Source organism: Nipponia nippon, unplaced genomic scaffold (assembly GCF_047370975.1).
Source record: "Nipponia nippon isolate SJK-2023a ecotype South Korea unplaced genomic scaffold, ASM4737097v1 scaffold_1, whole genome shotgun sequence".
NCBI lineage: Eukaryota > Metazoa > Chordata > Aves > Pelecaniformes > Threskiornithidae > Nipponia > Nipponia nippon.
This window is the reverse complement of record NW_028262290.1, coordinates 120,492,951-120,603,568: the sequence shown is the minus strand read 5'-3', so window position 1 is coordinate 120,603,568 and position 110,618 is coordinate 120,492,951. Positions and strand designations below refer to the sequence as shown.

The 110,618-nt window shown below is 39.5% G+C and overlaps 2 protein-coding genes across 7 annotated transcripts; one reads left to right on the top strand and one right to left on the bottom strand.

Annotated features, from left to right (window-relative positions):
• Positions 1-219: 219 nt before the first annotated feature.
• Positions 220-36,451, bottom strand: CAPN7 (calpain 7). Of its 6 annotated transcripts, XR_015707473.1 has the most exons (22): positions 36,217-36,430; positions 31,831-31,939; positions 29,982-30,139; positions 27,697-27,764; positions 26,377-26,577; positions 24,762-24,848; positions 23,689-23,815; positions 22,846-22,931; positions 21,840-21,933; positions 20,096-20,242; positions 18,294-18,400; positions 16,612-16,732; positions 16,225-16,369; positions 14,282-14,381; positions 12,437-12,572; positions 11,907-11,982; positions 9,388-9,533; positions 8,635-8,697; positions 5,832-5,962; positions 4,510-4,602; positions 4,219-4,428; positions 220-3,548 (listed from the first exon to the last, which is right to left on the bottom strand). XR_015707473.1 is itself a non-coding variant. In XM_087770083.1 (21 exons), the coding sequence occupies exons 1-21, from the start codon at positions 36,316-36,318 to the stop codon at positions 4,284-4,286; spliced, it is 2,442 nt and encodes an 813-aa protein (XP_087626209.1). In that variant the 5' UTR covers positions 36,319-36,430; the 3' UTR covers positions 220-4,283. The 6 variants fall into 6 exon arrangements, 4 of the variants coding, with proteins under 4 accessions (XP_087626209.1, XP_087626236.1, XP_087626243.1 ...); XM_087770083.1 differs by having other exon boundaries at positions 220-4,428; XR_015707474.1 differs by lacking the exon at positions 220-3,548 and having other exon boundaries at positions 4,386-4,428; positions 5,717-5,962.
• Positions 36,452-37,030: 579 nt separating this feature from the next.
• Positions 37,031-107,993, top strand: LOC104018488 (collagen alpha-4(VI) chain-like). Its single transcript, XM_087735118.1, has 35 exons — positions 37,031-37,052; positions 46,681-47,064; positions 47,169-47,194; positions 47,993-48,060; positions 64,732-64,814; positions 70,643-70,992; positions 74,019-74,097; positions 74,691-74,836; positions 74,932-75,024; positions 76,471-76,524; positions 78,848-78,919; positions 79,401-79,427; positions 81,945-81,989; positions 82,225-82,278; positions 82,519-82,581; positions 83,636-83,701; positions 84,822-84,875; positions 85,858-85,893; positions 87,854-87,916; positions 88,526-88,588; positions 89,272-89,334; positions 91,480-91,542; positions 91,981-92,031; positions 94,608-94,643; positions 94,768-94,830; positions 95,141-95,203; positions 97,473-97,508; positions 98,804-98,840; positions 99,419-99,430; positions 99,543-100,030; positions 102,067-102,157; positions 103,276-103,947; positions 104,823-104,916; positions 105,144-105,415; positions 107,329-107,993. The coding sequence occupies exons 5-35, from the start codon at positions 64,745-64,747 to the stop codon at positions 107,499-107,501; spliced, it is 3,549 nt and encodes a 1,182-aa protein (XP_087591244.1). The 5' UTR covers positions 37,031-37,052; positions 46,681-47,064; positions 47,169-47,194; positions 47,993-48,060; positions 64,732-64,744; the 3' UTR covers positions 107,502-107,993.
• The last annotated feature ends 2,625 nt before the right edge of the window (positions 107,994-110,618 follow it).

Sequence of the window (110,618 nt, the reverse complement as noted above, 5' to 3'; positions counted from 1 at the left end):
GCCTTGCGTACGTCCCGATTGGGTTTGGCTCCCAGCAGGGTAAAACCACTGATCAGCAAGTACGAAAGGGTGCGGAACCCACTGCACCCTTACTTCTACACCATGCTTCTGCAAGGTTTGTTTAAAGATCTTGCTGCAGCCTTCTTCCTCTGGCGACCCCTGGACTTGGCAGGTAAATCACACTTCGAAGGTGCAAGCAAACAGGCGCAACTGCATGTCTAATAAATTAATGGAAAACTCATTTTATTTTAAACTTCATAAAAGCCATAATTATAAATATGACAAACTTAAATGAACATACATCACTATGGATTACAGGCAAATGAACAAGCTTTCTCCAGTTGGAGCTGTTCCTGCATTCTGAAGTGTAACGTGATGGTAGCTGCCTTCACGGGTATAAAAATAAGCCTCTGACGTATCAAAGTATACGTGATCACTTCAGCTGCCCTGAAGTGAGAATGTTATAAAGCAAATGTTAACCTAGGAATTCTACTTCTCTTTGGTATTATCAAACAATTTCAATGTCCTTTTTGACTAAGCGATGAAAATCTCTGCTATATGTACACAGACTTAATTCTAAATAGCTGGCTGTTCAAACACTGCATAGATTGTGTGCTCAAGTGCATCGTTACTGTACAAAATAGTTACATGAAACTAGCCTCGGGAAACCGGGACTGAATCTCAGACTCATGGGGCAGAGGGGATAGAAGCTCATAGAAGCTCACGGATATCACTCATCCTTGTGCTACTGCTTGCTGAGTCTTTGAGAACTGCTGGATGGGATTAACCAAGGACTCACCTGTGTCTTCCTAACAAAGCAAACTGGGGGGGGTGTATGTCTGGGGGGGGTGTCTCACCCTGAGCTATAAACAGCAGCATTATGGGGTCTTGTATGGAGCTTTAAGGTAGGATTAAAAAAAAACCCCAAAACACAGAAAAGGCTTTGCAGTGCCTAAGTAAGGAGAATGTTAAAACTTCTGAAGAGGCTATCTCCAGTTATCCCTCTGCACCACTGACGGAGAATTAAAAATCATTTCTTTGTAGTAATCTTTCCTTAGTGAATCAAAGAAAGTATAAATCCTCTTAAAGCCCCTTACAGCAACTGGCTTTCGTTTTGTCAGTATCCCCCTCATGCTGTAGCTCAGAACCGTATGGTGCGTGACAAACAACTTAGGCGTGCAGGACGCTTGGTGGTATATTTTATGAGGCTTTGTATTGTTTAAAAGCTTGAATTGCGTGTTTACAGGCAGAGAAGGCTTAAGAGTCAAGAGGTGTATGACTCTCTAGCTGGAAGTAAAGTAACATGACCGATGTACCTTCGTTACGGTCTGAGCTGTTGTGCAGCTACTTCAATTTTTGCACACACAGGCCTTCTAAAAGTCTTGCTGCATAACATCTCCATGCTTGTATCAGCATCCAATATTCTCTGTCATACGGATCAAAAATGCTAAATGGCGTAGGGGGGAAAAAAGCTTGACCTACATATTGGTCTGAGGCTGTGTTATAATCTAAGTGTTATTTCACTCTCCAATAATTTTTCCAGATTTATTTGTGGAAAAAAATAGAAGTATGTATTTGACAGAAAATATCAAAGCAAAGCTTAAGTGCTTACATGAACAATCTTTTTCTAAGAAAAAAGGGCAAGAAAATTTTGTTGTAAAATTACTTTGCCATAAGTTAGAATCTGCAGACTTATTTTTAAGAATATTTAGTATTTTCTTTTACTCCACCTGAGTGTTCTGTCCTGTATGTGAAGGGAAATGTACAGCGATGGTATTCTAGTAGCCTGTGTAGGTGCAATGTTTGAATAGGACTTGCCTTATAAAGGACACTGATACTAGGCTTAAATCCTGTGCAGTTATGGGGATGAGCCCAATCCACTGACTGTGCTGTATAGGTAAGAAGTGTTAGCGTATCCTGGTGGAGCCAGGAGCCTTTGTCCTTAATGTCTTTGGCATTAAATGAATACATTCCTCGCTTTAAGTTCAGGATGGTATGGAAGTTGAGCCTTAGGCTTGTTTCATCCAGCATAAGCTTTTGGCACTAGTTAGTGGGGGGGGGACGACAAAAAACCCTTCCTGCAGAGTAGGAACCCACTACAGAAGGAAGAACCAACAGCTTTTACTGTAGGCAAGTCTACCAGCTTGATCTCAAACAGCTGAGGACGTGCAAGAACTTTGTACTAAAAGCTGGCAGTTCTGGCATCTGCCTTTTCTACTGTCAGAAACGTACTCAGTGGAGACTTCCTAACTACCTCTAACTTCACAGGTGATAAAATAGACGCGAGACTCCACTGCTACTCTGGTTTAGCCTGAGCTGAAAACATAACACAAATTTGTAGGGAAAATGGGGGCCAAATGAAATTTTAATTTTATAGGGATGAAGCAGTCCTTGGTACATATTCCCAAAAGCCAAGGATAACCACAAAGGACCTAGTTGTTTTTGCTCAGCTTGTGCCCGTGCTGTTCCCTGTGTCGATTTGTTGCAATAATCATCAGAAACTTCTCTGCAAAAGAAGGTAAGTCACACTGTGACAAACTTGTCACAAATTTCCTAGCCCAGATGGTCTTTGAGAGAACGGCAGTCAGAAAGGCGTGTGTTTTCAATGTCCTTTTAAAGCTAGATATTTGTTAAGCAGCTGTCTGACGAAGGAAATGAAACAAAAGGGATCTTGTACATTTTGGAGAGGGCTATTAGCAGACTTCTAAGGGAACAATTTTAGCCCGCAGATAATATTGCTGGTATGCCTGTAGCATGTGTGCTCAGTTTCCCGATGACCAAATGGCACCTGTGCTCTAAAATAAGATTTAAATGCTACCTTTTTGCTTGGAAAACCGCCAAACCAACCTAATGGCAAAGAACTTCCTATGGCTGTTTTAAAAGCACGCTCTCCCCCAGCTGTCAAATATAGTGGCGTTTTAAAAGTCTGCCGTTTGTAAAAAAACAAAAAACAAATGCATTTTAGGATCAGTGAGGCAGTTAGTATTTAAATTCAAAAGAAAAACTTGGTTATCTTTAATCCTCTTCAGATACAATGTATATAGATCTTCTGGAGGAAAAGCACAGATAGTAGGCTTCTAAAAAAATCTTATTCTGGACGAATTCCACTTCCACTATTTTCTTAAGAACTTTGAGGCTACCCCTATTGATGGCACTGGCCAAGCGCTCAATTCATTCACTGGTTTCAACTTAAAAAGAAAAAGGTACCTTTTAAAAGATGCCTTGTGTCATGGGATCAGAAAGTACACTTCTTGCGGCTGTGGTTTATTAGGGAGAGAGGTTTAAATGATCCTTCCCCTACAAGCTGAATACTTAATTAACATCTTGAGGATACAGCATGTCTTTGCTGGGATGCTGATGGTGGGTAGTTCCCCCCTCCTCGCACCGGCAGGTGAGAGTACCCCAGTAGATACAGAGCATCCTACGGTGCAGCTGTAGATGAAAGCCTTTCACACGTGCTGAACGAAGGGCGTGCTGCGCTGTCTGTACGCTACTGCTGGCTAACCTCCTGATTTCACTGCTGATCTGGGTCGAGCTAGGTCTTGCAGCTAGTAGGAAGAAAGCCATAGAGTACCTCGTGCTGTAATATTATGTATAAAGTAATATAGACATGAAATAACAGCTCTCAAAGTACATGTGAGTGAAGCCACTGCTTTTCTTTTAGAAACTGCTAAAGTGGGAATCTTCCTTTTCCTTTACTCCTTCCTATATACATATTCTAGATAAACTGAGCATGTTTGTCTGGAATGCTCAGCAGCAGTAAATTTACATTTAGATGTGAGAACTAGGTCAATGCTGAAAACATTCCAGATAGCAGCACAGATATGTAATAAAAGCTATTTGGTCCTGAGACTGAATAAGCAGAATACACAAGAATATTTTTTCTTACATGTTTACTTTTTAAGAATAAAACCTTAAACCCATATACCCTGTATTTTGGGAGAAGAGAATTTCACTGTTAGTTTTTCTCTTAGCTCACTAGACTTTGATTTGAAGCGTGGAAAAATTGCAATGAATTGAGTTCTGCCAGTTCATTCGAATACAAGCGTTTTAGCCCGTTCACAAGCCTGTTGACCAGTGCTCGCTCCAATACCATAGCAGCAAAAACTACAGCTCACTGTCTACCACACTTAAACGGCCGATCAGTGATTCCGTGCCTTTGGCTATAACTTAGAGTGTAATTTTCTTTTATGCCTACGTGTAGTACGAGTTATTCACCTGTTCTCAGACTGTAGGACAGATGAAAACCACCTCCTTAAACGGTAATGCACAGATCTGTCTCCTCACTGCAGCTGTGATACCTTAAGAGGAGTAGCACTGTTAAAATCTAAGAAAAAAGGACCCTCTTGTTGGGGCAGGAATGTAGTGGGGATAATGTTGTAAACTCCAGCAAATATGTTCTCCACTTCCAAGTAGCAAAATCCACACCTATGATAAAAGAAACCACCTGTTAGAACTAAGATCTGAAGTATGTTTCAAACCTCTAAGACTTCATTCAGTGAGCATTACCTGTAGTCACCACTGCTTTTTTTCTGAAAGCCATGGGAACCAGGATCTCCTACTGTTGAGACTGTGATGAGTTCAAAACCAACACTGTATTGCCTGCAAGCGACATGACAGACTGTTACTTTAGTTATTTGGGTCATTGGGATTACCACGAAGAGGGCTATTTATTAAAAAACGACACAGTGTAACTGGAAGAAATCTAAAAGTTTTGTCACATTTGTGACAGAAACGTTACGTCAAACTTAGCATGACACGAATGTAGAATTTGGAGGAAGAGGGAACACATTGCAGCTTCAGAACCAGACTGTCTGGAAAATGCCTGCTAGAAGTCCGCCTCTGCATTTAAGCAGACTTCAAGCAGTTAAACTTGTGGTGACGTCCTCTGGCGCCGCATGGCACAGATCCTGGGGTGCGATCTGATCGCTGTCAGAGGACTCAATGTCAGCGATCTCAGCAGAATTTCTCATGTTGCACTACAACTTGGGACAGTTTGTCTACTACCTGTTAACGCATGTGACAGGCACCACTGCCCCTGTCATTCAAACTACCCAAATATGATCTGCGAGTGCAGGAAAAAAAAACCGCATACAAAAACCCGCGCAATTAGTGGAACAGCAGAGCCACACCTTTGCACTTGTCTTTGTTTCACGAGAGAAGGAGTTTCCTCAAAGAGAGGAGGATGGATAAAGAAGTGCTGCCATTTGCGGGGCCCACTGTACAGCTCTGCAAAAGATTAACACTTGACTGCATGGCAGGAGATGGTGCTATTTAGAAGCGCTGTATACTGGTATTTTGAGGTAGATCGTGAATTTTGCCGAAGGAATTTGACCTGCGTAGGTCTAGTCTACAGGGCACTGACATCCAGTACGTCTCCTGGCCTGCTAGTGGTAGAGTAAATGCACTTTCAGAGCTGAAGCTACTGCATAGGCCGTTATTTGAGAGCCCGTAAGGGTTTAGTATCCTGCGTATTAGCTCTACTACAAAAGAAAAGGAATTACAATCGTAATTAGTTTTAAGAGGAAGAAAACGTCCTTTGTACCTTCTTCCCTTCTATGCAAGGCCTAGCTCTGCTCAGGCACCAAAACTAAAGAAGGCTCCTGCTTTCCTTGTAGGTCAAGGATTTCCTCAGCAGCAAACGTGCAGGTTTAAATCACTATCGATAGTGAAGTTAGAAATGTAAATAGTGCTAAATCTGAGCGACCTCCCATACCTGTCTTCTGGATTTTCAGGGAGCTTCCAACTCTCCCCATGGAGCACACTGACAAAGCTTTATCTTTAGCACGTAATACTCCTGCTGTGTTGATGCACGCTTATTCTCTACAAACCTTGGTCCCCGTAGTTCAATTAGTAATGGCCCATTCTTGTCCAGCTGGAATTGATAAATGGGGTTATTCTTGTAGGTGTCTCTGAAATTTCCACATCCTCCAGCACTGTGACCTTTCCACTGTCCATTAACCTGAAGGAAGTCAAAAGGACAGAAAATACTTTATATCCTGAGGATTTGTATTGCTTATTTATACACACAAACAAGACTAGAGGCTCCTCTCACTCTAGCAGTCACTGACTTCAGTAATCTCTCCTAATTTTGAAAGTGCAAGTGACTGTTAAGTATTCAGAAAGTTTCACTGCAGTCCTCCACCCACCTCCATCAAAGCCTCAGATCCCTTCTAAGTGTACTGTATTTTTTAGCTTATATTTAATAAGCAAGTACCGAGTAACTGTTTCTGACTGTAACAAATTGCATCTGACGAAGGATCTATGTTCCCGTCTATGCCATGACTACTGGACTATGCAGATTATTTTTTTTTTTTTTTTTTGCTCAGACTCCTCTGTTGTGCTAACTGAGAAACAGCAGCGGTACGTGAAGTACGCGCTACCTGCGTTGTAACCTTTCCTTTTGAACTCGCTGCCTCCAGCACTGTCCGCTCACCTCCCATGCACTCTGAAAACCAGTGTTACAGGGACAAGATATCCCTAAGGACAGATTCCCCAAGGACAAAGACATACAAGAGGAAAAATGCTGCTCAGACTTTGAGAAACAGGCCATCTGTTTGCAAGTTCCTCCTGCTAGTCATTAAACTGAAAGGTTAGACTTATAAGACATGCCAGGCCTTCACACAAATTTATAGCTGAGATCTACTTCTCCTGTTACTTCTCTCCCCTTTCTGTCAAATCAGCAAGGAGCAACATTTTTTTCTTGTGATTTAATTTCTTCACTCAGTGTCCAAAACCCTCAAACGTGGCAAGTTTGGAAGTAAAGAGGATTTCTCCCCCCACCGTGCTACTACCCAGGAACCTAAAACTGCTGTGTGCCGTTAGCATTCCCGGCCTTTTCCACCTCCGCTGCACTTAGTTCCAGGAATCCCCCTAGGGCTTGCTGAGCTCCAGGGGCGACTGCTCAACTTTAGTGTAAGACATCCAACGGAACTCGCTTTTACTGGTAAACTGTGAATTAGTTATCATCTGCTTGGTTTTAAGTGTGACGACTGCTAAGCAAGGACCAAATACGCATTAAGCACGGGCAACTAACTTCTTGTATTTAATCGTACAGACAGAGCTGGCCTTGGATAGACAGAACATGCCTTTTATTTGAATACTAGACAGACATCTTCAAATAATTAACAGGATGTTTCCACATACTTAATTTTCTTTTGAAACATAATACAACATAAAACAGACGTCCTGCCTCAAACAGGCTGGTCATCTTCAATGAGATTTTTGACCTCTTAAAGCATTCCCCCAAACTCAGCCTAGTTTTTAAGAGCCAAAAAGGACAACGGCTTCTGGAAGAACGAAGCAAATCATCTCGCTGTTTCTAGGAATCTCTCTAGCCACTTACCGTTCTCCAGAACAGGCTAGCTTCAAGGGGCTGTTGTGGAAATAACAGCTGGTAGGAAACACTGTCTGCACTCGAGAGCCTAGCTGCAACAAACATGTCCCCCTGACCACAGAAAGTAATGTAATCCTTGGCTTCAGGCACGAGTGTCCTAGAAAATGGACTGTTCCACTGTGGCTCAGACTAGCCGCCTTTCTCTCTTCCCGAAGAGGTTACTGTTTGGACAGAAGACTTCTGCCTATAGTAGGATTCCCCAGGGTATGCATGGTAGGTACAGAGATTAAAGTTAACAACTGCTGGCTTATTCTTTCTTGAGGATAAAATTGCTAATATGTGAAAATACATGCAAGTCACATATTACCCTGTGAGCTCTTGGCTATATTTATACTTCAGCTGAAGGTATAACTGCAGCTCACGTTGACAGCTGAAGTATGAACAGCAGCTGGCCTCAAAACTGCCTGGGCTTCTGACTTAATTGCAGTCAAGTTTTTTCTCTTGCCCCTGCTGCTGTGCTCTCAGGGAGTATTCCTGTATGAAATGTGCCGTGGGTATATTGCCTTGATCCTGTTTGGCAGCGTGAGTGCTTATCCCAGTGGTTACAGACCTTTGAGATGTCTTTGCAAAATTTAGGAACAGTAATGTATTGTGATATTGCCACCCTAAGTCTATTTGTCACAGTCTTGCTACCGGTGCCTTTGGTTTGCCATTGCTGATTTTGTCCCATCATGCCAAGAGTTCTTCCAGGAAAATCCCACAATTCTCTCACGGGAAGACGAGCAACGCTCTGCAGGGTTTTCATTCTGCAGCAGTACTAGCACAATCTGATCTCTGCAGAGTAATTACACATTCGGGTACAGGTTGTTATTCTAAAGGCAAGTCTATTCTACAGAGGCTTTACAGTATATCTGCAATGGTACAGCCATAACAACAGGCTCTGCAACGAAGGTGGAGCTTATATACCAAGTAACACTGAAGGTTAAGCCACCGTCCGTACAGAGTGGTGTGAACAGGGTGAGCCAGCCCAAGGACTTCTGTGTCGCTATGAATTATGCTAACAGTGCAGCTACCTGTTTGGCGAATTATGTGTAACTTGAGTACAGGATTGGTCTTGTGCTAACGATGCTTAGATTAAGCTTTAGTTAAGAAGTTTCATTTGTTAGAAGATGGCGCCTAAGCTGCCATTTTTGGGCAGTAATATAAAAATATATTTAAAAACCTTGTACGTTTCAAATACAGAAAAGCCAAGCCAGAATTATTATCCAGGGACCCATAAAACGAAAAAAATTCTTTACCCGTTTGGAAATGGTGTAAGGTGTAGGAATCTTGGAAAAGGTGAACTTGCACAAGGAATACACCTGCGTTGTAGAAGAATAAGCTGGTCACACATGCGTCTTGTACCGTTCATATGCAATCTTATGACATGTTAAAAAAAAGCAGAATTGCCTACACATCATTTTAAAATACTTGTTCGCTACATGCCTACATTACTCATCAGACAACCCCATCTGAAACTGAAAATCCAGAATAGTGCCGGGACTAACAAGACTTAGTTCTACTTATTTTTTATTAAAAAAAAAAAAAAAGCAAAATGGAAACAACCTGCATTTTGCTTTTTTCAGTGACAAAAAGAGACATCTAGCATTGATCATCACATGACTCAACAGTTACAGAAAAACCCAAATACTGAGTCCAAGGACTTAGAGAAGTCAAAAAACTTTAAATCTTAACTGGGATCTAAAATAGGCTTATTTTGGATACATAGAGAGCCAATGCTCTGCCTGTACACGTAGATTTTTTTTTATTCTAGGAAATAAAAGTATTTTTCAGCCGATTTCATTACAACAATCACACACACCATATTGTCTTTACTACAGCGGAGAACACGATCAAGCACTTCATCCAGTGGTTCTGCTCCATCATTCATAGCCTCCCTCCCCAAAAATAACAGTATCAGTCCAGGAGTACACTTTTTTCATCAAACTTAGAAATAAAGGACACTTCATAGTTTAATTGTTTACATTCATTATGAAATCAACACTACGTACCCTGATGGTGTAATGGATAGTGTTCTGTTTCTCATACTGGGACACCACTAAGGTAAACGTATGGGGCCCTGGAGAGGTCAGCTTTATCTTGGTCAGGTAATGAGGACTGTTGATCCGAATACCATCAATATATGGAGGAGGATCAGCTGAAAAAGAACAGGATGAACGCTTTTCGCCCAATCAAAATATCCCCCAGCTTGGTTAAACTTCTTAGCCATTTTATATCAGTGAATTTTGCCAGGAAAGTCAGACTGTTGGTCCTAAGGTTAGACTGTAAGCAGACTTGAGTGCTCTCAAAAGAATAGAGCCTCAAGATTTGCTCGTAAAAAGGGCAGATGCACCTGTCCTTTAAGAGCAACTGTCATTTTCAGGAGAGGTACATCACACGTGACAGGACACAAATTCTGCACTTGAAAGTACAGCTTAAATCCCATGAACTGCAAGAACTGTGAACATCTCCCACCAATGTCACTACTCAAAGGAGACCTACTGCGGTTATGTTGAAGTTTAAAGAGAAAGATAAGGAACGTTTGAGCACTCTTTAAAAATCTCCGAGGAGGCTGTTCCTCCTCCATTGACTGCGCAGTTCCAGAATGTAAGCTGCCAAAAAAAAAATAAATCTTTGGCCACTGGGTAAACAAGACTTTAAAACACGTTAATTTCTTTAACTAACTGACACACACCTTCTCTCTCCCTCTCCAAATCCTTGTGATCGTTACACAGATGTAGCTGCATCCCAGTACCAATGCACACAGAGTACTTATTATAAACGTCCCAAATATTTGCTTTTACAATTAGACAATGTAATTTGTTATTTGGCCTCTAATTGGTTCTTTCCAGACTTCTTTCAATTTCAGTGAAGCAGGAACAAGTCTGGCCACTTACTTCAATAGGCCCAGGATCAGGTCCTTTTATTTTCTTCCACAAAGCAACATGGGAGAGGGGAAAGGATTAATATAAAACAATGAGAAGCTTAGGAATGGGAAATCTCGGCCTCACTGCCAAAGGATTAACCTGCTTTGTTCTGATCTCATTTTAACAGATGGTAAAAATAATACTGCAGCTTGACCAATCTATTTCCATGGAAAAAGGTTTTAAACGAGTTTGAGCTCGTGAGATTAAAAGTTTATAAAAGAGTTTGGGTAGCGAGACAAAACATGAATCATCCCGTTCTTGCTAGTAGTCTTGCTGGAAGACTGTCTCTTTCAAGCACAACCGAACAATTCCCTCCGCTATACAAATGTGTTTGGTTTGCCCACTTAAGAATGTTTTCAGTAAGACAGCATGTAAAATAAGCACTGCTACAAGTACTAGCAACACCAGAAGCATGTCTTGGGCTGTAAAGGAGAAGCAGATGCTTTAACAAGATCAGCTCTTGCAAAAACAGATGATGATTTGGTCAGGTCTCCAACAGATACTTTCCGCAGAAAGACAGCTTGGATTCTAGGGGAACTGGTCGGCAGAGTTCACTGAACAAGACCAGGGATGAACAATGCAACCTTACCAGCCATTCCAATAGGGAAAAACCCACAAATTCCACTCTTTGGTGAAAAGAGCTTGAAAAGCTACTCTCTAATTAACTGTTGCTATTACCTGTTGCATGAGCAGCTACCTGAATGCAACCCTGGTTCTAAAAAGGCTCCCTACCTGTAAAAGCAACAGGCCAAATCCTACCTGCCTTAGGATGCACCTTCACTGAATTATTCCAAGGAATATTTTTACAGATATCTCTAACTTGATGTAAAAAATAAATAAAAATATATTATTAGCTCTACCTTAAAGTTGCAGTCTACCCTATCTATTCAACATGGGCATTACCTTCACTTTCTGTGTCTCAACCTGTGTTTCATATCTGCTATCTGTCTTGAAATAAAACATACATGCCTTTTTCACAGCTACAACAAAACCTCCAAAAGCCAAGCCCCCTCTTCTCAAGGTGAGTAAAATCTGACCTATAATGACCGAGAGTAATACTTTGATAAAATTTGAGTATCTAAATATTTTTCTTACACATTCCATACCTGATACTTAGGAATAAGTTGAAGTGTTCAGCTGTATCTCATGAGCTTGCTTAAGTACTTTGCTAAGCCAAGTTCATCGAACAATTAACCTTAATTATTTTCATTTAGTGGAAGCTGTAAACCTTTAAATAATTTCACAAATCTGGGAAATAATTATGCTATCAGATAAACAGAGGCACAACATCTGTTCCCTCTAATCATTAACTACTGCCACTGCAAAAATCAACAGAACAATGAAGAAAATGCTGTGCCAAATTAAGTGTCAGCAGGACTACGCAGACCTCTTAGCGTGCTTCCAACATGCACAGCTTGGTTTATTCCTTTCGTGTAGGCTGTTGAAGGTGGTCAAACAGGGCTAAACAACTATTTTAGAAGACTGACCTCTTAAGAGTGAGGCGTCTAGTTTTAAAGCAAAAAGTGCCTTTCCTCTCCACAAAATCCTTTGCAATTCTTCATTTATTTCTAACATCACCTTCATGACCATTAACGTGCACTAACCTGGATAGTAAACTTTTTTGCCATCGGTCTTGTATACAACCATCGTAATGAATTCCCGATTGTGTGCAAAGTCATCCTATAAAAAACACAAATCAAGTGGAGTTGTACACTTCTGTGGAATGTAACCAATGCTTAAGCAGAATCGATTACACATTCTATCATCCCCTTCGATCACCGCATCACTGATATTTGCTTTTACTAAGATCCCTGATCCAATTCCTGAAAAACCCTGCAATAAACAAACTGCCACTAATTTCACTTAGAACAGCTCAGAGTTATTTTATTACCTTTACAGTGGAGAATATAATCACCTCACTAAATTTTTACTCTGGGTCCATTCCAACAATCTTGTACACAATTATGTGTACCTGCTGAATTTAAAAATTTTTATGTATACACATAGATGTACATACTTGAACATGAAAATACAAGCACTAATATACTAATAACATAGAAGGCTATATAAAAAGATTTACAGAAGACATTACAGAACTCATAATATAGAAAACGTAAGAAAAAGAACCCAGCACCTTGTCTGTGATGTGCCTGCTAAGCAGAACCCAGACGGCAGCACCACCTTGTGGGCACTGGACCTCTAGCTTGTACTGAGGATTATTAGCCAGGCTGTAGGCATCCTTCACCGGACCTTGCTTTGCATCCCAAGTACTGAAAGTAATACAGACACGTTATTAGGTGAGTCAGATACTAATTTGTGCTTTGAAACCCAACTCCAAATCCTGCATATATACAGAGCTATCCATTATCAGTACCAAAGTCACTGAAGGCTAATTTTCTGCAGGAATCTATGACAGTGGTTACAGAATACGTTAGTGTCAAAAGCATTATCTTACAATTTTGTTTTATAAATGACTTTACTACAATACAAGTGTGATAATAAAAAATGCTAAATACAAACAGCTTGGCTGTTTGGTATGGTGACTGCAGCCACACAAAGCACAGAAAAAGCTGAGCCATTCAGGGAGCCCAGGCTAGCCAATTATTGTAGGGATTGCACACAACACATTTATTATTAAGGGAAAAACTCCTATGCTTTTGTAACTGTAAGACTCCATATGTAAGCTGTGTCTAGTTCCAAACGCTTGCCAAATTTTTTCCTCCAGTTTTTTATTCAGATAATTTTTCTTTTAAAATTTGATCTGGTTTATGTTTGGAAGAGTGCCTGCATGAAGTGGTAAAAAAAAAAAAAAAATATCTTTGAGGTACCCTATTACAAAGTCTGCCTGTTGCCTCATGAACTGTCTAGGCAAGGAAAATAAGGTATGAAAGAATAAGAAGTGCTGATGACTGAATGCAAAGCGTGGCACGCTGGGAACAGAAGTGGATAAAGCTATTCATAAGTCCCATTGACCCTCCTACACTTTTAAAACTGAACAGCATGCGTGGAAGGCTGCGCTATCAACTAAGCTTCAAATTACCACCATAATTACTCCACTTTTTATGGCAATTGCCACTGTGCTGGGCATTTCCCTACACAGAGCTATGACAATCACTAATAATATAAGGAAAGACAGACTAGTAGATGAGCTTTGAGATTAGCATACACGTTACTTCATCTCGCTACATCACCACGGTGTATTTTAGAATTAATTTGAACACAAAGATGGAAGGAGCCTTTAGAGATAACTCAGCAGTTGCACTATGGATGAAGGAGCTTGTGCAGAGCTAAGATACACAGACACAGTGTAGAAGGAGTGGCAAAGTGCAGCACAGTGGAGTGGAAAAACAGGGAAACCCTTGCTTTCTGAAACCGAGACACACACTTATCCTCAAACTGGGTGACAAAAAGACTGAATGTGATGGATACTAAGTAGGAGACAGGTATCATGTTCAGAAAAAAAAACCCAGCAGGCAAGGAAGATTACTTATGATAACTACAACTGGTGAAAAACAGAATTAGTTGAACTCCTCCGACATCAGTGAACACACCCTGTAAAGACAACACGCGCTGCATGAACAACTTGCAACTGGCCAGGAAAATGAATTCCAAATAAAAACTAGGTCGCTCAAGCACTGTCTGGTCACTGCGTAAAGATGGACTGCAGAAAAATCTGACTTCTATGCCAACAGAGAGATGTGGGACTGAGGTCAGAATCTGGTTACGCAACCTTAGGTCCACAGCAACATCACAAAGGTCACTGGAGTTTCAACGATGTTACAGAAGTAGTCAAAACCAAAGCCTGGGCTGAGAATTGAAAAGTGTAAAGTCAGGCTCAAGAGAGCATGGTTGGAGTTCAATTTCTTCAGCTTGGAGTTCAACTTCTTCAGCTGTAACTAGGAAGAATGGAAGGAAGGAAACATCACATCAGAACATCTAGTGAGATACCGACACAAAAAGTTTTATCTCTTGGACCAACCTGTGAATACATGTAGATTCTTTAAAAAGACTTGGGTTCCAACTCAAATAAATAACATCATAGTACTGGCACAGGTCCTCCCAGGCAATCCAGAAAATGCCTAAAAAGGAAATGCTGTTATTGTTTCCTTACCAGACACCTTGATTTTACTTGTTTTTCAAAAGTCTCTTTCCAGGCAAATGATATAGCTTATACAAACCAGCATTCCTGTAAAACTTAGTAGTAACGCCTGCATTGCCCAAATTTCTAAATTTAAACTTAACCCCCAAAACAAACAAGTTAAGCCAAGAAAAACACATTAGTCTCTGCTTTTCATCAAGGACTTTCTGAAGCTGTCAGAATGCTTTTCATTATCAAGCACTAAGCAGAAGGCATTAGAGAATCTGTTGTACTGAAAGAGACATCATTAGGCGATTCTGACCTGCCTTCCCCTTTCCTAGGTTTCTGAAAAAAAAAAATTGCATAGTCAAACAGGTTCCCCCAATTCAACAACCCCCTTCAGTAGTCACCCAGCACAATCAAGCATTCAATCAACATGTGAGTACGTTCGAATGTATTTCTAAGATACTTCATCCAACACGTATGTGACTTGCTTTGGCCCCCTGAATCTGCTTCGTCTTTACAACTATCTCATGCATTTATTCTAAGTCTCCATAGCTCCCTTAATTGCAACTCCAGCCAACAGCAATGCCTGCAAGCTGACAGATTCCTGATGAAATGAACTCTCAAAAAGGTAACAGCCTTACAATTCACGTCTCTGACACAGGCAGCTGCAGATCTTGCAGCACAAAAAATGCAGTCATAATAGCTACACACTTAGACAACAAGACCAGAGTGTAAATCCAGTCAAAAGAAACAACTCCCTTAAAATTACTAATGTAATTGTATATAAATTTTAATTTTATGTAAATTTTAACTACTAGATGTTACAGATATAAATTCCTTACTAAATGAATCGGTAAATAAATAATGAGCTAATCTCTCATAACTGGCACAAAGCCAGGGCTGCTATTCTTACATTTAAATCAGAAGTTTTCCTTATGCATTTGCACGAGGCTTATCAACAAATGCTATAATTTAATGGGTTTGGATGCACACTGTTGTCAAAATAGAGTGGCACTGAACAAAAGGGCTCCCTCACAGAGATACACTGACAGCAACTAGGATACTATAAAAAGAGCAGGCATCTCTTTCTGAATGTAAAACGCAGCTTCTGCAGAATTTCTGAACCGTCAGCAGCCTGCCCTTCCACCAGCAAACCCACACTGACTTCCCAGATGCTACGCTCCGCTGCTCCCCAGGGAAGATGGGGCAGGACAACACTGGGCACCATTCCAAGTGGTTTCTCTGGACAGTGACATAGTAGTACCACTGTCTCAAAGACCGATCTCAATCTACTCTTACAGCCAGAAACAGAGTGTATATAAATATTTGTTTATAGATATAGTAATGTAATGCAAGGGGAAAAACCCACTAACCTCCAGCACATAACCTCACATAACCTCAAAGACTAATTTAAATGCTGATTACAGTAAGCATGTTGATACAGATTTGCAAATGTTGGAGGAAAAAAAAAAAAAAACCACAAAAAGTCTGTTCACGTATTAAAAAGCAGTATTACACAGCTTATAGTCAGAATGTTATCTTTGCGCTGGACTCCCCCATGCCCAGATACTGAGATAGCAACGCCTAAGCAAGGAAGTGATTTCTTGTCAATGAATTTGAGATATATTAAACAGTCGAGATTACTTAAACCCCAGACAAACCTGAAATGACAGATTTAAATCCACAAACACTCCCTAAACTTTTGGGCTATTTAGTTTCTAGTATTTGTTTTACTCTCCCTCTCCTTGTGCTTATGCATTTCTTTCCACCTTCCTGCAGGGATACACCACAAAGATTTAGATTATCTGAAAAGACAGTGACTTTTTAAACTTTATTACCATTGTCTATTTTCTGAGCTGTTCTTGGATCAAAGTTCAAGTATCTTTGTAAATCTGGGGTCCAATTTCTTGTGTCATTTTCACTGTATCGTCCCTTCCAACGTAAGTGGCTCCAGGGATTTTTCAACTGAAGAAATCGAAGTCCCTAAAGAAATACAAAATAAAATTGCTGGATTCATCCTGTCAAGATAATTTTTATTTTTATATTAACATGGAATATGGACCAATATCTCAAGAAAATACAGCATCATTAAGCTTTCTGGAATTTCCCAATGGAGCTCAAGACAAAATAAATTCTATTAGCCATTAGAGCAAAAAATCAGTAGCTACCCATCACAGATAGGTTTCAAACAGGCATCCGAAAACATCTTCAGTTTTACTTGATACCTTGTATTCTCTTATATCCAAGACTGCGTAAGCATGGGTTGGAACTAAACCCCATTTTTCTCCTTCCTCTTCAGACATCACCCCTGTTGCTGTTGTGATAAGGACATCTCCCTTGTGAAATCTGTTCAAAAAAAGAGGTGAAAAAGAGCTTAATTAAAATCTTGCAAGTTGCAAACTGACATTTGCCAGACACTGTAATAGTATGTTTTTACACTGTCCATTAGCGTGACCCTGCTTTATAAAAACTCGAATACAGGGGTTTTTTTTGTCAGCAGAAATCACTCCTGTAAAAGCAGAACTATTTTCTTTCAGTATTTAAGTATAGGCTTTAAGTGAAAAATTATTTTCATGTAATTTCATACTTTTTATAAATAAAAATCAGCATTTGTCAACCTGAAGTTCAATCTGTGTCACTTTTTAAAGATACTCTTCACAGATCTTCAACTGAACACAAATGTGGTTTCATCAACACTTAGCCAACCACTGCATATAGCAAATTAACAACCCTGTCACACCCCCAGGATTCTGAAGGAGCTTCCCAAAACCTGAAGAATGAGAAGTTCATGCTTCTATACTTTTGCAGGTGTTTACACTAAAGGTTTTGTGTCCCCCAGCATAGGCCTTTCAGGGCCTGAGTTGTCAACTCACAACAACCGACTTCTGCAATTGCTCTGAATTGCAATTGTTAATTTCGCAACAATTATTGTTGTGAGAAGACACTAACATGTTTCCCAGCCCATGCTAAAATCCAAGTACATACTCAGTGTCCCTAGACAGTTTACAGGGTCACTGGACTATGGATCGACAGATTTTCAGTTTAGCACAGGTGAACAACAGCGATGCTGTCATGGCTAGATCCCATCCTAATTGCAGTCACACGTCCAAATTGCAACGCTGGAATATTTTAAAAGTTGTTGACAATCAACTGAGAGCTCCTAACCAACTGAAAAAGCACAGCAGAAGGAGAGTCATGCTCTTTTATCATGAATGCATATGTTTCAGTCCACAGAATATCCCCCTTCTACTGCACTGAAATGTGTAACAAACTGGTTGCACAAAACCGTTTTGAAAGAAATCAAAGCACTTGCTAGCTGACATTTATAAATTACAGCTATATCTTTCACCATAAGTAGAATTGTTATGGTAGGTCTGAAGATAAGTATTGCAGTTTTGATAGACATTTGCTGCTCCTCCAGGAGATTTACTAATGGGGCATAATAACCAAGATCTTGCGATATGATTACAAATACTATATTCTTTCTGCTTGCTAAGGACAGCAGATCAATGCCAAAGTTCTGGGGAACTGTGTGGGAACACAGAACACATTTCCTTCTACTTTTTAAACACTTTTAACTTGTATATTGCTTCCAAGCTGCTCTTCTCTGACTCTGTGTTCTATTTTCTTCATCAAGAAATGGGCTACTGTTTTTTTTTCTTCATATGTAAAGACAAAAAATCACCTCAAACAAAATTCCACAGTATTTTACTCTTGTGTTCTATCAAAGCCATCAATACCTCAAATTTTCTTCTTCCAGAAAGCATATAGAGGTTTTACAAAGCACAATTTGTAGCAGTACCAAAATGTAATTGAAGGGTCTGTGGTGACTGTACTGCTTTTACAGTGGTAATGCAGCTACTACACAGAAAGCATTTTAATTACTTAGGAAAGAACAAACTTCTACCTCTGATAAAGCATTCTGAAAGTACTATCTTTATTGAAAGCTTGATTGTCAGAGTGCATAGCAATTCTTTCAGGTATCCAACCAGTCAGTGCATGGAGATCAATATTCTGAAATGCAAGCATTCAAAAGAAATCAGAATAGATATCCATCTATAAGCATACGATGTCTGTACACAAATTATAAAAGCACCTTGAAAGAAATCAAGTACACACAAGTTACAATACAGCTCTACACATAAAGGGCTCAAGATTAAGACTATATTAAAAAAACAAACAAACAAAACCTAATTTGATTAGTTTAGGACAACATTTCCAAATAGCCTCAAAAAAAAAAAAAAGAAGCTGGAAAGTGAACTGACGAAACAAACTGGAATTTCAGAGCAACGGAAGCATAACAGAATGATCAATCATGCTCAGTCCTATGATGTGTTCTACTAATTTTGTTGATTCACAGACTTTTAAAGCACAGTCTCAGAAGCACTATTTGGAATCTTGCTATTATATATGCATTTTAAATAATTTAAAGTTTTACTTCTAAGGCTCAGGGTTTGGGGTTTTTTTATTCTTTTTGGTAAAGCTGACACTGACATATATTTCCATAAAAAGATGCTTTAATCTCCCCATTTCATCTCCTTGAAATACTGCTTAGTCACTTTTCTTTTGCTTTGTACTTCTCAAAGCAAAAGCAGAGACTGTAAATGCTTGAAGTGTCAATAACCAGCACCGGTGGGTGGGAACTTGAGGAATTACAAGTACAACACAGCCAGTAAGGAACCCTGATTATACAAGGAAGCTAGAATACAGTCGAAAGCAGAGGGGGCGGGAAGGGTGGAGACAAAACGTCACAAGTCAAGTTGTTTTTCCAGATAGCAAGTTAGAAGACGACAGTGGGAATAAAACACAGCTATTCTCACCAGCTTCCATCCTCCAAAACAAAGCAGCCCAACATCGACATAAACACACATGAAACCGTATGCTACATTTACCCCTTATACAAAGTCACATTTGTCTCCAAATAATTTTTCAAGAGGTGATTATTACCTAGTATACCCTCCAAGAATGCGATTATCAAGACACCAACTAGAATGCGAACAGCACCATGAAATCAAAAATATAGTGTTAAAATTTTAAAGAATTTCAAATTAAAATCAGAAATGCTTCCTAAGTAGCAAATTAAAAATTATGTGGGCTACTCATTTCAGTAAACCGTCCCTCTTTGAAGAATAATTTGCATGTCAGCCTAGCTGCAGTATGATGACTGTTTCTTTAGTAACCACATTATAGGAACCCAATACATATTTATGTAAATGAGTGGAACAATCTGATAAACAAACCTGCACAGATCAAAGTACTTGCTCCCTCTATATACATCTACTAAACGACTAGCCTGTTCCTTTCCTAGCTGTCTCCCCTACCTAATGAGGGAGAACTGCCCTATATATTGAACAACAAATCAGCAGTATTGATACAGGCAAAAAAATTTATGATTTCACCCAACATTTTCATCTAGACTCTATACAAACACATACCCTTCCCAACCATAAGTGTCAATCCTGCAGTCAGAGAACCCAGATTAACTCTGCTCATCAAGATGTCTTGCTCATTCTATTTTGATGGAATAAATCTCATTAAGTACAGCTAAGTGTATTTGTGAAAAAAAGTTATAGAAAAAAATTTAAGAAAACATCAAATCCAGTACTTGCTTCCCCAAGCAATTCACTTTGATTTCACTAGAAGGAAAATTATTTGACCCAAGATTATATACGTGGAACTTTTGCCTCTTAGAAATAATCTAGTACTTACAGAATTTGATCCAGGAAAATCATATCCTCCCATGACCTTCATGTAAGCCTTTTCTATTAGTGATACCCATAATTCATTCTTATTGTTAGAATAAGAGCAGAGAAGTTCTCCACTATGATCAACAGGTAACTGGTCATCTATGATTACCTGCGTGAAATAAACAAATGACAAATCATCATAAAGCTAATAAAGTATTTTGGAAGTATTTAAAAAATAAAACTAAACTCTCATTAACATACAGCTTCTCAGACACAGCCAGACCTGACCATCGTTCTCACATACGGACACCTCTATCAATCCTGCAGTGGTTTGCCCAAGTGAACAAGAAATTCTATTGCCAGCTCTTACTTGCGCTGGTCTACTGGGTGACCCGTGATCACTTGCTTTGCTTTCCCCTATGTAAAATGGGGATGATGACGGTACGCTCTTGTAAAGCGTCTAATATCTATTGTAAAAGGTAGCCGCAGAAAAATTCAGTGTAATTACCAGCATAAAAAGTAAAGAAAAGCCTAACAACATTCCTCACCTAATTAGGAAACAGAGTATGGACTCTGCTTGGTAGCCAGCAGAAAAATAAACACTTATTTATCTATAAGGAAACAAACTATGTGTCACATCACTTTCACAGTCTCTAGTTCCAGATTTAAATTTCTTCTCTCTGGAAAGGAAAAACAACCCAAAACAGCAGTTGTGAAAGTATTAACATTTCTTCTTTAAATTAGGTAGAATATATTCGGCATTATTACAGATTGTTACTGCAGTATTTGTAGTGGTCTGAAACAGTTTCCCAGAACAGATGTTTCAGTTCCACATTGGCATTAGTCCACTACCAATACAGGCTACCAACACAGCACATTTTCTGGTCCAATCCAATCTGTGCAGGAATGAATAATTCTTTTCATAGAAGAGCAAATGGCCATTCATCCTAACGAAAGGCAGCCATTAGGAGATATTTTGGAAAGAGTATTAAAAGCAAGGCAAGGACATAAATTATACTTTCAGATTCCGGAATTTTGCAACTCAAGGACTTCCTGACCCAGAGGTTATAACTTAACAATTAATAGCCTTTGAGGACTTTCCCCTTACTCCCTCGTCCCATGAATATGACCACTCAACTTTTGAATTCCCACAAACATTCATCAGTCACTATGATCTGCAATAATCAGTGCTACAGTTAAGTACTATATGAAGAAATACATTATTTTATGCCCTTGTTTATTGCACTGAAAAGAAAATGAAGTTGGTTGTCAGTTTATGAAGTTCTATCACGTATCTTCAGGTATCTCCTCTCCTTACTAAGGATCTGTGGTCATTTGAGTTATTCCTCTATGGTCATTCCATGTCTATACTCTTCCTGGATGTCCCCCTCTGTACTTTTAGTTTTGTAAGTTCCTTTCTAACATGGAGCGGAAAAGTGGATTACTTGCACACCCTATTCATAAATATGGGATGCATAATTTTGTTCCTGTATAGTTTTCGTAATTCTTTTAAGCAATATAAGGATTTTTTCGTGAATTTAATGTGAGCAACGCTATTTTCATTTGTCCGTAGAAGAAATACCTACATTGTTACATACTTCACAACCAAAATGAATCTCAAAAGGTTTAACAATTAAAACCCACTTTCCAACAAAACGTATCTAAAGTTTTTGCTATGCAAGCATAGCTTCACAGTGAAGCAGACCAAGCCTTTAAAATATATGACTTAAACAGTAACAGTATTAAGTCTCCCCAAAACCATTTACCTTTCTAGGTACACCATTGATATGAAGCTTCACCATGTATTTGCCACATGGATTATATTCTGGTTCTCCTTTCTTATTCTGTGGGTAAATTATACTGTTATAAAAAAAAAAAAAGAAGAGGAAATTGTGACATAAACAACTTGGCTGTACATACACTGATAACAATAAAAGTGGGATTAACATAGTCTGTTTCTAGAATTTATACTGAACATAAATATGGAATTTTTAATGAAAGAGCAACTCAAATTTAGTAAAAATGACAATGATGTTTAAAGAGGTTTTATCTTTCAGGCCTTGCTCTTGCTGCAGTTCTCTGCTTAATACAGTAGCAAAAAGAACATAAGTAACCTAATTGTTTCTCCAACAGAAGCAAGGCAATCAAATTCATCTTACTATTACACAAACGGTATTTACATATCTGTAGTATAAATACAGTATTTGTCTGAATGACAAGTCAAACATTTGAAGGAGAAGACAGTGTAGAACTCACTGCTCTTGAAAAGAATACCAGTTCAGTTCTAACGAGTATAGGTTAAAACAAAAAAATCCAGGAACAACATTCACACACTGGTGTGGCAATGGGCTCCCGGCAGGGTCTGCCAAACCCGTGCCAAATTTATCACAGGACACCAGTCGAGTGGAACCCAGAGAGTGTTGTTAATGTTAATTCTGCAATGAGATGCAAGATGGACCACCTGTTGCACAGCAGTTGGCACAGCAAAGTAGGAAAATAAACCTATAAAGCATTGTAAATAAAATTTCTATTAAAAACCAAACAAAACCTTCCAAACTATTTCTTGCTCCTCAAAGCACATCTGAATTTAGACTCCAGTGTCTGTATACATATCTACATAAATTTGGCTTCCCTCTCAGAAGTGCTGAAGCCACACAAGTCCCAGGGAGATGAAGGTGAAACAAATGCTAGGTTTTACTGTGTCCAGCTGTCCATTGCAAAAGCTTGGCAGTATCAAGTCTGAAAAGATCTTAGAAAGCAACAGCTACTTACCTTGTGATCAATTTTTTGTTATATCTTCTTTCATATGCTGCACTGATAGCTAGTGATGCCACGAAAGAACAATCTGACACTATTGTCTATAAAGAAAAGAAAACCAGTGAGGACATTTACTAATAGCTTAGATACTGGAAAACAAACAGGGTGTGTGGAGGGAAGGAAAATTGTCAGTTAGTAATTCCCTTCAAAAGGGAAAGATTTGAACCAAGAGAAGCAAAGTTACTACTAAAAAGGCATGAAATGTATGCTTGCCCAACATGAGGCCCCTGCAGAGCAAACCAGAGTTAGAAATATTAATGACAATTGGAGGCAAGTGCAGATACCTCAGCATTCCTTCACACTTACTCCCTTCTCCCCAAAACACACTGTGTAATATAAACCATATCCAATGGCATAATCTACTGCTGATTTCAGAATAGCTAGGGCCATCTGCAACTTAACACTAAGCACGATATTTCCGCTATTCTCAATGGGCCACTCTGCTCCTGTCAAATAAAAATTTAAAAATCTTGCTCATTAGTTTTTCCATGCAGTAAATCAAACAAACAATTTGCTGCAGAGTACACCTTGTCTTTTTTCATACTAACCCTACCGCTATTTCTGGAAAACAGGATTTTCAGCTTGAATTCAAATTCTGATTTTCACTTCACTGCTAACACACCTGTTTATTCTCATGGCTAGAAAATGGATGGAATCTGAAGCGATACTATCTATTTATTTATTTAATCTCATGAGAACCAAGGAAAGCACCCTCACATCTGGGGACTCCTTTTTGAACAAGAAGGTCCCCTGCAATAAACTGCTAGCAGCACACATTTATCTTTAGGAACAATTTACCTGCTTTATGCTGAAACTTGATACAGTATAAATCATCGTAGGGTTATTTGTTATGTCATCTGGTCGCACCCATTTGCCAAACATTGCTTTCTGTTTGGGGGATAATGGTAACTTCCCACATTTATCACTAGATTTAAGAGAGAAAAAAGTAGAAATAAATCAATATTAGAAATAAACCAATAGCAGTTTAGAAAAGCTTTTCATGGTATGTCTGGTCCTATATATATCTGATAGATAGTGCAAAATACGTGCAGAACAATTACACAGCTTTGTATACAGAGCTGTAAAAAAATTTCGAAGAACACTACTGTTAAGTTTGTGATTTCTAGGGAAAAAAAGCAAAAATATTAAAAACATGAAATAAACCCCAAGAGCTTCCTTCATACAGGACTGAACAGGAGAAGGGAATTCCAAAAAGCCATCTACACCAGCAGAAACTCAAATTCTTCACTTTATTTCAATATGATGAACTAATAAAAAGTTTCTTTAGTTCTGAAGATATCAAGGCTTGTCTGATTGACAAGCCCTTAGCGGAAAATTGGAAAAAAAAAACAAAAACAAAACAAAAAAAACAACACGAACCAAAACCCCAGACAACCCCAAGCGTCTTTGTCTATTATGGCTATGTAATCTTAACATATTATTATTGCTCATGAATGAAGGTGTAGCAAACTCTTCCTTGGAATAGTCCTTTACAGAGGAAATGGCTATCACCTTCATTTTACGGGTTAGTGAGGCAGAGGGAGCTAAACTCATTAGCATGCAGCAGAATCCGGAAATGGACCCAAGTTGCCAGCCCAGCCCAATACTCCAAAAAGCCAAATATAATGTTCTCCTTCTAGGCCTGAAGACACAACTGCAAAAGCACTGCACGGCAGGATCAGCTTACATTGAAGTTTTAAGATCAGACTGGAAGAAGGAAGTGGTAGTATTTACATCTCTCTGCCTGAATTATGCTTACAAGCCTACTTAAACAATTTTAAACTTTGAAAAAGAAAACATAGAAATACCAAACATGGGAAAACTTTGGAAATAAAAACAAAAGGAAAGTTCAGTAATTGAATCACACTTACGAAAATGGCATAGGGAAGGCAAAACGTTCCCTCAGATCAACACTCATGAAAGGTACATATTCAATGCCATTAATTTTTGAAGTTTTCCTGCAAATAATAAGAAAAAAAAATCATAGTTACAAACCTATCTATCATCTTTCAAAGACTAAGTTCCAGAACGTAACCACAAAATTAGTTTTTAAAAACTCACAAGACACAGTGCTTCTGAAAACAAGACAATTACCTCTTGAAAATGAAACAACCACTGTATTTATTTGGGTTGGAAATGTGCAGTACTTGATGGCTCAGTCATTAATCCTCCAAGTACATACCTGCAGAGAAGTCACCATGCCAGGATAGAAATGATTATCAGCCACAAACCTCTTCGTAGTTCAAGAAGTCACATTTAAAACTACATTTGCCTAAACAGAATTTCTCAAGTCACTTAAGCCTCTCATTAAAGAGAGTCTTAGGATAAGCTGACAGCAATTAACAATTAGCAATACTTAGATTTCATCTAATTGGGGCAGTATTTTGGAACACTTTGTCAAGCAACAATAACAAAAATACTGCACGTTTATTAGTACATTTTTGACTAAAGTGCACAGAACACGTTCTAAAAAATGACAATCATATTTAAATGTGAATGTGACTTAAGTTTCAAACAAGGAGTTAACTGAAAAAGGTCTGTGAAATATTTTTAAATCAAATGATGATTAAAGATTTGAAACAGCTTGAAGCTCTCTTGCAAGACTGAAACAACAAAAAAACCCCTGACATCGCCCCCCACCCCCCCAAACACCCAAACCATCCACAAAACCAGAAACATTCACTGCACAGACACTACCAGAGGAAAAAAAAGTGACATTTTAGTAAGGCAGTTCTTAATGCTCTGCAACTTTTCCAACACACGTACATTTCTATCTTCATGACCATATCCTCAGTTCATTTAAGTCCCCTAAACTCAACAAGCAGACTAAATGTTTTATGATCAAATCCTGGGCAGTGTTGAGCATCACCTCTGTCACAATCTTTTATATTGCATGGGGAGGAAGGCTGAAACACCTATCAGAGAATGCATTTTTTTTTTTTAAGATATATTTGATAGTTTTCAAAATTCACAATTTAGGCTAAAGGTTTTAGGGATTATTTGTAATTTATTCTACCTATAATAAAAATCAACGCAAAAGGAACTGGATGTAACAGAAGTCACAGTCCTACAAAATATCATGCGTCCTCAATTTCCAATGAAGTAGTAGCTGTATAAGCTATAAAAACATCTTTGTACCTTGGCTTCTCAGAGCCAGATCTTTCATGAACTCAGTCAGGTAGGTGATGTATAACATACAAAAATAAGGCTATGAAAAATAATCCTGGCAGTCAGTTACAACAAATTGTCTTCTAAATATAAACTAGAAAGTACGCTCTGCGAATAAAAGCCACTAATTACATTAGCGTAGAGAATAAAAGAATTTATTAATGTGTAGGTAATACCAGCAACGGGGTTTGTAAGAGGTGGTTTTCTGACCCTCTGTTTATATACCTCATGCTTCAGTTGTTTCAAGCTACTGTGTAAGATGCACAAAGGATGTAAGCACAAATGATAACATTTTGGAAAAACTTGTCTTCAACTTACCTGAGGACTTCAATCTCCTCTGCAGTGTATCTCTGACCTTGAGATTCACTAGCTTGTACTGCTCTGATTGTCTGCGGTTTATCATTTAAAGAAAAATCAGGTCCCAATGGAAAGAATGTTCTGACTGGCTGATTTGGTTTAGCTGCAGACGACTTCTCCTTCTGAGATGACTTTGACACAGATTCCTTCAGTGCCTCTGCTCTAAAGCAAATAAAAATGCATTTTGTTTACACCAATGATAAAAATATAGTTATGATTCAGTTACTGATTTGCTTGGTTCATGTTCACACATATGTTAAATGGAATGAACAAATGCCCAAGTTGACCAACACCACTTTTCCTAAGAAAAATCAATTCCTGATGCCAGTATTCTTTATTTTCCTGTTCTAGAAACAATTAAAATATAGCATTGCCAACTAACATATAAGCTAATTTTTGCAGAACTCGTTAGATTTTTGTTGCCTTTAAATTATGCTAACAGGAGAACTTGTGTAAGCATTCATCATCTGGAACCTCAGCACAAGACCACTGAAACACAGAGAGAGAAAACTGACTTACGTCCTCTCATACCTTCAGGATTTAATTTGTCTAGCAGCTACAATAGCAGTAAAAATCCACTGGCATTCTCACAACCCAGCATTTCAACTGCTTGAAGACTGTGTATTCAGGAGCCATATTTTGTTGTTGTTGCATTAAGCTGCTGGATAGTCATACATATGCAAAATATGGTGGTTTTTTTGAACACAGATTGAGAAGTGCTGAAAACCAGCTTATACCAAAACTTAGCCCAACGTAGTCTGTTATTTGCCATCGTACAGCTGATTTAAAAAGAGTTACATTGAACTTCCACTCTTGTAACTTGTTTCAGATATAGACTCCATTCCATTAGATCTACCCATACAATTCGATTGCTATTGTCAAGAGAAGTTTTTCCCAGTTTCCAAGCTGTCTTCCTTATGAAGGGACGCTGACATCCTGACTTAGTGCTGGCCTGAATTCAGCATTTTTATAGAAGCCAAAAATTGTAATATAGTACTCCGATTTATATCTCTGAAGACTGAAGTAGTGCATTGGTACTAACGAATACACAGTCCTTCCCTAATTCTGCATGTCCCAAGATTCCCAGAGGGCTGGCACAACAGCTACTCTATTCAGCGGTATAGCAGCCGGCAGCTGTCTGCCAGAACTCTACAGGAGCTAGGTCTATGCAGAACCCACACTCTTTGCAGTACAGAACGGACACGCTAGACTGAGAATCCAACTCAGAGAGTGCACTTATCCCTGACAGCAAGTGTGTTTACTAACATTGGCAATACTCACCTATCCAGTGCTTGTCGAGCCAGCTGTTTCAGTTTTGACTGGAGGCCTGCTTCTGAAGTTTCAGTAGCCTTAAGTAAAAATAAAAGAAAAAGCTAGACATCCAAAAAAACTGCAGGTTTTATAGACTCAGTTTGTCAAATTTCACACTTACAGATTACAGCAAACAGTAACTAGCTATTTTTTCCAATTCTCTTTTGAAATGAGCATAAAAAGCATCTCAGCGTAAAAAGCATACTAAGTAAGCAAATATCATTTTGCTGTTTTAGTGAACAGTCATGGAACAAAAGTGATGTTTAAAATTCTTCAGCATGGGCAACATTGTATACACAAAAAACCTGCCAGAACTAACCCTATTAAAACACTATGGGCAGAAAGAAGACAAAAACAAATGTTAGGTATACTACTGAGCTTAGATGTGTTCCAATTCTTTTCCCCAAATGAGTCAAAAATAATCACGGTAACTTAGGAAAAAATTAAGCTTGAATGTTTACTTTCATAAAATACAAGCAAACAAGATTGCTTGCAAGTTAAAAATCTTGTTCTTGTACATCTAAGGCATAAAATAATCTATGCCAGGGCATCAAAACAGAGGATCCAGAGTGCTAACTTCCATTCCCAGTTAGGAGGTCAGCCATGACAGTTTACTCATACAACCAGTTCACGCTTTTGTTTTCCTTACAGAGGAAGCATGGCTACTGCAGCTAAGCAATCTGCAAGAGGCACAACATGAGGTGTGGCTTCTCCTGCGACACCCAGAAGAAGGTTTCAGCTTCTAGCTTTGTACCTTGACCAATTCTCCCCGGTCAGCTAGGTCAACTGAGGAAACAAAAGGCAAGCTATTTTCACCCCAAGAAACAAAACTAGAAACACCCTCTGTAAGCAACTATTTTCATTTTCAAATAAATTACACTGCGGAGTTCCTGGTTGGAAAAGACTTTGAAAGCTGTATGAAGGTAAGCGGTGGAGATGGAACATCAGCAGACCCATCTAGGAGCCAGCCATAGAAAAGGAAGAATGGCTGCTCTTTGAGTACTTCCAAGGGTAAGGAAGAAACAAATCTCTCCACCTGAATATAGTGAGGAGAAAGACAGAAGCAAAGCTTCAAGATAGCAGAGTTCCTTCAATCTTCTTTCATCCTGGGAAGCAGAAGGTAGTTTTTGATCACTCCCAGGGATAAAGCCTACAGTCATCTTAACAAAATAATATGCTAGTCAAGATTAAAAGAAACTTCAGCAGTTGCGTACCTAATGAAATACCCGATAAAAGCAGTTGTTAATATGAGATAATTGCAGACTAACTTCAATATATGTAAGCAATATTTGCATGCACTGGCACAACAGAAGGAGGAACACAGCAGAGGAAAAACAGTATGCTGCTGCGGTAAATTTTATGTAATAGGCTGAAAATGTTCTGCTCCAACAGCTCAAGCGGAAAAACTAGAGCAGTTTTACTAACTCTTGATCTGGTTACACTGTATCACCAGGGTTTTTTAGCCTACATAAAACCAGTTTACAGAATTCAGGGAAAAGAAGATTTTACTCTAGCATCTAGCAAAAATAACAATCCCCTCCCAACAACCCACATATATTTACATTATAAGAAGGGAAAAGAAGGGAAAAAGAAAAACAGACTTGGTGGAGTTACATTATGATGGTGAGCTCTTCCTGTAATGAGTTAGTTAAGGCAACTAGACTTAAGGGAAAAAAGCAGTACCTGTAATTATATTCTCCATCATTTACGTAATGGCCAATTCATCCTTACCATTAGTTTCAGCGTGAATTGAATTCACTCATAACGGCTTTAATGTTGAGCACTGAGTAATCAAGTAGTATTTTTACTAGTTTTGGCATCAGTAGACTCTTATGTTTTCAGAAAGTGTTACACACAAAAATTTCCCTTAAATTACTTCCTTTAATGTAGTCAGAAAGTAACATAACTGACACATTAGCAAGTCATCTTCAGTTTAAACCGTTTTTAATTTCTGTTTTAGTATTGCATTTGCTCCAGGGCAAAAATTAACATGAAAAAAGTTCCAGGATATTTCTAGTTTTTAGTCCAGGAAAAACACATAAATCACAAGTCCCCATAAATTTAGTGTTGACTAGCAATATAACAAAGACTGGAAGAAACACTAAAAAACAGTGGAAAAAAAGGTTAAAAAAATAATTTTTAGAAATACAGGTACTCCATTTTTAAGCCAGCCTTTAAGGGTCAGTCACTTGTGTAAGTGGAAGGATTTCTTACCATCACATAATTCCACCAAGTTAACCTGTAGCTTAACATACTGTTTTCAAACAGAGTTCCACCGCTTCTGTGTACAACTCTATCGCTTCTTCTGCATTGCCTTTATCATCTTCATCAAAAGCCTGTGTAACTAGGAAGTGAGCACGCTCCAAGTCCAACTGTTGTTTTGACTTCAGAGGGTCTGTGTTCTGTGACTGAACTAAATGAAAAAGAAAGTATTTAGCTTTCTACAGCAGCAGACATGTAAAAACGTCCTTAACATGGTACTGAAACACTAGCAGGTCTAATCAGACAGGTAATATCTATTTCTTGGCTGGATATTAAGTCTTTCTAAACTTTGCTAAAAACATCTTTGCAAGGACAGGAAAACACCTCCTTCCCCCCCCCCCCCCAAGCAGAGATACACTCTCAGGATATTTCACGTCAAATAATGTAAATAAAATCTCTTTCATACTACACTAAGGACAAGGATGTTTAATTACGTAAAATACTGCATCATTTGTGAAAACATATCACCTATGGTAATATACAAGTTCCTTAGGTGTCTATCTCATTTAGTATCTTTAATAACGACCTGAAGGAGAAGACGGAGAGCGCCTTCATCAAGGCTGCAGACCCCACCAAACCAATTCCCTCACGGACACAGCTGCTATTCAAAGGGACACAGACAAGCTAAAGTAACAGGCTGACAGGAACCTCAGGAAATTCAACCAGGACAAATGCTATACCCTGTGTCTGGGACAGACTAACGCCCTGCAGGGTACAGCTCTGCGGAGAAGAGCCTGGGGTCCTGGGGGACAGCTGGGTAAGCCCAAGCCAGCAGACTCCTGGCAGCGATGAAGGCTAACAGTACCCTGGGCTGTGTCAGCAGGAGCACAGCCAGGAGATGGGGGGGAAGCAATTACCACCCTCTGCTCTGCACTCAGCAGACTAATAGCAGATGAAATGCTACATCCAGTCTTGGGTCCCTAATGATGGTTGGGGCTGGAGGATTTGGCCTTTTGAGAAGAAGCTGAAGGAGCAGGGCTTGTCCAGCCAGGCTTCCCAAAGCCATCTCTAAATAGCAACTGCCAGTAACTGCGAGGTTATCAAGAAAATGGATTCAGGCACTTCACTGTGGTGCAAAGAAAGGGAATGAGAGCCAGTGACTATGAACTGAAACGGGGGACAATCCAACTAGATATGTTAAAAAAAAAATTCACTAGAAAGACAATTGCACCCTAGAACAGGGGCCCAGAGGCACCAGGGAATTTCTGTCCTTAGGCGTTTTCAGGACTTAACCGCACCTGAGCAACCTGCTTCAAAAATCAATGTCTACCCTGCTTTGAGCAGGAGATTGGTCTATAGACCTCCCAAGGTCCTTTTTTGGCCAAGGGAGTCTATGATTCTAACTGAGAATTGCAAGTGTGCAAAAATTTGAGATTTTGGTCTAAGCACAAACACTGAAACTGGATCAAACAAGGAAACCCTTATGAAAGCAAAGAGCTCTTTTGCCCTCTCAAATTTAGTAATCTTACATAAATACCAGAACCCACTTGATTCAAATCCATCATGCAGCTTAGATGCAAGTTTTGATTTGTGCCTGATCAATTTTTGTTGCTATATTTAACGACTTTCTCAGGTTTGCTCTGCAGATGTGGTTCCTAAGAATAGTTAAAAGGAAAGAATACCCGCACCCAAGTCCTTAGGAAGTAAGTCTCCGCTTCATTTCCAGTCTATCAGAATTCAAAGCACTGATGTGCTCATTGTATTTGTGGTCCTTCACAAAGGATGAGAAAATGAGAATAACGAAAACCAGAGCAAACATCATCAATACATATCTCACAGCACCGAAAGGCTTTCCAGTCAATTAATTTAAGCAGAGGTTTAATTAGAAAGCTCCTTACCCACCTGCTGAATGGAGAGCTTGAACTCTCTCCAAGTACTCATTTATTTTTTCTTGAATATTTTCCAAGTTGGACCCTGCCATTCCAGCATAAATCAAGGCTTGTGCAGCTTCCTGCAGGGAGAAGAATTTGAGACAAAGTTAATGTTTGCCGCCTAGAAAATTACTTGCCATAAACAAAGGGCCTACAGCAGCCATGAGGTGCATGAAAGCAAGCCCCTACATCTGTGAAAAGACTCAGCGGCTGCAAGGAAATTCTGCTGGAAAGAACAAGTTTCAAGTTATAAATGAGATCATGTTCAACTTCTCACACATGGGACAACCTGTAAGACTAAAAGAAACCTTTTGAGGTTCTATAAGGCCAGATCTTAGGCCTCTCTGTATAGTAATGCATGAAATTAGGAGATTTTAAGTAAAACTTTTCAAGCATACACTGAAATCAGTGAAGGAAAGCTCACAAGCCACAAACTGCCTTTTATTTTTAAAGCTCCGGATTTAAGGTTAGCAAAAAAAAGCTACTCACAAGTTATTTCCATTTAATCTGATAATAATGAAAGTAAACCAATATAAAAGCTTTTCAGAATCAAATGCTTAGAATTTTGGTTTAGAAAGTCTTTTCTGTTAGTATTACTCACATGAAGCTATCAAATCTGGAAAGTCTACAAATTTAAAGTTTTCTAGCTCCTCAAACTTTGTTTTTTAAATGTTTGCATGTACATAAAACACTGGGTATTGATGAAAGTCTACTTCCAGGAGGGAGCGTAGGCCTCCAGCTCAGCAGCACAGTACGTTATCCGCATTAAGGCTTTTTCCATACTGCACAAATCTATTAAGAAAAAATGCCTTCGGTTACATAAGCTGTCTATCCATTCACTAAATTTATGAAAAACATGTAAGGTTTGGCAGGGTTGTAATAAACAGTCAGAGCTGACACAGTCTCAGAAGCATATGGAGAATTGAAATTTGTCACTCACAAAAATGAGGATAAAAACCTTATTTTGTCCTCATTACTGGCATGGGAAAAACCTCACACTTTTGTGGCAGTGCTCGTCTTCCTAGCAGCAGTAGGAGAGAGGAGGCGATCACGTAGCAGGCTGAGTATGCAGGAAGCAGAAGAGTAACTAGAGAGCTGCTCCACAAAGATGGTGCTCAGAGAGGCTGCTCTGCATAGGGCAAGCACAGAGCCATGGCCAGAGGGTCTCTTGTCTGCTTTATGGCCATGATTTTTGTCAAGCTTAGCAGTTTGCTCCCATACACATCTGCCTAGTTTGCCCAAGCTTAAAACTGATCCTGATACAGCCTCTACTTGTTATCAGGATAAATCTTCACTGACAAGCTCACGGAACCAAATACAGCATATCCCCTCTCAACATCCATCACCATATTACATCGCATAAAATGTCCACAGCAACAGAAAGGTAAATAGAAGTACTTGCCATTTATATGTAGCAATTAACTACCTTTGAGGTCTAGCATGCAACTCTTTTTTTGGGGGAAAAAAATGCACTGCTGATATCTGCTCAAAGGCTGTATATATTTGTCTGTGACATCTCACAAGTACAGATTAACAAAACAGGTGCTGTTATCATAACGGTAAGTTGTCCGCATATGATGCAAAGAACAAATGTGGATTTTCAAACTAGTGCTGCAAAAACAATGCATAATGGATGGTGCTTCTGCGATTTCAAGCACAACTGTTCTGCCTGGTTTTAAGACATAAACATAGTGAAAACAGTCTTTTATAAATTAAGGCTCTAAAGGACTGAAGCTGTTGACGAACTGCCTGCAGAGCCAGCACACCAACTGTTTCCAGTGACAAGATGGATGTGCAATTTAGACTCGGTATTTATGATCTCTTCAATGCCACCACTGTTCTTTGGCATGAGTAGTGTGCCACAGTCGCACTAAGCTAAATACTGATGATCAGTTTGCAAGTTGCTAACCGCTGGTCAACAGTCAAACTTAGCAACAGTCTTCAGCAGTTTTGCTGAAGTCATCAGGTGCCCATATTCCTGTAAGATATTTCTGTATAGCACCATTAGCAAGTTACCCTAAGCCAGTTCATGTGCAGCCCTCCTCTAGGGATCTATCAAAGTTAGTGACAGCTGGAAGCAAACAGCACTTGCTAGCCATAGGAACTCCATTCAGACAGGTCCATTTGTCGTCTATCGGTAACAAATTGTAGCATTTCCCATGCTTCATCCTTAAGGTCAAGTTCTGGCAGAATACAGTTCAGCACCCAGCTTTTCCACATGCTTAGTAATTGCACCAGTGGGGTCTGAACTGCTTAGAGCAGTTGATAAAAAAGTTGGTGAGGGGACAGAGCTTATTTGCACTGTGCAAAAAATGCATAACGTACCCCCAAAATACTAGATGATGTTTTATAACTACTCCTGTTTAATCTAACATTGACAGTGTTTCTTCAGGCAACATCCAGAAAGCCAAACCTGTCTAGGCTAGATAATACATAAAAAAATTCTGCTTTAACAATATCTGCTGAGTTTGCTTTCACTCCTCATCACAATAGGTTTGAACACCTTCACATATAATCTGACACAAGAGTCAACACCTAATCTTGGACTGCCAAGAGTCACCTGTCTGAATACCAAAAATCTTAGCTGCAGAGTGTTGATTCAAAGCTTTCCTCACACAAAGCAGTGTCCACAATCATGCTGCTCTGTGGCGTAGCTTCTGCAAAGCAGAAAACATTTTCTAGATTACACTCTTTGTCATGCGTAGCTTGAAGTGCACCAAGACTGCTAGGGAGGCACTTCTGCACTTAGCAAGAATATCGCCTGTATGCAGCAAGTGAAAAAGATTTTCCACATGCTGTACAAAAGTGTAGAAGAATGATTATTTGCACAAAGGATGGTTTTCTTCTGAAGAGCATTTGATAATTTGTTCCAGGTATACTGAGAAATGTACTGTAATACAGTAGTACTGCACACAGCTATCAGACCATGTGCACACACTGTTGCTGAAAAGCACAGAGCTTATCAGCATTATTATGAGTAACTGTAACTTTTGCATGTATTTACTTTGCATATATAAACTTAGCTCACCCTACATTAACAGCCAGGTTAAAAAAAGGAAGATACTCCTCTTTCTATCCTTTCACACTTACATGCATAGGCCACCATGATAATAACACTATGTTTTTTATATATTTCAAAGACACCTAGTACTCATGAAGTAAAAAGCCAACTACGGAGCTGTTGGCAACTTATGGAAGAGAATTACTTTGGCAGGATAACAGGACATGTGGAATGATTACTGCAACAAGGATAAACATAGGCTTCACAGAAATCTCTTCTCGCAGGTGAGAAGTAAAGCCAGGGGGACATGAAACTTTAATGTAACTTTGCAAAACATAAATCCAACAAAATGAGACAATTTACACAGGTAGAAAAATGCATAATGGTTGCACAGATGCTACTAAATACCAGTAGTAAGTGTAGAGGTATTGAGCAAGACACCGAATCAACCTCATCACACCCTTGGTTACACCGACCTGAAGCTGCATTGAAATAATAAAATCGGATCCCTAATAGAAAGATTATTCTTATGTGGTTAAAAACACGTCGCAGGTAGGTTGTGATCTGAAGCTAGCTTACTGCTGAGCACCTTGTATTTCACCATTTACTTCTCTACGTATTTGACGACTGATTATACAACAAAGCTGTTTCCAGTTGCTCGCTCAAGAGCTGCAACATGCCCGCTTGCCGTTCTCCAAAACGCTCAGCGCTTAGATTTCCAACATAAAACGGAACAATTTTTCAGGCCTGGCAGGGGTAGGGGAGAGGCCAGGAATGAAAGTGGAGAACCAGCGGGGCAGAGACGCTTTTAGCCAGCTTACGACGAAGCTTGCCGAGAAGCACCGAAGGATCTGCGCCTCCAGCAGCTGGAAGAAGCGCCCGGACCCGCTTCTCAAGGGCCGTAGCTGCCGGGCCGCCCCCGAGCCCGCCGGTAACCAGCGGCGCAGGGGCGGTATTTGTTCCCACCTAAAAATAACAGGCAGGGAAAACGCATTTCGCAACCCGCCCTGAAGGACGCTGCTCCTCCGCAGACAGGCAAACTTTCGACGCGCACGCCCGGCCTTCCGCTTTCTTCTCGGCTGGAACCGCCGCGTCTTCCCCGGGGCCAAGCAGCGCTCCCGTCCCCGGCGCGTTACCCACCGAGGGCGGGGGGCGGTGGAGGCAGCGCTAACCCAGCGCACCTCTCCCCGCCGGCAGGGCCGGGCCGGGCCGGGCCGCAGCGGCCCGGCCCTCTGGGGGCTGAGGAGAGGAGCGCAAACCTACCGGTAGCTCAAGGGCCTCAGGGCGGCGAGGGGGAAGGGGAGACCGGCTCCCCGAGGGAACCGACTACCGCCGGCACCACCCCCCTCCCCGTACCTTGTAGTAGAAGACCGCTTCCTGGTAGCGCCCGCTCTGGTCCCGCTGCACCGCCAGCTGCGCGAACTTCACCGCGTCCAGCTCCAGCGTGGTGGCATCCATGGCCGGTCCCTTCCCGGTGCCGGCAGCGGCAGCAGCGCGGTCCCCCCAAGCCCACCCCGCCGCCGGCGCCGCGCCCGGCCGGCCGCTGCCCCCGCCTTCCTGACCCGGCCACGGCCGCCGGCCCCGCCCCCATCCCCACGACCTGCTCCCCTGACCACGCCCACCCGCCCTGACGGCGGCTGCCCCTCCGCGCGAGGCCAGCCGCGCCCCGCCCGGCGCCGCGGGGGAGGAGTGCGCATGCGCCCGGAGGGGGGGGGTTTGGTGGCTTTTTTTTTAAGGCGTGGGCGGATGGCGTCATGCCGGGCGTGACGGTTGCGTTGCGCATGCGCCGGCACGCGTGGGAGGGCGGGGTTCTCCGGTTTGGCGGGCGGGCGTGCCGCCGCGCGAGGCGCAGTGAGGGGGGGGTGTGTGCAGTGAGGGGGGGGGTGTGTGCAGTGAGGGGGGGGGGTGTGCAGTGAGGGGGGGGGGTGCGCAGTGAGGGGGGGGGTGCGCGTGCTTGCTTGCGGCGGTTGAGGCGAGAGAGCGCGCGCGCTGGGCCCTCAGCCCCCGGTCCGCCTCTCCCGCCTGTGTAGGCCCTGGGGAGGTGAGTTGGGCGGGTAGGCGAGGCCCAGGCGTGTTACTGCTGTGTTTTAAAACTGAGTGGGTTTTTTTTGTTTGGATTGTTTTTTTTTTTACCTCACTTTTTAACGGAGATGCTTGATATAGTAGCTTCTTCGAAGCCCTAAGCCGCAGAGGTGGGTGTTTTAGTCCTGTTCATAGGTAATGCATTGTTCTTGAGCATAGTTTTATTAGCATTAAAGAGAGAATTTTCAGTGTATATTTGTATGTTTTACAAGTGTAAAGTAGGAAGCAAATAAGAAAAGGTGTGTTATACTGCCCCTTATTTAAAAAAAAAAAAACAAACACTTCTGGTCTGCCTCAGATTGGAAGTTTTGTAACCTAGATTTCTTATGTAGTATGTTCAGGATTTCTTTCTTAGGAGCAGTTTAGGGGAAAACTGCCCTCATTGGGAGGCAGCTGCCAGTGCTTTATATCTTGTTCGCATTATAGCATCTGCTTTCCCCTCTCCCCAGCTTGTGTTGCAGGATGAATTCCTGAGACTGAGCTGCTCTGAGAGCCCTGGCCTGGGAAGTCTTGTTTGTATCCCTTCTGGAAGCAGTGTTGTCAGGGCTGTGCCCTACAAGGGTTGTGTTTGTGAATTCATGAATTGTACTTTAGTGTGAAAACCAGTTCAGCTATATGTTCATGCTTTCCGAGTTTCTGCTTACGAAGGGGTGAGGTTTCTCCGCAAGGAGCCACATGACGAAGACAAGGGGCAGTGGGTGCAAGTTGCACTGGGAGAGGTTTCATCTTGACATAAGAAATAAATTTTTTACAATAAGAAAAACCATTCATTGGAACAACCTCCCCAGGGATGTGGTAGAGTCCCTATTGCTGGAGGTTTTCAAGATAGTATTGGACAGGGTGCTAGATAATCTCATCTGTGCTCTTTTTTTCCCACAGAAGGTTGGACCAGGTGATCTTCCAAGGTCCCTTCTAACCTGGGCAATTCTGTGATTCTATGGGGTTTTACTTCTGCTTGAAAACACAGCTTATTGCAAGGCATTGTTTTCATGAAATGTAAAATTACTGCCTGGCAACCTATTCTGAAGCTCTCCTTTATGAGCGTGTGACTCTTCAACCTGTTTTCTGATGATAGATTTAGTAAGAGGTGCAGCTAAATGCAGGAATACCCGGTACTGAAATACTAAAATCTATTATTTTTCCTCTCTGATTTTCTTATGTACAGAGTTAGTGTTCCCATTCTATCTTCTTCTCTTCCTTATCTCTTTTGTGCTTTACAGACTGCATTGATATAAAATGCAGTAATATTCTGTGTAAAAGATGACTTGGTTTTTGTGATCTGCTGTGTAGGGGGCGATTCTTGTAATCTTCATAGCTTTTTTTTTTTTTGGTTGTGCTCCTGATAAGGTTGGTGGTTTTGGGGTTGGTTTTTTTTTTTTTTTTCCCTTTTCAAAGTATGTTTCATGCTACTTATCTGAGCACAGGGAAGATACAGATTTTTCAGAATAAAGATGTATTGGTACAATATTTACTTAATGATGTCTTGAAAATGAACAAGGAATTTCAGTCAAGGTCTGCTTCAATTTGATGTTCAGACCTAGTGGCGTAACTTGTATAGCCTAAAATTAATTTGTGTATCATGGCTTCAGACTAAACCATTTAGGGATCAAATGCAACTCTGAAGTATCCAGGGTGACATGCGTGATGAAAAGGAGACTGAACTGGGCAGAACAACAGATAATGTTATTCCATATTTAAATCTGCATGTCAAAAACACTTATTCTGTAGCATAAACTAAGATCTCTTCTAGCTAATCAGGATTCAGAAATGCCACTTGGGAGAATTAATTTTTCACTCATTAGTGGTCACTGGTGATTGGCCCTCTTCTGATAATAACTGGCTTGTGTGTTTCTGTTTCTTATTAACCTGCTGTAAAATTCTACAAGAAGCTTTTAAATGCACAAAAAGTAGAGTAGGTTAGGGAGGTCTTGACTGTGGCTAAGACTTTATATGTATCAATTTTTGCCTTTTGCTTGTAGTAGCATTTTAGTTTTGGAGCCAGATATTAAAATTGGCTCCTTTTGTTTGTGGCTGAAGAAACATCTGTTCTTTCCATCAATATTGATGGATCCCAGACATTTAAATTTTTATATCTATGGTTAACTCTTGTCTTCCAAGATACTGTGCAGAAAATCACTTCCAGTTACTAAGGCTGTTAAATATCACGTGATGATATTTGTGCAGAAGGCAGTAATAGGAAGTAGACAAACATTATTAGGGCTGATGATGATGATGGGCAGAAGCTTCATTGCTTCAGTCACGCAAAAGTTGGCTGGAAAAACTGTTAAGTACATGCACCTGTGGTAAGAACTCAGTCATAAGTAAGAGCACCCTCTGGAGAAGCAAACTCTGGTAATTGCCAGTGGTACTGATTGCTCTCCTCCATTTCTCACTGCAAGTGTTGAATTCTGCCTACCTGACAAGGGCTTGCCCTGCAGGTACTGGGGAACCCTACTTTTCTTTGGGCTTGTATGCATTTAGACTTGCCAATCCTTCCAATCCTTCTCCACCCTGCACTTTTGCATTATAGTGTTATGCACCTCCTCCCCTTCCCCCCTCCCCTCCCCCCCCCCCAATTTGTTCTGTTTCCTTATTGTTATGATTCCTATTCTAACATCCCTACGGGTCTCCTGGCATCCTTTCTTGTTAGATCCCTTTCTCCACTGGCAGAAATCCAGATTCTGCATCCAGGTCCTCCTCTGCCTCAGCTTTTCTTACCTTCTGTGATATTTACCCTGAGTATCCCTTGCTTCCCACTATCTGCTTTCCTTATGTGCCTTCCTTCCTAACCTCGTCTAATGCTTGCTTTCTTAACCTCCTTCCTTCCTGCCTTTTGCAGTCAATATGCTCTGAGAAGATCATAGCTGTATATGTTGTCTTTATCTTACTCCTTCCAGCTCTTGCCTTTTTGCAGAGGCAATATCAGATGAAGAAATTCATGTTTCTATTTCTCTTTCATACTCCTTTGCCGCTAATTGGACAGAATCAGATCATTCTCATTTGTCCTTCCTCTTTGAGATGTTTTCATGCTTTTTTTTCGTTTTGCCTCCCATAATGCTATAATTTACTGTCTCCCAGCTCCTCTTCCTGCCTCCTGATTTTGATTCTTGCTTCTCTGCCTCTTGCTTTCCTTGTTTTTCCAAACAGATGCTGTAGGGGTAGACATTTGCATGTTGGTGATGGTTCTTACCTAAGGTTTGCGTATTGCCTTACCTATTTTCATTTGACTACAGCCATAGCTTTTGATGCTCCCAGGCATTAAAAAACAAAACCCCAAAACTTTGATATAATTTGGTCTTCCACATGTATCTGTGTCTGTGTTTGAATTCCTCCATGGTTACTTTCACTCTGTGGTGGCAATACAGAGTCAGAACGTGGGCCATCCTAGTCCTGTATTCCTCTAACTGGAGTGTAGTTGATGCTTGTGGAAAGAGTACAAGAATACGGCAAATTCAGAGTAATGTTTTGTCTCAGCTTCCTGCAGCCTGTGGGTTGAACTCACATCATTGCTGCTGATACATCTTGCTGGGCTTAATTTCAATGAATTAATCTAATTGTTGCTTTAGCACATTTTGATTTTGGCCTTCAAAACATTTTGTGGGAATGTGCTCTATAGTTTAATTTGTTGTATGAGATGACATTCCCTTTTAAAAAAAACCCAAACAAACCAACCAACACCCCCATGTTGCTTAGTTTGCCCCCTCTCTCCTGCTTATAAGAAATTATGATCACATCTCACACATTTTTTAGTTTGGCCATAAGTTTGTGTTGTTCTGTGCTATCTCTTCAGTTATTTCTTTCTTCATACATTTAATCTCTGCTTGAACAGAATCCTCTCAATACCTTGATTTATCCTTGACCTCTTTTCAACCCCCCCTGTGTTGTCTTTGAGATGGGGTGACGAGAATGGTGTGCAGTATTAGAGTTGTGTCATTAATTTTGTGTCCCAGTGTACTGTTGTAGTCTGTTTCTTTCATAATGACTCCTAACACCGTATTTGCCTTTTCAGCCACTGGTGAGCATTGACTGAAGTTCTGAGAACTCTCCAGAATGACTCATTTTTTCTGAGAAAGTTTAGCATCTGCCATTATGTACTTCATGCGGTGTTTTCTCCCCTGTGATTTAACAGCATTTAATTTCACAGGCTGTTTATTACATACACAGTGATATGAGATCCTTGTGCAATGTCCTGTTGTAGGGTTTCACAAACCAGAGTATTTGTATCACTGGCTTACCTCTTCACCTTATTATTTCCTGCCATTTCCAGATAACTTCTGAAACAAAATAGCTCACTAAACGACGACTGCTGGTTGTTCAGAACATCATTGAAAATGAATACCTGTTTCATCAATAAGTTGTTGAACCTGCATACACAATTGTTAAATGGATTCTGCAATAATTTAGAGAAATGTTGCCTATATTTTTATCAGCTATGTAGGAGCAACTCTTTATATTTGTGGGCCTGCTTTGGTTGGGCTGTTCTAGAGCGAATCTGTTTTAACAGATGATTGGAGTTTGTGTATATTCTTTAATGCATAAAATGTTTTCTTAAACAGACTATCTGATCTTGACCTATTTTTGTGCTAAGTACCACCAATTTATTGTTACATAGAGTACCTAAGTGTTGTGTTTTCAGGGCTGAACCCTTACCTATTGATTGTATTAAACCCTTTTCACTTCAAAATGAAACTTACCTTGATTGAAGGCTTCTGAATCTGAACCCAGACCCCTGATTTCTACTGATGGTACTTTTATGAAATTAAGGCGGCAGGTAAAGCACAGCTGAAAATAAAGCCTTTAAGTGTCTATATGGTATTTTGATTATTAATATGGTAGAAAGCACTTCTAGGGATAGGGCTTTGCATATATGAAGCTACTTGAAAAAAGGAGTCAATTATGTTACACCACTAGATGTCCATCTACTGTTAGATTGAAGCTAGAAGTTTTTGCATGGTTAAAAGAACAGATATTGAACAAATACATTTTCAGTTTGGCTCTGGTTTAGTTACAAGTGTGGCTGAAGTTGCTTTGGTTCATTTTAGTTTTGAAGTTTTCTTTACTTGGTCACAGAGATTGAGATTTGTTTTTTGCAGTCAAACATCCAGTATCCAGACTGACCACAAGTTTTGGGTCTCCCTGCCTCCTGAAGAGTAGAGAAACAGGAGTATGAAATATAAAATCATGCTACTGTAATTCTGTAGATAATATTTTTATTAAATAGCACTGTTTCAGCAGAGGTTGTTGCAGTCCTCTAAAATTTCTTAAATTTAGTTTCTTACAAAAAGTACTATGATTCTCTAAAAGTAAAGAGTTCCTCCTTACACAGTTAAAACATTGGCTCTCAACTTTATAGCCTGTAATTTGTGGCCTCTGTTTGGAAGCAAATGGTCACGGTGATAGGGACTGTGATCCTAACTATGGAAAGAGGGAAGAAAAGCGAGAAATCTATGTTGATAGAAACAATATGCCCCACCTTCATAGTTAGTAAGCATGCTTCTTTGGGGAATTGCATCTGCAGAGTCTTTCTTCTGACTGTCGACTGAGAAAAGAAGCTTAATAATGAAATAAAACTTTATCTCAAATAAGTTTGAGTCTTAGGCACCAATGACATTATGAACTATTGCATTAACTAAGAGATCTCCACATGCTATTTATGCATATATATATATATATAAAATCAATCACATGCATCGCAGTCTGATGTAATCTTTTATAAAAATCAGAAATATCTTCAGTGAATTATGGCAGGGTGGCATTTCTCAGTTTACTCAAAATATTCTTGGGTTCACGCCTCTTTGAATTTAGTCATCAGAGAATTGTAGCAAATGTTAAATCCTGAAACTATTGCAGTCCTCTCCCCTCTAATTGGATTTCAAAGATGAATTCTGTGGTTTTAGGAGTCTACAAAACTTGGTTTTGGTTTGTATGATATTTGGTATCATCTTAAGAAGAAATGTGGACTATTGACCAAGCAGAGCCAGAACCTTTGTGCTTTCTGAAGGAAGCTAATATAAAAATATAATGGATTGCAGTAGGGAGAGGAATACAAATTTTGTTCAGGTCTCATACACGTGAGCTCTAGTGTGTCAAGGCTTCATGAGTGTATTGAATTGAGGTGAAATTTTGAGTCTGTTGAATGACTTTGCCAGGGACAAGATTTCCCTTTTTAGGGACTGGTGGGAGAAACTAATGTAACTGTGTTTGATGATCAAAGATCTAGCTGGAATCATTAATGCCCCCCAAAATTGTTAAATGCTATTTTTTTCTGTTAAGTGTGACATGACAGGTGTGATAACAATAGTCAGTACAATATAAAGGTGAAATGTAATTCCGGTGTTGTCTTTTACTTATTTATGTTGACATGGGACCGGAAGAGTTACTCTGTTGTGCACCAAAAGGTATCTCGCATGCTCTTTGTAGTTTAGTTCAGTTTCTTGCCATGAGCTCTCTCCTCTGACTTTTCTTCTTTTATCGCACTCACTGTCTACTTTGCAATGCTAATTTTCTCCATTCAGAAAATGAATTACAATAGATATGTATATACAACAGCGTCTTAATAAAAGCTAGATTGTCGCTTAACAGCAATTCTTTCCTTCCTGTGTTCTGCATTATACACCCGGGAAGCGCTCTGGAGCAAACTAGCACCTGAGCACTGATGGTTTCTTGCTGTTAACGTCCCGTGTTACTTCTCAAAACTGCCAAAAGTAATCGAAGTAATGAACATAGCCCTAGTTAATTTTCTCAATTTCAAGGACAGAAAGGTTCTAAAATAGATGCTGAAATGCATTTCTCTCATCTGTTGAAAAACACTTCCGTAAACAAAAACAGTATTATTTACAGGATAGCAAATTTTTACCAGAAGCAACTCCTAAAGGGTTCATATTGGCTGACTTTTTTTCTTTTTGAAGAAAAATAGTAAATAATTCAGACTCTATGCATTGAGGGAGAGGGAGCTTTTTTTAAGGTACTGTTTATTTTCTCATTTCCGATGAAGGGTTTTTAATTAGCATGAATAATGTTATTTGCAAGAGACTTGAATTTAATCAAGCAAGTCCTTTACTGAAATAGCTTGTTACACTGTAAGATTTGTATGCCCAAGGAATTGTAAATTTAGAGTTTTATACACATTCATCATTGTGATGGGTTGGCTTCAGCTAGCAGCCAAGCTCACACACTTCCACCCCCACAGCAGGATAGGGCTGGGGGAGGAACAGAGAAAACAGGAAGAACAGGAGTGAGAACTTATGGGTCAAAATAAAGACAAGGAAATCATTCACCAGTTACTGTTGTTGGCAAAACAGACTCCACCTGGGGAATTCAAATTAATTTATTGCCTGTTAACATACATGTTTAATTACTGATTTGGGCATTGGAAAAAAGATAACAAACATTTAAACACTTTGGAAGAACACTTCCCCTTTTTCCATGCTTAACTTTACTCCAGGCACCTCTCCTCCCCCCTTGTTATCGACGCAAGTTACATTTAGTACGTTCAGTGAGGTGATGGGTGACACAGGAGTTAGGGGTCAGTATGTAACGGTTTCTCTTTGCTGCTCCTTTTTTCTCTTCTGATGGTCCTTTGTGCTTACTTGTTTGCTGAGCTCTGGTGTGGGTCCTCCGCTGGCTGCAGTCCCCTTGGGGGTGTACCTGTTCCAGCAAGGGCTGCAGTCCTTTTGGGGTTGTACTTGCTCCAGCATGGAGCACTTCCTACTCTGACCTTGTTACTCCTTTGGTACCCTACGCCAGTCCTCTCAGTCTTAGCTTTTTCTGCCCTTTCTTAAAACTGTTTTCATAGAGATGTGACAAACTTAGACTGGCTCAGCTTTAGCCTGCAGTTGGTCCATTGCCAAGCCAGCTGTGCCTGACACAGGGTAGCCCCATACCTCTTCTCACAGAGGCCACCCCTGCAGCCCCGCCACCACTACCAAAACCTCGTTCTTTATACCTGGTACACTCATAAAGGGATTAGCTTGAAGGCAAGTAAGAGTTAGATTATTACAAATAAGGATTTTTTTTTTCCCCTCAGATTTTTTAGCAGGCAACTCATTAAAGCAAAGGCAGTCAGCTGGACTGGATTAGTTGCTCTTTGATATTACATATGTAAGGCACAACTGAAAACCTATTGGAGGGTAACGAGACCCATAGAGAGGTTACCTGGAATTCAGGTTCCCATTCCAGGGTTACCCTGTGCTATTTGCAGTGGGCGTACCCTGAAGTGAAGGTTATGGGCTAAACGAAATCCATAGCTGCAGAAGGAAGCAGTCCCTGCTGCCTAAGCTGATGTTGCTGAATCCCACAGGGAGGACCCTTGTCGAAGACCCAGTTGCAACATATTGGTGATCAAGGGAACATGAGTTAGAACCACTGATACCTCCTGTGCTTTGTCCCTCATGTACAGGTGGTATTCTCCTGTGGCTGCTGGTCTTGTGAAGGTTTGGGTATTAAGAGTGTTGGCTTCTGCCATTGGAAAGATGGTCATGTAAGAATGTGTTTTTACCAGCAAAGCGATGGTGTGAACTTGATGAGTATCTGCTGCACTGTGCCAAGTACCATGTAAATGCTTTCAGCCTGCAATACTAAATAGCGTGACATCAGTGAGAAGGAAAAACTACTTTATGCATACTGTCTTTGAGAGTGTAATATGCTTGGGGCAACCGCTGATCAAGTTTACGCTTGACCTTCCCAAACAGTAATTTTGTTTGCATATCATACTCTTAATTGAGAGTGTCTCCTTCAGATGCATGATTGATCTCTCTTGACTATCTTTCCCTGCCCCCCCTTCCCTTCCTCTGAAGCTTATATCTTGTATTACATGCTAGGTTCATCTGAATTGAACTCACTTTCAATTCCAAGCCATTTGGAGAATACTGGCAGAAGTGGTCTTTCCTGAAGAATATGACATCTGAGATGTCATATTATCTAGGTAGGAGTTCAGGATGCAGTATGATGTACTATGATGTCTGGAGTAGGTTTTTTTTTTTTTAGTGCCTGCTTCCTGTAAACTCTGTGGCCCAAAGAAATTCTATCAAACATCCATTTCTGAACTGCATCTATAACTGTCTGTAGAAACATGAGTACAGACAAGGTAAGTATTGATGACTTTCAGAGAGACTGCATAGACATTGTAAAAGAGACTCCAGAACCTGAAAAAGGTGCTTCCTAATCTTGCAGCTGAATCTGGGCAGGTGGAGTTCATTGGTCTGTTTTATATACACCCAGTTGCAAGACTGGTATCGTATCCCTTGAGACAGAGACTAATCTCACATTGCACTCAAGCTTTGATCACTTTCTCTGATTTGATAGCATGTTTAACACTTCTAACAGATTACAGATATATCAAAATGGGTTAACTTTCAACTTTCATGTAAACGTGGAAATGCCCAACAATATGGAAGGTTTGAAGAAAATTCACAATGTTTGGATTTAATTAAAAAGGTCAGCTGAATGGACTGTGGGGAGACTGATTTTCTTGGGAAATCCTTGGGATCACAGTAATGGTCTCTGTGGATCACAAATAAGCTGGTTTGGTGGAAGATTGGGGTGGTTTATCCTCCTGCCGATACTAATGATAAAGTTGATCTGTAAACATTGCCTTGTAAACATCCTGATTCTTTTGCTTGCTATGCTTACTCTAATGAAGAAACAAATTTTTGCTTTAATTAAAAAGATGCTTCTTCAATAAAGTAAGTTCTTGCAGGATTTCATAAAATATCCATACTCTTTATTACTGTCTTCCAGGGCGAGCAAGACATTGGATGGTTGAAGATCTCTTTCCTTCATGAATGAACTTCATTACTGTACTAATGACATTGAACTTAATTAATTTTGGCGATACCTGTTTGGTAAAAACATTTTCATGTCCTCATGCTATACAATCTAAGTGGAAAGAACAAATGTATATGACAGAATAAGGAAATTTATATGAGGGAATGAGGAAAAGCTGCTCAGAATAACTGTAATAGGAGGATGCCTAGGAATTGCTCCAAGACCATTTTGACCCATCTTGGTAACTGTCACTCTACCGAGAAAGTTTGTCCTCATGAATCGACGCATAGAACTAACTGATAGCATTTGGAGTAAATACCAAGTCTGCATCTTCAGCTTTCCCCAGTCTTTCCCAGTGTGCGTAAATACATTTGCGCTCAGTCAAGCCGGTTTTTTTACTATAGATTATTTCCATTTTTAAGTATCAGCAAGTGGCATGATTTGAGTTTGTGTTTTTGCAGGAGGGCAGAGGCACTATTGTAAGCAGGTAAGTAGACAGGTGGCAGACAGATCTCACAATGTGCTAAAATAATGCCATTTGCGCTGCGTAGGAATGCAGCAGAAAAAATAATGACACTGAAGTCCTGGGGCTCAAATGTGTATGTAATCGTGGACTTCATTCAGTTGTTGCATATTCTAAACTTTTACTTTTTCCTTGAAAATTTCACTAGGATTTTTTCATGTGCGTAAGTGTTTGTACAGCTGGAACGAAAGAAATTATACGTACACTACATTTGAATCCCTTAACCTAACCATAACTCTCCAGCTATTAGTAAATCAAGCATGCAAAAAAAAATCTAGTCCATTTTTCAAATGAAAAGCCAGCTATTACTTTTTCCTTGTGTAAGTAACCAGAGTCTCCCTTTAGTCCTGTGGGACCATTGTGCACTATTTAACTGTGTGATATGACAAGACTGAGTAGAATCTAGTATGTAGTAGGTTTTATCATCCTCGTCATTGCAGGATGTCTACTCTGAACTACCAAAATAAAATGGGTGAGTACAATCGGAAGGAATTAAGGACAGAAAAATGTTACCTGGAAATGTCACTTCCAGTCTGGCTGTCATGTCCTGTAACATTTCCACCTGGTGGTGGCTTCGCATGTGACTGTCTCATTTTTGCGTTTTTACTTACGCATTGAGTGTTTTGAAGTTTAAAGCCAGTAGGATGTTTGTCTGGCTTTCAGTGAAATAACGTCTACCTCAGAAGTCTGAGTGAACAGAAGGATGATATGAAAATGTCCCTCAGAACTAAGACAATTCCTGCACTTTGTTTATTTTTTAAGTACTGCAGGCAGGGAAGTTGACACAGAACGTGGTCTGGAAACCAGAACTGGGACCTCCAGCAGTACTGGTAGGTGAACACTTCTTTGCCTGTCTTGCTGCCTAGAAACAGACAAAGGAGCAGTTTAGAGCTGGAAGTGGAGCAGTCTGGAAGTTATAACTGTTTAGGACAAAATCCCCAGTGTTTTTTACAGGAAATTGTCTTTCTGCTCTGTTTACAAGTGACTTGTGCATGCACTTTTTTTTTTTAAAGTGGACCCTACTGTTAAAGCTTAACTTCGGGCTCTCTGCAGTGATCTTCTTTAACCTGAGTTCTGAGAGGAATCTTTGTTCTGTATGACAAATTTGTCAGATCCTTGGTTTAGCAAAAATTTTTGAAATTATTCCCCCCCCACTCCACCCCCGGAAGTCTGTGTGAGAGATACACTGCTAGAAGAGCTCTTGTCCTTAGGCAAATATGAGTGCCATTTGGTAAAAATCAGTGTTGTTCTTTCACAGGCATAATGTTTTGCTTTTCAGAGGCAATAAATAAAATGCTACAACAGGGCTGTACTTGGTCCATAGGGCTGGATGTCTTGCTTATCTTTTGATGGCAATTTTAGCATTTGGCTAACTAGCCATAAAGGTGTGAATGGCAACAGTTAATAGGACAAAATGTCCCTCTAAGCTGCTATCCTGTCTCTGACAAAGAAATGCATCTATATAAAGAAGAGTACAAGAACACAGCAGAAAGGTAGTAGTACTCAAGGATCAGGAACTCCTAGAGCTAAAAAGTGGCATCTTTAATGACCTCTGATATACTTTACTTTCAATTTGTTCACTCTTCCTTTGTGCTTATCTGAACTCTTAGCATTCACATCCTGCTGCAAAGCATTCCACAACTTAAGTACCCAATATGTGAGCCTCCATTTTGCGTGCTGTGAATCTGCCAGCATCTAGCTTCAGTTGATATCCTGTCCTTTTGTTGAAGAGACATTGTCTCCAAGCTGCTCATGGCTTTATAAACATCTGTCATATCTTTACTCAGCTGGCTTTTTTCCCACTAGACTGAATAGTCATTTTGCACCGACAAGTCTTTCCGTACCTTTGACTCAGCCCTTTTACCCTGCTCTGTGCTTGGGTGAATCTGCTGAGTTATTGCTGGTCTCTGAAATGACTGTTGCTTTACACCACTGGCAACGTGGGGATTTGATCACATGGGAGGAAAAAAAGAGCAGGAAAAAGAACACGTGGGCTTGAAAGGTCTGAGCTGTCCGGTTAAGTTCTCCTGTTATTGGAGGCAACTATGCAAACATTGCTGCTTCTTTCTCTCTCATGTGACACCCTGCGATAAACTTAGGCTCTTCAATAGATCAACATCTTCAAAACCAAACAATATACCAGAAGAACAGAAGTAAAAAAACAAGCAAAAACCATGTTTAGATGAGGGTGATACGGGTTATGAAACACTAAAAGGAAATTAAAAAAGTAAGGGCGTGCAGTTGTGAATGTGTTATTAACTTGATCTAATCTCATCTTTATGTACCAATCAAGTGGGAAGTATTCCAGTTTACATAAAAGAGCTCAGTAAACGCTCTATTCTTAGGAGCATTGCAAAGGTAATTTTCCCAGATGTTCCAATTTCCGTTCTTTTGTATGAAAACCAGTGATTGCCAGAGGAGGAAAACATATTTCTGTAAAATATGAGGGTGTCTCTGAGGATTTTCTTTACGTGTCCTTTAGTTGAAATCCCTCTTACTGTCACTAAATACCAAAAGTTGTCACAGCAAGGTTTAACTTCAATAATTACTGATGTCAAAAGCCAAGAGTTGAGAGAGAAAGCAGAATGAATAGCCTTAAATTTTAGAATAGTTTTTTTCACTGTTAAAGCTGTAGAGGTTTTACTTATTGCATTTCCTGGTTTGAAATATGCAGACTTTTCAATATCTATAGTAGGGCACAAAATTAATCAAATGGAAATACAGTTTATTGGCTCAATGTATGTTCTAGTTACTGCACATGCATTCAGATCAAGACCCTAAAGACATGATGAAGATTTAATTTGCTGGAGTGGAAATGTAATGATGCAGGAGTGGCATGGTAGCGCACAGGTAAGGGCAGTTGAGCTTTCACCATAAGCCTGAGTTTGATCCCTTCGCAGATAATCACACAAAAATTGTATTGGGCTCAAAACCTAACCTCAGCAACAACAAAGTAGGCCTGCCGATTTGCTTTCCCTCCCCAGTTTGCTTCTGTCTGTGAAGTACCTTAATGTTTCCAGCAATGTAAGCAAAAAGAAACCAGGATCCCAAGAGACCTAGTTAAAAGCTTTGCTATTCATCATAAGAAAATCAATTATACAGTAGTTTTCTTTTGACCCAGGAAATGACATTGTGCCTTAATTAAGGAATAAAGCCTGATCTTGCATTTAATTGTGAAAGGGTATACAGATGCAGTGATTTGTTAGACTGGAATGGGTTTAGTCCTAGGGCTCAGTTTTGACTGAGCATTTTAATAAGTTGTTTTGTAAGATACGGAGTATTAACTCGCCTCTTTCTGGCTTCTGCAACTCAGATATAAATCTCCCTGTAATAGTATTCATACGATGGCTTCGATCCTCTGAAACTAAGAGAGTGTCTTTTTTCTCCTACTTGAAACAGGTAGCCACCTAAGGCATCAGACTGTTGGCACAGTAGCTTGTCTCTGTTAGAAAGGGTGGGAATCAGTTTTTCCGGCAGCTAATGCTGCTCCTCTGGCCCTGCTCCTTAACTTAAGCCCTGCCTAGTTTCTTATAATTTAATTCTCCCCATCCATTCTTTCCTTTTATTTAAAACCAGCATTCTTGTCGTGATGTAAGCCTGTGTGCAGACTTAACTGCCTTGTAACAGGCAGTATTTTGTATTAGCTTTATTTGGGAGGATGAATGAGTTTGGTGTTACCAACTAATGGGAGTAGATCATCTCATATCAGTGCCAGCTGCCCAGTTTTTCTACATCTAGATATTTGCATTCCCCAGTTTTGTTGCTGTTCTTTGACAACATGCGTTAGTTGCTGAAACTACCATGGAGCCATGAGATGTCACTGCAGGGTTGAAAACTGAGACAGTGATATGTGTAAGAAGTTAAAAAAGTCAGTTTTTTAAATGCGTTTTTATGAAGAATTTTCACCTTCCCTTGCTGATGTATCAAATATGATTTTCCTAGGGAATGGGACCCATGTGAATGTGTAGCCATGAGAAGGATGTTTCAATCAGAGATAGTGTATATTTGCTGTCATTTAGTCCTTTCTCACTGCATTCTTAATTTTTTCAGGTGGATTAACGCGTTCTTCTCATGACCAGGCCTCAGGATTATAAGTTTAGTGGTAGCTTTGGCCATGGCATGTAAATTTCCAAATTTAACTTGACAGTGATGACAGGACTGGTTTTGATGGATTAAGTATGCAGAGTATAAAAGGAGAGAGATGAAGGACAACTTAAAGTTTGGGGCCTGGAATCAATGTCACGGTAGGATTCTTTTTTCAATTAGGAAAATCTGTTACAAGGAGTGAACACCATAGTTTGACTTACTGCTTTTCCTGGCTCATCATAAGAAATTTCCTTCTTTTCTATCTCCATAATCCAAAAGTAGACGACTTTGTATCGCTTGTCATCTCATAGAGACTGTCATGCTTCTGCCAGCAAACTGGAAGGAATGTGGTTTTTTTTGTTTAAATTTAAACTGCTACCTCTTCTCTAAAAAAGCAGAACTCTGCAGTTGCCCTACTACTTGGTGTGCTGTAGTCCACGCAGCGTAGAGCTCCTTGTGATGGGAGCAGGGATCGTTCACCAGGAACATTGACTACGTGATCTCTGTTCCAGCATTGGCTTTACTTACAGTGGCATTACTAGCTCATCCACATTGTGGCTGCATCTTGCCCTGTTTTTTTACACCTTTTTCAGTTACTGTGTTCAGAAGGGATGGACTTTTCTGTGAAATCTCTCTTTCACTGGAAATGAACCAAAAGATCTCTCTAGTACCTTGAAGTAGCGTGGTCAGTAGAGTCATGCTTACAGTAGCTGGTCATTGCCGCTGCCAGGCAGTCTAAAGTGCAATAGCTTTTCTTTTTCCTTCTAAGGAGAGAGATTACTGGAGAGGTTGGAATGAAAGCCCCATCTGTAGGCCAGATCCTTATCTACTGTGAAGTGTGGTATTGAAGTCACTGATGCTGTTCTGATTCATATCCCCAGGGGTATGTTGGATAGGAAATAAATTGAAAAAAAGTTGCCTGTCTTTCCTGAGACAGCTGATTGCTATAAAACAGAAGAGAAAAAAAGCGTGTGTGTTTTGAGACTGTATGATACATAGATGATGTTTCCTGGAAAAGAAGATTACACAGCTGTAGGTTAAAGCAGGTTGAAAATAAAATGACAAACTGAAGAGAGAAACTCGGGGTTCTAGCCGCCTTCATTCATTGAATAAATGGTATATGCAGACAGTGTGTCCTTGGCACAAATTCAAAATCTGAAGTTCTCTCTGAGGCAGCCTTACAAGTTTGTTAGTTAAGCTTATTAATGGAGTTTAAATAGCTTTATATTCCACCATAAAAAAATTACATCCCTTAAAACATTGCTTAGTGATTGAAAAAAAGATAAATTGTTAAATTCCGGAACCCTTGCCACAAACAGCTTGAGATATGGATTTTTTTCAGCGAGTAGAAAATATGATAGGGTGTCATATGGTAGGGCCATGGTTTTCTAAAGGAGTGCAGTGTGTAATTAACCTTGTTATCAAGCTGTCATAACAGTATTTGTTATGAGCCCCAGTCTCTCTCAGGCCTCTAGTGATATGTAAAAAGTTCCACATAAGTAAAAGGAACAAGAGGAGCAAAAGGAACAGATTTTCTTCAAACTATTCCTTGGAATGGTTGCCTTAAACCTGAGGTGTTCAACTCTGAAAAAACACCTTTGCACAGGTGGTCTGACAGTGTGCTAAAGATACCCTACTAGCACAGTAAATCTCTGACTCTAGAAATATCCTGAGCAAGCAGTTGGAAATTGCGGCCACTTTTTCTGTCTGTTCTATAAAAAGTAGCATTGACTGAAAATTCTCCTCCAGTTCATTGCCTTTGTATATTTCAGTCAAGCCAAAAAAGCATCTATGCTTTTAAGTTGTCTGGTTACAATTGTAGAGGCCATCTGCTTCAGTAGTTGGAAGAATAAGTGATACAGGGTTTATATAAGCCTAATCAACAGATGAGACTTTGTTGACAGAATTAACCATTTTTAGTTGAATCTTTTAGAATTTTCATGTATTTGTGCAAGTCATACCTATTGGATGAAACTGTGATGGGCACACATGAAGTTATGGACATCTTGACCACTGCCATTCTGCTAGTCAATCTGTTTAAGTTTTTCCAGGTAATATTTAAAAAAATGGATGAACCTCTAATTTCCTCATAAAGCACTCAAAACATTTTGAAACTGTGGAGTGCAACACGTAATTTGTTGACTGCAAAGATTTTTCTTATTAGCTGCCGACAGTGATACAATTTCTAGAAACCTTCTGTGAGCTTCAGCAGAGCATAAGTAAGTCCTTTATTTCTGTAACACTGTTCCTTTTATTATTCTTCTTTCTTGTTTTTTTAAAGTGTTCCAGCATGTGGCTATTAAATATACTGTATCCTGAGACTAGAGTAATTAGTAGGGAGTGGGAAGCCAGGACATCTTTTTTTAAATTCTGTATTTGATGAGTACATTATAAAAACGTGGCAGGGGCCAACATAACACCTATGGAAATAATTTTGAAGGCAGTTGTGCTTTTCCATCTCCAATCCATTAAGTAAAGAATCTGAAAGAGAAGTTGTCTCCAGATGTACTATATATAGCTGATGAGCACAAGCTTGGTGTACTGTGTATGTGAGTGAGAAGATACATAGGAAGACTGTTACTTTTAATACTGTATAAGGTGAAGTATTTTTAATTAAATTAAATTTTTCTTCTCTTTAAGATTTAGGCTTGTGCTCTCTCCCCTTGGGTTAATCTGAGGGAATTTTGTCTTGAATCATCGCTGCTCTGGGCAAGTGAGCTTGCAGCATTTTCCTTCCAATTTAAGTGTGAGACATCTCAAACATTTCTGCAGCATGTACAAGCATCTATCTTAGCTAGAACAACTCTAGATTGGCCACACAGTTGCTGCTGCCTCCCTTTCATTGAAAGGATATTTACTGTCTGTTGAGGCCAGCATCACCAGGTTGTACTGGGACCCACTTCTATGCTCAGCTTGCAGAGGATCCTAAGAGCTCTGCTTTCAGTGTTTGGAAGTAATTAGCATGCTTTAAAAAGGAACCGCACTGCAGTTAAATTAATCTGTATGTGACTATTTTGGGCAATATAGTGTGTAAGGTTCCAGTTTTTTTTTTTTTTTTAGCTTTCCTGACACCAGATGAAGTAAAAACATTTATTTAGAAGCCCTTTTGTAACCAAATTCAACCTACAACCTTCCAAAGCAAAATCAGAATGTAGAAACATAATTGCTCATGTAAGAATTTCAATCAGTAAATAAATGAGGGCATATGGTAGACTCAAACTGAAACATTGGCCAGGAAATCTTAGTAGCGCTCAGGGAAAAAGCACTAATGCTCTATTTGTTGTTTTCCTTTGTGTGGTCCTAAGGAAACAGAGGATTCTTTCTGCAGATGATGCTGTAGAGGCCAAATTCCATGACTGACTCCGTGTGCATACACAGTATGAACCAGTGTTTAATTGTGTGTTATCTTGAAGTATTTTTCCTACATGGGTTTTTCACTGTATGTGAAGAACTGGCTTTGTGGATTAAAAAAAAAAAAATACCGTGAAGGAGGTTATATGCACAAACCTTGCTGGATGTATTGGGACAAAAGGGACAGGGCTTTGAAGGAAGAGAACTCAACACCTTCAGTGCTATTCTAGAGACTCAAATGTTATTCCTGCATCTGCCAAGTTAGTGCTGTGTAATACTGACAAATCATATATGACAAACTTTTCACAGGTAGTCTCTAATTGTGTGTTCTAGGAGTTTAGGAGGGTTGTTTGTTTGTTTGTTTTGTTTTTTTCTCTGCATGCCTGAGGTGGTTTTTTTTGTTTGTTTTTATGCTGGAGTCTAGCTTTTTTTAACTGAGGCCAGTAAGAGCTGTGCTTTGAGTGCTAGGTACTCGGCAATGCCACATCTGAAGTTGAGTACACTATGTTAGCAGATTTTTTTGTTCTTAACGACTTAATTCCTTGGCTTCCCTCTGTAAAATGAAGCATAAAGCACCCTCATTTTGCAAGTGTGATAAAGCTCATTTAAATGTTTAAAAGCTTGGTATTATAGCATTTCCAAAAAATCAGTGGACACTACTTCTTGAGAAAATGCAGTATTTTGAGGGATGCCAAATAATTTTAAAAATAATTTCCCTTCAAGGAGAAATTGGAATTTTTGGTTCTTATTTTGGTTCAATGTGAAGCCATATTTTAAAGTTCCTTAGCTCCTTGCAAAACTGTTTTTCCTACTAAGAGCTCTAATAGAGTGACAGTTTCTGAGGCTTATTAACGAATGTTTGCATATGTATTAACTTAAATTACATCTAGTGCGTGGTGAGTGTCACAAAAGGCATTTTCTAGGTTACCTGCATAAGTACTCTAGACACCTGGGAACGTGTAAGCTTTCCATACTTCACTTTGGTTTGTTCTCATGATGTGGCAATATATAAAACATGCTGCTTAATTTTCATTGCTTTTGCAACAGCTGTAGTTGTAAAGATGATGGCCATAAAGCTGTTCAGCTCTGATTTGCCTGCATACGAGCATTTACATAATTCTTCCACACATTCAAATCTAAATATAGTATCATTCAGTACAACAAATCCTGTTTGCTTCAGTGAATAAGCAAAGAGCCTTTGGATAAACAAAATTTATTCCAAATGATTCAAAGTAGAATATGCACCTAATAATATTAGGATGCTTCAGAAATGTTTAAGTAATGTCCTTGGGCTAAAATCTGCTTTGTTAATATTACAGAGACACTTCATTTGACAAGGCATGATAAGCTATGAATTAATTACGGGCGATACGGTAGTTTTGGTGGTTTGCAGTAAGGAAAGATGAGAAAAGGTGCTGTTGCTTTTTCAGTTTTCCAAGACTTATAGCAATGAGAAAAGCCCTGGAAAGTTTCAGAGGAGGCATTAAAATGAACAGCATCCTGCTTTCTTTGTTTCTTATTGCAGGATATGTATTTTTTGCATTTCAGTGAAAGCTTGGTTTAAATTTTATTTACTTACTTTAAAAGACTAGTTATAAGCAATGCCTAGAACTGGCAAGAAAGAGGAGATATACCTCACATCTCTAGCTATAAAATGAGAGTTTTGCAGTTGTTTTCAAGGCAGATCTTGTGAAGATACTCACAAGCAGAAGTCTTGATTCTTTATCGCTTCATGTTTTCCTCCTATCAAAAGTGGTAGATTCTGGTAAAACTATAATCTTCAGCGTTAGAAATAAGAGGGCAATTAGGTTCTTTTAGCCAAGTGATGTTAGCCGAAGTTTTACATGTATGACTATTGCAAGGTCACAATTTTCTTACATAAATCTTTTATAAAACAAGAACCTGCATCTTGCCGCCACCAGTAAGCTCAGATTGTGAGAGTCCTATTTCAAAGGTACGTCTAGCATATGTTAGTGGATAATGTACTGGTGGTTCAAAACTTCCGTAACATTATGTGTAAACTGTTGCCCTCGATTTTGAATTTCCCACTTTGTGGTAGTTCAACATGAGGTGACTTACACTATTTCTGTTCTAAAGCAAGACTTTTTCTAAAAATAATTTGTTCCAGGTGCAACTCCTGTGTATAGGATGCTTTCCCACTCAGTATTCCTGGGAGCAGGAGAGTCACATCTGCTAGTTTTCTTGAGCACTTCTGGCTTTGAGAAGCTGCTTTCATGAATGAAATGTTTGTGTTTAGTTTGCCTAATATCCTTTATTAAATGAGTCAGTGAATCACATGTGGGTGAAGTTGATATTCTTAGCCTTTATGCTGCTCACATTTGTCTACTTTCCAGTCAAAGGAATTAGCAAGGATATGACAGATTACTCGTATCATCATGCAGGTTTAGCTGGCCCATTTTATAAGACCTGTCAAATGGTTTTAGTTTCCTGGTTTAATGCTTTTTATTGGTCACCTTTGTATTTTCTATAAGCAAACAAACTTGATCCTTGGTACTGCCATGATACTTCTTTGGTACTGGCGTGATACTACATGTCTCGTGTAAAGTAGGTCTAAAGCCAGGATTGATAGGAAAGAGAAGAATAACAAATGTATCTCCTAATCCATGAGGACTTTCTGATTTGGGAAGGGTACTCCTCATACCAAGGAGCTCTTTTGGCCTCCTTTACTTTCTTTTAACAAAACCCTTAGTAGGAGGCAAACTCACCTTGCTGTGAAGTGCATATAAATATATATATATACATGTTATTGATTACAAATTATTGTATGGGGTTCCTGTCCACCCTTCTTTTAATGAGGCCAAAGAACAAAATGGTTAGGAGTTTGAAAGTCAGCTTGTTATGGATCAGAATGAGTCATTGCTAGGTAAAAACTCGTTTAACAAGGCTAGAGACTCTTCAGCTTCACAGCTCCGCTTACAGTATTTGATTTTCGAATTCTCTCCCCCATTTTGGATGAAAGGTGAAATGTAACATTCTGCCTGACTTCTTTCTTGAGGAAGCTAAACCATGAGGAAAAGCCTAAAGCCATGGTCCTGTGTACAGTAATGTTCATAATTTTATGACAACATGGGGTAGTCTCATTGAATTCATACACTTAAAGGCAAACTTAAATTCAACTGAGTATAGCAATTAAATTAGGGTGTAATTAATAAATAGCTATTTACAGAGTATGCGAAGTGAAGACATGAAAGCTTATTAGGCTTTCAGAATAGCCAGCTGTGGTCTTGGGTAGATGTGATAAATATTCTGGTTAGACCTTATTTTCAACTAATTGTTTTTTCAGCTATTTGTTTTATTTTATTCTGTGATAAAGATTAGCTTTCTAGGGAAAAAATGGACTTTTCACTGAAGATTTCCTGGAAGCAGAGTATTGGGGGGTGGGGGACAGGCATCAGTGCAGTTTCAGAAATTTTCTTGTCTGAATCTTATGAAATTTTTAGTTCTGATACCTGGCAGGCAGGAAGGACAGCTTCTCTTGTCTACCTGCTTTATCTGTTCCTTGAGGAGGAGAGACTACAATGCATTGTGGAAAGGGCAAGCTGGTCATGCTGAGCCAGGGGAAGGTGGGTAGATAGAGCAGGTTTTTAATGGGTGCTGAGAGCTCAGGTCCTGATCCTGAGGGAATATAAATATGTACTTGTTACATTCAATACATTTGACTTCAGGAGGGACTACATGGGAATGGTTGCTTCAGATATGGAGGCATCATAATTAGCTGGGCTCTCTGATAGGTGCTTTGGTTTTGGGGGATCCTCTTGACTGAAGAGAGAAACTGTAATTTGGTTTTTAATTTCATGGTAGGTTAAGAACTATGTGAGGCTGCTGGGATACCAGGGTCCGTTTTCTTAATTTTGTTAATGTGTACTCATTGGAATTTGTGCTGCTTATGCCAGCAGGAAGATACAAATATGAATGATAGCAAATGTTTAAGGCTTACAGAATAATAACATCCTAATTATTAAGTTTTACTCAGAAAAGAAAAATAGACAATAAACGGTGCACCAAATACTGAAATGGAAAATCATTATGTCTCTCCATTTTTTAGAATCAAGTCAGCAAGTAAACGTCCATCCCACTAGCTCACAGACAGGCAGACACCAATTCTAACAGTAAATGAAACTGACTTGTAATTTCAGTCAGTTTTTCCATTTAAGACTGGGTGTAGGCACCTAATGGGCTGCTTGTGTGCTTGTATGTACGTATGTCTCTGTGGGGGTGTTCCTACCCTTACAGCCACATCCTTTCCAGCTGTTGCTTCTTGCCCTTCTAAACGAAACCACTCTTCGGAACATCTTGAACCTCATGTTGATCACACTGACTTCCTAAGTCAGGTAAGTCACCCAGGGTGCCCTTGCTTGAATCTGTCTCTGGCCATGTGATTGTACCTGGAATCATTAGGAAACTCTTCTTTTCTCTGAGAAACCTGCAGCAAGTAAAGCTGCAACTTTCTTCCTGAGACATTTCAGTGCTAACAAAAAGATAATGTGCTTGTAGGAAAAAAATATGCCTGTAGAGAGGAGACAACTGATAAAAAGATTTCTTCATTTACATAAAGAGCTGAGATATAGAAAATACTTTGCAGTATTTTTACAGCAACATTAATCCTTCTTCTGGTATTAGTATGTCTCAGCGGTGAAAGTTAAATATGTGGACATATGAGGAGAGTGTTGAGGTGGGAGAGTGGGATGGATTTCTCCTGGTTTTACTGTTTGAAACCAGTAAGTTGCACAGATGGAATCCAGGCTTTAAATTTGCTTTAGTGAGAGAAAAGGGGGTGGCAGAGGAAAGGGATAACTAACTGTGGCATGTGAGCTGAAGCTGTCTGTCTGCTTCACTCCAGGACTTGGGCTTTTTCCAAAGACTTCAGAAGGAATGAAATCAGCATGTAAAAGTTGAAGAAATCTAACTGGAGTACTTCAGTAGATAGGAGAAAGCTACGCGATTACATTCATTTGCACTGGTAGAGATGGGATTTGAAGTTGTCAGAAGAAAGATTGTGTTCCTTCTCTTAGTATGTACAAATGGAAGAGGGAAAATGTCCTCAAACCAGGGTGTGCAGGGAGATCCTGCATGCAACATGGTCATAAATTATAGGTGAAAAACAGGTATTGCCTCAAAATCGCCATGCTTTTGATAGTGTGCTTAAGAAGTGTATTAACATAGGACTGTGCATTTTGCTCTGGCAGCAAACGTCTACAGAATGATTTTCTTTTATGTGTAAAAGATTGAAGCAACTGAAGGTAAAATTGGGACATTAGTTGATTAAAAAAGAAAAAATGAAATATTGTTGCAAGCAATCTTTGTGAAGCATTTAAAGAATTCAGGAGTACTGTTGATCTTTTTCTTCCTTTGAGACTTACTACATACATATCGGTAGGTCTCTGGGAACAAATAAGGAAGAATGCTGGCAGTAAAATAAGCTTTAAAATATGTACCCTTTTCTAAGGGCTTTTAATAATTTTCGTATTGTTGTCTTGTAAAATAGCATTAAAGTGGAAAGAAGTCTTAGATTTTTGAGAACTGCGGTTTTAGCATCTTACATAGATTATGCCTATATGTATTTATATAAACAACTACAGATACGCATATTAAAGTAGCTTATGCTAGGACCTTGTATATACTGGTTTATGTTCAAATACGTTTTGGAATTAACATATTGCTAGCTTAGTATGCAGAATTGGTAATGCTCTGTGACGCTGCATGTTGTTGAGTGAGTTATTTAGGCTTTGACTCATAGTATTTATGAGCTGTATGGCATGAGTTTTCCATTGAATTACTTCTTTCATTTTACTTTAGCAAATAAAGAATACACGTAGAAGGCATAAAGTACCTCTGTTTATGCAGCTTGTAGTGCATGATTGGAATTTCCTATGTGAAGATAAGGCAAAATAAATGGTACAAGTAGGGAAACTAGTCTGCACAAGTTTTTAAATTGCAGTGTCCCTGTGTATTTAAAGAAGCTGCCTGATGTCAATAGAGGCTACTGAAGGGAAAAATAAAGAGCAAGTGGGAAACAGGTTCCCATCTGCACTCACTGTTTAGGAAGAGTGGGAGAGATTTTGCAGGTGTTGGGTATCTGACCCTATGAGCAGGGAACATTCTTGAGTCATGAGGTTGGAGGAAGCTGAAGGAGGCAAACAGAGAGTACAGCTCTTAGGAGGCATGGAAATAGTTGCATAGCTCAACAGTCACTGATTATTGTGTATGGTAAGAGCTAGACTTTGGTATGAAATTTGAATGTTTACATTACTAAGGAAAGTCTAGCCCCTTGCTAAAACAACAACTGTATTTCGCTCATCTGTCTGTGGGCAACCACATACACCCCGGAAGCCTGGTGATATTGGTGCCCTTGAGTTTTCCACAAACTCAGTGTTTTGCTTTAAAAATCTCCACCACTATAACTAGAGGCTTTGGAAATACTGGCAGCATTTTACGTACCTACCCTTGAATATGTATGTTTCTAGCTGTGTCTATAGATCTATGTGCAATTTATTAAAACCAGATAGTTCAAGATGCTTACTGCTCCTCTGGCACAATAACTGTGCTGTCAAAGTAGGTACTGCATAATATAGTAATGAAAGTTAGCAATCATGATTATTTTTGTTTTGGATACCATTAAAATACTTAATTGTGTCTCAGTATAAACTTTTTGCTTATTAACTTCTGAAAAAGAGGCTGATGTCCTGAGACGTAATAGTGAAAACAAATAACTGGGAATCAAATCTCTGTCAAAGTGATCAAGGAGAACTCTTAAGAGGTTCAGTAACTATCAGGAATATATACAGAAAAATTAATTAAATCCAAGACAAAATTTAATTGTGAAGATGGCATATAAGATGATTGTGAAACATTTTCCCTTATGTTAGAAGTGCTTATTAAAGAAAACTGCAATGTGCAGAGGCACGAAGAAAGTTTCCACAATGCACAAACCCCAGCATTGCCTTCTATTCTTTTTAAGGAGCACATAGTACCTGGAACCCCTTTTGTTGCATAGAGACCTCAGTTACGTCTGGAATCTCTGTGGTACTGTAGTACTAGTAATAGTAAAGAGTGTCCATATGTGATAAATGTCTTGAAATACAGGAAATGTGGCTTTTTTTTTTCTCCTCACAGGAGAAGGTTCCAAAGAACCCTTCAAGAGCTACAGTCATAGAATCGTTTAGGTTGGAAAAGACCTTTAAGATCATCAAGCCCAACCATTACAATGGGCTTGGTGTGCTGATACTTGGAAATGAAGTTTTGCTATTGCCTGAGGGTAGAATACAGAGTCAAGCAGATGATTTCTATTCATTGCTTTTTGTTATTTAGAAGACCTAGGGAAATATTACATACCGTTACCTTAAGAACTTGGAACTGAACCCCGTGCTATGATGTTAGAGCAGCTGTAGCCTTTCTACTAAATTGTTGTTACAGATCCAAGACACAGTTTAAAAACTAGTGTAATGAATTGTTAACAGCAGCATTTGATCATCAACTTGTATTTTCACAGATACTTGGCTTACTTTTTCAGTAGAATATTAATTATGTTTACAATATGATGAACAACATAATTAGTTTGTGATTTTAATATAAAAGTATAGCTGGTTTCAAAAGAGATTAGAAGAATTTATGGAAATATGGTCTTCACCCAAATGCAACCTGAAAACCTTTAAACCAGTCTGTGTGGAAGGGAGAAGATACCTACATTCCTTAATTTTCCTTTTATGCTCTTTCCTTAAGCTAATGGCCATTGTCAAAGATAAGGGATTGGGCAAGATGGACCTTTGTTCTGATCACTAGGACTTTTTTGGTGACTAGTGGCAAAAGGAAGTTTATGAAACAAAAATGATAGAAATAGAGGAACAATCTGCATGTATAGGTAGATACCCTGCCCCCAGCACATATGTTGAAGATATTGAAAAGACTAATGTGTGGATTAACCTGTTGTGCTGGATTTCGTCTCCCTCCATACAGATTCAGTTTACATCCTTCCACAAGAGGAATTTACCTGTATCTGAGACTGCTTGATTCTGAGAAGGATGCTCTTGGGTTCCAAGAAGCATGCTTAGGAAACCCTCCAGTTGCTGGGAGGATGAGCTAGCTTTTTTTTTGCCTGCTGTCTGATTGCTTCTGTGTGTCTTCACGTACATTTCCCTCTCTGTTACTTATAAGTTTAGGCAGTATTCATGCCAACGTAATTATTAGATGTTAAGCAATGACAGAGACACAGATGCTGTGGAAATTTGTGTGTAAATCAGCTCTGAAATGAAATTCTAGATTCGTTGTTCTCATCAGAATTCCAGAAGCCCTGAAACCTTAAAAAAAAAAAAAAAAAAAAAAAAAAAAGCCAAGCCAGGATCCTGGGTTTGCTGAGGTTGCACTCTGTGTCAAACCGAAGCCTGGAATATAAGTGACTCAAGCTGTCTCCTGATCTGAGCATCTGCCAGGATCAACAAAGAGGTTCAAAAGTTAGCCTGAGACAGAACAGTGTTTGGCTTGCTTATATTACTGGTAGCTCAACAGTGCTTTGTATAAAATTTTGGTAATAAAAAGATGGTAGCACATAAAAGTCGGTAGCCATGCATCTTCCAGACCAATATACTTTTAACATAGGCTGTATATTACATATGAGATTCTTAGGGTAGCCCCAGTGGGATGTCGTCTTTAGTCACTGAGGATTTGAGTGTAGTATCTGAGGTATGTCAGGTTACTGAATTTTACCTCACCGTCCTCAGTGACTCATTCGTCAGTTGTCCTCCTCAGTCGAGTTTCCACAGAATTCTTGCTGCCAACAGGTATGTTTTGGAGGCCTGAGCGAGAGGCTACATACAGTATTGAACAGCATTACCTGTGACATGCACATCCATGGGAAAGAAGTACAACATGGACAGCAGGTCTGTCAAGCTATTCTTTCCCCTAGAATGGGAAGAGATACGCTCTTAGTTGACGGAGGACAAGCTACAAAGGGCTGGTGAGAGGATTGACTTTGGTTGGCTGAAATGCAGCGGTGGCATCTTTTACTCATCTGTGTTAAATACTTGAATAACCAAGTATTCAGGTATTTGAATATCGTAGAATAAATGTGCACTATACCCGATTTTCTCATCCTCACTGCTTGACGTACCTAGCCAACCTGGTTCTCTGCCATTCACGTCACCATGCAGAAGCATTTGGCCTTTATATTCATAAATTTTACCAAAAATCTTCTCTCAGTTTTGATCTGGGACAGAATGTGAGGGCGGAACTAGGAGGAAAGCAGCTAGTCAGAAAAGAAAGAGAACTTCTGCAGCTCCAAAGAAAAACAACATATGAAATGCTTTCATACTCATCTTTTTTTGCATGCTTGGTCTCCAAGGCTCTGGTTTATTTTTTGTTATTCTTTAAGCTATTTAGTGTACGTGTGTTCTAGAATTGAAAGTTTTTCAAAACTGTTTTGTTGTCACTTGTTTAGTGTGCTTAAGCTCAACGTGGCTTAATTTTGTACTTTATGGCTGAAGAGATTTTTCATTCCTGTTTCCCACAGCATTGAGTTGTGCTACTTTTATATGGCAAGTGTCTTCATTACTGGCCAACTGGCATATTTCATTTGTAAATGAATGCTTGCTCTTATCTACGTCTATTGTATATAGATACCAGCACCAAATTTTTCTTTTAAATAGGTGTGTGGGTGGGGAATTTCGAGGCTAGAGAGGAATCTTAGAAGCATAACTCCCATTCATCTCACATTGTGAATAACTTGCTTTTAGTTGAATTTTGGATCATGGTAAATATAGCTGTGTGAATCAGAACAAAGCATGATTGTGTGAGAGCAGAGCAGTGAACAGTTCATTTCAGTTATATGCTGTACATCAGTGTCAAACTCAAGCAGCTCTGTGTTCAAAGCCTGTATGTTAAAAGCTGGGGGAAGAAAATATGAATTTAAAGTGCTGCTTTAAATTGCATACAGCTAGAAAGCCTCCACGTTGTTAATAAAATGCACTTACCAATTTCCCTCACAATTAAAAATCTTTTTTCTGAGGAAATTATGCTCTGTATTTCTTACTGTCTTTGTTTGTTTTTTCTAGGGAGGTTTTCAAAATGGATGACTGGAAACCACTTCTTGTTCTCTTTGTTTCTACCTTCTGCTCTGTAGATGCACAACAGACTGGTAATACACTAAATAAATGACTTCAAGTTGATAGCAAAATTAATTTTTTCCATTTATACCCAATGCTAGAGAGAGATGATGAATTGATGACAGTTTATTCTTTGTATAACTAGGGATAATGTAGTATGTTTTTATGAAACATATATTTAACCTAGGATAGGAGAGTTGTCCTAAAAACGCAAAATTAAATGCAACAGCTTATTAAAATTTGGTTTTATTCATGTGTGCCGAGGTTCTGTATTTTCAAAAGCAATGAAAAACTCTTACAATTGTAAGACCGCCAAGAGCAAGATAAGTCACAAGACTTAGCATTTTTATTTTGGTAGTCAGGTCTTCTGGAAGATCTGCTTGAGAAAATGTTCTGTGCAGTTGCAGAACATTTTCTGTATGACTGTTGGTTTAGGGAAATAATAATTTTCATCCATGCCCTGCTAGCATCACGTGCTTCTGAAAGGTGTGGAAACACATGAGTTTAGTATCTACTACAAGTAAATGTGGTTAGTCCTGTTTAAGTTGGTGTGAATTTATTTTTTCCCCTCAGATAAGAAATATTTAGTAATGTATGCTTGCAGAATGGAGCTCAAAGCATAGCAGTAGTTAATGACTCAGTGATTGGTGTGTATAAATCTCAAGTTTCAACTCTCCTCTGAGTCTCAGAGTAGAGACGCAGTGTTCAACTTGAATCCTCTGCCAGGCCAGCCCTTCGCAGCAAGAGCTTTGAGCTTTGCCAGGCAGAGATTTAGTGTGAACCAGGGTGGGTGTGTATCTTTCCTTGCTGTCACCAGGATCCTTATTCTTACTACTGATAAACGAACTGCAGCATTGGGTAGAGTCAGCCTTCCGTCCCATAGCTATAAAAGCTTTGAAGGGAGGTAAAATCAACTTAACAGCTGTTGGAGTGAACAAAGCAAGCAGAGCAGAACTTGAAGAGATTACTGAAGGTCAAGAAGCTCTTTGCACAGACCTATGATGCATTGCCGATAAAAATGTTGGGGAACTCTGCTTCTGCAATGAAAATGACAGGCAAGAATTCTCTCTGCTTCAGGGGTACCAACATGCTGTCTTTCTCCACAGCAGTCATGCAGTTCAAGTGGTTTTTAACTCACAGTGGCCCTTCAGGTAGCAAGAGGATGAGTGTGGTGAGTGGGGTAGTTAATATGACTTACTGGTAGGTAAAGTCTGACCTCCCTCAGCTGAGGGTTTGTCTTTGGTTACAAGCTCTGTCTTGTTATGACTCTCCCAGCTGGTCTTTTAGATGATACGAAAAGATCTGTGATTTCTTCTGCAAGTTAATAGTGGAAAAGGACGGATTTTATCTATGCATGGAAAGTCTCTGGGTTGAAGGTAGGATAGATGATGGGTTGAGTTTGCATGGCCTTGCTGTGAACAGCTTCTGTGACTAAAGGTTTACACCACAGAGAACAAGAAAAAGATTAAACACTGCCAAGGTTATCTTCCTCACTAATATTTTTTTTTCTATTTGTTTGTTTTCCCCTCTGCTTTTTCCTGAAGTTTGCAGCAGTCAGGTGGCAGATCTGGTATTCCTGATAGATGGATCAGAAAGCATATCAAAAAGTAACTTTTCTGTCATGAAGACCTTCATGTTGAAAGTTGTGGACAGCTTTGTTATTTCTAGGGACAAAGTACATGTTGGAGTAGTCCAGTACAGCCAAGAGCCCCAGAAAGAATTTTCTCTTAATGAGTTCTATACTGACACCATGATAAAGGAACAGATCAACAGAATCAAGCAACTGCAGTCCTCTGCGTTCACTGGCAAAGGGCTGAGCCTTGTCCAGAGCCTTTTTCAGCCTGCCAATGGAGGCCGCAAGAGTCAAGGAGTCTCACAGAACCTTGTAGTGATTACAGGCGGGTACTCTGCTGACAGGGTGAAGGATGCAGCAATGGCTTTGAGAAGTGATGGGATCCATGTCTTTGCAGTTGGCATAGGGATTATAAACTCCTTTGAGCTGCTTTTAATAGCTGGTGATGCAAGGAGAGTGTTCACAGTGGAAAACTTCGATGCACTGAAAACCATCGAGAGGAGTATTGTTAATCAGGTCTGTGAATCCGAAGATCTTCCTAGCCAGGGTAAGTAATATAAATGTTTTGTTGGGTACATAATGGCAAATATCCACGTGGCTTCATGCAGTCCCTGATAAAAGTATGTGAGCTAGCTGGACAGCAATGCAACTGTTTTACCAAAGAATACTGCTCAGGTTACTCAGTCTTGCAACTTTCTAGACTTGCACCTTGCTTCAGTCAGGAACCATTACACTCTTTGCTATGGTAAATAGCTTCTGAGGTAAGACGGTGCTTCTCATCTAGCGTTCATATTCATAGCTTCTCAGTATCTGAAAGGAGCTAGAGCAGATATGCCCAAGATATCCTAATCAAAAAAGAGAAACAGTCAATTCAGTGATATTTAAAAAATAGCCTTCCAAAAACCTAACTCTGTCATCTACAACTGACCATACTGCTTCAGTGGAACTGTCAGCAGCAACTGTTGACAAAACTTAAGTCTCGGAGAGGGGATGTAAGAAAATCCATCCTTGGATATGTGGGAGATATTGGCAAGGTGTGAGCAGCAAATCCACAGTAATGCTAGGATGCTACCCAAAAGCTTTCCCTATGTAAGAAACAGAAGGTGGTATTTCTTACTACATCATCTTGGTGGCAACAGTAGCTTGGATGCCACACAGCCTGAGAGGCTCCCAACCCCAAAGAAATAAAGGTTCAGTATTGCCTTAGATTAATGTAGCAACTTTTATCAGATGTCAAATGCTGGTTTTGTATCTGAGTGTATTCCGACTTGGTGCTGCGGTATCAGTCACCTTGTCATGTGGGAAGACTGAAGCAGAAGACATGCAAAATTGCTCTTTAAAATGATGTATTCGTGCCAGTTATGTAGTAAGATAATACTGTAGACGTGTTTGTTAAGTTGCAAAAAGAAAAACATAGTGAATGACAAATCAAAAAGCTGAGCTCTTCCTCTACTGAAGGTGAGTGGGACCTTGTGTGGTGTAAGTGGATGGCATTGATTGGGGACAGCAGGAAGAGACAGTGCTGGAGCAGTTCTCTCTGTGCCCATCCTTACAGGGGCTGTGACTGTCCTTTAGAGCTCCTTGTCTCCCCTGTGTTTTCACCATATAGGTGATGTTTTACATGTGTTGGATACATGCTCTTTGTTCTCTTTGTTATGCCATAAAACTGTTCCTACCCAGTTCTCCAGGTTTCATTCCCTTAGGGACCAAAATTTACTGTGAGAAAGGAACACCAGGATGACCACACTGCTTGTCTAAGGCTTTTTGTAACAGCGGCTGAACAAATAGGTAACTTTGCCTCTCCTGCACCCTGAGCTTGTGGGCTCTTGCACATAGCAAAACTGGCTGGTGTTCGCTGAGGTGTTGGGGGCCAAAATGAAGACCTGAGCCTTCCCTCCTAAAACCAGAAGCTACTCTCTGTGTGAATTATATCTGCTGAGGTGGTTTTCAGAGAGGAGAACAACAGCTGGGCCTGTTTCAGTATGAGCTCTGCACCCCCATTCTCTCTTTCTCCCATGAGTAAACCTCCAGCTGAAAAGGCATCCCCCAGCTCATGAAAGCAGAGAGAGAGAGAGAGGGCTGCTGTGGAAGGGGGGTGCACTGCTATGGAACAGTGTGACTATGGCTGATGCAGTAGCACCTCCTGGTGTTTCATGGACAGGGAACAGGGAGATTTAATGGGAGATGCAGCAATAAACGCGATATATGTACAGGCACACTTGTTTAGAGAGAGAGAAATTAAGGAAAGTATATTGGCTTTGATCTCACCAATGCATGTATTTATTGTTAAGTTCTGCATAAATTTGTCTCATAAAACAAAGATCAGCTTCCTGTGAAGCCTGTTTTACCTTGTCCTGTCATCTGTTCTCCTATATTGACTGACCTTTCCCGTAATAAATCTATTAATTCCCCTTTCTCCAGTTGCTTTCTCTTAAACTGCCAGATTTTTCAGATTGAAAAAACTGCATTCAAGGTACAGAAAGTCAACAGGGGGAAAAAGATACCTTTGCAGCAGTAAGATGGGGCAGTTTAACAATGTGGATGTGTGTGGGAGAACAGGTGATTAGAAAAAGATGTTAGCTACACAGAGGTGTTCACTCCTGCAAATAAATACGGATTATCAACAGAGTGTAGAGTACCTACCAGAAGCTGTTTTACACATTCTTATGCACAACACAGTAGCACAAAAGTGAATACTGCTGTTTTGATACTATTGCTGGTACACTGAGGAGATGGCAGGGAATGTTTTGAGAGCTAGGCAGTGTGGATGACTAATTGTCAGGGCTAAACTGCTGAGTCTGTGGTTGCTCTTCACACTCCCTCCAAATTATGTGGTTAAGAAGACCCAGATCTCAAAAAAACTCATTATGAAAACATACTGTGTGTGTGCTGGACATGAACACATACTGGAAGAAATATCCAATAAATTTCATGTTCATGGAAATGTTTAATCAGAAATGTCCCTCACAAATAGAAAAATGCTGTTCCCTGCACTAATCATGGCCTTTGCATCACAGGTGTTCTGTGATCTTGAAATCAGATGTGCAGCCTCACAACCTGGCTAAGGGGCATGACTGAGGGGTGTGTCTGCAGACATATATGTCTGTTTAAGATGGATATTTTCTTGTGGACTAAACAGAAAAGCTGTATAGGTTTCTTATGTTGCTCTGAGGCCTGAATGTTGAGATTTTTTAGCCATAAAAAATCATTCAACAGGACCTGTTACATTTAAAGATTTTCATGCTGCTTACCAGCAAATCATACCCTCTAGGGGGCAGTTTGTACCGCAAGTGAAAATACTGAAACGACGATGGCAACTCTGGTTGAAATTATTTCTGGATTTATTTGGTTAAAGAGCTGAACTCATTCATCTTTTTCATGAGTGAGGGAAAACCCAGAAAACTAATGAAGCTTATATGGAATAATGGTTTATAGGAACTAGCCCAAACTAGCAAATGCAGAAAACAGCATTGTGTTTGATAAGTGTTTCAGAGTCAGTGGGTGAAGAAGGAAAAAAATCAGGGGGAGTGCTGGTTTAGAGATGAAATTGCATGCCTCTGACTTACTTGCAGAGGTACAACAACAGGTGACAATTCATCTAGTGGCACAGAATAAAATTCAGCATGATGTGAAGAATCAAGGTACAAAATAAATAAGCCAAGTGGTTTAGCTGCTTGATGAGGGCAAGATGATTGGCAAGGGGGGAGGAATTAACCACATCTAAGTATTTGCTGTTATTAGGAGCTATGCAAGCAATTCCATAACTGAGGTACCCCCTCACAGCAGCTGTTATTCACAGTGGATATATGACATTGCACGTAGGCAATGCTGCCTCTTTCTCTCATGTTTTTCTTTGGCCTGTTGTTCTACATTTGTATGTATCATCTGGTCTTGTGACAAAGTGATAAGCCACAGTCAGCCATCAACCTTCTCATTACAATTGGAATATGTGTTGCACATTCTCACTTGGTAGCTAAGCTCACGGAAACATTTGCAAGATTAGGTCCTTTGAGGACATTTGACAGCTGGAGAACATTGACTTGTTTTGCAGTTTGGGTATGTACATATATCCAGTAATGTAGTCCTTAGTATCTGCAAGTTCACATGGCCCCTCTGGAACTGGTAGGCTGATGGTATTTTATGTTTACGGAAAACCTATCTCACCGATTCTGACTTCTGGTTTTAAATGTACCACACTGAATTTTGTTCCACTCCCATGATTCTGACAAAAGACAGGATCACAGATAGTGTGTGTTTATAGCTTCCTGTTTCTTCTGCCTTTTTCAGATTGCACCACAGATCTTTCTATAGCAGTTGATATTTCAAGGCACATGTGGCCAGGATCCACAGTGCTTCTGAAACAGAAATTGCAAGCATTCTTCCCCAAGCTTTTACTCCATATGAAATCGCTGCCAAATACCAGCTGTAATGCTGGCTCTCCAGTCAACATTAGATTCAAGTTCCAAGTATTGGCACAGACCAAACAATTCATCTTTGACTCTGATTTTGAAGACTATAATGAAGAGATCATCCAGAAGTTCTTAGATGCACAGACCACTGTGGACACCTACCTGAATGCAGACTTCTTAAAGGCACTTGAGGAGAAGTTCTTTAGTGCGACCTTTGCTCAAGTTAAGGTAACTTAATGGTCTGAATGCATGTATTGGAAAACTTATGCAGTTTGGTGTTTGCAGACTGTGATGCTGAGTACTCCAGGGAGACAAAAGGTAGTTCAGGAATTGGTGAATCCAATAAACAGAATCACAGAATGGTTAAAGTTGGAAGGAACCTCTGGAGGTCACCTTGTCCAACCCCCCCGCTCAAGGAGGGTCAGCTAGAGCAGGCTGCCCAGGACCGTGTCCAAATGGCTTTTGCGATCTCCAAGAATGGAGACTGCAACTTCTCTAGGCAACCTGTGCCAGTGCGTTGTCACCCTCATGGTAAAAAAATGTTTCCTTATGTTTATATAGAACCTCCTGTTCTTTCATTCTCCCCGATATAACTGCATATATCAGTTCTGTTTCCCGAGGCGCTCCTGCAGTGAGACGGTACCCAGAATGTTTGGGTTAATAAATATGATCGTGAATATTCACACAGAAAACCTTCTTGTATCTACCATGGAATGTCTTTGTACTTTGAGTGGTGGAAACAATTCTCTTTCAGAAACTCTAAATCCTGATCCTGAATCTCTGTCCAGAATAATGACAGGTCTAAGCGGAAGTCACAGAAAACATCATCCAGGAAATTTATTTACAGAAGTTTGTGTAGTTAACTTGTCAAATAATTTCAAATAACAAAGCTGAGTTCTGCTCATGGATAACTGATCAGGAAAATTTGTGTCAATGCTGCAGTTAATTCATCCGTCTTGATGTGAGGTGAAGGGAGAAGCATAAGGCTTGACCTAATCTCTTGTGAAGTGAATGGGGAATCTTTCCACTTCGGTGAAAGAAAGTTAGATCTCACTGGAGTGTTTCAGGGTCATTGCCCTGACAGGTTATTCTTAATAAGACACTGACTCAGTAAAGCACTGAGCATGTCGTGTCATAGCTGTTTGAATATTATCACTTACTAAGGTCTCCTTGCAGGAAGACCTTCCTAGTGAGGGAAGGACAGGTTAGCCCTTGCAAAATACATATGAACCTTATTTTTAATTTTATAAGATGTTAATTTTAATCTGATGTGGAGTGAGAAAGCTGTATTGTTACAAATTTCCCTGCTTTCAGATTAAAGTTGGCATTCTATATTTTTACAGCATTTGCATAGGTATGGCTTACCAATTTAGGTTGCAATTTGGTGCATATTTAATACTATTTTTTTCCAAAGATTTCTTAAAATGTCATTTTATTCTGAACGGGGAACATGACCACATACGACTTTGCTTCTTTTCGGTCTCAGTAGAGAGAATTTGTTTGACATGCAAGTAAAAGCAATGCTTTTTTTTCTCCTAATTGCCAATTCTGTTAGATCCCTGTTGAAGAGTTAAGCAAGGCTTCTTTCTGCTTATGCATTATTACTAGAAATAAATATGCTGCATATCTCAGCACTTTACCAGTGGATTAATATTTCTTTCTGATACTGTTTATAAGCAAATTGAAAATACAAGACTTTACAACGCACATGAAACCACAATTTAGTCTCCCTAGGATCCTAAGCAATAACATGTTTGTTCTGTAAAGCTTATTAGATATAAACCTCATCAGGGATAGTGATCCTCTGTGGTTTTTGTTTCTTCTTTTCTTTATTATTTGTTTGTTCTTCAGCAAAAGCGTTGGACCTAATTCCACCATTTTTGACAAAGCAAGACTCAGATGTGTTCCAACAAGAGCTTTATATAAATGAAGACTTTGGAAATATATATAATGCCCACGCTAACACCCCACATTTCCTGTCATCCCCCCATGTTTTTATAATGAAAAGATCACCCAAAAAAAAGCATCAAGCCCAGGCCTAGTCTTGTTTCTAACAGTCTGTGGTGTGTTTACCCATCCATGGTCCAGCTCTCCACTGTATCACACTCTGCTTAGCAAATGTAGAATCAGTACCAGTGCCTCTGTATTGGATCTTTGGGAACTTTCCACCACCAGAGTTAACTCTGCCTGCTCTTAAATTCTGATCTCCTTGCTGCTGTAGCACCAAAGTGGGATGTTTGGTGTGGCAGTCACCTCATTTGCCTTTGTCACCGGTAGAAAAATTCGCCTTAACAGAAGTAATTCTCCAGAGTTTGCATTGGTTGAAGCTGTGCATTGTATAGGGAATGTAAAATAAGAAGGATGGGAGGGAAGGAGCTCTAGCTGTGCTTGTCCACTTGTTGGTTAGAATGTTTAGGAAGACTTAAAGTTGTGATAGTTGGGGTAGGAGACAGTTTACCTGTGCAGCCTCTTTCTGGGAAACCTAATCCACTGGATGAGTGGGGCCTGAGAGGACTTCTGCTGGTTTGAAGGGGGAAGGTGAGGAGAGAAATGGGAAGAGACTGGTAGCTTGGAGGGGAACTGTAAGAAATTGTGCTTTCCTTAGCCCTGAAAGAGGCTTAACTGTAGCTCTTTGGCTTGAAAAGGGGGGAATGTAGCCAATACAAAGGTTCAGGATTAGCATTCTTACGTGAGCTAAGCCTTATGTCTTAACAAGGGAAAATATGGCAGAGAGTGGAGCAGGGTGGTGCACTGCCTGGAAATGTGGAAAGGGCAAGGGGACATAAGCGTCTGTGGGGAGGAAGGGTTGGACCCAGAGAGGATGCACTTCCTCAGGTAACAGCCAACTGGAGCTGCTCTTGCAGAAAGGGAAATTTTTGTTTGCTTTAAGTTCTTCTCCACATTCACATATAGGAGAACTCTTCTGACAAGAGAAAGCTCTTCAGTGAATACGTCGCAGCAGAATTGGCCTTCCACCTAGCATACTAAGATGATGATAGATATAATTAATAGCAATGCTATGAACTGGTCAGCAAGACAAAACCCTCAAATGGGAGTGCTGTGAGGGAAGAGAGGCTTTTGTGTTCTGTTCTCCTTGCTTCTCAGCACTTTTTCCAGCACACATTTCAGATCTACCACAGTGTAGTGCAATTTGACCACCTCATAGCCGGTTTTCAGTGCAAACTGTACTTTTTACGATGACTCAACTTTTAGTCTTGTCTCAATTGACTTGGCATTACTCCCTTTCCTGACAGGTTCTCTTAGTATTTTCAGATGGGCTGGATGATTCGCTGGAAGATCTCAGAAAAGCAGCTGATTCACTTCGCTTTAAAGGTATTATAGTACCGCATTGATGCTTCAGCCTCCTACTACCAATGGCCCAATGTATTGCTCCCCCACTGCAACTTTTCCACGTAACATTACCTCCCCATGCTCACATGGCATTCCTCAGGAGTCACTGGGAGAGTGTTTGCTTCTCCATGTGAACTAGTGTACACGATGGCTTGTCGCTGGTTGGCAGATGATGCCAGAAACATGCCTACGGGTGCAGAGGGCCTGGGATGGTTCTGGTTCCTGGAGTCCAGCTCCAGCAGCTGGGGCAATTCAGGGCAGCTCCTCTTACTGATGAGTGCAGCACCAGAGGTTAGACCCAACTCTGACTTCTGCAGGAGAAAACAGTTTTAGACTTCTGTTTGGGCACTGAGTAGCAGTCTGATCTGACAGCTGGGGAGAGAAGTTAACTGGAAAATTACTGGTCTGGATTTTTCTCTTGTACATTGTTCTCAATAGCTTGATTTCTTTTAACATACTGTGTTGAAGCCATGAAATATAAGTCTTTTAGAGAACTGCTGTTATTCACAGTGATAGTGTTGGTTAAATAATAAAGTTCAGGCATTCACTAATTTAAATCTATGCTTACGTTGAAGGTCTTGATGCACTTCTGTTAGTTGGCCTGGACAATACACAGAACTTGACTGAACTTCGGGAAATAGAGTTTGGCAGAGGGTTTGCATACAATGAACCTCTGAGTGTTGGGTTTGCAGAGATTGCAAACATCTTGCAGAGAAATCTTGTAAGTCCTTCTGTGGTATAAACAAAAGGGGGAAAAAATCAGTCTTTGTTTTATGATTAATATACATAGATGAAATGTTTCTTGTCATTTTTCAGGATAGTGTTGCGGAAAGGAAATGCTGTAAGGTTGTTTGTAAATGCCTTGGAGAAAATGGTGATCATGGTGGCCAGGGAAGTCCTGGAAGGAAGGTAGGAGAACGCAGATAGACATTACTTAAGAATTGCTTTATTTTTCGAAGTGTTTTCATTTTTCGTAGTATTTCAGAGCATGCATGGACAGATGAAGGAGAAACATGAAATATGATCATTTCTCTGCTGCATGTTCCTGTTGCAAAAGTAATTTTGTAATGACAATCATTTTGTACATACAAAAATCATTATGCACTCTCCTTCACCGATTCAGCAGAAAATGGAGAGGGATTTAAAAAATTAAGTCTGATTAACCAAGAGGCTTATTAGCTATTGTGAATGAGAAACTTCCAGCTGGCAAGCTGAGAGTAGAAAATAATCCTTCTTCACTAGGTGTAAGCCTTATCCTTTTGTGCTTCTGGTTATTCCAAATATCCTCTTCTGTACGTTTCTTCTGATCCAATACAGTACTAATTTACATTATTTCCTTTAAGAATTTATATTGTCTGTTTTAAGCCTTTCGAGTATTACAGATATCACCACTTCTACAGCATGCTAGTAGACTTCATTATTAAGGTTTTTAGTATATGTAGTCTCCATTTGGCTACTATTCATTCCATTATTTCTACTTATTCCAGTAACATGCTAAGTAAATTATATCTGTAGTTCACGCTCTTCAGTTATGTCGTTGCAGTTAAATGAATTTTTGGTTATCTCTTAGCAAAAGTGTAGTCTTCTAATATTTATTCATAAACCAATTTACTGATTTCTTCCATTACTGTTGTTGATTTTCTTACACCTTTCTGTTTTACTAAAATGTCTAGATTAACATGCTTAGACAAAGCAGTGTTCAGAATGTAGACATAGTTGTTTTGCAGGCAGACAGACATGATGCCTGGGTTGTACAGCCTACAATTGTAAAAGCATCTTTTTGCAGCACAAATTCGTGTCTCATTTTTGTTCATTTTCATTCCTAGAAATTCCATTTGTTCTAGTTTCTCTCCGTTCAAGTTTTTGACCTTAAGGGTATGAGGTTTGCACCACTTCAAATATAAAGTTGCAATATTCCTAAAACTCTTTGTAAGGTATTGCAATATCTTTGTCCTAACAAGTTTTCAACTCCTTATATTTTTCATTTCACCTTAGAATTTCCTTACTGTGTAATGCTTCCTTTTCCAAATCACTAAGGAAGATATTTAATTTGATCAAATATTCCAATGAGCTTTGTTAACCCATCAGGCAGTTGCCTGAAATAACATACTGAAATTTTATGTTGAACATTGTTGGGTGGTTTTGTTTTGTTTTTTTTTTTCCCCACACCTATGTCGAGTACATAGGACTGTGCAGAGTGTCTGTGTAAATGTAGTTGATGGAGCCTGCCCTCCTCAGCATAACCAGATCTAATGTTCAGGAAAAGTTTTCTATCTCCATGTGCAGAGTAATGTGATAGAAATGAGCCCAGTGTGCTTGGAGAACAGTGTTACATCTTAAGTTCCTGTTTTTCAGGGAAGCACAGGTTACAGAGGATCTCCTGGCCATCCTGGTGAGGAAGGTGGGATTGTAAGTAAACTTTTTTCCTTCCTGCTAAGATCATGTTGTTTGGTGCCTGAACCTGTCTGCACTTACTCATTCACCCAGTGCTCATCAATGTTAACCTAAAATGTGTTTAAGCACCATGTATCTGAAGGTAAATATACTGAATGATTCTCTGTACATCTGCACCTCACCATAGTTAGTATTAACTTCTAATGCAGAAAAAGAATCAGTTGGAATGAATCACACAACAGTGTCTTACGTGGCATATTTATGGCTAACTCATATATTTATTTTTCGTGACAGACCAGATTTGTTCTGATAGTTCTTATAGAAAAGGCCATCCCTTCCCTTCTTTGCATGAGTGAATATCTTATGACTGGATAACAAATCTAAATTTTGTAGTGTGTTTTGGTGATTCCCAAATGCTTTGCAGTGTGCTATTCCCGACATAAACTTCAACATAATGTGCGTAAGCCAAAGCCCGACCCACTGGGAGTATTTCTTCCTCTTTTTGCTGTCTAGAAACAAACAAAAATCACACAAAAAATAAGACATGATTTCCTTAGCACCATAAGCACAGAACTAGGTTTACAACACTGCACCCATGACATGAATATTACTCCTAACTAGAGGTGAGAAGCCTGCAAACCAAGAACCAGCCAAGGATTTATCTCTGTACATAACTGTAAAATCCATGTTGGAGTAGTTCCAGTTCTCACAGTAGATTGGTCAGCTGGAATTTGCCTTTGATGAGGCAGCCTGGGTCAAGCCAACTGTCTATTCAGAGAAAGGCGGTAGTGGAAAAGAACAGTTGTCATCTGGGATTATCAGGAAAGTGCATGGTCATGGTGGTTTTACAATTTCTTTGGAAATTACTGGCTGTAACTACTGGAGCAGTTTCCACAGAATTTATTTTTTTCCAGGTGGCCTGATTTGCTGAACGATAGAATAAAATTCCATGTAAGGAATTTTTAGAATGACTTAAAAATGTTTATCTTACTCAGGAATAGAACTATTTTCACATCCTTTCACAGATGTGACTGACATGATGTAAGTAGGAATTAAAATTAAAACCCTGAGGGTTTTTTAAAATGAGAAACATTTTGAACACATTGAAATGGGATGCCCCAGATTTTTCACCACGGTGTTCTGATTTGAAAGATTCTAAATCTTGTCTTTTTTGAAGGGATGAAGGGGTGAAAACATTTTTGAATTTGGTTTTGTGTATGAAATCGGATTTCTATTTTTGACCCTCTGAGAATCCAGAATAATATTCTAGAACAAGTAAATTACAGAAGTCTTGTTTCTGAATTTTTTGGTCCCTTCGTTTTCCTTTTCTTTACTGTGGAAGGATGAGAAGAAGTCATGTCCCCATTTTCAGAACCTTTCTCTATCTCTTGTGTGTGAAGCCTACAAGTGACTTGCATGTTGTAAATTTTCCTTGCTAAAGGCTAAACTTTTTTCCAGCCACAAGATAAGAATTTGAAGCATCTAAAACAGTTGAATGTAGTAAATACACAGCAGAAAGCAGACTGCTGATAATAGACTACAGAAGATGCCACAAGGAAAGGAGGTTGAGGAGATAATGCTGGACAGCTTTGGTTTATCATGGTGTAGTAGTCAGCTCAGGAATTAGTCTTAATGTTTCACATAGGCAATGCAGCCAGGCCAAAATGCTTAAACTTCTGTTTTTTCATATTGTGGTGTGGTTCTGTGGCACCATTGTCTAAGTTAATCTAGAATGTGATCCATGTTGCTTTTTTGCTAGTTTAGAGACCTTTCTTTAAAGAGGAGAAAAGAAAGAGAAAGGTCTTTGTTCTTCTGATCTTAGGCTCTTCAATTTTGTCTTCTCTTTTGCATGGTAGTACAGGAGTGCTCATGTTTACTGTGTGTTTGTTCTCATTTCTTTTGTCATTGTTTACCTTTTTAGACAGCAATTTTAAGGGGATCTGCTGGGAGATGCTTTTCTGTTTCCAGTCTTTTTCAGAGCTTCCATCTTAACAAACCTGGAATAGAAGTCTTCAGAGATCAGTGACTAGAGGAAAGGCATTCAATATTCAGTTAAAAAACAACTCAACAAAAGGCCTACTTTCAAGTACAGAGATTTCAGTCAGATTGGTAGTGTAGTCTAAATGTGGCATGATAGTGAGAGCAGAGAACCAGGGTGCAACTCAAACTAGTAATTGACTGCTCTCTTATGGCCAGTATGAAAATTTCCAGGTGACTTCTATTTGTGTCCCTAATGCAGTAAATGGTGATATAATTCTGTCTTGCTTTCATCTTATATGATGACTTAACCAGTAACCGTCATTGTATGGATGAGAGAACATTCTCTTCTGTTTCTTAGGGGGAGAGAGGCCCAGTTGGTTTCAATGGGACTCAAGGAGACAGGGGATGTCCAGGTGCCAGAGGCCATAAGGCAAGTATGTCACTTTGAAGTGTTTCCTAATTTTGTTTCCCACAAACCTCTTTTCTGTACTGAGGACAAATCCCTGTACCATCATCTTGAAGCATGGATGGACAGTAAGACCCAGCTGTAAGAACAGCAGACAATTTTTGCTGTCTCCTTTTGAGAGGCTACTTTGTGTAACTGAAGCACAGTCAAATGGCTAAGGAGTTTGCTGACTCGGCAACTTGCCTGTGACTTTTCCACCACCAACTCCAGACTGGCCTTAGATAAAACTATAAAGCTTTACAGAACAGGAATGAAAATGAAGGCTGTACTGTCTTCCCACAGGGAACAGGTCAATCCCGTATGTGGCAGTAGGGGGTTTTACAGTGGAGACTACTATGAATACTGAGCCCAGCATGCCTCTGCACAGCAAGCTATTGTGCCCTGCTTCTCAAGCTCAACAAAAATACTTTCACCAAACTTCATCTATGTTTATTTTCAATTTCAGGGGGCCAGAGGCTATAGAGGAAGTCAGGTATGTGTTTTCATGTGTGATCAGTTTTCTTTGAGAACAGTGTTCTGCTTCCTTTCAAGTTCATGTTACCTTGTAAGATGAAAATATCAACAAGGAAGGGAAACAGTGTAAAAACTTCAGAGCATTTAATGTACTTTTGCTATGGTTGTATAAGAATGGATTTAAGTGTGAGCTGTTAGGTATCACATTATTAAAAAACAGCAGTCTTACTTATATTGTATTTTTAGCGTGGTTGCAGTCATAGTTGATTTAGTCTAATTGACAGGAAAGGAATTTATTTACTGGCTATTTTAATAATCTTTCAAGGTGGTGATTCTGCTCAGCTGAATCTCATATTCTAATTGTTGAGGAAGCAGAGCAGAAAGGGGGGGGGGAAATTGTGACTAATATTTATTGCACATTTGGACAGCATTTTCACTGGATCATTATTGACACTTTTTCAATATCCAAACTTCTCTTCAGCTGTTTTTGTCATCCACTGGTCTTGCAATTCTGCTTATTTAAACTTTCAAACATAGGTGTTGTCACCAATTCATTAATAAAATGTGAAGCCTGGAAGACAATGATCTATAATTCGTTTATTATTATTTAGCAATATTAGTTTCCAAGCTAGAGCAATTAAAATGGAATTCAAATTTTATTGAGTGCTTTGATACAAAACCACTCCTAGAAAAGATTTAGGGGCCTCAAAGACTCAGAAGATACTTTCTTCCAAACCTGAGCAGCTGTACATGTGAGAAAGTTCAGAGAGTGTTTCTGATACCTCAGTTCTATTTAAAGTACTGCTCTCTACTGACATTTTAATCCTCCCTTGTGTTTTCCTCCTTTTTCTGCTCTTTTCCCTGAAGTAATTTGTCCTCCTTTAAGTATCTGAAACATATGATTATAGAAGAGGGATAATGCTTGCTGATGATTTTGATTTGTCCAAGTTGAATTGTACAGTAGGACTTATCAGGAGCACAAACTCTACTGAAATCCAATGAATATGTAAATGTCTTCATTATGTTGTGCCATTACATCCACCAATTTTATTTTAACTAAAAATATGAAACTTTCAGCACATAAAAAAATCCGATTCAATACTGCTAACTTAGTAAGGTTGAGGCAGTTTGTTGAAGTCTGCAAGGCATTTTAGTACAGCTATTTGGAGGAAAAAAAGGGAATACTGAATATTTAATACTATGAAGTTTGGTTCATGTTTTCTGAGGTAGAAAATGAGTAGGGAAAAATTAAGACTTGAATAAAAGTCATGATTGCTTACTTAGTGCTCAAAATTTTGCTGGAGTACTTATTCAAGAAATTCTTGTTTGTGACACATTAATCTTACCAAAATGTACAGCCAGCTAATGTTTCTTGTAGTACATACAGAACTGTTATAAATGAATGAAAATTTTCCTCAGGAACTTTTAACTAAGTGGTTTTGCAAAGTCAGTTTAGCATCAAAACCTACAAAGCAGTTGTATCTCTAGTCTCTATCAGAGTGAGACTCCCATTGGTTTAACTAGCATTTACAACATGCTCTTGTGCCACTTTCAGTGATTTGTTGAATATTCTTTTGGCTTTTAGGGTAGTGGTCTCTGCTAAGTTCATTTCTTACTAAAAATAAAAACATCACAGTTAATTCCTCCATTTTTATCCTAGTAAAGAAAGATGGAAGACACACTTCAAAATATCCTTTAAAAATTGTGTGTGTTATTTGGCTAGGTCTGAAACATTGTGGAGCATACATAAATGACATAAGGTTCTCACCGTGATAACTCTGTTCAGAAGCCTCACTCTTCATCTGAACAACAAGTTAACATCACAAACTCCCCAAGGTTGGGGTGGGTGTTTTGTGAGGAAAATGGCTTCCATAAATGGTTGCAATATGGTGATTCATTATTGCTGACAAAGGGAAGAGAAGAGCGGTGTGTGTTTGAATGGGAATGTGACTGCTGTTTATGTAGCAAGCATCACATTGGTGAAACAGTAATGAAGTTTCTTTAACAAGTCCTAAAGCCTAAGATCAGTCTTCTGTAATTGTTTTTATCATGGTTATTCTTTCTAGCTTTTCAATACACCATTCACAGTATGAAATTATTTAAAAAAAAAAAAGAAAAAACCAACACAATACAAACATATATGATGGTTGACACCAGAATTACAAGATTATCAGCATGTTAGATCAGATACTAGTAGTTATATTTTGGAATATATCTAGATTTTAAAGGTGCTGCAGTTGAGAAAAAGATTTGAAAACTAACAGGTGGAAAAGCAGAATTTAAATCCTGAGGAAGATCTATAGTTTTAATAACCATTGTTCTTACTAAGTGTTCTTAACTATGAATTTTTAAAAAGTTAATTCATTAAAAATCTGAATTAATTCCTATTTATAATTATTATTCTTAATTATTCTTGCTAGCCATTGAAAACTACTATTCTTTTTCAAGTTTCCAAAAGTAGGGTAAACACTTCTTCCTTTTCTGAAAGAGGCAAGTGGACTGATGCTAATAGGGTTTTCTTTGCTTGTTGCTACAGGGTGAACATGGTGAGAGTGGATTTGATGGCACTGATGGAGAGCAGGTAATCATTGCTTTAAATGTGCAGTGCAATTAAAGACACCTACCTCAGGGTTCAAAAGTACAGATTTTTTGTGCCTTTGAATGGGCTTTAAATCTGAACAGAAATTCTGTTGTTTAACGTTTAGAGTTGCATATCTGATTGAAGCTGGATTCTGCCAGACAAAATTTGGGAACCACATTTATCAGAAAGAACAACCATTAATTTTTTCTTCTTTCTTCCCCCTTTGTGAGTCTAGGGAGAACACGGATTTCCTGGACCTTCTGGAGAGAAAGGCAACACAGGAAAACGGGTGAAGTATCCTTTATAGCAATGTTTAAATTTTATGGAAACATCTTTCCAAAGTGTAATGCTATCTGTAATGCCTGTGAGTTGTTTTTAATAGCTGCCTGTTCTCTAATATGATGTGGCTCCTGCTGTAAATCAGTGTAGCTCCATTGACTTAAATAGATCTGCGTTCTCTTATCTGGCCTTTCTCTACCACAGATTTCTACCTGTACCTGAATTACTTGCGCTCTTTTTATGTATTTAGGGCAGAAAAGGCCCCAGAGGAGAACCAGGTGAACGAGGAAAATCTGGTCTAAGAGGAGATCATGTAAGTGTATTCCTTCATTTTTGTTAGGTTGCACTGATTTGTGCCTGGATTTTGTGATGGAGCTGCCTGAAATATGTGATTTGAAGAGTTTTTCACAATCCTAGATGGTGCAGTACTCTGCAAGAAGTAGGGCATATTCCAGGAGTCCTGAACTCTTTAGATGCAGATGAACTGATGTGTTTTGATATGTTACTTGGAAGCAGGTGTTTAAGCCTCAGATCTCCTGCTTGTTCCTTGCATTTTTGTTTTATTTATTTGTTTGTTTTTACCATGGGCAACATAACTCCTTTTGGAGTTACTTAGTCCTCCCTGGTGGTTCCCACCCTACAGAGGAATTTCTGGATCACTTGAAAACCCTGTGCACTGGTTAGCAATTTATAATGATGCAAAGACAAGTTACTTCTTCATGCTGACATTTTTTTTTCCTTGCATGCTCCAGAGCCCTATATAAATGCAGTCCATGAGGACTAAAATTTCAGTGGAGACACCACACTTCTTGTATCACAACTTTAAGTCTTCTCACACATATTTCGAAGACCTTTGTTCCAAACAGTCAAATATAATGTTGACTCCTGTCTTCTAATGCTTATTAAAAACAACAAAAAAACCAACAAAAAACAAACAAACCAAAAAAACCAACAAAAAACAGGTGTCATGGTAACTTGCCTCTTTGAGAGGTCAGGATTTCACCTGTGTCTAGTGTTAAGTGGTTAAGTGGAACTCCATTCTAGTGGAACCCCATCTGAAACTCACTAACTAGTTATGATCTGAACTCAATTAACTATACCCAAACAACCAGAAGAGCTTTACATTTTCAGAGTTTAATTTGTAGCCCATTAGTAGTATTTCTTTTCACCTCTGCAAAGGAAACGTGGACTTTGCAGAACTGCCTATATAGTGTTCTTACAAGCATGTTCATTTAAAATAGCCTTTATATTTCTTGTTGGCTGCAATGACAAATCTCATTAATCTTATTTCCATATCCTGCCTCTGTAATCAGAGTAATAAAGGTGTGGTCAGTGAAAATGCTGAGCTTTCTGCTTAACTTTTCCAGGGAGATCCTGGGGCTAGCAATAATGTTCCTGGTCCTAAGGGTGAAAAGGGAAACCTAGCATGGCAGGTAAGCAAGTAGTTCTATATTACAGAGAGAGGATTTGCATAATTGCTAAGTTCCATTGGCTGTCCAGTGGCTAAACAGCTCTTTTATTTTGTATTTTGCCTTTAGTGTATGTCTGCAACACAGAAAGCTTTGAGAAGTGCTAGATATTGTAAAAAAGAAAAAAAAGTTAAAAAGGTTAACAAAGATTATGGAAATATTCTCATAATATAGAGCTAACGGAAGGTATAGATTTAGTATAAATATATTATTCTATCACAAATTTACATCACCAACCTGGGAGTCACCTAGTAATGGATTATAAGGACACTGTTAAAAACCATGCTGGGAAAAATACGTTGGGTATCAACAGGCTGTACTCATTTTCATGTGTAACTGCTGTTTCCTCAGGGTGGTGGATACAGGTCAAAATGGAGTTTATCTAGAAAAGAGCTGGAATATGTGCTTATATAGTGATACCTGAATTTTTATGAGGTGTTTGAGCAATACTGCAAGAAAAGAAACGTAACAGAAAAGCACAGCCCATTTTACTGTCTCACTTTGTTTGGAAAGAATAAGCAAAGGTGATAAGTAGCTGAACAGTAGTATATAAGTGATGGTGGATGAAAGCTTAAGAGGGTGAGAACTAGCAACATGTGAGAAAAATCCACTGTTTTAGAAGTTTGATTCTATCTGAACAAGTAGGGTTGTGTGCACATGTTCAGACACGTCTGTATGCATGTATGTCTGTGGAGTGTGCTGAAAGCAGTAGAAAAACTGTGAGGGTCACTCTTTGGAGAATAATTCTGTTTTGATGACTTTTTGGAAACAAACCTCATCAAACTTTCTCATCCTAAGAAGTCTAGCTGAAAGACTGAAGTCAACAAAAATTATTTCACAAAAGCCTTGACCAAGTATCAGCTGTTAGCACCTGATGGATTGGAAATCCAAAGCAAGCATGATATCTCTGGTTTATAATTTTTGATTGTAAATGATTTGCAGAAAACAAGAATCAGCATTTAGTACGATAGAACTGATTGCAATTAAATTACTTAAGAAACAAAGAAGGAACGTACAAAGAAGAATGTGTAAGTACAAAAAAAAAAGAATATTTAAAGAGCTTGCTCACTACTTTGTTTTGCAGGGAGACCCAGGACCACGTGGACTCCAAGGAGAACAGGGTGATGCTGGCCCTGATGTAAGAATAGTAATCAATATAGGGTGGAATTGACTGGTACAAGATACAATGGGGTTCCCATTGAGAAAACCAATTTTTCGCTTCTGCCTTTTATCCCACAGTTAAAACTCCTGCAATGAGAGGGAACAAAAAATCTTTTAAAATTTTCATAGCGAAACGTGTTTGGCTTCAAATTTAATAGCTTATGTGTATTGCAATGTGTTTGGGTGGTTTTTTTTTTTTTTTTAAATCAGGAATTTGTTGTCCTGTTAATTTCTGGTCAAATTCATGTGAAGTCACAAGCCTTAAACTCAATGCAACCTTTTCAATGAACCTTAATTGCTTCATAATTTCACCATAGATAAATCTATTCCTTCTTCCTCCCTGTGACTGCAAGTTCCTTATGCCTGTTCAAGCCTATGTATAAAAACTCACTGTCAGCCGAGCTGCTCTTTTTAATCCACTGGAGACTGGAACTTATGACAGCACCTCTTCCAATCTGTCAGGTGCCTAATGCCAAAGTCTGGAATGATGATCAGTCCTTAGTCAGGCTGCAGAAACATCCTAAAGGCCTCTAGTGATGTGAGGTTTAACAGTAACGTTGACTAATGCTGCTGCGCAGTGTGCGGCAGGAAGTGGTGCAGACCTCTTAGCTCAGAGGGAAGAGAAGAGGGCTCTTGTTTGTTTTTATTTTAGCCAAGGGGCAGCTGACCGGGAAGGTGTTTTCCAGAATTTTGTTGAGATGCCTTCCCTCTGCTCTCACTAAAGGTCTAAAGCCTTTTTTTTTTTTTTTTTTTTTTTACTAAGGCTTACTTGTGTAAGAAGAATTTGTCCCAAATCCACTCTTTTCTCATATTTACCTTAAACCTTTCTTTGGAAATAATCTCCGTTTTCTATAAGCTATATTGGATTTGATTGTACGTATAATGTATTTTATTATAAGCTGTTGTTTCGCGTATTGCTCAGTGTTCTGGATGTAATCTCTCATGCCACTTCTTCCTAGGGCGCAGCAGGTCAAAGAGGCCCTCCGGGTATAAAGGTGAGTGGCTGACACTGCTGCTGCCTGTCTGTGTGCAGTAACATGTTCAGCCTCAGCGTTTGCTCTTCTTACGGGAGAAATTTCAGTGTGATCCAAGACACAAGTGTTTAACAATCAAAAGTCTATTTCAAGCCAAGGCAGCCTTTGGATCTCAGGTGGATGTACCAGAGGCCCTCCTGACTTGAAGGATTTAGAATTGGAAAGCAGCTTTCATTGAAATAAAAGGACAGTTACTTTTATTATTAAGGCAAATGTGGGAACATAAGTAGAGAAGAGACCATTGCTAAAGATGACGGGAATGAGTAATCAGGCTGCATTCCTGCAGCATAAGGCCAAAAGTCTGGCAGTTTTTTCCTCCTTTGCTGCTTGCACACAGATATATGCATGACGCGCATATGCAGCAGAGACAAAATTAAGGCAGGGTTTAAATGATAAACATAAACATAACAGTGTTAACTGCAGCTGTGAAAATTGGCTCAAAGCATATAAAAGAATCAAGATTTTGAAAACAATTTAATTTCCCAAATAGATATCCTAAGAGAATATAGTGTAGTTTAAATGCATGTATAGGACATAAGGAATAGGTCAACCCCAGTGCGTGCTGGCTGATCATTCCAGAAAGATCCTCTCGTGGAAAATCCGTCTCGTGAGCCAGAATTCACCTAGCTAATGCCTAAGGACTTGTACTGGGTTTAGCTGTTAATAAAAGGCACTGAACTAACACCCTCGCCAACAAGTTAACTTCCCTTGCAGTCAGCATGAACACGCCGCTTTTCACCATATCCTGAAAAGGACAGTTTTTTCAGGACTTCTAGTTCAAATTATCCATTGCTTTTTGTGATAAAAGGGAGACTAACTTTTTGAAATAGTTTAAAAAAAAAAAAAAGCACAGCTAGCCATTCTTTACAGTCAGAAGTAGTCAGCGGGCAGAAGGAACAGAAGGTGTGGTGTAGCCTCAGAGAGGTGTTTGTCACAGACAAGAACAACGCTGCAGTCTGTGTTCTGAAAGCAAAGCAAAAAAGACAGAAAGGAGAATAAACTAAAGGAAGGCATGAGAGAGAGGAAAAGGAAAAGGGGGGGAAATGAAAGAAGAAAAAAACCACCACCCTTCTGGGTTTCATTCAAAGTTAATTTAAATAGCTGAAAACTTTCTATAGGTTTTGGATTCTAGTAGAGTGTTCGTAAGAAATCTGTCCATTTTCATTGCAGTCAAAGGGATTTTTGTGGAAATCTATTTCTATTTGATTTTTTTACAGCTGGCATAGGCCTGGTATCAGTCTAGTAACTGATGTTCTGTGTTACAGTATTGTTACTCTGGCTACAAGTAAGCTTGCTCAAATGCGTGCTTTTTTTTTTTTTTTTTTGCTATTGTTATCTTTCATTTCATTCCTATGTTGGAGAGTGGAAGTACAGCCTTTTGAATGCAGTTTTCCTCAGGAGATTCTTTCCACAACCATCTGGAAAATTCCAGAAACCTCCTCCCTTGCCAAGATGGGGAGTATAAAGACATCTAATTCTAGGATGAATTGTGAAGTCATGTTTCCCTCTCAGAATAGCTCTCCATGGATAAGGGTGAAGGTGATCTGCCCTTGTGGCCCTGGCTTTATGACTTCTCGTGGTCTCTGCAGTGGACAAGGACAAGGGTAATGCAGAAATATTGCTGAGACCATGGTGTAAAACGCACTTAGCAAAATGCAAAGCAGATAGAACTGACCTCCTGTGCTGTAGCTCTTATATTCATCACACACCCTAAACAACAAAAAAAAGCTACTCAACTCTTGCTTTTTAATTGAGTTTTCTTCAGCAGGAATTTGAAGCTGCTTGAAAGCTGCTTGGGAGCATAGAAAAATGTTCTATCAACTGATAACTCTGTGCAGATACGAAATTATCTGTTAATGCACACATGACAGATGTTAATTGGTTTGGTTTGGTTGCTTTTTTGTTGTTTTTGTTCTGGCAGGGTGAGCGAGGAGATCTGGGGGAAGCAGGTTACCCAGGAGACTCTGGTCTTCCAGGCCCACAGGTAGCTAAAAGAACTTCTGAGTTCTTTTTAATGTTAGCTATGGAGAAGATGAGTTGTCAGTCTTGATCTTTTGTTTTTCTTTTGGAATGCTTTGTTTATTTCAACTAATGAATATTATGAGTAAGATTTTTCCCTGGCAAATCATGTCTGTAACCCTGAGGAATTAAATGTGGCAAGTTTCTCTTTTGGTTTATGTGGGTGCAGCTTCTAGTGAAATCAAAAGAGGAAAGTGAATATCAGATATAAGTAATTTAACCAACACATCTCTAGCTTACAGAATATTATCAAGCAGATATCTCCAAAATTAATTCATTAGAAGCTGCTAGCAATAAGTACATAAAATCTATTTCATTTTTGAATGTACTGTATATCCAGGGCGCATTGAAGAAAACGATATACTGGTTGACAAAACCAATGAGGAAAGCTCTGTGTTTTAAAAGTTTGCTTGATGGATTCATTTTGAAGAGAAATGTTGAATTTTGAAGTTTCACCTATGCAGTAAGGCTTGTGAAACAGGCAGTTGGATTCTGGTCATTGCAGCAATCTGATCTTCATTGAAAGGCTGTCAACATTGAACTGACTTTGTTTTCAATTGCTTTTTTACATCAGGGCCCAAGAGGACTACAAGGGATCAGAGGACCTCCAGGACCACAAGGCATGCCAGGCCCTCTGGTTAGCTTTAAATAATATATTCCTGTTATACACATTAGTGCTTTTCATTCTCAGTGTTGATATTATTCTTTATAAAGAGTTTTTAAAAAACTTACAGAAAGAAGAAATTGAGGATTTTTCAGTAGTTAGATAATCGTCACTGGTTTCATTAAAGTATGGACTGTGAGATTTAAGCTAGGGTATAATGAGGTTGTAACTATTGAGCGCTGGCTGCTGATCTTCTCACTTCTGTGATACTGTTGATATTGCGGGTTCTTATTCTAGAATTACACCAGTGTAACTCAGGATTGGAATGTCCTACTCTGTCAGCCTTGGGCATTTGCTTCAGTCATGTAATGATGCTCATGCTTACACACCCATTTGTATGTGTGTGTATATATATATATATATATTCATATTGTTTGTGCACATATGCATGTATTCACTAGGTATCTATGTAGATAGAAAAGAACATTCATGTCATACTTAATAACATTGTGAGAATTTTAAAGCAGTTGTACAGAAAACAGGAAATAACTGGAATGATAGCCTGACCAGTAACTCTTACTGTGGTCCTCAAAAGCCTGTTAATGTGCTAATACTTACACTGGTTCTGTAATAATTTCAAGTGGCAATGAATCCTTGCATGCAATGAGCCCTTGAGTCTTCACTGTGCACCTTTTAACTGATACTTCTGATTACAGGCTAGTCTGGGGGCCCCAGGTTCACCTGGCTCTGTTGGAAAGTTAGGTGCAAGAGGAGCAAAGGTAAAGATTTTTAAGGTACCTAATTGCAGCAATGTAACAGCATCATTCATTCAAGAATCTGACTGAAGAAGCATGAACTAACACTTGTGTTGTTCCTATGGAACATGTGAAGAATGTTAAGTTTTATAGACATTTTTAGATTGCGTGGGAAGGCGAGTGATGTGATCAAGGTAATCTTAAGGGTGTCAGAGCTATACTAAGACGTTTTTAGTGTTGCAATGACTGCTGTTGTGGTCATGGTTCTTGGTGGGGCCTGGCTTCTCACAAAATGCAGTAGGGATATGGCAGTGCTGACCCTTGAGCTTGTTTTATGATTCCTAGAATCTGTCCATTGAAAATATGTACCACTTAATCATAGCATATCTCAAGTTGGAAGGGACCCATAAGGATCATCGAGTCCAACTCCCTGCTTCTCACAGGACTGCCTAAAACTAAACTGTGTGACTAAGAGTGTCGTCCAGATGTTCCTTGAACTCTGTCAGGCTTGGTGCCATGACTGCTTCCCTGCAGAGCCTGTTCCAGTGACTGACCACCTTCTCGGCTAACAACCTTTTCCTAATATCCAGTCTGAATTTCCACGTTCAGTGAAGCATAGCTGCTTATTTTAATCTTTTTGTTCTAAAGATCCCTAACCAGTTCAAGGAACCTTGACTGTTACGATGTCTATTATACAGGAATGAATGTGGTGAGAAGAACTGAATCAACATGAGGTTAAACAGAAAGGCTTATACTAATAGGTGGTCCACATTATGGTTCACTTATAATAAATGTTATCCCTTACTTTGCTTTCGTTAATGTGTGTTGATATGAGAGACTTACTTTATTAAATAAAAATAACTCATTTTAGCTGTTGTTGCATCTCTGGATCTAAAAGGCATAAGTAATACCAGTTAGCTAAGCCTTTCAGTCTCTTTGAAGGGTTATTATATTCAGTGTATTATTACATTCAGTGACAGAGAGGTATCAGAAGGTCAAAGTGCTACTATGAGAAGAGTCACTGGGTGAAAACATGCAGTGAAGCAGTGACACAAATTAGGAGGAAACATAGGGATTTAACCCATCATACATTCCATTTTCTCAGTCTGGTTTTGTGCTGTTCATAGAATCATAGAATACCAGGTTGGAAGGGGCCTCAAGGATCATCTGGTCCAATCTTTATAGGCAAGAATTTGCACAGTCTAGATGAGACGGCCCGGCACCATGTCCAGCTGAGTCTTAAACGTGTTCAGCGTAGTGGAGTCAACCACTTCTGTGGGGAGATTATTCCAGTGATTGACTGTTCTCATTGTGAAAAATTTTCCTCTCGTGTCCAATCGTAATCTCCCTGGGAGTAACTTGTACCCATTACCCTTAGTCCTCACCATGTGATTCCTTGTAAAAAGGGAGTCTCCATCTTCTTTGTAGCTCCCCTTTCAGTACTAGTAATGTAGTACTTGTGATGAGATCACCTCTAAGCCTCCTTTTGTCAAGGCTGAACAAGCCCAGCTCTCTCAGCCTATCCTTGTATGGCAGGCTTCCCAGACCTTTGACCATCTTGGTGGCCCTTGTCTGGACCCCCTCCAGCCTGTCACATCTTTTTTGTATAATGGTGACCTGAACTGTACACAGTATTCCAGGTGTGGCCTGACAAGCGTCACGTAGAGTGTGAGTTTAATATTGAGGTTCTTGTTAGAAGAAAGCTCATTAAGAAAGTGAAAACCAAAAAAAGAACTGAAGGGAAGAAAACTTGCAAGAGAACTAAGAGCACAGTGCAGACAGCCTGCCTGAGAAATATTGTCTGCTATCAACAGATGCTTCAGGCTGGTAGAATTTCAGGCCGTGTCCTACTACCACTAATATAACTTTTTCCAGAAAACACTCTTTTCACTGGTAATTCTGTATAACAATGGGAGTTTTATTGAATGACAGTCTTTGGGGTTTGACTGCATCAATGCTCAGGATGTTCTGATTTGCCAAGTACTTTCCAGTTCCACCCCCAGGGAACCTTCCATGGAACATGGTCTGTAATGAAATGCTTTCAGCTGGCATCAAGGAGTCTGTAAAATGTATAAGCACACTTCATTCTAGCAGACAAGTTTATATTACAGAAAGAAGAATTCTCTTGAATGAGCCAAACTAATGCCTTTTATGTTTCAATTATAACAGGGTGAACCTGGTGACCCTGGAGAGAAGGGCCCAGTGGGACCAGCTGGACAGAGAGGCATGCCTGTGAGTCTTTCTGCCCTAGTTCAGGGCCCCTGTAGTTTAATACCCATCCATCTGAATTAGTACAGTTCATTCCCTTCTATTTTCTTTAGTTGATACAATTAAATTATGCCACATTTCATTCTCTGTTTCCTTAATGACACCAGATTCCTTGTGGGCTAGAGAGGATATCTTTCCCCTCAAGTTCTCTAGGAGAGAGAGAATACGCTAGAGGTGGGGCACACAGTGGAGCTGAACTGTGGCCTTAATCCTTGTTTTCTCTCTACAGATTTTGCCACCATTTGCTACTGCTTTTAGGCTGTTGTGTTAGCTTGCCCTACTTCATCAGTCTTAACAGCCTGGGCACCTCATTGTAATAGGACGTCTTTATTCCAAAATGGAATTGGACGTGAATCTAATTCTCTATTAAAAGCTAACTCATGATATATTCAACCTGTGCAGGGCATGAATGGCAGAGATGCCTACGGTCCTGAAGGGAGCAAAGGAGCAAAGGTGAGTGCTTAGAGTCAGGATTTCTCACAGTCTCCATTCTGCAGTGTCGAATCAAACACGATCATCCATTTTCAATTCAAAATTCTGAGGTTCAGTAAGAGGCTCAGCCTTCCCACAGCCAACCTTGTGAGAAATTCTGCAATAGGATATTCTTTTGAGAACTACTCTGTCTTACTCTTTCCCTTGATGCGTGTATGCATGTATGGGGGATTGTACTTCCTGGAGTACACAGTGCTTTCTCCCCACTTCAGTCTGCTTGACTAGCCACTCTTGTTGGCAAATATTGGTGGGCCAGCCACCTTGGACTCTCTTAATTTTTCTTCTTTCCAAGGAGGGATTCCTTGACTACCAAGGTGAGGGTGACGCTCTCCAACCATCATCACTGTTTTAATGTGAAATATTCTTCCTTGTGCTCCTATGGTCAGCAGTAAGATCTGAGGATTAACCTCTGGTTTGCTACATATCTAGAAATTCTTATCATTCCCTTCACAGCCCTGGAAAAATAGCAGTGAAATGCCCAGTTCTCGAAAAACATACAAGAATCCAGCTAAAATAAGAAGTATACAGAAAGGATGAGGTCAAAATCATTACACCAGTGGGTCAGTCCATGAGCAAAATGGTCAGGATGTTGGAAACAGCTGTAGTCCTCCTTTCAAAGAGTTTGTGTAGTGTTACAACACTAGTCCTTTCCTGTTGCTTGTGAAACAGAAGTGGTCCAATGGATCTCACTGGAGGCCCATCTGTTTCACTCTTCCTTTTTGTGGGAGAAGCAGAGTGCTGCAGAAGCTGCAGAAAAGATATGAAAGGCTTCCCAGGAGCTTCTCCAACTGATGAGTTCCTTTTTCTAAAGTCATTTAGAAAGAGTCTAATTCTAGAGTCATTTTTATTATAATGACTCTTGATGCTTCTTGTTATCCAGTCTCTTTTCTTGCCTTCTGAGCCCCAACGATTTCCTTTGATGGGGGAGTTTCACAGGTTACACGTTATATGTAAGACTAGTTCTTTTAATCTCTTGGAATCTCCCACTTGTTCATTTCAGGGCATATCCTCCTTGTTACAAGAAATGAGGAAAAAAAGGTTCTGCTAAATCTTCTTGTCATTATTCATTGTTTTAAAGGATTGACTTAAAGCCCTTCTTATACACTGATGTGTCTGCCCAAGGTTTGGCAGCGCCTGAATTAAAGCAATTAATAAAAACAAATAAAAAACCAATTCATCCTAGAACAGTGATCCAGAAAGGGTTGGTTTCCCCTGATAGCTAAGAGAACAGCCTGCATTATAGGTTTTACTTAAGGTTGCTATGAATTATACAGGTTCACAGTCACATTACACTCTCTTAGGTGTCATGTGGGGTCTATCTCCATGTAATTTTCTAGAAATTATAGGATAAAGTCATATGATGTTTGACAAGCATGTCCATTTTAATGGGAGGGACCTCTTAAAACAAGGACATACGTAAGTGATGTGAATTCTCATAGTTACTCTAATGTCAAGGAAAGATACACTTCAATTCTTATTGGTTTTTGTGAGAGTTCTCCTGTTTCTCATGTAAGGGCAAAGAACACACCAAGAACTGAAGTAACTGAAAACAGTTAATGAAGTGACTTCTAATATGCCAACAAAATATTATGGTATCACTGTTTAATATGGAGGGTACAGCATTTTGAAACTGCGTTCAAACACTGAGTTCTGAATGTTATGCTTTACTTATGATCACTGAACATGAATTCCACTGTGTTACTAGGAGGCCTAAATAAGTTTTGATAAAACACTGTCGTGGTTTAACCCCAGTTGGCAACTAAGCACCACACAGTTGCTCGCTCACCCTCCTGCCCCCGGCGGGATGGGGGAGAGAATTGGGAAAAAAAAAAAAAAAAGTAAAAACCATGGGTTGAGGTAAAGACAATTTAATAGGACAGCAGAGGAAGAGAAAATAATAATAATGATAAAAGAACATACAAAACAGGTGATGCACAATGCGATTGCTCACCACCTGCTGACCGATGCCCAGTCCATCCCTGAGCAGCCATCAATGCCCCCTGACCAACACCCCCCAGTTTATATACTGAGCATGATGTCATATGGTATGGAATAGTCCTTTGGCCAGTTTGGGTCAGCTGTCCTGGCCGTGCTCCCTCCCAGCTTCTTGTGTGCCTGGCAGATGATGGGAAGTTGAAAAGTCCTTGATTTAGTATAAACACTACTTAGCAACAACTAAAACATCAGTGCATTGTCAATGTTATTCTCATACTAAATCCAAAACACAGCACTATACCAGCTACTAGGAAGAAAATTAACTCTATCCCAGCCAAAACCAGGACAAACACTTATTTGAGAAATGGAATACTCTTGAAAATTCAGAAACTGTTGGAAATTTTTAAGATGTTCTTCTTTTAGATGAACAAGGTGTTAATCTAAAATGGTGTCATTTGAGATCAGAGTAGTAGCCACTATTACTTGAATGGAGTGGAATGCTAAGAATAATTTTGAAATTGTTTTTTGTTTAAAGACATCAAACACTAAGCAGATCACAAAGTTCTAGATTCTTATGAAGTTTTTGTCCTTTCTTTTGGTAGGGAGAATCTGGACTTATAGGATATCCCGGTCCAGAGGTATGATTAAATGGGCATGTTTGCTTTCTTTATGTATTGTTTTACATTATTTTTGTTTGGAAGTGGTTATCTATCTGTCTATCTTCTCCTTTCCTATAAAGTTCTGGATGTCATTAATCTTCAGGGAGAAGATGGGGACCCGGGTATTCCAGGAGCTGAAGGACCCAAAGGAGTTAGGGGTAGAAGAGTAAGAATGATAAATCTATTAACTCTGTGAAGAGTTCTGTGAGTAAAGCTCTTAAGTGTTTCTTCATCAAAAAATTTTGAAATTGGTTCTCACTCTGGTCTTTTATTGCCATATCCTGGGCAAGAGGTCTTGAGAAAATGCAGGTCTAAGTCTTTAGAGATGTTCGTTGCTAATAATTCTTAGGGGAAGTAGTCTATCTTTTGTAAATGCAGGATCCAACTCACATTATAGCTATAGAGGTTTTTCTCTGCTGAAATTCTGCACCTGTGTGTGCAATTATAAAGAATAAAACTTGTATTTCTATTTTTAGGGTAATTCTGGCACACCAGGTTCCCTGGGAGATCCAGGGGACCAAGGGCCATCAGGACCTATGGTAATATATTTTTATTTTAAAAAATCACTCTTAGATTGCTCTTAAACTTGCTGTTAGATTAATGGAATATTTAATAATTTTCATCTGGTAAACTATGTTTAATCAGCCTGGCAGTTGTATAGAGTTACATCTTGCCTGTGGATGTGTATGCACAAGAGCACCTGCTGTTGGAAATGGAACTGCAATGATACAATGCAGGGCAGAATTTCTTCCACAGTATTTGGTATTGTCTTTAGGCTGGGTAAATATCTAATTAAAAAAGAAGAGAGTACTAAAATATAGAACTGAGTTGTTCTGCTGAAAGCCAATGCATTTTTTCATTTAAAAAGAAAAGCCATGTAAAATCAGACTTGCAATTACAGGCAATTACTTAAAGCTTAAATTGACTGTAACCTGTTAATCCTTATATACAAGTAGACATCTTGATGTACTTTTCCAGTGCCTGTGATCTGTATTTTATACAACAAAAAGTTTTATTCTCTATCTAAACAGGGGAAAGGATCGTGGATTTCAGTAGGATTTAGGACTAACATTGTAGGCAGTTAGGAAAATCCCTCTATGTGTCTATCTTTATCTTGCAACATTTCTGCAAATCAGCTCCATGGTAACCAGAAATAATCTCTTCTGTTAATTATTTTCTTGTTAAACTTTCTTAAGCTTAGTCTTTTAGTTTAAATATGGAACATGATTGATAACAGTATCTTTACCTGTACAACATGGCCCATGGGATACCTGCAACTTAGAAAACTTTTTTTCTTTTTTTTTTGTCATTACACTGTGCTGGTCAATGAACATACCTGCCCCACTTTATTTTATGATGCTGGGCACCAGAACGGCCGAGAGTGCTAGCTGGAATGCATTGCCCTCCCTGCTGCTTGGCTGCTCATATAATGTTACAGACAGACAGACCTTGTGGGCTGATGAGCCAGATAGCTGTTGGCCTTGCCAGTCCATGGTCCAAGAACTCTTCAGAGAGATTTCAAGCTTAAGATCTCCTCTTCAGATGTAGAAGTGAGTGTGGAGCTTGGGAGGTATGGGCTTGGTGGGATTATTGCAGTAGCAGTGCATCGGTGAAATGGGAAAGGGGGAATTCTGGTGGAAGTAAAAGAGAGAAGGATGCAGGAAGGGGTACAGGTAGTAGGCAGGGCCAGCCATAACAGGCCTGTTTTACCCATCCTTCCTAACTTGGTGGCATGATTGTCTGTGTGGGTCAAGTCTGCACAGCTCAGTCACCACTAATAAGCTGCTGCAAGTAGCATTCATTAGGGCTCAGGCAATTCACAGTTAACCCTTGCTGAACAGTACCAAAAAAGAACTGGGACCTGCTGGGAAACAGATGAAGATAAAAGCATAGAATGGCTGTGATGGTGCTAGCAGCAAGACAGCAGAGGAGATGAGGAAGATAGCTCAGGCAGGAGATGGAGGAATGGAAGGTTAATTGGAGGGGGAAGCAACAAATATGGAGATGGGGTTGTAATTTGGGGTCGTAAGGAAGTGTATGATTTTGGTAAACTGTAGCGTTACGGTGGAGAGAGGCTAAGGTAAACGTTGTGGGATGTGGAGTTCAAATTTTTCTGGTGTATCTCACTGCAGCCCCCTGCAAGTAAGTGAAAATTTTTAGTAGTCTTGCTACACATCTGAATTGCACACATGATGAAAACTTTCAAGCTGCCTTGAAAAATGTTTGTTTCCCTGTATTTTATTCCTGTTCTGAAGATTAAACAATACTTTTATTTTGAAAAAAGATGCTTGGAATCCTGGCATTTGCCCACTGCTCCCAAGGAGAAGGCTGCAGAGTAGCCAAAGCTAGATAGGCTGGTTGAGCAGTCATGATGTGTGTATGGTCTTGCAGGATCTCTCAAGGAAGAACTGTGGGGATTGTACCCTGCAAGAGGAGAGGGCAAGCCTACCACATATCAGAGGTTGAAAAGGATGTAAGGTGCAGATAACTGAACCGCAGCACAAAAATTGCTGTTTAGAAAGGAAATCCAGTTCTGAATTATACTGGTCCTCAAGGGCAACAAGTATTGAGCATTTATAAAACCAGGAAGGAAAATGGACTGAGAAATAGGTCTGAGAAGTAGCCTGCAACTCTTTTGGGAACAGGTCCACAGAAATCCATGCTGGGAACTGATGTCTCCTCATATTTCAAATTCACAAATGGTTATCAGGGAAACACTGTATGCCTGCATTTTCTTTGGGCTACAGAGCCATAGATGGAAATATGTTATCAGGGTCTGATTTTCTGGACCTGTTTAATTTGTTTCAGGGTGCCAAGGGACCAATGGGCACCATTGTAATGGAAGTAAGTAATTACCTTACAGCTAACTGCACACTGCATGGAACTAACAGTTTTAGTCTTCTTCCATTTATAAGCACTGACTGCAATGAGCACAATTAGCTGTTAGAAAACCGTATCCTTTTCAAATACTTGTCAGAGTGCAGTGGGTTCTTCTGTTTTGCAAATAATCAAGGGCCAAGAAACAATTATGAGTATGGATTAACGCCATGTCCAAACTTTTACAAACTGTTGGACCGTTAATATTCCTTTCTCTGTTTCTTCATTCATATCAATTTACACACCGGCTCAGGTTTAGGGTTACTTTTCACCCTCTTGTAAAGGAAGTCATTTCCTCAGCAACAGCTGTTTTCACTGGGAATAGCAGGGCAGGATTTCTTCAGAATCCTAATCCCATGTAAAATGAACACTTCTGAGTAAAGGCTCCATCTAACCCTTGCATGGACAACTACCTGCAGACAATACTATTGCAGGTGTGTTCTATGCCCAAAAGGGTCCTCTCCTCCTTTGTGGACCTCTCTTTTCCTATGTGAGTTGCTATTGAAATGTCCATTCTCCTATGGAAGTGTCATTGCCTGGTGACCTCCTAGATCAGATTATTACATAAAATAAAGAATGGATAAATGGTTGTTCAGTACTCCAGAGCACGTTTAAATGCCAATGGAGCATGTCTAAAAAACCCCTTAGTTTCTGCAGCAGGGACAGAGCCCCTGTACTGTTTGAAATAGAGAGGAACTGGAATGTGTGATTCTGGATTTACTGTAGTGAGAGTTAGTTCAGGAGCTGGGATATAGAATCATACAATGTCCTGAGTTGGAAGGGACCCACAAGAATCATAGAGTCCAACTCCTGTCCCTGCATAGGACAACCCCAAAATTCACACCATATGTCTGAGGGCGTTGTCCAAATGCTTCTTGAATATTGTCAGGCTTGGCACTGTGACTACCTCCCTGGGGAGCCTGTTCCAGTGCTCCACCACCCTCTGGGTGAAGAACCTTTTCCCAATATCCAACCTAAACCTCCCCTGGCATATCTTCCCGCCGTTCCCTCAGGTTCTATCATTGGTCATCAGGGGGAAGAGATCAGCACCTGCCCCTCCTTGTGAGGAAGCTGTAGATCGCGATGAGGTCTCCCCTCAGTCTCCTTTTCTCCAGGCTGAACAGACCGAGTGACTTCAGCTGCTCCTCATACAGCTTCTCTAAACCCTTCACCATGACCTTCAGTTCAAACCAATAGTAAAATTCCCAGTCTGGGATGGTCTGGAGTTTGCCATTAATTGCTTTTTTGTTTTGTTCTTGCAGCCTTGTGAACTTGTGAATTTTACACGAAAAAACTGCCGTAAGTAGGGATCATCTTCTTTTACCTCTGATTCCACCTGGTCACTCTTCTTAAATGGAATAACCCCCACTGGAAACCCTGTAGACTGGCAGTTTGTAGCTGGGTTCAGTTTGATGATGGCTGGTAGTTGTTAACTCTGAGGGGTTTTCAGCAGGTGTATGAAACAGGCTTATGCTTTTTGCTTATTTTTCCTATCTCTTAGTTACAAAAACTGTAACAAATGTCTCTTGTCCTCATTTAAGATTAAATTAATTCTTTGGCATTGTGTCAACCCCCTTTGGAGAATTCTCTGAGAGAAGACTGTATTTGTATGTCCCCTGTCTTTCAGATTGGGAGTGTTCATTCTCTCTGACTTGTGTGCTCAGCAGAACCCAGAACAATTTCTGTAATTCTCATCTAGTAGAATTGCACTATTTTGAGTATTTGATTGTGGAAAAGGAGTGCTGTCTCTCACTGACAGATTCTGTCAGTTGTCTGAGCTTTGGATCAGGCTCTTTAGTAAAAGCAAGTGAATACGTCACTATTTTAATGAATATGAGTCCAAAATAATTTATTTGTTCTCCACCTCTTCATTCCAGCTTGCTCATCAGGTAAGCCCATCTGGCCTCTGCATGTCCATTCTTTTATAGACTTGAAGAAAAAACTAACAATGTTTGAGTTGTGGAAAGGTTCTCACACAGTTTTTTTTATTTCAATATACAGATACATGCCCAGTTTATCCAACTGAAGTGGTGTTTGCCTTTGATATGTCCGAAGATGTTACGCCAGCTGTGTTTGAAAGAATGAGGAACATTGTTATGTTATTGCTGAAGGCCATTAGGATCAGTGAAAGCAATTGCCCAACAGGCGCTCGTGTCTCTGTTGTTTCTTTCAATACCAATACGCGCTATCTCATCCGATTCTCAGAATTCCAAAAAAGCAACATGCTGCTACAAGCAGTCCAGAGAATACCGCTAGAGAGATCCACTGAAAAACGTAATATTGGGGCAGCCATGAGATTTGTTGCAAGAAATGTCTTCAAACGTGTTCGTCAGGGCATTCTCACAAGAAAAGTTGCCCTATTTTTTGCCAACGGTCCATCGCAGGATGATGTTGCTATCAGCACAGCTGTACTTGAGTTGAGTGCCTTGGATATCACTCCAGTGGTTATTGCCTTCAGTGAAGTGCCAAATGTCAGACGTGCCTTCTCAGTAAGTAGATAGACTATAGAAAATGGAGTTAGTCATCCATTTACTTGGTATCTACTAGTATTTGAGTAAAACATGCTCTCAAGCCAGGAAGTTTGACAGAAACTGTCCAATCCCTTATTAGAAAGGGGTATATTAAAGGTTACTATTTTAACAAAGAAACATTTGATTCACTTGACCATAATGATCACGATCTGACCTTTCTGCCTATGAATTATTTATGACTTGTGCTTTTAGACCAAGTCACAGAATCTCAATAACATTGTGTTAATTTCACTTGGTTGCCTATGCCGTTTCTCTTCTCAATTTGTGACACCATTTAATTAACAAACTGTGGCCCTAGCTTCTAGAAAAAATAGTAGTAGAAGGCTTCAAGTACACTAGTCTTTTTTCAAAAGAAAATTAAATTAAGCAGAACTCCTTTTGATAGCTGTATTACTGTTAGTACAGGAGAGAATTAACTTTTATTTTAAAATATGACTCCACATAAAAAGATAGTAAACAAAAATAAGCAATTCATTTTACCGGGTACCAAAGGAAAACAATTGTAAGTTTCTTTAAGGTTTCATAATATGGATTCCAGGTTCTTTCTCTTTTCAATTTATTTTTGTGTCATCTGTGCTCTGTTCTAACTTTTTCCAAATAAAATTCCTTCCAGCTGCTGTTTCTTCAAAATTATCCATATAGAAGGAAACTATGTTTACTTACATGTGACAAAAAGTGCAAAACTTGCTATCTGACCTACTACTAACCTAGTAGCATTTAAGTCAGCCCTTTAATCTTCCTGTTACATTTATTCTCATGCAGCCTCATATGTATTAGTCAATTCACATATTTATCTGGCTGAATGTTAATTTAGCAGAATGAAAAAATTCTGCTGACATATGAGAAGGAAGCTCACAGGTTATTCACTGGGTTGCTCCACAGCATAAACAGGAACAAGCATCAGTATTTTGTTTACTTAGTATAAACAGATTACAAATCCAAATGCATATGATGACATCTGGTATTTACAAAGGTGCTGGCTTTCCATAAATCAGTTTTTGGAGTAGAAAAGTTTAAAAAAGCTGTTTAGCAGAGGCAAAGGCAGAAATTCACTGCGCAGCTCTCCTTTATGATTACAGTGATGGAAAGGCAACCAACCTCACCACCACCACCCAAGAAAATGCAACATCCCTTTTTCTTTCAGATGGATTTCTGCCCTTGCAGTTGAGAGGTGATTTAATCTTCATGATCCTACCAGCCTGTCACCACACTTACTGGCTTTGGTTAGTTTGCTTTAGGAGCCTCAGTCTGGAGATCACTTAAACAGTCATTGCCAATTCTAATTCCTTTGAAGAGGCCTATCTGTAACATCCTTTGCAGACGTTAATCAGAAGTTAATTGTGTTGTGTATGTGTTGTGTATAACACACACAAAGGTTAAGTTTAATGCAAAGAAGTAATTGCTACTTTCCTCACCATTTTAGCTTATCTACATATATGGTTCATTTTCTGCAATATTATGATATTTTACAGCCATTTTTATTTATCTTAGTCCACAAGGAAATGTTTTTTCCCTTGAATCACGTTTGGATGGGGTTGGGTGGTCAGTGGAATTGTAGGATGTTGTTGGAGCTTCTTCAGGATTCCTCAAGCATTTCTGTGGTCAAATCTTCTACTGGGGAAGATTGTCTTTCTTCAGCTGATCACAGGCAATGCGTAGGTTGTACTCTTAGCTAATAAGCTGTGCTAACACCAATTAATTGTCATTAGCAGCTACACAAACCTGGCAATCTCTGTATGGCACAGCATGGAGTTAAACCTTTAGGCACAAAGCAGTTTCCTTGTAATGCTCCAGGGCAATCGGAATGCTCCAGAATGGCAACTGAAAAAGTCTTCTGCATACCTGTTCAATATTACAATAACAGTGAAAACACCATGTTAGGGATAGTATCTATTTTAACAGAGAAATAGTAATGACATTGAGTATTAAGAGCAAACATCTGTATTTCATGTATATCTTTTTAATGTTACTTTTGTGTCTGCTTTAAAATATAGATTGATGATACTAGAAGATTTCAATTATTGGTTTGGGAAAGACAACAGGATGAAAGTTTGGAGACCATCACGTATTGTACACTTTGCTTCGGTAAGACTTTTTGCAAATTCCAGCTGTTGTATTGGTCTTTTTACCCTTTCAATAACAAATCCTATAGATTTTATTTTGCAATGCGGTGTTGGGGAATTCTTATGGTACCCCTTAAACATGTTTGTACTTAAATATTTAAAAAAAAAAAAAAATTAATGAACAATGCATTGGGCAGAGTCCTACTGCCGTAAGTGGTTCTACAAGGAGTCTGCAAAGATGCGTTAAGAGCTGATTCCTTGTATACACTTGCACCAGCACCAATCCCATGAGCGGTTGCACAGGGCGACTCAGCCCAGCTCTGCTGCCCAAAGGTGGACCCTGAGTCCTCCCATTCCAGGATGGCTACAAGACAATGCTGTTGCTGTTTCTTGTCATCACCAAGAGAAACTGCACTCCCTTACAGGGAGTTGTTCTGTCTCTGGCATTCCTGCTCCCAGCCAGTTTAACCCCTTCTGCAACTGGGCCGCCTTGCCCTCTGTGCCAGATCATTCCTTGGTTACAGATTACCACTGCTGAGAAGTTACAATTTGAATTTCCCCTTCAGTGGCTGGTAAGAATTAGAATCTCAAAACCATAAAAGCTGTTTAATTAGTTGCAGTCTCAGCCATGCAAAATGGATTATTGTGCTTGGCATCTGCTTTTTAACAGAAATGCACTTGAAATAGCATTATGATTCTGGGAAACCAGGCTCATTTACTGTAAATTCTACGGGGGGGGGGGGGGGGGGGGGAGGGGAGAAGCTACTAAATTATAATATTTCAGAATGCTGAACAATGGTCTGAGATTAAAAACAGAGTTTGTTCCAGTGTCCTTTACAATGTTTAGATTTCAATAGAAGAAAATTTCTCAAGGGAACTTATCTGTTAAATTTTACCTTATGAATGTTTTTTGCTCTCATGCCTAAATAATTTCCCATGATATTTCAAAACTTTGTTCAGCAAGTCTCATCTATTCTTTATTAGAGCAACAAGATTTCAAGTTGCCAAATTGATTTTTTTTTATAATTAAAATTTAAGAAAAATAATATAGATGAGTAGGACTGTGTGAAGTTTTTTTCTAAACTATTGCTTTTGTTGTATTGCTAAATAGTTTGCTGCCTGTTGGCTCCTCCTCTCTAGATAAATGCAAGCCAAGTACCAACTGCGAGGTGCCCTTTTCTCCCCCTGTTCTGATGGATATGGATATCACTTACATCATGGACAGCTCTCGCAGCATCAGCAGTGAAGAGTTTCAGAGAGCCAAAGACTTTGTGAGCAAAATGCTAGATCAGTTTGTCATTTCCTCACAGCCAAATGAATCATATGGAGGCATCAGAGTGGCACTGGTGCAGCAGGCTCCCAGGGGCTTCCTGCCTGACAGAAACCAGACCCCTGTGGCCTTGGAGTTTGATCTAGTCACATACAGCAATAAAGATTTGATGAAGAAACATATCCAAGAGTCTGTTCACCAACTGGAAGGGCCATCAGCCATTGCTTCTGCCCTACAGTGGACGGTTGAAAATGTATTCTTTAAAGCCCCCAGACAAAGAAAACACAGGGTCATATTTGCAATAGTTGGAAGCAAAACAAGCACGTGGGACAGAGAGGAGCTGAGAGAGATTTCACTCGGAGCCAAGTGCCAAGGATTCACCTTGTTCACTCTTGCGCTTGGCAATGATGTGAGTGACAATCAGCTGATGGAGCTGTCAAGCCCCCCCACAGACCAGCACTTACTCACATTGGGCAAGTTTTCAACACCTGAGATGGTATACGCTCAGAGGTTTAGCCGGGCATTTCTAAATCTTCTACAACGTAAGTAACATGCAGTGATGTTTGCTTAAGTTATGGAAAGAAAGAGAAATGCTGTGTAGAAAATGGTAGTCGGCGTATATGCACTATCATTCAGTTTCTAGTCATAATTCACCTAGCCAGTGAATCTTTAATTTGCTGCAGATGCTGGACACTAATGGAAGTCCCAGTAATGACAGAACATATTCTAATGGTGCCTTAGGCCAAAGCCTTACGTATTTTTTCTCCCTTAAGTTTGTATTTAATGTGTGGCTTTGTTGACTCTACTTTCACTAAGAAAGACCATTCTTCAGCTAAGAGAATAAAGTTATATTCCTGATTTAGGCCTGCATTTCTACTCTGACCATTGGCAAGTCCAGATTTACTGAGCTGTTTATGCCTATTTAGGCTTTGGGGCAGATACAAGTTTAAACATTTAGCAGATTTGGCATTAACCTCTTTTTACTGCAGTTATTCCTCCTCTGTAGAGCAGAGAAAGAACTTCACTTTTCAAGACACATTCATGCAGATTAGCAGGTCTTAGGTGCTTTGAAATACAAACAAGAGAATATCAAGAAGGAAACTGTCACTGATTTAAAATCCTCATAAGAAGCATGTACTTAGAGATGTCAAAGTTTCTCTAGAAGGATAAATAGTGTATTACAGAGCAAGACAAAAGTATAAAAGGTTGGTTCAGGAGTCGTTCTCATCTAGCTGATCTCTAACATAATTTTCATTTTCCTGGACATAGTGCCAGTCACTCTAGATAACGTTGTGTTACTTACTGAAAGATGCAAACTCCAATTCACAACAAAAAAACCATATAGTGCCTTTTATTAAATATACTGGGGTTTGGAGGACTTTAAAACTCACCCGTGGTATTTGTGCTTTCCCCACAGAAGAAATGAACAGTTATCCTCCACCTGAACTTCAAGAAGAGTGTGAAAACTTAGATGAGGGAGACACACAACAGGAAGTGTCTATGATTGAAAGGTTTGGAATTGCCTATTAAACTTTTTGAGTGTGTATCTCTGAACATAAGATTTCTCCCTTTGGGTTAGTAGTTATATTCAAAGTAGCTTTAACAGAAACATGATCAGGATCAAAAATTTTTTTCATGGTATTCAAAAGGAATGAACCAGATGCGTTTTTTGAGGCCATATTTGTGCTTAAATACTTTTTTTTTTTTTTTTTTTTTCCCCCTCCCCCCTCCTTGGAAGGATCCCTTTTCCTGGAATTGATGCAACTGGTTACGGTCATGGTTTAGAAGACATTGAAAGAACTGAAAGTAGAGTCCTGGAGAATATTAGAGAGACCACTGCAGAACTTGTGTACACGATACCAGAAATGAGATATGGTTATGGGGAGAGTGAGTATTTCACAGAGGAAGATGCTGAAGGAGAAAAGCCACAAGAGTATGGAGAAGCTCGGGAGGAGAACGAGGAAAACTTAGAGGCAACAGTAGAAACTAGAGCTGCCTATAGTGACTATGGTATGATTTTAGAATATGAAAATCTTTTTTAATTCAGTAAAAAGACTCTAAATTGTGAAGGGCTCAGTTGAATATTTACACAGTATGAAGCATTTCCATTAATTACATTTCCCAAAGTGTTTTGTCACCATATGTTTGTACTCAGTCCAAATCTATACAGTAGACTTCATAATTAAAGGCTGAACTGCAGGTGTCATTATGACTTTAGTTTTGATTTGTAACTTTTCGTAATAATATAAAGTTCTAATCCCCTTTACTAAAACAGCTGAGCATTTTAAATCCCCAAGTTGCACTGTAATTACTGAGTTACTCCTGCTGCTAACTTAGCTCAACATGGAGAAGCTAAATATCTCTGCTACAGTCTGTTCCTGTAGGAAGAACAGGATCCCTCAGCAGAGGTATCTTATAAAAATATTTATTCTTCATGTTTTTTACTTTGCTTCCTAAATATGCATTTGTCTTTGCAGATTTGCCATTTGATACAATAGGTATGGGAAGCTGATTGTGAGATAATTTGTCACCAAGATTCTTTTAAGGCTATTGAGTGTTTTTATTGTTTAGGCTACAATTGGAGAGAATTTCTGTGAAAAAAATGCAACGGTGTCTGCATAGCTTTGGGCATGGTAGCTCGTTACTACAGCTGCCATCCCAGTGTCTTTCATCCCTCTCCACTCAAAAATGATTCTGGGAATGTCTGGTAGCCCCATCCCTGATGAGACAGGAGCAGTGCTTTTGCAAAACTGTTTTAATATTGGATCTTTAATTAGGAGCTAACGTACCTCTGGGAATGCCATAAATCCACAGTGCATGACAGACTTGCTGAGCACAGATGGAATTGGTCCTGTTGCCCGACTGCATGTATACACTCTTGAAGTAGTGCTCCCATTAATCATTTCATGAACTCTGTGGTCACACAGAAAATTCAATAGCATGAAGGTATGTTACTGTTTATACTTTACAAATAAAGTATTTTCTGTGAGGAAGTAGTCAGGGTCATTGCACTGATGATGTGAACAGTGACCTGAGCCACTTACGGGAGACACATGAACTGCTGTTCCCAGTCCTGAGTTGTAATTAGTGACCCAACAGTTTACTTCTAAATACATGTAGATAGTTCCAGAACTTACCTTTTGAGAGATACACTTTGTACTGATCTATTGCTTGAGATTATTATTTTTCAGTTGATTAGGAGGAGAAGGTTATGTCATTTTAAATCTTTAGGTTGGGTAGTTTTATCAGTATTTTGCTTTACTTCTCAGTGCTTTCCCTTTCATGTCGTACCGATACCAAAGTCTAGAGCTGCTCTTCTGACTTCATTTGAGTAACTCTGAATTTACATTGGTAAAACCTGGTTAGATCTGTACTTACTGAATACCAGATTGCTACGAAGTATGCTAGTCTCACCTACTTTTGGGATAATTTATGCAATGTATATCTATATTACTCTGGGATTTGGCTAAGAGACTATCATGGATAATTTAACCATCTATGTATGTTCATTTATGAAATTTTAGTGATGGATACCAGTATAACAAGTTGGAATAAAGAAGAGGGACATTCTGAAAAGCTTTATTTACCTAGTCCCTATAGACCAGGTGTAAACATTTTACAATAATTTTAGTAAAAAGTCTGTGTTGGAAGACTAAAGACCTTTTAGCATTCCTTCTGTTTTTGCCACTGAAAATCTAGTTGTTTCAGACATTCTTTCTGGTTAAATCAATCATAAGAAGAGGGACTTCAGGCCACGCCGGCACTGTGGGTTTGTGGATGAATACTTAGTGAATCTTAGACCTTGAATACTGGCTACCTTTCCTCTGCCAGTTTGCACTGAACATTACTTTTCCCTGAAATTACAATGCTGAGAAGGGTGAATCCTTCTTTCATTAAATCTGTCTCTTATTTGCCTTTTCCAGATGCGTGTGACCTTGTTCAAGATAGTGGAGAATGTCAGAATTACATTCTGAAGTGGTACTATGACAAAGAGCAGAAAATGCGTGGTCAGTTCTGGTACGGGGGCTGTGGAGGCAATAAAAATAGATTTGAAACGCAGGAAGAATGTGGATTCTTGTGTATAGAGTCTTCCTAGTGCAGAGACACTTAAATTACTTTAATTCTTCAGTTATGCTATCAGGGTGATGGGGAAAAGCAATTGAAAGAGAAAGCTTTACATAGCCACTCGGCTCCCACGTTTCTGTTGAAATAAATACTTGATTGTGCAGTTGTTATCTAGTAACTTAATAGTGAAAATAAAATTAAAACTATTTCTCAGTTGATCTAATACAACATGTTGAGTACAGAGAAACTTCTGTTAGCCAACAGTATATTGTTTAAAAGGGATAAAAGTATTGAATTTGACTTTGTTCTATAAACACCAAAATGTGCACTTTTAAAATGTACTGAACAAAATAAAACAATACCTCAGAAATTGTCATGATGCGATACATCGGATGCAAGACACTAACGTCAAAATGTTTTGATGCATTTGCTTGCATTTATCCTGCTTATAGAAAATACCAAAAAGCATTTAACCCTCAAAGGACATAGGCTTCCTAGCACTTACTTCACTGTGATTTAGAGGATTTTCTACCATAGAATCATTCTTGGCTTTTTAATTTTTTTCTGAATAATCCAACATGTGAATAAAGTCAATCATTCTCAAATATTTCACTTCTGCTCTTAGTTCTTGAAACAGATGTAAGTGTATTCTCATAGTGTGGCTTCTTACATGTAAATAAGCATTGGTCCCTTTCCCTTGTTACCAAAGCTTAGACAAGTGCATTTATTTTAGAACATCAGATTTTTGTGGTTGCTCTTGAGGAAAAGAAAAAGCCCTGAGGACATCTTCTGATTAAAGATAATAAATGCAGGCAGATGGGACTTAGCTGAGCTTTCACGCTCTGCTGACTTACCCAAACTCTGCTGTTGCCCATTTTATGTTGGTAGAAGTCATGGTGCATTTAACTTTGTCACCTTGGGCCACTCTTTGTAGAGGTGGCTGTACTCACCTAGAATTTTGTTCTTCTCTGTATTTGTCTACAGTAAGATAGGTATCTTTTTAGATTTGCACAGACTACTGGCCAAGAATTCCTCAAGAAACTTTTAAGGAACATACATGAACTTGGATTTCCAGAGCCTGGTGCTTTTGGCTGTCACCCACAGGTCACCGAGAGGGAGTCTATTGTAAACAGTAACTTTGAACAGTGAACTCTTGTGAGGCTCTGCCAGCCTCAGGGCTATAATAATGCTGAGCAACTCAATGCTAAAGGTGACAGTGCCACCCTTAGCTCAGCTGAGGAGGGGTCAAAATGTCTCATGGGTTACTGCTACTGACCCAAAGTCTGAGTGGGGATGGGTGAGTTGATGAAGCCATTGGTCTTTCACCTTTGGGTTTTCTTGCAAGTGACAGAATGGGACTGCCATGGAGTCGGAGATACTCTACTCTGTTTTTGTTCTTTTTCTGCATTTGTGACTGGGAAATGTTACTTAAGGAAGGCACCTTAGCTATCTGTTTGGGGGCTAGAGCTGTTTTGTTTATTTTGTGAAGCGATAAATTGAACCTGGGTTTGCTTTTTACTACAGTATGTGCAGTGCTTTTAATTCTGAAGTGTTTAATATCTAGATTTCCAAAATGCTGTTCTCTTTGTCTGGTAGCTGTTTCTTCACAGATGCTGCCAGTTGGCAGTAGTTTCTCTCCTCTTTCAAAATCAACACCTCCCTCCCCTTAAGGCAGGTGTACATGAGAAGTGAGTTTGCCTTTTTTGGAGAACTAGGTTGTTTTTTACATGAGACTCACAGGAATCTTCTCTCTAAGGCAGGACAGCTTGGCAGTTTGATCTCCTATTTTCTTTAGAACTGTAATGTTCTCATTCTGCTCAGATAAGTAAATAATTCTTTTGCTTGGAAGGGAGAAGTTAAAAATCAAACATCTCTGTACTTGTAGCAGAAGCAGTTTTTGATATCTCGGGTTCTCTTTGGCCTGAGAGACATGGAGTCCCCTGATGTATCTCAGCTGCCTGCAATCCATCTCTTCCTTTCAGTTGGCCCTTGTTATCTGGGGCTAGTCTTGCTGCTGGCTCAAAATTCTTGTTTTTCAGTGAGGGAACAGTCCTGCTGCGTGGGATCCTCTCTCCTTGATAAGGAGGAATTTATATGTCAGTGTGGAACTGACCAGCTCGTGCTTTCTACACGCACATCTTCAATCTCATTACCTCAGATGGGCTTGTTGATGATCCTCTTTCTGGAGTGATGCAGGATAAGACCAACCAGCGCCCCCCTGCCTTGAAGAATGACTCTCAAAGCCTCCTAATCTGTTCTTCCTTCTTCTTTCATCCCTGGCATAAATCCCCTGGGCTGTTTTCCAAAGGGAGGAATATGCTGTCTACCACAGGAATCTTAGGGGTCTCTTGTCTAACCCCTCTCTCATCCTTCTGTTTGTGTCAAATGGTCCAGCAAGCAGCAGGCTTTTTTTTTTTTTTTTTTTTTCCTTTTCAGACATATGGAATACTATAGCAATTCAGATCAGTTACACAAGATAACATATGAAAAGAATTATTTTGTGGGCAACTGACCAGACTTCTCTTACTGCTGCAGATGGTAAAATGTTTTTGTGAAATACTAAGTTCTAATGCCAGTGAAGTATTCTGGTGTTGCTGCTTCTAGGCACGTAACAGTCTTTTGAGACAAATCTAGGTGCTGAATTTCATATGTTGTCTGAGTTGATTCTGTATTTTTGGTGCTGTGGGCACTTAAACTTCAGAACATTGCTCTAGGTAATGGAGTATCTAGCACCTACTTTTTTTGAATCCTTGGCATTCTTTTGAATGGCTGTGGTGTAAACGGATGATGGAAGTGTAAAAGGATCTCCAACGTATGGTGTGGCACGTAGTGATCTCCTCAGGTCAGAGCATGCCCTTCCTCCCATCCTGTCCCCCAGGTGCCTTTGTGCAGCTGTGCTTACGTAGCCTGTGCTACCATATGTCTTCTCCTGCAGCGGGCTCCAGTTTGAAAGCAGTTTAAACACTGTAGCTCAAGGCCTTTGTGCCAATGCTAATAAATCCTGCTTTTTAAAGACAAATTAGTTAATATAGGAATACCTTTCCATTAACAGAGTAGAAACTGGGGTATGACTATTTGTACTGGTATATGACTGTCTGCCATGAGATAACATCTCTCCTCTAACAAAAGCAGTCTTCTGAAGATGTAC

Coding starts and splice junctions, on each gene's coding strand:
- LOC104018488 (XM_087735118.1), top strand. CDS start 64,745: ATGGATGACTGGAAACCACTTCTTGTTCTCTTTGTTTCTACCTTCTGC. Junction 79,428..81,944: donor GAGGCTATAGAGGAAGTCAG/GTATGTGTTTTC, acceptor TTGTTGCTACAG/GGTGAACATGGTGAGAGTGG. Junction 94,644..94,767: donor TAGGATATCCCGGTCCAGAG/GTATGATTAAAT, acceptor ATTAATCTTCAG/GGAGAAGATGGGGACCCGGG.
- CAPN7 (XM_087770110.1), bottom strand. CDS start 36,451: ATGGGGGCGGGGCCGGCGGCCGTGGCCGGGTCAGGAAGGCGGGGGCAG. Junction 14,382..16,224: donor AGCTCAGAAAATAGACAATG/GTAATAAAGTTT, acceptor TTTCCTTTTTAG/GCATTTTCTGGATTGCCTGG. Junction 9,534..11,906: donor CAAAAAAGTTTACTATCCAG/GTTAGTGCACGT, acceptor GTTCTTTTTCAG/CTGATCCTCCTCCATATATT.